This window comes from Ahaetulla prasina, chromosome 3, assembly GCF_028640845.1.
Source record: "Ahaetulla prasina isolate Xishuangbanna chromosome 3, ASM2864084v1, whole genome shotgun sequence".
Taxonomy (NCBI): domain Eukaryota; kingdom Metazoa; phylum Chordata; class Lepidosauria; order Squamata; family Colubridae; genus Ahaetulla; species Ahaetulla prasina.
The window spans coordinates 91,554,226-91,698,404 of NC_080541.1; positions in this window are offsets into that span (position 1 = coordinate 91,554,226).

The window sequence follows — 144,179 nt, forward strand, 5'->3', positions numbered from 1 at the left end:
ATTGAAAGGTCATTAAAAAAGAGGACCCTGAAGTATTTACGTGCTCCTGGACATGATTATCCAGAAAAGCCAGTTTGAACTTCTATTAATAAAGGGGGATTTTATCAATATAAGCAATTCAAATTTACAGTGTCTTCCGTTCCTTCTGTCACCACCATTAAAGACTCATGGTGTAATATTTTTAAATAATAAAATAAATTCTTTGATCTATTAATATATGAGACTGACTTTTCATATGCTTTGGATTATTTACATTATTTATATCTAAATAATGTAAATCCATGCATCTCGTGATTTCTCTAGATCTTTTTATAAAACTACTCAGATCTTATCCTATTTTCTAATATTTTCAATAATCATGAATGCCTACAATACATCATAGGATATAGCAATAGCGCTTAGACTTATATACTGCTTCACGGTGCTTTTATAGCCTTCTCTAAGCAGTTTACCTAGTCAGCATATTGCCCCCAACAATCTGGGTCCTCATTTTACCGACCTCAGAAGGATGGAAGGCTGAGTCAACTTTGAGCCTGGTGAGATTTGAACTGCCAAATTGCAGTCAGCCAGAAGTCAGCAGAAGTAGCCTGCAGTACTGCATTCTAATCACTGTGCTACCACGGCTCTTAATATCAAGCCCTTCCCTATATCTTGTTATGATTTTTTGTCAATATAGCCCTCACATAAGTGAGGAAGAGTTGGGGGACCCAGATTGTTGGGGGGCAATAAAAGTTGACTTTGTATATAATATACAAATGGATGAGACTATTGCTTAACACAATGTAAGCCGCCCTGAGTCTTCGGAGAAGGGCGGGATATAAATTTTAAAATAAATAAAAAAAATAAAAAAAATAAAAAAATTAAAAAAAAGAGTTGTCTGTTGTTTCAAAATTCCAAATTACCATTCCATTATGAAGTTAAGGTTGAACCATCAAAATGTTCTAATTGCTCTGCATAGCATTCATAATCTACATACTACCAAACTCTCCTGTTTGTTTGTTTGTTTGCAACCTTCAGTTGGGTGAAATTGGAAAGTACAGGGTGAGAATTATTGAACTAAAGTAACTCAAATGGGCTAACTTGCCAGGACCCATGAGTCTTGTGTCAATGACATTTGAGTAAATTGCAGATGCTTAAGTATCACTGCACCTTTCAAGTAGTCTTGGAAGGATGAAGGACCTTGGGGAATATGTCAGGATGGGGAGCGGGAGTGCAGTCTTCGTTGCAGTCCACAGCTTCTTTGTTTCCCCTTCCCTCACCAAATGGAAGGCAGCTCTGCTGGTTAGGTAAAGAAGAATGACTTCTAAAGCTCTCTGCCAGTTTCCCACAAGCAATCAATCAATGGGGAAGCTTTTTTTTTTTTTGCCCATCTATAGTCATTCTGTTTTTCTCTTTTGATAAGAAAACAACTCTGAAAGGATGTCCCAAGAGGTCATAGGTTATCTAGTAATCTTTAAAATTTACCAGAATTAATTTTAAACAAATAAACCGGGGAAGCTGGCAGGAAGTTGGAAGTCATTCCCACTATGCCACCCAATGAGTTAATGACAAGGCCTGATGGGAAATGGAGGTTGGCTGCCTTGGAACAGAGGCTAAAACCTAAAATCTCTTAAAAACAGTGGACAGCAAGGAAAGGATGAATGAGAAATTCAGATGCTTACTTATGAGGTAGGGTTGTCTGGGGTTGCCAGCAGTTGAGGGGTGAGTCCTTTTCCTCCAAGGAGAGAAGAGCTCCTGGGGACACATCAGGTGGTAAGTGGGGGTGGAATTTTTATCAAGATCCATAGTTTCCCTACCTCTCAGCAAAGTGTCGAAGCTCAGCCAGAGTTGAAGAGGAATGACTTCTAACACTCTCTGCCAATTTCCCACAAGCTATCAATTAATGGGTAAGGGTTTGGGGTTTTTTTGCCCATCCATAATCATTCTGTTTTTCTCTTTAGATAAGAAAACTACTCTGAAAGGATGTCCCAAGAGGTCATGGGTTGTCTAGTGAATCCTTAAAATTTACCAGAGTAAATTTTAAAACAAATAAATCTTCCACATTTCTTAATTTGTTTGTTTAGAAGAATTATATATTGCCTTCTCTATTTGCAACTCTGAGTTCCTTACAAAGCATAGTAAAATATTAATAAAAACACTATTAATATAAAATGAGCATAAAACATAAAAGCCAATGGTAGAATTAAAATGCCTTGGGAAAATGAATATGTTTTGTATCCCTCCTAAACTATAGCAAGAATAGTTTTCCCCCAAATAATATAACTTCAAAATAGGAGGGTTGTTTTAGAGTTATATGAAATATAGGAATGGGAAAAAATTATTATCTTTTCCTGTATAATCTGTTATGGGAATAGGGACCATTTTAAATTAAGGGTCATCTTCTTTGGGGAAATCACGCTATATAAGTTTAACAAATTGTTCCCTTGAGAAAAAGAACAGCAGTATTATAAATAGATCTGAAAGAACTTTTTCAGTATAATGTACAGAACAGACTTAGTGATGCATCATGCAGACAAATACTGTAGAATACTACTTTTTCAAGGCTGACAAAATATAATTAAAGGTTAATCATGCAGAACAAATATTTCCCAGTATTTTAAAAATATTTTCCCATTATCATCTTATTTATTTTTATTATATCATTCTCTAATAAGACTGAAAAACTGAAGCTTTATTTTTTCCATCAACAATTAGAATCTTACAACATAAGGAAGGGAAGAAAAATGGAACAGTGAAGTCTTTTGGAAGAAATAACCTAGGAATATCTTGGATCTTTAAAAAGAAGGGTTCCATCCATTTGACTGTGAATTAATAATAAATGTTTTCCTTTTTTATTTTTAAATGGCACCCTGCCAACTAAGGTAATCTAATGCTATGATTCAATATCTTAATGTGTACCTGTAATATCTCTCTGGCTTGTACACATCCCTTCCAAATATGTGCTTTTTGCAAATACTAAATAACAAATGTTATCATGCTCTATTCTTTTCATGCTAAGATGGAATCTGCTTCATAAATTCAAGGGTCTTCACTACAGAGGGTTGAATACTAACAGCAATTGTGTAGAGAAGTCCCCAATCCCTGGACTTTTTTGTGTCCAAAGTATCATGAAGGCCTAATTAAGATTTGACGATTTTGCTGAAATATTACCATCTACTACAGAAGAAAGAGAATGCCCTCTTGGAAAGTATTCACTACATTTCAGGACTAGATCCATTTCATTTGAAAAAGTCAACTTTTACTCCTAAAAGTTTGTTTTGAGAAATAGATTAAGTAGGCAAAATGGTTTCAGACCATCATTTGGCGACAAAGAGCTAAGAATTTAGCAAATCATTATTTAAACAATTAAAAAAGACCCAGTTAATTTAAATGGACAGAAATAATTTTCAACAGAATCCTCCCAGAAATTTAGAGCAAACTTGGGAACAATATCCAAACATAACTATAAAAGTCTACTTAGCAAAAAAATCAGTTTAAAAAATCATTGTCCTTGACATAACCCAGTTGCTAGGAAACAAACAGTTCAGCTATTTTTTTTTCTTACTCTCTGGATGACCTGCTACAACTGGTTTTTTTTTTTTTAGTCACTAAAAATCTATTTGGTGTCATTATTTCCATATTTTTGCATATTTTTAAATTCAGAATTACACATTCCTATGGGAAGCTGATAATAGAGAATGGAGAATAGAGAATGGAGAATAGAGAATAGAGAACTAACTTACTATTTGAATAGCCTTACTAAAGCATTCTAACTGCCTCACTGCCTAAGACAAAGTAGTGTAAATGGCAACCCGGGAGTTTTCCGTTGCACACTAAATCACAAGTTTTGGAGATTAGGAGGTCCCATAATTTAATAGAAGTTCTATAGAAGTGATTTACTCATTGTCAACTTTAAATAACACATAATTGATTAAATGGCACTCCTGGTCTGCTTACTAAAGGAAGACTTGGCTACTGAATCACTCACTCTCTAATGTCCTAAAAGAGCTATCTTGTTAGATTCATTGGCATTCAGTATTGCTTTGCCTGGAAGCCTTGTGTTCTACAAAGCTGCAGTAGCTTTAGACGATCTGTTTTTTGTTGGTTTCTTCAATAATTGATTATATATTGTTCAATGATAAATGTGGTGAACTGAAGTGTAGCATGTGCCACCAATGTGCAAAAACCAAAACCTAGATTTTGCTGAGTACCTTTTCCATTCCACAAATGCAATTTATCATGCCAATGTTAAAGAATGGATTAAAATGTAAGTTTCACAGTAAAGACACACTAAAAAGAGCATGACTTACATTGATCTGGCCAATCATCCATCAGATTACTTACTCCCTGTCTATGCTTCACAGCAACAGATTCATCTCAGGAAACAATTTGAAACAATTCTTCTGTATAACTTACAAGAATTTAATTCCTTTCCTATATTTTGTTCGTGTTCTGAATTGGTATTGTAAGAGTCATCCTGCAATTACAAATCTAATCTCTTTTTTTGCTTTTCCTTGTGGACCACAATATAGACAAAGGAGAGACTCATTTTCTAGTTAAATCTGGAAGAAGAAAAGCAAACAGAATAAAGCAAAGTTAGATTAAAATTACTATTTGTTCTTGGAAGTTCACTGGGTCTCAAAACCGATGCAGGCACAATAGGATTTTTTTTTTTCAGGTCATGGGCTATATTTGGTTGATATGCCAAGATCCTTCATCCAAAAAAAAAATGAGTGAGACAAGGACAAAAGGAAAGGATGATTTAATTTCAATGTGGTAATTCCATGGCAGTTTTTCATGGGCTTCAGATTTTGCAGTCCTGCTTAAGAATTCTAGATTTAGATTGAAATGCCATGCAAGGCCAAATGGCATAAACATGCAGGTGCAGTCCAGGAAGCTGTTTGTTTAGAAGCTGCCAAGAAGACTGTTAAATACATAATAAGTCTCTAGCAGCAATACAAGTTTTACATTCAGGTTAATTTTTTTACTAGGATTTTCAAAGCCCCAAACCATGTGGATAAAACCTGCTAGATTATAAGATACCCAGTGGTTGTCATTGCATAATATATCCATGGGTTTTACTTGACCATTAAAAATTGTGTTAATTTACATGTAGGGCATTCTCTTAAAAACAGCTATCAGGAGATTCACTCCTTATGTGGAACTAGATTTTTGATTTAGTGGATGCCTTGTCAAGAAATAAAAGTGTCCATAAAGAGATTTTTTTTAATATAGCAAAGATAAAACAGGAAAAGGAAAGAAGCGCTGTTCTGACTAAATAAATGAAGTTTGTCACCAGAGTAAATAGTAAATAATACTAGGTGAGACTCAGAAGGCATTAAATCATCTCAGTGATGACCTTGAGGAAATTAATGCATCAGGCCCTATGTAGCTTGCAAACTTAAGGAGACAGAACCACACCAATATCAGAAAGATATTCTTAGTCTGAGTAAAAATGTGACCTTACAAGCTGTAGAAATAAACTCCAAAACAGGCTTATGGTAAGCCAATTAAGGTAGAGCCTTTGGAACTGCTCCTTTCAACCTTGTGCTATGATGCTGTCACCTCACCCAGGCTTTGCTGATTATGTTTAGACCGAATGAATACTTTTCTCCCTGGGTTGTTCCTCCAATTTCTCACACAATGTGCCAAAAGTTTTATGTAAGGCATTAAGGCTGGGCAACTAGTAATAGAGTATTAAAGTCATGGGTGGTCACTAAATGGTTGAAAAGATTTAGAGTTTTAGGTATCTTTTATTGCCACCAATAAAAAAGGTGAAGCGGTGGCACATTGGCTAAGATGCTGAGCTTATCGATCGAAAGGTCGGCAGTTCAGCAGTTCAGATCACTAGTGCTGCATAATGGGGTGAGCTCAGGGGTAAAATGCTCCCGGATCGGACCGGTTCGTGCAATCCGGTAGTGATGGCGGCTGCTGGTTCAGAGGACCGGTAGCAAAAATCCCTGGCCCCACCCCTCTGCCTCTGCTGAGCCGCACCATCAGCAGAGGGGTTTTTTTTTACTTTTAAAAGAAGGTTTTGCTTCAGCATGCCTTTAAAAGTAAAAAAAAAGCCTTTGAGGATCCTGCCCCTCAGCTGAGATCGGCAGAGCCTTTAAACTTAAAAAAAATAAAAATTAAAGGCTACTCTGGGGATCTCACCTGAGTTCCTCATCAGCAGAACCTTAAAAAACATGTTTTCTGTAGAAAAACTCCTTTTAAGAGATTCTAAGGCACTTACCTGATTAATGATTGACCTCATAGCTTTTTTCCCAGCCGGAAAGCCCGAGTTTTGCTTTTAGCACCAAACAGAACTAATCTAAACTTAGCTAATCTATTTCATCACTGAGTGATTAATGCTGTCTGGCTTTGCTTGCTGCGGAACTCTGGGAATTGAAGTCCACAATAAAATAAAATAAAATAAAATAATAAAATAAAATATTTGTGCAGCTTTCTGAGATTTGGTGTGTTTCTGTAGTGTTTCACTCTAACTACACAAACACACAAAATCTCAGAAAGCTGTATGTGGTATTTTGTGTGTGTGTGTGTGTGTGTGAGTTGTGTGTGTGTAAAGTGTGAAAGTTGGTTTTTGAGCTTTTTGTGGCTGTGTGAAGTGTGAAGTGCAGCTGCTTTTACATTGTGTGTGAGTCAGTTGTGTTGTGTTGTATGTGAGTAAAGTGTGAAAGTTGGTTTTTGAGCTTTTTGTGACTGTGTGAAGTGTGAAATGCAGCTGCTTTTACATTGTGGGTGAGTCAGTTGTGTTGTGTTGTGTTGTGTGTGTGTAAAGTGTGAAAGTTGGTTTTTGGTACCTCTTATTGTTTTTTATACTTTGTTTATTATTTTTATTATTTATTCTTATTGGCCACGTCCACCCAGCCATCTGACCACCAAGCCACGCCCACCAATTAAGCCACGCCTACAGAACTGGTAGGGAAAATTTTTAGATTTCACTCCTGGGTGAGCTCCTGTTACTTGTTCCAGCTTCTGCCAACCTAGCGGTTTGAAATCACATAAAAAATGCAAGTAGAAAAATAGGGACCACCTTTAGTGGGAAGGTAACAGTGTTCTGTGCGCCTTTGGTCTTTAGTCATAGAATAGAATAGAATTTTTTTATTGGCCAAGAGTGTTTGGACACACAAGGAATTTGTCTTGGTGCATATGCTTTCAGTGCACGTAAAAGAAAAGATATGTTCATCAAGAATCATAATGATAGTCATAGGGTACAAATAAGCAATCAGGAAACAGTATCAATATAAATCATAAGGATACAAGCAACAAAGTTACAGTCATATAGTCATAAGTGGAAGGAGATGAGAGAGGAGAATGATCAGAAGATTAATACTAGTGCAGATTTAGTAAATAGTTTGACAGTGTTGAGGGAATTATTTGTTTAGCAGAATAATGGTGTTTGGGAAAAAACAGTTCTTGTGTCTAGTTGTTTTGGTGTGCAGTGCTCTATAGCATCATTTTGAGGGTAGGAATTGAAACAGTTTAAGTCCAGGATGCGATGGCTCTGTAAATATTTTCACAGCCCTCTTTTTGACTCATGCAGTATACAGGTCCTCAATGGATGGCAGGTTGATAGCAATTGTTTTTTCTGCAGTTCTAATTATCCTCTGAAGTCTGTGTCTGTCTTGCTGGGTTGCAGAACCAAACCAGACAGTTATAGAGGTGCAGATGACAGACTCAATAATTCCTCTGTAGAACTGTATCAGCAGCTCCTTGGGCACTTTCTGAGTTGGCGCAGAAAGAACATTTTTGGCTGTTCTTTTTTGATGATGTTTTTGATATTAGCTGTCCATTTTAGATCTTACAATATGGTAGAACCTAGAAATTTTAAGGTCTCTACTGTTGCCTAGTATTGCGAGAGGTGGAAGTATGGAGGGGTTTCTCCTAAAGTCTACCACTGTTTCTACAGTTTTGAGTGTGTTCAGTTCCAGATTGTTCTGGTTGCACCACAAGGCTAGTTGTTCAACCTCCCGTCTGTATGAGGATTCATTATTGTCTCGAATGAGACTGATCACTTTTGGGTCATCTGCGAACTTCAGTAGTTTAACAGATGGATCATTAGAGATGCAGTCATTGATATGCCGGCCACATGACCATGGAGATGTCTTCGGACAGCGCTGGCTCTTCGGCTTAGAAACAAAGATGAATACCACCCCCTAGAGTCAGGAAAGACTAGCACATATATGCGAGGGGAAACTTTACCTTTACCTATTGCCACCAAATAGTTGTCCAGATTTTTTTTTTTTTTTGCAGCCCAGATCTAATACCCTAAGATACTAAGGCCTGATCAAGACAGGAGTACTAATATTCATCCTTAAAAATAGTTACAGATTTTTAGGACTTCTGCTGTGGATTCTAAGAAGATTTTCCTCCCTTTGTAATAAACTGCAAAATGATTATTAGAATCTTGATTTTGGAAAGTTAAAGACTAAGGGTCCAGATGGATTTAAAATAAAAATTTGAAATTAATTATAAGAATAATTTTCATGAGAGAATACTGTTGTTTTGAATTTTTTTAACAAATAGTAGAATGGGATTTTGAAGATTGGACATTGGAAAGAATGAAATAGGAATTAAAGAATACAATTAAAGAACATTTAGATTAGGCTTACTAATATGAAATGAATAAAATACTTTAAAGTATATCTGTGAAAAATGGGCTCAGAAGTTAATTTAGAATTGTCTGCCATTATGAATAGACTGTATTTAAAAGATATTAAGATTATGTAGACATTTTCAGTCATCCAGGTCATGGTTGTCCCTAAGGTGCTTTTTCAGGAGGCAACTGGATTTTCTTGTTTTTTCTTTCGAAGAGGTTTCACTTCTCATCCAAGAAGCTTCTTCAGCTCTGACAGTATAGTGGGGATTTATATTCCATGCAGACAAGCTGGTCATTTGGATCTTTCTAGAGCTGAAGAAGCTTCTTGGATGAGAAGTAAAAATGTCTTCAAAAGAAAAAAACAAGAATGTCCAGTTGGATGACTGAGAATCTCTAACAGACTTTTAGCTATACTATTTGGGATGGATCCCCTTTGAATGGTGTGGGAGTAGGAATGTATTTCCAGAGGAAAAATTGCAGACTACAGGAACCAGGAGCACTACTCAGGTGACCCTGAAGACACAGATAAACCTCCAAGTGGTTCAATGGCCCTCTAAAAGGATGCAAATTACAAGCTCTCTGCAAGGAATATAAATCCTTCCATTTCCCACTATCCTGTCAAAGCTGAAGAAGCTTCTTGGATGAGAAGTGAAATGTCTTCAAAAGAAAAAAATAAGGAAGTCCAGTTGCTTCCTGAAAAAGCACCTTTGGGACAAGATATTAAGATGTTTACTGGACAAGATTTGAATGTCATATGTCTGATGTAATAATGATTAAAACACACACACACACACACACACACACACACACACACACACACACACACAAGACCACCAAAGAATGACCTGGATAACTTTCCTATATTGGATTTTCAAAAGAGTTTGTTTAAGTGTTGAAGGATTTTGTGAGGACAAAAAATGAAAAGAAATCAAGTTCTAGGACAATATTTGAAGAGTTTAAAGATCAAGGTTGTTAAAAGTAAAAAAGAAGGCATATAAAGTTGGTTTACTTGATCAAGGTTAAAATAGATATGTTGTTTTCTCTTAATAGACTTTTTCTGATCAAAACAGAATGATAAGGCATTAAAAATTTGCTTATAGATAAAAGATGAGTTATGGGAAGATTTTTGTTTATATTTTAAGAGGACAATGTAAGTTATTAAAATTGTTTATGCTTGCTGTTATGAAGGGGGAAGCCATTTCTTTATATATTGTTTTTTCTCATTTTTTCTATATGTAAAATACTATGTGTAAAAATATATACTATATTTACTATAGTTTTCTGTTGTTATTTTCTCTTCTCTGCACTTTCTATTTTTTATCCTTGATTTTTTTTTTCTTGGTAAAATCTTTTTGAATTATATTGTTTCATAAAATTATTATAAAAATAGTTACAGATTTTTGAATAAGGATATAATGCATTTAACATCACTGGACTATGTTGGAATAAAAATAGTGGGTTCATCCTGACTTGTGAACAGAAACTCTAAGCTTGATTACAAGCCTGATTGCTCACTTATTTTTTTTTTTTAATGAAAGACAATCTACTTAAGACAAACAGTATAATGGTGAGAAGCCTTGCAAACCTGACACCACCATGAACCACCCAACTTGTTAAAAAGGTGCTGAGGTTTCACAGCTAGACTGTTTTCTTCATCTCATTTATAGATTGGTCCATTGAAAGTTTTCAAGTCCTAATCAGTGGTAGGCTGCTGGCTCTTAATTAGATGTACAATACAACATTCAATTATCTTGGATGGGGGGGCTTGAAAATTCAATCAGGGAAATAAAACATGCATATTGGTAGAGAGACTGTAGCAATAACACAACATTGTTCTTGTTTGTTCCATCAGGTTTCTCATCTGGGGTATCTAATATCAAGAAAATGTGAACATAACAGAAACTTTGTGTCAAAATTTGGAGGTAGCATCAAAATAAAATATCATGTTAATAGATACATGACAGATAGATAGATAGATAGATAGATAGATAGATAGATAGATAGATAGATAGATAGATAGATAGATAGATAGATAGATAATAGCATATCTGATCTCCTCCATAAAATAAACCTGTTATTTATCCATTGTATTCCTAATGAGTCTTGGTAAATAATACTAATAGCCAATCCTATACATTTTATCAAGAAATCCTGTTCAACTGAGATTATTCTCAGATGAAAGACAGACAGGCAGTCACTATCTATGTCTATATGTTCATGATATATGATTCATATACCCATGATTCAATTACCATATTTTTCGGAGTATAAGATGCACCTTTCCCCCCCAAAAAAGAGGATGAAAATCTGGGTGCATCTTATACTCCGAATGTAGCCCCACCCAGCTTCTCAAACGGAGGTTTCAGAGGCTGAAAAAAGCATCAGAAATGTAGCTTCAGGGAAAAAAGCCTCAAACAGAGCTTCAGAGGCTTTTTTTCCTGAAGCTCTGTTTCGGAGGCTTTCAGAGGCAGAAAAAAGTTTTTTCTGAAACAGAGTTTCAGAGGCAGAAAAAAAAAGCAAGGCACAGAGCTCACAACCAAGGAACCTGTTGCTAAAATTCACCTCTGGAAACAGCTGATTGGGGTTATTCCGGGAGGCCAATCCTCCTGCCAATCACCTTTTTTCTTATTTTCTCCCCAAAAACTAAGGTGCGTCTTATACTCCGGTGCGTCTTATACTCCGAGATATACAGTAGGTTATTTGTCTGTGTTTGTGTGTGTTTGTGCATGTGTGCGTGTGTGCATGCATTCAATATGTATCATTATTCAATTTGGATATAGGTATATAGATCTTAATTGAATATGATACACAGTGCAGCTTACTTCAATAAATCTGGGTAGTTTTGGAAATGTTTCCTATGAATGAATCAAGAAGAATGAATGGACTTATGACTGAAAACAAGGCAATGTCATGTGATGGAGTCAAAGTGGGAGCTAAAAGGAGAAAATAAATGTTATTCTAGCATTCAGCCTGAAAGGCTGAAAGCTTAATGCTCCATATAAACCAGATAAGAATATGAATGTTGGCTTTCTGCTGAACTCTTCATATGCGCTTAAATTCAACTTTCAGTTGAGATGAACAACAAGACTTGAATGGAGTCTCCCTTTGTGTTCACTTGAACATGAATAAAACTCTACACACCAATCCTTTTATCTGCAGTTTTTTTTTTTTCAACATGAAGTGAAAAAGGGTAGAAATCTTCATAGCTTCTTTTCAATATAAAAAGAACTGGGATTGAGAAACACAAATTCAATTTTCCTTGTGTGAACAGGATAAGACGGTGTAGGGCAGACACCAAAAAAGAAAATCAGTTCATTTTCATTTCACTGTGTTCATCTAGGTTATCACTGAGAATTATTGTTGGTTATCAAATTATTAGATATTCTGGAAATTATGCTCTAGAGTCTTGATAAGGCGAAGGGGCTTATGTTGGTAAATGGAATTGTGGGCTATGTCATCAGACACGTATATGTCCATAAGGGTCTCCCAAGGCAAACAGGCCATGATAGCCCCAGAGTAACACCAATCACATATGCCCACATTGGATCAGCATGGCAGATTATGGTCTATTCTTTCCCGATGCCAATATAAACTAGACAGAAAACCTTGTAAAAACATCCTCAAAATATCACAATGGAGCCATGTTCTGCACTCCAGAATTTCTTATATATATATATAATCATGAATCAATCATCTAGGATCTGAAGAGTTCATCTGATGTCAGCAATTCTAACCCTAACCTCTGAAAAGCTTTTACTGACAACTGGGATAGAGTTGGCTTTAATTAATATGAAAATATTCTTATTTTTAAAAATCTCATATTATTTAATTTTTGATTCCAGAAACTATTTCCTTCAAAAAACTATAGTTGAGTTGCATACATGTTTATCATGTTATCGAAGATGGCATTTGTATGCCTGCTTTCTTGCCCTGCCCCAATAGCTTTTAGATATTGGCTATCCTATTGGGCGTGGTAAGCAAGCAGAAAGTTTTGTTTTTAGTGCCTTTTAATATTGAATCAATTCACTTTCACAGAAAGATTGGAGAAAAAGAAATTGAAAGACAGAATAGAGAGAGAGAAAAAAAATCTCTAGTTATCACATATTGGGTGACACTGGGCCAGTGGTGGGTTTCAAAAAATTTTACAACCGGTTCTGTGGCTGTGGCTTGGTGGGTGTGGTGTGGCTTGGTGGGTGTGGCTTGGTGGGAATAGCATGGGAAGGATATTGCAAAATCTCCATTCCCACCACACTCTAGGGGAAGGATACTGTAAAATCTCCATTCCCTCCTCAATCCAGGGGAAGGTTGCTGCAAAATCCCCATTTCCTCCCAATCAGCTGGGACTCAGGAAGCAGAGAATAGATGGGCGGAGCCAGTCAGAATTTTTACTACCAGTTCTCCGAACTACTCAAAATTTCCGCTACCATTTCTCCAGAACTGGTCAGAACCTGCTGAAACCCACCTCTGCACTGGACACTATCCAGTGAAAGTGAGGATTCTTAAATTATTGAATTGGTCAACAGAGATTCAATACCAGAGACGGTAATCAGTCTAAAGAGATGTTGAGGATAGCACTAGTACTGGCTTCTAAATCATGATCACTATACTACAAGATTAAAGACAGTTTTATTCTGAAAACCAGTTGCTGTGGAACAACAGAGATGATACTTTGTTTAAGGATTTCCAATTTGATTGATATTTTAATTTTTTAATAAGCCTTTAATCTGTGATAGCAAAGCAATTCTTATTCTGTTCCTTAGACAAGGCTGTAGCTTCATCTAATCTTCAAATGTCTGTTACAAACTACTTCTTAAAAATATTTTTTTCTCTGGTACCCAGTGCTTTTTTGTATAAAAGTTACACATGTTCTGCATCATTAGTTCACTTCTATGAGAATAGAGAAGAATATTTGTAGCTCAGAGCTGAACTGTGGAGTTCTTAATGTTCCTGGCCATAATTATCATCATCAACAATGGTTAAGAATTCCCTTTTAAAAAAGGTGCACAGCTTCAGGTTGAATCTTGTGATAAAGATCTAACTATGGTCTAACTGTAATTAATAAGCCAGCCGTAGATCTTTTCCTGATGCAATATAAAGCAGGGGTCTCCAACCTTGGCAACTTTAAGCTTTGCTGGCTGGGGAATTCTGGGAGTTGAAGTCCTCCAGACTTAAAGTTACCAAGGTTACCAAGGTTGGAGACCCCTGATATAAAGCATTGTGTAGGGCTATCTTTGCTCTTATCCCAGAAGCTGCAGCTAATAAAAAGTAAGCAGTTGGATTGCTGAGTGGAATTTCAGGTTATTCTAAAGCAATTTTAGCAAGTTGCCTATTAGCTGCTGAGGCAGATTAAAGGCTTTGTTGTGGCTGCATAAAGCTCTAAACAACTTGGGACTAGGTGACCTGGCAGACTGCCCACCCAATTATAAATTGGATAATTGCAATAATCATAAGAGGAAGCCCTGCTATTTGTGTCATGGCCTTTTGTTTGCTCTCTGCTTGGGGCATCTAATCACTGAAACATTTCCCACCTTGCCATTTGTGGACACTCCAACCTTGATAATGTGTTAGATGTTTCCTAAAGATCTTTCTCTTCATCCAGATTTTAAACAGTTATTTGTATAACTGTGGCATGTGAATGCATTTTCCCCCTTAAAACTTTAAAATATACAGTATCTGTGCTTTAATTGATGAGATTTCTTAGATTTAACCCTACTGGTTAAAGAAATATGTAAATAGGCAGTGGTGGGCTGCAACAGGTTTAACAACCGGTCCTGTGAGTGCATGCATGTGTCAGGCCTGGAAACCATGCTAGACTTTAGGGTTCCAGACGCTGCCACATTTTTCCCCTGAGGGGAAGAAGGGGGGTTGAGGGATATGGTAACATTCTTCAAGCGGTCAAGGTCGGATGGTGTTCACATCTGCAGCAGGAGTGGCGAGAAGATATTCGAATGAACTGGGAGAACGTGGGACCATGTGACCAGCAAAGGGGTCAGGGGGGGGTGGGACTCTTGGGGTTTGTATAACTGGGAAAAGAACCTGGAAGTTCAGTTTTGGAATTTCACTCATCGTGTGCCAGTTTCCTCATGCTAGTAAAGAACTCTGAAAGACAATGGCTTCTGAGTTTTTTTTTATGCAGAAGAGGTTTTTCTGGAACCTTGACAGCATGCAGCATTCAAAATACAGCAATCTGAAGCTCAGCTGCTTACCTCAGCAGCCCTGGTAAGTAGAACAGCGGAGGCGCAGAAATCAGCTGTATCACGTGAATAAGCTGAGCCAAAAAGAAGGAAATTCCTTCAAAAAGAAGGTTGCTTCTCTCCTTGATTAGTTTCCACCCAACAAGAAGCAATGGGTGGAAACTAATCAAGGGGAGAAGCAACCTAGAACTAAGGAGAAATTTCCCGACAGTAAGAACAATTAATCATTGGAACAACTTGCCTGCAGAAGTTGTAAATGCTCCATCGCTGGAAATTTTTTTTTTTAAAGAAACATAGGACAGGATAGGGCTAGAGCATGTGGGTGAGCCCAGCCACTGGCCATAACTACCGGTTTGCCTGAACCAGTCTGAATTGGCTGAATCCTGGCCCTGTAAATAGGTTGATTGTAGCACAAAAACAGGCAAAGTATGGTCTGAAACAGGAATAATTCAGAAGCAGAAGAAATAGTATTCTCCACAAATGTTAAGTAAATAGAAGTCCGGATATGAAAAGTGAATAAAGAGTCCCCTTGGAGAAGTTGGAAACAGTAAAAAGAAATCAGGATCAGGGGCTCTTAGAAAGAAGTACATCTAGGGGTCTTGTTCCTTCTTTGCCAACTATCAGTGATATAATCTCATATCTAAAATCATTGTGGCCAACGCCAGATAAATTCATACGTGCAGATTCTGGGAACTTTGAATAATCAACATGTCAATTGCATGAATAATGTTTTGATGTATTATGCAGAATGCATTTGATGATATGCTTGTTTAGTTAAGTTTACTAATATGTGGTCCTAGACCAAACATATCCTTGATGACTGTGACTGCCAAAAGAAGTGGGAGGTGGGTGGGAAAGTGTGAGACAACCAAAAGAAGCAGCTGGTGGGCAAAATTCTTGTGGCAAGTAAAAAAGGAACAGGAGCCAAGTGGATCTGCCCCAAAGAATAGACAAAAGAAAAGAAACTCAGAGTACCACATGTTGTGACTCCAGCCCCTGAACCTGGCCCCATGCCTGACAGTGATTCTGAGAGTGAGGGGGAAAGGCTGGTAAGGCTTACCTCAGGAGCACCGATTCCTTTGGCTCGACTCCAGGAGCCAGAACCAAACCAGTCGGAGGATGTAATGAGGCTGTCATCCCCTGATTCCTCCCTTCCCCAGGCTATGCCTTCAGACCCATCTGATAATAATAATCAAGCTTGGATTAACCCGCGCTTCAGAAGATTAGAGAGACAGCGTCATCAAAAGGAAGGGTGGGGCAGGGGCCCCACCCCACAGGATATATAAGGAGCTTCGGGACTGCTCTCACTCCACGGGAAGCAAAAGTTTAGCTGAACCGTTTCAAAAAAAGCTGAAAGTCTTGCTACGTGAGTCATTTGTTTGAACTTTGGCAGGCAGCTGCAATTTCTCTGCCAGGACTGATAAGAGCCATGAATCCACTGGCTGAAGGCCAGCTAGTGGATCTGAAGTGGGGAAGGAGATAGAACACCACAATAGACAAAGTTAGCACTCACATGGGAAAGAAACAAAGAAATGTCATCTTCACTGCCCAATAAAGGATTTAGTCTAGAAAAAAAAGGCAGCCTGAGGTGATAAAGCAAATAAGAGACAAAGCTGTACATTAAGGAATGGAGCAAAACTACTCATGAGTAAGCAAATCCTGGGAAAAGCATAAGGCTTTCTTCTCCCACTCCCCCCGCTGTGCTTTGGCTAGCTGAGATTTCTGTTCCTGCAACTAATAAATGGAGAGAGGCAGTTTTGGGGACTGCAAATGATTCAAAATTATTGGTTGGCATTTTAGCCATGGTGGATAAAGAAAGAGTGACAGTTTTATTAGTGATGAAATTGCCCAGAGAATCCGCTGAGGGAGGATCAAGGCTTGAAAGGCCAAGAGGAAGAAAATCAGACCAGGTTTAGATGGGCCATCCTGCAGAAGAATCAATCCTCAAGGGATTAAGCAGTAATAAAGTAGAGAATGAGGAAACCGACTTTATGAGACTTTTGCAGAGACAACTATTGTGGTACCATTTTGTTAAGGAATGGGGCAAAGCTGGATTATTTAAATATGTACTGTGCATTAGAAATACACATACCTTTCAGAAAACAATTGGGTACAAACTGCTATCTCTTAGTATCCTCTTTGCAAGAAAGAAAGAGACTCATCCCATTGAGACTAAGAGTTTACAATTGTCTGGAATCACTGATTCTGTGAACTGGCAGAATGAATTTGTTTAATTTATTTATTAAATTTATATGTCACCCATTACTTACAATTTCACAGAGAGAGAAAAACATGCTGTGTGTATGGGAAGGTATATGTTTATGTGTGTAAAAGGGAAATGAAAAGGGAAAAGGAGTCCCTGGGGATTTTAAATAAATAAATACTTTATTGTCATTGTACTTACATATACAGTATACACATGCAAAAAAATTCACATGACACCCAAAGACCAGGCCCAACACACATAACAATCCACAAACACCCCCACCCACCCACCACAAATTCCTTCCCTGAACCACTCAAACATCCACACAACAGACCAAGGAATGCTGTCCAACAGCTCAGTGACCCTTTAGTTCAGGGGTCTCCAACCTTGGTCCCTTTAAGACTTGTGGACTTCAACTCCCAGAGTTCCTCAGCCAGCTTTCCTCAGTTGAAGTCCACAAGTCTTAAAGGAACTAAGGTTGGAGACCCCTGCTTTAGTTCATTGTTGAGTACAATTATAGCTCTGGGATAAAAACGATTTACTCCTCTAGCTGTAGCTGACTGTAGGGTGCACAGCTCATCTTTGCTTCTTTAAGCCACGAGTGTCAAACTTACAGTATGACATTGCACACGATGTATCACAATGTTTTTCCCCTTCGCAGAGCTGGGATAGGCATAGCCTGTGTGGGATGCACCCGACCCATGGGGCGCCATTTTGATGCCCCTGCTTTAAGTCATTGAACCAGTGCTGCCTCAAAGATGTTTTTGCAGTCATGTAGCCAGCATGACATCAAGCTGCAATGTAAAGCAGACAGTGATAATGTAATCCTGTTACTTTCCTGCCAAAGTAACTTTATCTACTTACATTTACGTGCTTTCAAATTGTGCATATATTGGCGTTCATTGGTAGTTTATGAAGTTGTTCTTGTCTGCTTGAAAAAGAAGATTGGATATTTTTTCTCATAGAAAACTCAAGGAAGGAGAGGGAGAGTTTCCTTTTCCAGTTGGAAATTTGGCAGCCGTTTTTTTGTTCAAAGGAAAGTGCATACAGTACAAGCTGGAGGGATCCTATTTGAGAGATCTCTAGGGAGATTTGCTCCAGAAAATATTTTGTATTTAAATGACCTACCAGACTGTCTTTATTTAGAGGCTGCATTTAAAAGCAACATACGCACATTACTGTTAAACAAAATAGTTAATCATACGGTATTGACTCAGCTTCAGAACTTCTGATGAAAACGGTTTCTGGCTTCATTTCCAACAGATTTCAGCCCTGGTGGTGGGACCAAGATGACATCAGTTATCCTATATCTATATCTATATCTATATCTATATCTATATCTATATCTACATCTACATCTACATCTACATCTACATCTACATCTACATCTATATCTATATCTATCTATATCTATCTATATCTATCTATATCTATCTATCTATCTATCTATCTATCTATCTATCTATCTATCTATCTATCTATATCTCTTTGGTTATTGGGGTTTTCTCCCGCGTAAAATTGGAAGTGTCTTGGTGATGTTTCGACGAAGTCCCATTCGTCATCTTCAGGCTGGGTGTTTACAGCTTTGTGCTTCTATGAGAAATGTGTGATCGCAGCTGTTTCTTCTTTTTAACTTTTAGCTGTTTCCTTTCCTTTTAAAAGAACTGTAGACTAGACTGGAAGTTTGTTTGTTTGACAAGTTTGTATTTGTCAACAAATACAAGGAAACAAATAACAGTATAGTCATAGACATGGACACATGAAAAAAAAATGGCACAAATAAAAGGAAATAAATAAGCAAAATATAGCCATAAACACATAAAATGAGTACAGTTGTAACATTTTGAAAGAAAGCAATGCCATTTGGTGGCCAGGAAAATTTCCTCTGAGTTTCTTGAAGTTATTAGGATTCAAGAATGAACATGTCAAGGGAGATGTTCCTAAGATTAGCAAAGGGCAGTAAGAAGTCAAAATAGATGCGATGAGTGGTAGGATTCATGAAAGGTATTGATTAGAAATAGTCCTCATTTCTTAACTGATTTGTTTAGCAACTGTTTACAGTTACGACAGTGATGAAAATGTAACCTTATGATCAATCCTTGCATTTGTGACTTTGTAGGGCTGTAAAACAAAAGAAAGTGAAAGCATAAGCATGAATTAACTACCACTTCACTTAATAACTCGGATGTCAGTCCCAGTTGTGACTGCTAAAGATGGATTACCTGTGTAAGAACCTGCAATATCTCTTATTTAAAACTATGGGCAAAGCAGAGTATTATAGTTACATTTGTGATGGGCCCTCCATGCACATCATTTTCAGGTTGCAACCCAGTGGTGAAATTCATTTTTTTTTACTACCGGTTTTGTGGGCATGCTTTGGTGGGCATGGCAGGGGAAGGATACTGCAAAATCCCCATTCCTTCCCCACTCCTGGGGGAAGGATATTGCAAAATCTCCATTCCCATCCCACTCTGGGACCAGCCAGAGGTGGTATTTGCCAGGTCTCCGAACTACTCAAAATTTCTGCTACCGATTCTCCAGAACCTGTCAGAACCTGCTGGATTTCACTCCTGTTGTAGCCCATTGTATTCATTTGTGTACAAATCATAGAAAATGGAGGCCACATTCCCATACAAAAGTATAATGAGGAAGAAATTACTTATATGAGGGCAAGGTGGTGCGAATCACTTGAGACAACCCCAATTTTATTCAGCACGTTACAGCTATCACCTCCCCCACCTGCTTCTTGCATTTGATGAAGTAGGCCATTGCATACAACTGTGGAGGAAAAAAAATAAGCTAGTTCAGTCCCAAAGGTGCCACAGTACTTCTGCATAAAGATGTTATATCAACCTTTTAATGACATAAACACTGTAACTACCAGAACAAATCATTTGCAAAATTAATATTGACGACTCACTTGCAACAAGCCTTTGCTGCATTCAAATGTAATAGGCGCCTTCTGCATAATAATTTCATAATGTGTAAAAGCTAAAAAATATTTGCCAAGATCTATTGCTTCCCTCTATGAATAGTAATGAAGACTATCATAAGAGATTTTTGCTGGCTCCTATCCAGCCAACAGTTACAGACATTCAAATTTCAGCGAGACCAAGGCCTGGGTAAATTATCAGTTGCTTTAGAGAAATCACAGAGGGGGGGGGGAAGGGAAAACATTGTGATGTTATTGATATGTTTATATGTGGATTAGTTATTGGTTGGTTGAAATCCTGTTCCTGCCTTTTTGCACCTCAAATGCCTTGCGTGCAGTTGCTTCCCTATATTTATTCCTATGACTGTATTAAAGTCATCCAATGACCTCTATGGTTGTATGGGTTCAAGCCCAACACCTTAGCTGCTACCCTAGATTAATACTGTATACAAGATTTTTGAACCTTTTGCCATCGCACCCTCATCATATTTCATATCTTGGAAGTACATACCAAGTCGTTCGATCGGATCGTGAACACCGCAGAGGTGGTGGTGTAGATATTTTTTTAAAAAAAACACTGAACTTAAAAAATATTCAAGTTCCACATAAACTCTCTCTACCTGAAACTATTGTAAGTGACCTGTCCACCAACACCACACTTAGATTCATACTATGCTACAGAGCCCCTGACTACAACATCACTCATGCAAATATGTTAACTTCACTACTAACATGGGCTACCTCTTGCCCATATCCTCTCATCTTTCTGGGAGACCTAACTCTACCTTCTATAAACTGGATAACAAATGAATGTACAACTGAACCAATCCATACTACACTATACAATGCAGTTACAAACCTAGGTCTTGAACAGCTAGTAACTAACAATACTAGACTCATGAACTGCCTTGACCTCATCTTTTGTAATAATGCAAACTCAATTTATGGACTACAAGTAAAAGAACCCTTTTCCAACAGTGACCACTGCATGATAGACTTTTATCTAAACATATGCCCTTGCATAAATCATCACAACAATAGTACTCCAAGCTACAATTTTAAAAAAGCCAACTATGACCTTATAAACAATGATCTCTCATTTCTTGACTGGCAAAATCTATTCTCAACCTGTATCACTATAGAAGACTACTATAAAGTATTCCTACTTGAAATCAATAAAATCATCAAACTATACGTACCACAAATCACCACCAAAATCAAAAAGAAAAGCAAATTACCCATATCAATAAAAAAACTGCAATCCAAAAAAAAATCCCTTTGGAAAAAAACAAAAAGGGTTATGTAGCTAACTTCAAAAACCGCTACAAGAATATTTGCAACCAAATAAAAACAGAATGTAACACTTACCACACCAAACAAGAAGAAGACCTTCTACGCACTAATTCCAATCGTGCTTTCTATAATTTTGTGAACAATAAACTTAAAGAAACAAGATTGTTCAAAAACTGTCACTCTTTCTTTATCCACCATGGCTAAAATGCCAACCAATAATTTTGAATCATTTGCAGTCCCCAAAACTGCCTCTCTCCATTTATTAGTTGCAGGAACAGAAATCCCAGCTAGCCAAAGCGCAGCGGGGGGAGTGGGAGAAGAAAGCTTTATGCTTTTCCCAGGTTTTGCTTACTCATGAGTAGTTTTGCTCCATTCCTTAATGTACAGCTTTGTCTCTTATTTGCTTTATCACCTCAGGCTGCCTTTTTTTTCTAGACTAAATCCTTTATTGGGCAGTGAAGATGTTCAAGAACTCAGTCAAAAAAGAGGAACCAACTTCTTTCCTGGTCTAGCACCTTAAAGCCACAGGACACGATATTGACTTTAAAAAGACCAGAACTATCGCCAAAACTGAACACTTTAACAACAGAATAATCAGAGAAGCCATCGAGATAGAAAAACGCCCACACAGCATGAACAAACAAGATGATACCTCCCACCTACCAGCCATTTGGAAACCCGCCCTTATTGACAAACGCATCCCTAACACGAGGAATGACACCAGACCCACACTCACGAGGTCCACACAGGATGTCACCACCACACATCCACCCAGAAAGCAGACCCAAACCCACACTGATCAGGAAGCACGACCAAGGACCAGAAGCCAGACTGCAGCTGCAACATTAGCCATTTCAAACCCCTCCAATCCATACGTACAGCAGACAGACACCCACTATGAAGATGTAGCACGACCACAAACACGAAGCCAAACAACAGCAATGCAACTCACCAGCTCAAATCCCCCTGCAAGTCAGACTAATCTGAGCACAACCAAGCCCCCACCCAAACAGGACACACCCCCAGCCAATCAGAGCACAAAAAAACCCATCCAATCAGAGCACAGCCAAGCTCCCACCCAATCAGTTCAAACCCCCACTAGCAGTTAAAAAGGAAGAAACAGCTGCAATCACACATTGCTCCCAGAAGCACGAAGCTGAAGCCTGAAGATGACGAATGAGACTTTGTCAAAACGTCGCCAAGACACTTCCAATTTTACGTGGGAGAAAACCCGAATAACCAAAGACCTACATATATATATATATCATGATATGTTGGTTTTTTTTACTATGACAATGTTTATGTATACTGTTGTGACAAAATTAAATAAATAAATAAAAAAGTACAACAGGCATCTTGAGAACTAACTTGCGCTGAACCTAATGCTGCACGTAGAATGCTTCTTACAGTTTGTCTCCAGGATACCTATCAAATTCTTAATCTCAGAGCTATCTGAGAGCTAAACCAGTATTTCTCCAACCTCTTCTTATCATTTTTCCTTCCAAAGAAAATGAAGGGGTTTTTTTCCCTTCAAAATTTATCACATTATTTTGAATATCCGGATAATAGGTAAGTGGGTGACACTCTTATTTTAAAAAAGGTATCTCAAGCCATGTGGAGGCTTTGATGTAATATAGGGCAAGATGGTTTGGTCATGGAGTACAGTACACTCTGTTAGTGCTTACTTTGGAAGCAACAAAGCAAATGCTGATTAACTGCTAGAAGCTATACACATTGTCATAGAAAAATAACATAGTACTGTGATGGTGAACGTATGGCACACATACCAGAGGTGGCACACAAAGCCCTCTCTGTGGGCACGCGTACCATCTTCTAGTTTCTGGCAGATGCATGTGCACTGGCCAGCTGCTCTTTGGGTTTCCGGAGCTCCACCACACACAAAGATCAGCTAGCCAGTGTGCATGCACGTGCCAGTGCCCCGGAAACCTGAAGACAAGCTGGCTGGTGCACATGTGCATGCCAGAAATCAGAAGACCAGGTGCCCAGTGCATGCATGTGCACCGGCCAACTGATCTTTGAGTTTTCAGGGCTCCAGCACATATGAAGACCAGCTGGCCAGTGCACATGTGCGTGCCATAAACCAGAAGATCAGGTGGTTGGTGCATGCATGTCTTCGAGTTTCTGGGGCTCCAGCACGCATGTGCATGTTCCAGTTTGGGCACTTGGTTCCAAAAAGGTTCGCCATCACTGAGATAGTATATGAAAATGAAAGTGCTATGGAAGTCAATGAAGAAAGGATATAACTGCAAAGTATTTTGATTGAATTTAAGTTAGTAAAGGCTTAGGAAATGGGTCAGCTGTTGGTCATCTGGAAAAAGTCACTCTAGAATATAGAAACAATCACACTGTTAAGACATTAAGTCCTCTACAGGTATTGAAGCCCAAGTGGATATTTAGCATTGCCACGTTCAGGGATCATCCTGATTATCATATTGCAACAATAACACAACTTGTTCTAGGGTCGTTGATGATCTTGTTCAGTTTTATTCCATGTATGTCTGTTTAACTTTGTACCATCAACTAACAGGGCTGATGTTTTTACTGTGATTCTATGAAAGTGTTAGCATTACACTTTTTAATAATGAATTGCTTTATGCGATACTTATCAATTTTTATTCCAAAGCAATACTGAGAATGCAGAGGATAATAATAATTTCGCAATTTGAAATTCAAAAAATAAAGCTGATCTACCACGCAGACCTCCTAACATCAGCTCGCAGTGTTGACAAAACTTTTAATTATATTAATCTTTCACCATGAAAGATTTCTAGCTTTTCCTCTTGTTGCTCATTACATGAAAAACAAGACTGACCAATGATGTCTCATAAATCAGCCAACTTTGTAGAGATCCTCCCCGCTGCTTCTGTATTAGAGGCAGCCAGCTCAAATTCCATTGCAAAAGCCAAATGACTGACTGTATTTTTAGCTAAGAAACACAAAAGCTAATTCATACTGCAGTGAGACGTGTTCTTGAGAAATTACATGACTCCATTCCTGTGGATAGACATAACTTGTCACTTGAGCTGCCACACAGTTCTAAACTAGAATGACACATCATTTTGACATATACATTGTATTGTGTTAGACTATATGTACTAATACATCCTTTACCTAATGAAAAATGGCAAACAGCCACTGCAAAGGTTGTTACAGATTCAGTGAATGTTTAGTAACTGGAAGCTATAAAATGAGCTGTGAAAGTTAATTCTGCACTTAACTTTTGGAGCAATCCCAAAGTAGATGTATAGCCATATCTATTACATACTATTACACCACTCAGGCAGTGAAATGGACCTAAGTATATTGCAATGAATCAGGACTTTAAATTATACAAGCTTGTTCTAGGTTTTCATATGCTGTTCCATGAGTGCTGGATAAGCAATACAAGTATCAAAGGATGCTGACCTCCCACAACCTGGATAGATTAACACTGATGCAAAGTAATAATTTGGCCAATTTCACATTGTTTAAAGTGGACTCTTTGCATTCCAAATACGATCGGTTCTGTTTTAGGCATTTACGTTGGAGAGATTCTTAGTGGCATTTTTTCTCTTATTCATAGGATTGTAGATAACTGCTCTTTATTGGTCCAGGTAGGACTCCCCTCCCCTCTCCTTGTCAAGATTTTAAAAATTATGATATTTGTTTACTATGTGATCATGTGATGCTGTAAATGTAGCAGCTCAGGAATGAAGGTTAGTGAGAATATAATTCCATATTATATTCCATATAATCCTTGCCATATGCCTTTTAACCAGGGGTGAAATGCTCCTGGATCGGACCGGATCGTGCGATCTGGTAGCGATGGCGGCTGCTGGTTCGGAGGACCGGTAGCAAAAATCCCTGGCCCCCCCCTGCCTCTGCTGAGCTGCACCATCTGCAGAGGTTTTTTTTTTTTTTTTACTTTTAAAAGCCGGTTTTGCTTCAGCTGAAACAGGCCTTTAAAAGTAAAAAAAAAAGCTTCAGCAGAACCTTACTTGTACTCTTACTTGTAGAAAACATGTTTTCTACAAGTAAGAGTAGAGATTCTAAGGCACTTACCTGATTACTGATGAACGCATGGCCACAGCCCAAAAACAGTTTCAGTTTCAGCCAGACAGAATCAATCGCTCAGCTAATCTATTTCCTCGGTGATCACTGGCTGGCTTTACTGGCTGAGGAACTCTGGGATTAAAAGTCCACAATAAAATAAAATAAAATAATAAAATAAAATATTTGTGCAGCTTTCTGAGATTTGGTGTGTTTCTGTAGTGTTTCACTCTAACTACACAAACACAAAAAATCTCAGAAAGCTTTTGTGGCATATTGTGTATGTGTGTGTGTGTGTGTTAGTTGTGTGTGTGTAAAGTGTGAAAGTTGGTTTTTGAGCTTTTTGTGGCTGTGTGAAGTGTGAAGTGCAGCTGCTTTTACATTGTGTGTGAGTAAGTTGTGTTGTGTTGTGTGTGTAAAGTGTGAAAGTTGGTCTTTGAGCTTTTTGTGGCTATGTGAAGTATGAAGTGCAGCTGCTTTTACATTGTGTGTGATTCAGTTGTGTTGTGTTCTGTGTGTGTAAAGTGTGAAAGTTGGTTTTTGGTACCTCTTATTGTTTTTTAATACTTTGTTTATTATTACTTTATTTAAATTTAATACTTTTATTTAATACTTTGTTTAATGCTTTATTTTTATTATTTATTGTTATTGGCCATGCCCACCAAGCCATCTGACCACCAAGCCACGCCCACCAATTAAGCCATGCCCACAGAACCGGTAGGGAAAATTTTTAGATTTCACCCCTGCTTCTAACCCTTGCCACCCACATCAACCTTGGCCGCCCCTTAATTATAGGTCATGAAATAAAGAATTCCTTAAACCTTTCAGCCAAGTTTGACCCTTTGGCTGGAAATCAGCAAATATCAGCAACTCAATCAAAAACCACTAGAAATTCTCTTAAGATATGAACTCCGTTGTGTACATAATAACATTCCTCAGACCCAGACCCTTCAACCAAGGTCAACATCAGGGCACACAAAAAGAAGTAAATTGGCCAAAGTTCGTATTCCATTCAGATAAACATTCTTTTCAGGATACAAGAGAACACACCCATTAATAAACAAAAAATCACTTCCTCTTTGTGACTGCCACTTCTAGCTGCAACGTTAGTTAAGCAGGAAGCCAGTTGATACAATACAGTAAATGAGAAAAAAAACCCCAAACAAACCTTATAATGTCAGCAGGATGCCTAACCCCCTTTTTGGCACCCAGCTATTTGGGCATCCAGCTAGACCTGGCCTAGACTGAACCCTGAATTTTGTTCTAACAGGTTGTTTTCCTGATGTTGCCAAATTATAACTTGCAGCAGCCCCAAATTGAAATGTGAGGGATGCTGAGGACAGTTGTTCATTCTCCTTTGAAAGGTAAAGTGTTAAAAGTAAATAAAGTGTTAGGTTTGGAAGAGCCAGGGTGATATATCTACACCTCACCTTAGTAATTGGGAAGGTGCAATAAAGAAATATCCACGTAATTGGCTTTGCACTTTTTGGCAAGGAAAAAGTGAAAATGCAACAAAGAATGCAAGATGTAAATAAAAGGGCTGAAAAGTCATTGTGCTTTGCTTATTGCAGCTGGAAAGTGTGACGTAACATGCTGAGGTGTGCAAATTCCTTGTTCAGTAATGACATCTTGAGGGTGAAGACATATTAGAAGAGAAAATGAAGCGTAGTGGTTAATCTGTAGATATAATTTATGATTTACTTGCTTCTCACCCTTCTCTGCTGGAGTCTTCCGCACTAGCCTCTTCCCCTTCCTTGCATGTGTGTTCAACTCTCTCCATTCATTCCTCACCATCTTTTCAAGATTAGGAGTAAAATCGGCCCTAACTTCCCTACGGAAATCAATAGCAGAATTCATTTTTCCTTTTCTGTCTTTCTTAGCTTGTTTGAGTTCTTTTCCTCCTAATGTTTGCATTTGCTTTGGTTTCTATTCCTCCCCCCCACCTTAAATTTAAAAATTTCTTAGTTGTATATGGCTTTTTTTAATGCATTTAGTGTATTCTTAGTGTATCTAAATATTAAAAAAAAATTAAAAATGAGACAATATGGTATACTGATTAAAGTTTTGGACAGAGAGACTATCCCCACAACCATTCTGTGTACAAATACCTTGATTCCTGAAGGGAAATCAGGATGTTGACCAAGAAAAAATAAATAAATACCTTCCACATGTGAGTGGTGTGGTGGTCTAGAGGTGAAGCCCTCACCTCATAATCAGGAGGCTGTGAGTTTTATCTAGGCAGTGGCAGATATTTCTCTCTCTAGGTGCAAAGAAAAAAAATATTGACTGTGAGTTTCTCCTGATACTTCTTTTAGGTGTCAGGAAGGGCATCTGGCCAGTAAATGCTCAGCTCCATTCAGTGGCCCCCATTCCACGCTGATGCATGTAGCCTGCTGAAAGGCATTCTGCCTTTATACATAGCTAGAAGTAATAGATATAGAAATAGTTAGCCCTTGTTATCTTCATTTTTTTTGGCTGAAAGATTTTGCACATCCCTATGTTGTATGTATCCCATTAGTTAAGCTGATATTCTCTGAGTTTTCATCACTTTCTTCTTCTCCCACTTCAGTTCTCTTTCTCTTTTTACACTGACCTGCAAAATTCAGGTACTTACCTGACTTGCTCTCTCTTCATAATGGAAGAGAGCACACTCCAGCTCTTAGCTATAGAGAGACTTAAGTTACTTAAGCCTTTTATCACAATGTTACTTCCTAAATAAAGGTTATTTTTGTTTGCTTTTATCCAAGGATCAGTCTCAAGAATACTTCCTCTATAAAGTTAGACTTCTAACTTTCTGTCTTCCCTCATTTCTTTCACTCTAGCAAAATATCTGCCATTCAACATGGTACGCATTTCATTTAATCCTACTCATGTCATCATTCTCCAGAAACATATTTTTTCTCTCAAGCAAAAATGTGGCTTTGAATGGTTGTGTGAATTTTGCTGAGAACAATATGGAGGCTTTTTCTCAGCTTTCTCCTTGCTGGGAAGACTTACCTGACCTATAACCTATAAACCAGATGTCTCTGCACATGTGCAGAAGCGTTGCGTGTGCAAGCACATGCGAGCGAATTGATAGCGATGGGATTTGAATCCCACTAATGCTCCAATGCCCTCAGAAAAGGAAAGATGATATAACAAGAAATTATGAGAAAAAACAACAATGGGATTTGAAAACACAGGCGCTCAATAAAAACCATTATGATGCAGAAATAATGAAATATGAAACAACATAAAGATTATTTTTTTATACACTGGACTCTAGTATGTAAATCATAGGGCTGTGTTGCTATGCATGTTTTCTCATTTGCTGTCCTTTGCCAACCCAGAATGAACATCTGTCTAGAAAGCAACAGTATTTCTCTGTTGCAGGGTGAGCTTTAGCAGGTGTCCAACAATTTGACTCCAAATAATATATATTCAAATCCTGGTTTCAAATACTGTGGAAATACTGGCAGAGCTGCACTCCTAATGACGGAAATCCCAACATGACTTTTTAACGTATCATGAGAAGAATTTTGTAATATGATAGCTATCTGTTAACTGCTACACAATAAAATTTAATTGAACATTCACCAAAAGGTTAGGAAGTTAGTTAACATCATCAATGCGACAATTACCAGTCAACCCTACAGTCAAGTGCTGAAGGGAATACATTTTTCGTGTGCAAGATAAACACTAGAAACTATGGTAGTTTCCAGATAGCTTCCTGGGTTTTAGATTCGAATATTTAGGAAAACGTTTCAATGAATTCATTTGGAGGACTTAATGTGCTGGAGATATAGATTCAATAAGTCTGAATAAAAATATGTGAAGCTGCATTTAATTAGCAGCTCTAACAAAGCTGATGAATTAGAGAAGAGAGATAGTAAAACGGACAATGTACAATGGGACAAATCCTAATGATCCTTGTAGACTATTTCAGTCTGAAGAAGCTGTGGTACTTCATGAGGACAAAAAATAAATAATGCAATATTATTTGGACTTGAAAACACTAACGAACCAGATATCAATAAGATTCACAACATCATTGGAAATTATAACTCATCAACCATCTTCCCAAATGAAATAATTGCTGTCTCCAGAGATGGACCAGAATATAAAAACAGCGATGGGTCAACAGCACCAAGATTTTGTAGAGTCACATGCATAAATGAGGACAGTAAACGCAAATTCATATATACTATAAACTCAATTGCTAAATCCAACCCTACCTACAGTGAATTTAGATCACGTCCTGATCTATCCTTTCTACAACGGATATGTTCTCGTGAACTTCGCACAGAACTTAAAAGAAGACAAGACAATGGTGAATCCAACCTATACATCGACTACCGTGCTGATTGCATAAAAAATAAAACCTGCATTCAAAAAATCACCTCCAAACCCCCCATCACCCATAACAATCAACCAGCCATCCCAGTATTCAATCAAGTACCCATCCCCCTACCACCCATTCAACCAACCATCTTACCAGCCATTCAACCAACAGCTATCCAACCAACAATCCAAGCAGCCATCCAAACAGCCATCCAAACAGCCATCCAAACAGCCATCCAAGCAGCCATCCAATCAGCCATCCAACCAGCCATCCAACCAGCCATCCAACCAGCCATCCAACCAGCCACCCAACAATCCACCCAAACAGCCATTCAAACAACCATCCATCCAAACAACCAAACTACCATCCAACCATCTATACAACCATCTGTTGTACACAACCCCCAACCTATTAACATCCAAAACTAGGTATGCACGCCCCTTATCTCTTCAACACCAATCACTTCAGATCTCAAATGCAAATTGATAAATGCAAGAAGCATAGTCAACAAATTACCTGAATTGATCCTCTTATTAAACAGTGGCACATTTGATATCATTTTTGTTTGTGAAACATGGCTGAACTCATCCCTTCCTGACTCCATTATCTCAAACAAAGAATATCAAGTCTATCGATCAGATCGTGAAAACCGAAGAGGTGGTGGAGTGGCTATCTTTTACAAAAAGTCACTGAATCTAAAAAATATCCAAGTAGCACATAAACTCTCTCTTCCTGAAACTATAGTATGCGACCTATCCCTTGACACTACTCTTCAATTCTTACTATGCTACAGAGCCCCTGACTATGACATTACCCATGCAAATATGCTAACCTCAATGCTAACATGGGCTACCTCTTGCCCATATCCTCTCATCTTCCTGGGTGACCTAAATCTACCTCTCATTAACTGGACAACTAATGAATGTTCAACTGACCCAATCCATACTACACTATACAACGCTGTTACAAACCTAGGTCTTGAACAACTTGTAACTAGCAGTACAAGACTCAACAACTGCCTTGACCTCATCTTCTGCAACAATTCAAACTCAATTTATGGACTACAAATTAAAGAATCTTTTTCCAACAGTGACCACTGCATGATTGATTTTCGTCTCAATATACGTCCATACTTAAATCGTCATAACAACAGTACTCCCAACTACAACTTCAAAAAAGCCAATTATGACCTTATAAACAACGATCTTTCATTTCTGGACTGGCAAAATCTGTTTGCAAACTGCATAACCGCTGATGACCACTATAGAGTCTTCCTACTTGAAATCAATACAGTCATTAAACTATATGTACCACAAATGACTACCATGACCAAGAAAAACAAACTACCCATATCAATAAAAAAGCTTCAATCAAAAAAAAAATCCCTCTGGAAAAGAAACAAAAAAGGCTATGTTACAAATTTCAAAAACCGCTACAGAAATATATGCAACCAAATAAAAACTGAATGCACAAATTACCACACCAAGCAAGAAGAGAACCTTCTACGCACAAATTCCAATCGTGCCTTTTATAATTTTGTCAACAATAAACTTAAAGACTCAAGATCCACCCCACCACTAAAAGATTCTAATAACAAAGAATGCAATGATGAAACAGTCAAAGCAAACCTCTTCAACATTTTCTTTGGCTCAGTTTTTGTTAACTCTGATAACACATATCCGACATTCCACAAACGAACCAGCAATGACTATGATGATTTAACTCATATAGATTTCACAGAAGACAACGTTGGAAAAGCTCTTCACAACTTAAAACCATCGCTTTCTATTGGACCCGATGGACTATGTGCATATTTCTTTAAAAAACTTTCCATTAATATAGCAGAACCCCTAAGTATTATCTTTGATAAAGCTTTCACTACCAGTTATCTTCCCAAACTTTGGTCACTAGCCACAGTCATCCCTATCTTCAAAAAAGGAGACCCCAGCTTAGTCGAAAACTACAGACCGATCTCCCTTTGCTGCGTCACCTGCAAAGTCATGGAATCTATCATCAACCAATCCATTACCTCACACTTAGAAACTAACAACCTACTCTCCAACAAACAATTTGGTTTCAGGAAAAAGTTATCATGTAACTTACAACTTCTCCACTGCAAAAACATATGGACTTCAAATCTCGATCAAGGCAAATCAATAGATGCAATCTACATAGACTTCTGCAAAGCTTTTGACTCAGTAGTACACGATAAACTTCTCCTAAAACTAACATCCTATGGCATCTCAGGACCCCTCCACAAATGGATATCTGCTTTTCTGTCTAACAGACAACAAGTGGTCAAAATTGGCAATGCTTTATCAAATCCTGTTCCTGTCAAGAGTGGCGTTCCTCAAGGCAGCGTCCTTGGACCAACACTCTTTATACTATACATTAATGATCTTTGTGACCACATCTCAAGTAATTGTGTTCTCTTTGCTGATGATGTCAAACTATTTAACACCACAGACAATACTTTTATCATTCAAAATGACCTTGATCATCTATCCGCTTGGTCTAAAAATTGGCAGCTCCAAATTTCAACCAGCAAATGCTCAGTCTTACATATAGGAAAAAAGAACCCAAAAACTAAGTACATACTAGATGGACATTACAGACGACCCCCATCCCGTTAAAGACCTTGGAGTTTTCATGTCAAATGATCTAAGTACCAAAGCCCACTGCAACTACATAGCAAAAAAAGCTCTAAGAGTTGTAAACCTAATCTTGCGTAGCTTCTTTTCCAAAAACACCACACTACTAACCAGAGCATACAAAACATTTGCTAGACCAATTCTAGAATACAGCTCGCCTGTTTGGAACCCTCACCACATCTCTGAAATCAATACAATTGAACGTGTCCAGAAATATTTTACAAGAAGAGTTCTCCATTCCTCTGAAAACAACAAAATACCTTATCCCACCAGACTTGAAATCCTAGGCTTAGAACACTTGGAACTCCATCGCCTTCAACAAGACCTAAGTTTAACTCACAGAATCATCTATTGTAATGTCCTTCCTGTCAAAGACTACTTCAGCTTTAATTGCAATAATACAAGGGCAACCAATAGATTTAAACTTAATGTTAACCGCTTTAATCTAGATTGCAGAAAATATGAGTTCTGTAACAGAATCATCAGTGCTTGGAATACTTTACCTGACTCTGTGGTCTCTTCTCATAATCCTAAAAGCTTTAACCAAAAACTTTCTACTATTGACCTCACCCCATTCCTAAGAGGACCATAAGGGGCATGCATAAGCGCACAAACGTGCCTACCGTTCCTGTCCTATTGTTTTTCTTTTCTTCTTCCTATATATATATGCAGACCTGGATGAACTCACAGATACTGTAACATCATATGTCAGCTTCTGTGAAGACCTATGTGTACCTACAAGGAACTTGCGAATACACAGTAACAGCAAACCTTGGTTTACACCTAAACTTAAGCAGCTACGACATTCCAAAGAGGAAGCCTACAGAAAAGGTGATAAAATGCTGTACAATCAGGCCAGAAATGCACTAACAAGGGAGATAAGAGCAGCAAAAGAAGCTACTCTGAAAAGCTAAAGAATCAGTTTTCAGCAAATGAACCAGCAAACATGTGGAAAACTCTTAAAAATATCACCGGCTATGGCAAACCTCCTTCCCAGGCTGAAGGTAATCAACAACTGGCAGATGACCTGAATGAGTTTTACTGCAGGTTTGAAAGGAAACTACAGCCACCTATCTCCACAGCACCCATCTCAGACACACCAACAACAGCCAAGCCTCCTACAACTGACCCCATTTCATTGGGTTCACAACCCTAGTGATCACAGAAAAGGAAGTGCAGGACCTATTTCACAGACAAAAGCCAGGAAAAGCTCCAGGCCCAGACAAGATAACTCCTTCTTGCTTAAAAGTCTGTGCTGACCAATTGGCCCCCATCTTCACCCATATTTTCAATAAATCACTAGAGATGTGCTATGTTCCTTCTTGCTTCAAACGCTCTACCATCATCCCAGTGCCGAAGAAGCCCACCATCAAGGAACTGAATGACTACAGACCAGTTGCTCTAACATCTGTAGTCATGAAAACCTTTGAAAGTCTAGTGCTTTCCTACCTGAAAACCATCACGAATCCGCTCTTAGACCCCTTGCAATTTGCATACCGAGCAAATAGATCAACAGATGATGCTGTTAATATGGCTCTGCACTAGATCCTACAACATCTTGAGTCTCCAAAGACCTATGCAAGGGCCCTTTGTGTAGACTTTAGTTCAGCATTCAATACCATCATTCCAGACATTCTTCTAACTAAGCTAAACCAGCTACAGGTACCGGAACAGACTTGTAAGTGGATCACAAGCTTCCTAACAAACAGGAAGCAGCAGGTGAAGCTAAGCAAGATCACATCAAATACCTGTACAATTAGCACAGGGACCCCCCAAGGCTGTGTGCTCTCCCCACTTCTCTTCTCTCTGTATACCAATGACTGCATCTCCAATGATCCATTTGTTAAGCTACTGAAGTTCGCAGATGACACAACAGTGATTGGTCTCATTCGAGACAATGACGAATCCGCATATAGACGAGAGGTCGAACGACTAGCCTTGTGGTGCAACCAAAACAATCTGGAACTGAACACACTCAAAACCGTAGAAATGGTGGTAGACTTTAGGAAAAACCCTTCCATACTTCCACCTCTCACAATACTTGACAACACAGTATCAACAGTAGAAACCTTCAAATTTCTGGGTTCTATCATATCGCAAGATCTCAAATGGACAGCTAACATCAAAACATCATTAAAAAGGACAACAAAGAATGTTCTTTCTGCGCCAACTCAGTAAGCTCAAACTGCCCAAGGAGCTGCTGATCCAATTCTACAGAGGAATTATTGAGTCTGTCATTTGCACCTCTATAACTGTCTGGTTCGGTTCTGCAACCCAACAAGAAAAACACAGACTTCAGAGGATAATTAGAACTGCAGAAAAATAATTGCTACCAACTTGCCTTCCATTGAGGACCTGTATACTGCACGAATCAAGAAGAGGGCCGTGAAAATATTTGCAGATCCCTCGCATCCTGGACATAAACTGTTTCAACTCCTACCCTCAAAACTACGCTATAGAGCACTGCACACCAGAACAACTAGACACAAGAACAGTTTTCCCGAAGGCCATCACTCTGCTAAACAAATAATTCCCTCAACACTGTCAGACTATTTACTGAATCTGCACTACTATTAATCGTTTCATAGTTCCCATCACCAATCTCTTTCCACTTATGACTGTATGACTATAACTTGTTGCTGGCAATCCTTATGATTTATATTGATATATTGATCATCAATAGTGTTGTAAATGTTGTATCTTGATGAACGTATCTTTCTTTTATGTACACTGAGAGCATATGCACCAAGACAAATTCCTTGTGTGTCCAATCACACTTGGCCAATAAAAATTCTATTCTATTCTATTCTATTCTATTCTATTCTATATGCTTATACCTCCTAACATTTACTCATATATATGTTTATATACTATATAATCTTTTTCTATGATGTTGTGACAAATAAATAAAATAAATAAATAAAATAAAATGATGAAGGAAGGACAATTTTGAGATTATAATTGCCAATTGACCTGGGAAAAGGGTAGTGTAGTCCAGATTACTTATGTAAAAACACCTTTATAGCTGGCTATGTTCTGCTTGAAGAGGCAATAACTCAGTGGTGAAATTCAAATTTTTTTACTACCAGTTCTGTGGGTTTGCTTGGAAGGCATGGCTTTTTGGGCATGGCAGGGGAAGGATACCTGAAAATCTCCATTCCCACCCCACTCCAAGGAAAGGATACTGTAAAATCCCCATTCCCTCCACACTCCGGGGAAAGGATACATAAAATACCCATTCCCTGTCCACTCCTGAGGGAAGGATATTGCAAAATCTCCATTCCCACCGCACTCTGGGACCTAGTCTCTGCCTCAGAGAGTAGGTTCCATACTTAATTCAGCCAGTGTTCTTCCTTAAAGTATTTCTACTTGTAGAATTAAATACTGCACTAATATCAACACATTGTTTACTTTCAGCTTCAAAATGCACTATGAGATCATGTAGAATAAAATATTTATTGTAGGATGCCCAATTCTGAACCCAGATTGTTCTTCACTATTTTTATCAATCATCTAGTCAGTAGTTTGCTTCTGCATAAAGCCCTGGTTGAAATTAGCAAATAAATTGGCATATAAATCTTACCACTCTAAAGCTGAGATGGGAATTGAAATGGAAATAGAAATAAAAACAAAAACCTTTGTTCCTTCAGTATACCAAATACAGTATTCCAATGTGATCTAGTCCTTTCTCTGACATTTCTAGTTCTGATCAGATTGAATCCATATACTGGGACTTCACAGTAACTGTTGTTTGTTTGTTTGTTTGTTTGTTTGTTTTGAGCCATATCTGAGTTTTAACATTTAGACACATGTTCTTTGAGCAGGGTGGGTCTGAGCCAGATGCATAATTGGGCTTAGTGTCCTTTTAAATGGGAACAATCAAGACTGAACCAATCAGGTTTGATAAACTGTTGATTCCTAACTGGAAATTTAGTAAGAAGTTTTTTGCATTTAACGCAAGTTGGTATATTCATTAAATATTTCATTGAAAGCTTGGGTAGGTGCGGAGACCATTTTCACCCATAGCTATATATGTTGTAAATTGAAAAACCTAGATATTGTCCTGGGGTCTATATTGTAACACTTGAGTCTCTTATCTTGACTTATTTCAAGATTAACAAATAGCTTCTTATCACACAGGAAAACTTTGATCAAAATCATCAAAAAGTTGTGATCATCTGATAGTCATTGTCCCCTTCACATGGACTTCAATTGACTTTATGTATGAAAATAACTCTGTTTTTGTCACCTGGCACATATATAATTCAAAATACTGTTGAAGCAGGGGTGCCATTCAGCAGGTTCTGACATGTTCCGGAGAACTGGTAGCGTAAATTTTTAGTAGTTCAGAGTACCGGCAAATACCACCTCTGGCTGGCCCCAGAGTGGGGTGGGAATGGAGATTTTGCAATATCCTTCCCCAGGAGTGGGTGGGAATGGAGATTTTGCAGTATCCTTCCACTGCCATGCCCACTTAGCCACACCATGCCCACCAAGCCACGACCACAGAACCGGTAGTAAAAAATAAATGAACCTGTGTGTTGAAGTCCTCTGAATGGAATATATAATGGTATTTGAAACAGTTTTGTTTACCTTCTAAGATGTGAACATTATTTTTATACATGTGATCAATTGAGATCTTACTGTGCTCCTTTTAGGAGTGGCAGGACAGGGGTCATATAAAGGACAATTCTCAAGTGGGTCACCTGGGTACATATATTTGGGCAGAAAATAAAATGACAATCATTTTAGGATGTTTAGAATTTATCTCTAGTAGTATCATTTCAAATTTTATCCCTGTATCGGAGGAAAATCAGGAAGAATTGTATCAACAATTCCCTCAATTCATCTAATCTTTTCATAATCCCATCTTATTCTGAGTCTGGCAAGGTGTAAAAAAAAAACAGTTAATCAAGTTTTCCAATATGGACTTGTTGGTGAGCTAGCTTGCTACAGATGGTGGAAACTGCTTGGACTTTCCCTTATCAAAGATGATGTTGGCAAAACACTTTTGAAATGATTAGGATTCAGATTGTCAAATTTGTGCACTTAGGTAGCAGTACTCTCTTAGTCAGATTGAATTAGTAGTGGATTGATTCCCTTTGAGCAAAACACATATGTTGTAAAGGTTGAGAGGGTACCCAGAAAGGTTATATTTTAGCAACATATAGACTGAAGTCTGGAGTGTTAACAGGATTTTCCTGAAGTCTTTTCTGGATGGAAGCCATTTAGTCTTATGTAAGTCAACCGGCTTCTGTTCACAACATAATAATTGGTTTAGGGATGGGACAGCTGTTGTTTTGGATCCCCATTACTCTCTATTTGTTCCACTATTACCTAGTCTGCAGGTAGCATTTGTGATTTATTTTTCTCTCATCCTTTACTGCTCAGGGTTTCTGCACTTGCCACTCATCATTCCCTGTGTGTTCAACGCCCCCATTCATTCCTCTCTTTCCTTTTGAGTGCAAAAGTGAGAATGGTCCTAACTTCTCCACTAGGAAACATAACAGAAACCATGGCTTGCATTCTGTTTACTTCTCAGTGTAGCTCTTCCATAAACTGTTTATTGACTGAGTCAGATCCTAGTTCTTCTCTGGTTTCTGCTGTAAATTCAAATCATACCAAACTTGGCTGAAGCTTCTCAGAGCATAGCTAGAAACTAAATCTTTACTGCAGCTCAGAGCAATGGTCATTACAAATAGATGCAATTATTAAAGGTGTGAATCTGATTCAGAACTTTTATCTCCTAATTCAAATGCAGTGTTCATTTCCCCCACATCTCTCCCTATGGGATAGAATTCTTACCATTCATTGCTCATACTTAGCGTTTAACGGCTGTAGTTTGTTTTAATTCTGTGCATTCATGCTGTGAGACTCTTTTGCCATTAACAGAATCTGGAAACTGTGTTTGTTAGTCTATGATAAAAACTGGATGGAGCAGGGCTGCAATTATTGAGTTGGAATCTGCAAATCCCAAAGGTGCTTTTTTCAAGAGGCAACTGGACTTTCTTGTTTTTCTTTGTAGACATTTAACAACAAAAACAAAAGAAAAAAGAAAAAAGTCCAGTTGCCTCTTGAAAAAAGTACCTTTGGGACAACCATGACCTGGAGGACAGAGAGTCTGCATAGACATTTGGAACATGCATAGTGATACTGAAATAGCTCCCTAACAAACTTCGCAATATTTTGGCTTGCAAATACTACAAGGGTTTAATTATAATTCAGAGCTGCTACTCTGAGCTATATGTAAACAAAGTGTTTAAAAAAGTCATTTTGCTTTATTTTAGGTTCCATGGAGGTAGATTTTTTGAGACTTCAAGAAAAAAAATGCTACAATTTAATATTTCTCTGCTTATATTAATCATGTTGTGTTTATATTAATTATGTTTCAATGGTTTTTTCTTTCTCCCGCTAAATATGTCAAACTGGCCTGATAAGAAATATCCTACAACATATGTTATGGATAGTACAAAGTATTTTTATAAGATATAAATATGGAATCATGTATTATTATTTTAAATGTATGTGAAGAGGGAAAACACCAGCTAAAGAATGCTATTTTGATATAACTTCCAGAAATTAAACATAAAATAGCAATAATACTCATTTTATTTTCATTCTTCCTTGAAAAAGACTTACATAAGTTCTGATCTATCAAATGGCTCATTTCTAATTATGCTAATTCTTAGTTTTGCAGATCATGATAATTTATAGGGAAATTTTACTTCAATCCCAAGATGTACATTTGGTTGACCGTGTGAACTCCTGACCTGCTTTCATTCTTCCATCTTCTTCATCAGAAGTAGAATTGTTAGTAAACCAAGAGTCCTTACCTGGCTTTCTACTGTTTTCTTACAGCTGTAGAAACTGGATGCCGACACAGAATGTCCTTCATTTGCTCAAGGAAATTGACGAGAATATACAGCAATTCAAAAATCTGCCTAAGGTTTTCAGATACTTTAAAAAGGTTACTGAATCTAATTTCAAAGGTGAAGTCAGAAATAATATATGAAAGCATGTCATGAACCAATACAGGGTGTAACCTATGCAGGACTTTATATGTCTAAATGTCTATGTTTATTAACACATTGGTGACAATGATATAGAATAGAATAGAATAGAATAGAATAGAATAGAATAGAATAGAATTTTATTGGCCAAGTGTGATTGGACACACAAGGAATTTGTCTTGGTGCATATGCTCTCAGTGTACATAAAAGAAAAGATACGTTCATCAAGGTACAACATTTACAACACAAATGATGGTCAATATATCAATATTGGGGCCTCTGGTGGCGCAACAGGCTAATGCAGCCTATTATTAAAAGCAACTGCTTGCAATATTGCAAGGTTGACTCAGCCTTCCATCCTTTATAAGGTAGGTAAAATGAGGACCCAGATTGTTGGGGGGCAATAAGTTGACTTTGTATATAGTATACAAATGGATGAAGACTATTGCTTAACACAATGTAAGCCGCCCTGAGTCTTCGGAGAAGGGCGGGATATAAATGCGAAAAAAATAGAAAAAAAATATAAATCATAAGGATTACCAGCAACAAAATTACAGTCATAAGTAAGTGGAAAGAGATTGGTGATGGGAACAATGAGAAGATTAATAGTAGTGCAGATTTAGTAAATAGTAAAAAAAAAAAATTAGTAAAAAAAAAGATACCTTCATCATCAAGGTACAACACTTACAACACTTAATGATAGTCATAGGCTACAAATAAGCAATCAGGAAACAATCAATATCAGTATAAATCGTAAGGATACAAGCAACAAATTTGCAGTCATAAGTGGAAGGAAATGGATGAAGGGAATGATGAGAAGATTAATAGTAGTGCAGATTTAGTAAACAGTTTGATAGTATTGAGGTAATTATTTAGCAGAGTGATGGCGTTTGGGAAAAAAATGTTCTTGTTCTAGTTGTTCTGGTGTACAGTGCTCTATAGCATCATTTTGAGGGTAGACATTGAAACAGTTTATGTCCTGGATGTGAGGGATATGTAAATATTTTCACGGCCCTCTTCTTGATTCGTGCAGTATACAGGTCCTCAATGGAAGGCAGGTTGGTAGCAATTGTTTTTTCTGCAGTTCTAATTATCCTCTGAAGTCTGTGTCTGTCTTGTTGGGTTGCAGAACCAAATATTATCTTAACAGCACTGGATACTCAAATTACCTTATAACTTGGTCTATGGCTCTGGGCCAAAGCATGAATCGATGAATTTAGGGATCCAAAGCAAGTAACCTTAGTATTTATAGTGATAAATGCTTTGGAATTTTTCTACCATCTCCATTGTAAATAAGTCTCTGCTGGGTCTGTTTTGCTGAAATGTTGTCCCCCACTAAGAATATTCTCAATTATGACAAGAGATATTGCTCAGCAATGATGGTAGATTACCAGGAGCTGTAAAATCACCATAGAGGAAAGCAGTTCATTGGGGGTGGGTGGGTTGTTTTTTTGTTTTTTATTTTTAAGCAAATAGTGTCATAAGTGAGCTCCATTCACTTTTTGAAAAAAAAAATTCTGAGAAACTTAAGTTTAGGTTAATATCATTTGACTCTATCATTTTCAACACCTAGAGAGACCACATTTTTCTCCATGATGGTCTATCCCTAATCTGTTCTTTTTGGTCTCCTGGTCGTGCACTTATTTTCACTCTAAGTCCATCTACCTTGCTGCTGATTGTCCTTTTGTTCTTTTCTTTCCTTCCATTTTTCCCAGCATTAAAGTTTTTGAGAGGGGAAAATATTATAATGTTTTCAAAATAGGATAATTTGAACCTGGTCATTTGAACTCTGGATTGATTTATTCCATGATCCAACAGTTTCTTCCTGATAGACTTCCTGATAAGAAGTTTTGATAGAAGCCCAATGTATAATCACCTGGAGAGGAGACACACACACCCTTTTCACAACATATATCCCTTTGGAATATTCTCCCCCCAGAAGTAAGGTAAGCTCCCACTTTTCCTTGACTTTTGGAAGTACATGAAGACATAGCTCTGCTGCCTAACTTGGGACTCGCAAAGGACCATGTAATCTTGGTTCCAACCCAGGGGTGAAATCTAAAATTTTTCCCTACCAGTTCTGTGGGTGTGGCTTAATTGGTGGGCATGGCTTGGTGGTCAGATGATTGGGTGGGCATGGCCAATAACAATAAATAATAAAAATAATTAACAAAGTATAAAAAACAATAAGAGGTACCAAAAACCAACTTTCACACTTTACACACACACAACACAACACAACACAACAGACTCACACACAATGTAAAAGCAGCTGCACTTCACACTTCACACAGCCACAAAAAGCTCAAAAACCAACTTTCACACTTTACACACACACAACTCACACACACACACACACACACACACACACACACAGAGCTTTCTGAGATTTTGTGTGTTTGTGTAGTTAGAGTGAAACACTACAGAAACACACCAAATCTCAGAAAGCTGCACAAATATTTTATTTTATTTTATTTTATTTTATTTTATTTTATTTTATTTTATTTTATTTTATTTTATTTTATTTTATTTTATTTTATTTTATTTTATTTTATTTTATTTTATTTTATTTTATTGTGGACTTCAAATCCCAGAGTTCCTCAGCCAGCAAAGCCAGCCAGTTGATCACTGAGGAAATAGATTAGCTAAGCAATTGATTCTGTCTGGGCTGAAACTGAAACTGCTTTCGGGCTGTGGCCATACGTTCATCAGTAATCAGGTAAGTGCCTTAGAATCTCTACTTTTACTTGTAGAAAACATGTTTTCTAGAAGTAAGAGTACAAGTAAGGTTCTGCTGATGAGAAACTCAGGTGAGATCTCCAGAGGAGACTTTAATTTTTTTAAAAAAAGTTTAAAGGCTCTGCCGATCTCAGCTGAGGGGCGGGATCCTCAAAGGCTTTTTTTTTTTTTACTTTTAAAGGCCTGTTTCGGCTGAAGCAAAACCGGCTTTTAAAAGTTAAAAAAAAAAAAAAACCTCTGCAGATGGTGCGACTCAGCAGAGGCAGGGGGCGGGGCCAGGGATTTTTGCTACTGGTCGTCCGAACCAGCAGCCGCCATCGCTACCGGATTGCGTGAGCCGGTCCGATCCGGGAGCATTTCACCCCTGTTCCAACCTCAAGACTGCCTCTTCTCCCACCTTTTAAACTTTCATTATTCTATTCTTGTTTTAGCTACCTCCTAGAGCCATGATGACAAACCTATGGCATGCAGCGCCCTCTCTGTGGGCATGTGAGCCATTGCCCAGTTCAGCTCCACTGCACATGTGTGCATGCTTCTCACCAGCTAGCTGGTCATCAAGTCTCTGCTGCACAGATGCGGGGCACATGCGCGGGGATGCACACATACATGGGGCAGGTTATGTGCAGGGGGCCCGCATGCACATGCGTGGGGGTGAGGCTATGTGCACATGCGCAGGGGGGGGTGTATGTGGGTGGCCACACCTACATGATGGGTGGTGCATGCACTGGACCCTGCATGTATTGCATTTTGGGGGTTCGGGCACACACATGTGCATGTGCAGAGGGCGGGGATGTGCACTTTGGGCACTCTGTCTAGAAAAGGTTAACCATCACTATCCTAGAGGAATGTAATATTTATATAGTTTTTATGTTTTTGATTGTATACTACATAGAATCATTCTGTGAATGAGACAGACAGTTTCTAAATTTGATATATAAATAAATATGTCCAACCTATATTGTTGGTTGTTGTATTTTACTGGTATCACTCTAATGGGATTTTTCTTCATTACAAGATTCTAATTATATTTCTGATGTCCTTAGCATTATTTAAATGCTGCCCAAATTTACAATGTAATATATCTGATATAGAAGATCCAATTTTAATTGCATTGATATAGTATTTTTCTTTTGTTCCATTTTTCTTTTTCTTACTACTTATTGTATTGTATTATTTGTCTCTCTTCTCAGACAGAGGGAAGATGTCTGTCATCTATCCACCCATCCACCCACCCATCCATCCATCCATCCATCCACCTACCTACCTACCTACCTACCTACCTACCTACCTACCTACCTACCTACCTACCTACCTACTATATCTATCAACTATTTACCATAGCTTTACCATTCATTTTTGGTAGAGCCATACTACAGGTATCATTTCACCTTTTATACTATAGATTTCCAGGTTAACTTTTTCATTCCACTTTAATGCTCAAATTTTTATCTGTAATAGTAACATTCTCTTGCTTTCAAGTTTTATGGAAGTATTTGGCTGCTTATTAGCAAATAATTTTCGTTTCTCTGAGTGGTCCACTGTTTAAATTCATTCCACTGTCATGTTTTTTCTCAGATTGAAAAAAATTTATTAGGTTATAACTTTAGTCTGGTAAGATCGTGTCTACTAGCTGTAAGCAAACAAAGAACTGAACTCAATTGGATTTCACTGGGTCATCCTTGGGCTTAGGCCTGACATGGTAAGTCAATATCAAAACAGCTCTGCTTCGGTTGTCATGATCCACATACAAAAATAGCAGAGCTTACATTATAAGGGCACAACACTGCTTTTGTTACCTCCACCAGCAGCTTCTGTTGTTTTTGACAGTAAAACCTCAGAGCTTGTTTCCTTTGGTGACCTATTGAGGGGGAAAAATAGGGATTACAATTTAGTTGCTCTTTCTGGAATTCTTGGTGCCTATATATCCTGGTAACCAGCTGAATCAATTTAAAGCTGAAGCAAGAGATTCTTTTTATAGTGATGTTGTGCCTACAACCAAGGTCAGTTTTAAAGTTTAAAGTTTAGAGAACTATGCTGTATCCATGCATAGATTGTGAAATTGGCCAGGGGTTCCATTCTAATACTCATTTTGAATAATATTTATATGAAATGCTGAGTAAAATAAATAGGGAAAATATATTTGGGTTGGGTATATTACCGCTAACACACAATACCTACAACATCCAACTCCATTTCTTTTTCAACTGGTTGCCATTAGATAGATGAGGACCAGTAAATCAAAGCTAAATCCTATAATGATAAAAGAACAGCAAATTGACAGTTCTCAAGTTCAAGTAGGTAATTCTCCAGGTTTGGGAGGAATTGTACTCACATGAAGAAGTAGGAACACGGTCTTTATAGAGTCTTATTTAATTTCTGTTACCTACTCTGGAGGCTCAAGTGTATACAGCTAGCTGCCCTGTTCTGATCACTGTAATGATACCACACCAAACCATACCACACCAGGAATGTTCTTGTTACATCCTGTTTGAATTACTGCAGCATGCACTGTATAGACTAATTCTTGAAGGCACTCATGTTTAACTTGCTTTTTTAACTGACCCAACCACAAAATCATGTAGGAAATAACAATCTATACCTATTTAATGTTTTAAAATGTATACATAAGTATATATCCATATAAAAAAAAATAGAATGGCATTTGGTCTGCTATGTATGCCAGGAGAATTAGGAGAATATACCATGTTCTTAACTAAGAAGAAATATTAAAGTGGGGTCTGTCTTTCTTTGGAGCATCTGCCATTGCTGTTGGCCAGAACATAAGAAGAAAGCAAATTTTTCTTATGGCAGTAAGAATCTATCAGTGCAACTTGCCGAAAACTATATTAGGGACACATTTGATCCCATCCTTGGCAGTAGCTCACAGAAGCCTTCCTAAATTGGATTTATCTTTGTCTGCAAAGATTGCCTTTGATATTTGGTATCATTCTATTAACACACTGTCTGTTGACTCCTGCACTGTGATTGTAGAAAACTCAGTCCCTTCATATTAGTTGGATTAAGGCTTTGGAAATTTAACCACCTAAAAGTATTATGGGATGACATCCACTGGACAAGGTCAAATGTCTGCAAAGTACTTAGATATCGGTGAAGGATTGATTTAGGGATCAGAAATCTGATGCTTCAATAAGACAAAGTTATACTGGAGACAAGATGAACTGGATTACTCGACTGTTTTAAATTAGGACAGTATATATAACCTTTGCCACTTTGAGGGCAGAAAGCAAAGTGTTTGGACTATTGCTGAACCAAATTGTTCATATCATTTTTAAGATGAAAAATAACAATGAGAAATAAAGAGTTGGAAACATGATGCGAAAATGTTGGTGAAAAGTACACACTACATTAAATATACAGTATATTTGGCTAAAAATGTAGTATCTTTCTGTCTTTCATAGATAGATAGATAGATAGATAGATAGATAGATAGATAGATAGATAGATAGATAGATAGATAGATAGATAGATAGATAGATAGATAGAATATAATTTTTATTGGCCAAGTGTGATTGGACACACAAGGAATTTGTCTTGGTGCATATGCTCTCAGTGTACATAAAAGAAAAGATACGTTCATCAAGGTACAATATTTACAACACAATTGATGGTCAATATATCAATATAAATCATAAGGATTGCCAGCAACAAGTTATAGTCATACAGTCATAAGTGGAAAGAGACTGGTGGTGGGAACTATGAAACGATTAATAGTAGTGCAGATTCAGTAAATAGTCTGACAGTGTTGATGGAATTATTTGTTTAGCAGAGTGATGGCCTTCGGGAAAAAACTGTTCTTGTGTCTAGTTGTTCTGGTGTGCAGTGCTCTATAGCGTCGTTTTGAGGGTAGGAGTTGAAACAGTTTATGTCCAGGATGTGAGTGATCTGCAAATATTTTCACGGCCCTCTTCTTGATTCGTGCAGTATACAGGTCCTCAATGGAAGGCAGGTTGGTAGCAATTATTTTTTCTGCAGTTCTAATTATCCTCTGAAGTCTGTGTTTTTCTTGTTGGGTTGCAGAACCGAACCAGACAGTTATAGAGGTGCAAATGACAGACTCAATAATTCCTCTGTAGAATTGGATCAGCAGCTCCTTGGGCAGTTTAAGCTTACTGAGTTGGCGCAGAAAGAACATTCATTGTTGTCCGTTTTTAATGATGTTTTTGATGTTAGCTGTCCATTTGAGATCTTGCGATATGATAGAACCTAGAAATTTGAAGGTTTCTACTGTTGATACTGTGTTGTCAAGTATTGTGAGACGTGGAAGTATGGAAGGGTTTCTCCTAAAGTCTACCACCATTTCTATGGTTTTGAGTGTGTTCAGTTCCAGATTGTTTTGGTTGCACCACAAGGCTAGTCGTTCGACCTCTTGTCTATATGCGGATTCGTCATTGTCTCAAATGAGACCAATCACTGTTGTGTCATCTGCGAACTTCAGTAGCTTAACAGATGGATCATTGGAGATGCAGTCATTGGTATACAGAGAGAAGAGAAGTGGGGAGAGCACACAGCCTTGGGGGGGTCCCTGTGCTAATTGTACAGGTATTTGATGTGATCTTGCTTAGCTTCACCTGCTGCTTCCTGTTTGTTAGGAAGCTTGTGATCCACTTACAAGTCTGTTCCGGTACCTGTAGCTGGTTTAGCTTAGTTAGAAGAATGTCTGGAATGATGGTATTGAATGCTGAACTAAAGGCTACAAAAAGGACCCTTGCATAGGTCTTTGGAGACTCAAGATGTTGTAGTGCAGAGCCATATTAACAGCATCATCTGTTGATCTATTTGCTTGGTATGCAAATTGCAAGGGGTCTAACAGCGGATCCGTGATGGTTTTCAGGTAGGAAAGCACTAGCCTTTCAAAGGTTTTCATGACTACAGATGTTAAAGCAACTGGTCTGTAGTCATTCAGTTCCTTGATGGTGGGCTTCTTTGGCACTGGGATGATGGTAGAGTGTTTGAAGCAAGAAGGAACATAACACATCTCTAGTGATTTATTGAAAATATGGGTGAAGATGGGGGCCAATTGGTCAGCACAGACTTTTAAGCAAGAAGGAGTTATCTTGTCTGGGCCTGGAGCTTTTCCTGGCTTTTGTCTGTGAAATAGGTCCTGCACTTCCTTTTCTGTGATCACTAGGGGTTGTGAACCCAATGAAATGGGGTCAGTTGTAGGAGGCTTGGCTGTTGTTGGTGTGTCTGAGATGGGGGTTGTGGAGATAGGTGGCTGTAGTTATCTTTCAAACCTGCAGTAAAACTCATTCAGGTCATCTGCCAGTTGTTGATTACCTTCAGCCTGGGAAGGAGGTTTGCCATAGCCGGTGATATTTTTAAGAGTTTTCCACATGTTTGCTGGTTCATTTGCTGAAAACTGATTCTTTAGCTTTTCAGAGTAGCTTCTTTTTGCTGCTCTGATCTCCCTTGTTAGTGCATTTCTGGCTATAGATAGATAGATAGAAGAGAGAGAGAGAGAGAGAGAGAGATGGATGGTTGGATGGATGGATGGAGAGAGAGAGGGAGAGATGAGAGAAAGAGAGAGAGAGAGAGAGAGAGAGAGAGAGAGAGAGAGAGAGAGAGAGAAATGGACAATCTCTGAGGATACACAGGATAGTAAGCAATGCATGCATACATTCACACAATATTCATATATATACAATATACATATGCAATATATATATACATACATCATATACATATATGAGCCGTGATGACAAAGTGATTAGAATGCAATACTGCAGAATACTTCTACTGAGCCCCAGCTGCCAGCAGTTTGGCAGTTTGAATCTCACCAAGATTGACTCAGCCTTCCATCCTTCAAAGGTCAGTAAAATGAGGACCCACATTGTTGGGGGCAATATGCTCACACACACACACACACACACACACACACACACACACTTGTGTGTGTGTGTGTGTGTGTGTGTATATTCACAGTAGCTCTATTCCTACAACTTTAGAATCAGCAGCACTTCTTGAAATGAATATATATCATGCAATAATGCCAGCAACATGGAAGGATGCATGTGAACATTTTATTTTCACACAGGGATTTTCTTCTCTGCAGGGAATTTTCAAAAACAATCTTCCTTCTTTGAGAGTTCTGTAGAACTGATTGGAATAATTCTGGAATATTTCTATCAGTGGAACTATTGGTGATTTTAAAGTTGTAATAATAGAACTCTGTGAACAAAGGTTAGACATTTTAAACAAATATGAAATTGTGTGTTTATAGATTTCATAATTAAAAGATGAACAGGTTTGACAATGGGTAACAAAAGAAACTAAACCAAAACTCTTTTAGGCTCAGATCAAATTTTTGGAATACCAGAATCAGGTTTTCAGTATAGTTGGTGAGCTGAAATGGAATCAGATTTGAAATGTAGGTTGTCAGGAAAAAATGTTATTTCTTACAATAAATACTGCAGCAATATAAATACAAATATTACAATGAACAGAGTATACAAGTATACTGATGTTAAAATACAAATGGGATTCGCTTGTGGAATTTCTGCATTTAATACGTCTATGAAAATGTCATGTGTGCATCCTAAAACTTATTATTGCTTTCTCTGTACAGTGAGAAAAAAAGCAAGAGTGAAGGCAAAATGCAGTGGGGGATTCATTTGTTATATACATTTAAGTTTTATATATAAATTGGTGGGATTTTGAGAATATTGGGAAGTGTATTGTGGCTTTATGCCTGACAGAAGATGTATAGACAAGTTTTTATTCTTTGGTATGAAGTTAGGAAATATAGGCCTGTGAGAAAGTTTACTGGGCTTGTGTTGATTTAAAGCACATGTCAAAGTGTATGATAAAGTAAATAGCCTGAATTATGGAATGTTTTGTGTAAATATGAAGATGAAATTTGGTTACTGGAGGTATGTGTAAAACTAAATGGAACATTTAGCAAATGGTTCAATATTGACCAGGAAATATGATAAGGATGTGTCTAAAAAATATGTAAGGATAATGGAACAAATACTTCCAAGTTAAACATAATTGAAAAAAAAGAGTTGAGCAAGTAGATGAATTTGTGTACTAAACTTGAATGATTACTGAACTTGGAGAAATCAATAGAGAAAATAAGATAATGTGTGTGTTCATATTTCTCAAAAGAAGCAATGACAAATTTATTCTATGAAAATGAAAGTTGGATTAGTTTGGATAATCGTAAAGACACATTGAATGCAACATGGATGTGGTATTCAAGAATTGTGTGAGGTAAATCAAGAAAGAACCCAATCACAAAGTATATGCTTGATGGACATTGCCTCGCAGATGACCCCCACCCTGTCAAAGACCTTTTTACATCTAACAATTTAAGTTCTAAAGCCCACTGCAACTACATAGCTAAGAAGGCTCTAAGAGTTGTCAACTTAATTTTACGTAGCTTCTTTTCAAAAAACACCATGCTACTGACCAGAGCATATAAAACATTTGTTAGGCCAATTCTTGATTACTGCTCTCCTGTCTGGAACCCTTACCATATATCTGACATCAACACAGTTGAGCGTGTCCAAAGGTATTTTACGAGAAGAATTCTCCATTCCTCTGAAACTAATAAAATACCTTATTCCACCAGACTTGATATCTTGGGTCTAGAAAACTTGGAACTTCGTCGCCTTCGACTGGATCTGGGTTTAGCATATAAAATCATCCGTTGTAATGTCCTTCCTGTCAATGACTTTTTTAGTTTCAATAACAATATCACAAGAGCTACAAACAGATTCAAACTCAATGTCAACCGTTCCAGTTTAGATTGCAGAAAACACGATTTCTGTAACAGAATTGTATATACTTGGAATGCATTACCTGACTCTGTGGTTTCTTCTCATAACCCCAAAGGTTTCACTCAAAACTGTCCACGGTTGACCTCACCACTTTCCTAAGAGGACTCTAAAGGGGCGTGCATAAGAGCACAAACGTGCCTACCGTTCCTGTCCTACTGTTTCTTTCCCTATGTATATACACGTTTTTAGTACCTCATTTCTCCTCATATATACGTTCATATATTTATAACCTTTTATGTAACGCTTGTATATATTGTTATGACAAATAAATAAAATAAATAAAATAAATAAAATAAATAAGTAAAGCAAAGCTAAATCCTATAATGATAAAAGAACAGCAAATTGACAGTTCTCAAGTTCAAGTAGGTAATTCTCCAGGTTTGGGAGGAATTGTACTCACATGAAGAAGTAGGAACACGGTCTTTATAGAGTCTTATTTAATGTATACAGCTAGCTGCCCTGTTCTGATCACTGTAATGATACCACACCAAACCATACCAAATGTTCTTGTTACATCCTGTTTTGAATTACTGCAGCATGCACTGTTAGAATGGCATTTGGTCTGCTATGTATGCCAGGAGAATTAGGAGAATATACCATGTTCTTAACTAAGAAGAAATATTAAAGTGGGGTCTGTCTTTCTTTGGAGCATCTGCCATTGCTGTTGGCCAGAACATAAGAAGAAAGCAAATTTTTCTTACGGCAGTAAGAATCTATCAGTGCAACTTGCCAAAAACTATATTAGGGACACATTTGATCCCATCCTTGGCAGTAGCTCACAGAAGCCTTCCTAAATTGGATTTATCTTTGTCTGCAAAGATTGCCTTTGATATTTGGTATCATTCTATTAACACACTGTCTGTTGACTCCTGCACTGTGGTTATAGAAAACTCAGTCCCTTCATATTAGTTGGATTAAGGCTTTGGAAATTTAACCACCTAAAAGTATTATGGGATGACATCCACTAGACAAGGTCAAATGTCTGCAAAATACTTAGATATCGGTGAAGGATTGATTTAGGGATCAGAAATCTGATGCTTCAATAAGACAAAGTTATACTGGAGACAAGATGAACTGGATTACTCGACTGTTTTAAATTAGGACAGTATATATAACCTTTGCCACTTTGAGGGCAGAAAGCAAAGTGTTTGGACTATTGCTGAACCAAACTGTTCATATCATTTTTAAGATGAAAAATAACAATGAGAAATAAAGAGTTGGGAACATGATGAGAAAATGTTGGTGAAAAGTACACACTACATTAAATATACAGTATATTTGGCTAAAAATGTAGTATCTTTCTGTCTTTCATAGATAGATAGATAGATAGATAGATAGATAGATAGATAGATAGATAGATAGATAGATAGATAGATAGAATAGAATATTTATTGGCCAAGTGTGATTGGACACACAAGGAATTTGTCTTGGTGCATATGCTCTCAGTGTATATAAAAGAAAAGATACGTTCATCAAGGTACAACATTTACAACACAATTGATGGTCAATATATCAATATAAATCATAAGGATTACCAGCAACAAGTTATAGTCATACAGTCATAAGTGGAAAGAGACTGGTGGTGGGAACTATGAAACGATTAATAGTAGTGCAGATTCAGTAAATAGTCTGACAGTGTTGATGGAATTATTTGTTTAGCAGAGTGATGGCCTTCGGGAAAAAACTGTTCTTGTGTCTAGTTGTTCTGGTGTGCAGTGCTCTATAGCATCATTTTGAGGGTAGGAGTTGAAACAGTTTATGTCCAGGATGCGAGGGATCTGCAAATATTTTCACAGCCCTCTTCTTGATTCGTGCAGTATACAGGTCCTCAATGGAAGGCAGGTTGGTAGCAATTATTTTTTCTGCAGTTCTAATTATCCTCTGAAGTCTGTGTTTTTCTTGTTGGGTTGCAGAACCGAACCAGACAGTTATAGAGGTGCAAATGACAGACTCAATAATTCCTCTGTAGAATTGGATCAGCAGCTCCTTGGGCAGTTTGAGCTTACTGAGTTGGCACAGAAAGAACATTCTTTGTTGTCCTTTTTTAATGATGTTTTTGATGTTAGCTGTCCATTTGAGATCTTGCGATATGATAGAACCTAGAAATTTGAAGGTTTCTACTGTTGATACTGTGTTGTCAAGTATTGTGAGAGGTGGAAGTATGGAAGGGTTTCTCCTAAAGTCTACCACCATTTCTACGGTTTTGAGTGTGTTCAGTTCCAGATTGTTTTGGTTGCACCACAAGGCTAGTCGTTCGACCTCTTGTCTATATGCGGATTCGTCATTGTCTCGAATGAGACCAATCACTGTTGTGTCATCTGAACTTCAGTAGCTTAACAGATGGATCATTGGAGATGCAGTCATTGGTATACAGAGAGAAGAGAAGTGGGAGAGCACACAGCCTTGGGGGTCCTATGCTAATTGTACAGGTATTTGATGTGATCTTGCTTAGCTTCACCTGCTGCTTCCTGTTTGTTAGGAAGCTTGTGATCCACTTACAAGTCTGTTCCGTACCTGTAGCTGGTTTAGCTTAGTTAGAAGAATGTCTGGAATGATGGTATTGAATGCTGAACTAAAGTCTACAAAAAGGACCCTTGCATAGGTCTTTGGAGACTCAAGATGTTGTAGTGCAGAGCCATATTAACAGCATCATCTGTTGATCTATTTGCTCGGTATGCAAATCGCAAGGGGTCTAACAGCGGATCCGTGATGGTTTTCAGGTAGGGCTGCACTAGCCTTTCAAAGGTTTTCATGACTACAGGTGTTAAAGCAACTGGTCTGTAGTCATTCAGTTCCTTGATGGTGGGCTTCTTCGCACTGGGATGATGGTAGAGCATTTGAAGCAAGAAGGAACATAACACATCTCTAGTGATTTATTGAAAATATGGGTGAAGATGGGGGCCAATTGGTCAGCACAGACTTTTAAGCAAGAAGGAGTTATCTTGTCTGGGCCTGGAGCTTTTCCTGGCTTTTGTCTGTGAAATAGGTCCTGCACTTCCTTTTCTGTGATCACTAGTGTGATCCCAATGAAATGGGGTCAGTTGTAGGAGGCTTGGCTGTTGTTGGTGTCTGAGATGGGGTTGTGGAGATAGGTGGCTGTAGTTTCCTTTCAAACCTGCAGTAAACTCATTCAGGTCATCTGCCAGATGCTTTTAAAAGTTAAAAAGAAAACAAACCTCTGATGATCGGCGAACCGGTTTGGGGGCGTGGCCAGCCAGCCATTACTACCGGTTCTCCAAACACCAGAAGATTTTTACCACTGGCTCTACAGAACCGGAGCGAACCGGGAGCAACCCACCACTGTTTCCAGTGTGTATTCAAAATGGACAGTATTATTCATTTCATTTTTAATATGAGTCAGTGTGCTCCCAGTAAAAAAAAAAAGAAACACCAAATCTCAGAAAGCTGCACAAATATTTTATTTTATTTTATTATTTTATTTTATTTTATTTTATTTTATTATTTTATTTTATTTTATTTTATTTTATTATTTTATTTTATTATTTTATTTTATTTATATTTTTTAGATCAGGGGTCTCCAACCTTAGTAATTTTAAGGTTTGTGGACTTCAATTCCCAGAGTTCCTCAACAAGCAAAGCAGTTGCTGACTGAGGAGATGAATTCCAGGCAGGCAGATTCAGTTGCTAGCTGATGCAATTGATGTAAAGCATGGCTTTGCCAGCCCGAAAGAAGCTGTAATAAGGTAAGTGAGGAGGAGGGGATTGGGTGGGCCAGAGGAAAAAAAAGATTTTAAAAGGCTCCTCTTACAAACCCAGCTGAAGTTGCTTAATCACAGCCCAGAACCTCTTAACTCAGCTGAGATTGCCAGAGGAGCCTTTTAAAAACTTTTGTTTTAACAACCTCGTCAGCTGAAGAGATTGTTTAAAAAAAAAGCCAATAATTTTTTTCTTATCTATATAAACTGGGAACACAGTAATAAATCACACTCACACTGATAATGTTACCTATTTGGATAAAACATCTGCAAGCAAACTTTCCAATAAAGAAAGCACAAGGACTCCATAGTTTGAACAACCCTGATTGGAGCTAAGACCGTGAACTGAGTAAATAATCAAAAGGATTGATTTCTAATGAAACCTAGGAGTAGAGGTAGGTTAGAACTCTTCCTCCTCAACTTGTGAAAGTTGACTGGAGAACAATAAGTACATTAAAAGACTTAAGTGCCATTGCTCTTCCCAGTATGTGAAGTACACTATTCAATTCCTTACAGTGCTTTTGAGCACTGTTATCACTACCAATAGAAGCACATGTGTATAATTATGGCCACTCTACATAGACATATTAGAGAATGTGGCACATTTGTTATAATCGGTATCATAACTCTCAGTGCTTTTTCACTGCTGTTCTTCATTTAAAGAACAACAACACAGCGTTCACAGATTAGGGGAAAATGTCCAAAGAAAAACGTATAAATCATGAAAAACATAGAAAAAATCTGTTGAGAAAAATAGCACACAAACATTTAAAATATCTGAAATATTTCTTTCCTCTCCTCAATGTTTACTTTTAGTAAACTGCATAGATAGATAGATAGATAGATAGATAGATAGATAGATAGATAGATAGATAGATAGATAGATAGATAGATAGATAGATAGATATGACAGACAGGCAAGCAGGCAGACAGAGAGACAGAGATGGTAGATAGTTTTCTCTCAAAATCATAAGATGGTGTGAAAATGAAAACGGATGAATTGCAATTTTTTTTAAAGAAACAGAAAATCAGAATTGAAAGATATATTGGTTCCTATGTACAAGAGGAAAGACTTTACAAAGTGAAGTTGAAATGTAAAGACCTTTACTATAATCCATCAATGTCACTATTTGTCAAGCTTAACACTGAAGATGACTTCAGCTGAAGCTTCCATTACAGCGCTAGACCTTGCAAGAAATGGCAAAGACAAAGTTTATGTTTATTTTCTCAACTCCTGCCCCCATTTTCAGAAGATGAAAGTATCCAGAACATGTTCTGTATCATGCCAGTTTAAAACCTCAATAAAGAGATGTTTCATGTTTCATGAAGACATGAAATTGGAAGTGAAGGCTGATTTTTTTTGTTGCTGGTTTACAGGTTTACTATATACAGTGTACAGTACTAAACACACTTACCTTGGAATAAATCACTTTGGGATTAATAGATGTGTATAGGATTGTATTGTATTAAGAATCCATCCTAACTTTGAGTGTGATAGCTGACTAAATATATATTCTGAACTACCACACCTGCTCATCTAGAAATTGTCAATTATTTTATATAACCATTGCACAGATCACAGTAAAAGTACAGCTTCTTTGCTTTGTCTCAGTGGGAGTCCAGCTTATAACAAGACAACAGGTGGAGAACATCAGCTGTGCTTTCAATTACAAGAATTGCCAGTCTTCCTTTCTGCTTGATGTGACTATATTTCTTGATAAACTTGTCACTCAAATGCAGTGACACTTGCCAAAAGACAATCATCCATGCCTTAGAATATTTTACTGGTCTGGTTTAGTAATACGTAGTAGGAAAGAGAGTAAAAATAGTTGAGATTTAAATTATTGAGTCCTCTTTAAGGAAGGGCTTTCATCATTGTCTGAATTATAGTAGGTCTCTGTACGTGTGTGTCTGTGTGTAACTTCTACAGACATTTATGAGAATATTTGCCTGATAGAATAATATGTACAAATTCAGTATATTTCTGTATAGTTATTTCTAAATGAATATATCTAAATATGTGGAAATTAGTATATTGGCACTTTTAGAAAGGATTGAACAGGATGTTAAAAGATGGGTTAAAATTCCTTTAACCTCGTCTGGTAAAATTCATACCATTAAAATGAATATTATCCCCTCATTTGATTTACATACTTGAAAGTATTCCTATGTTAATAGCAAATAAATATTTCCTTTCAACTGATGGGACATTTAAAGACATATTTGAAGACATTTCTTTGAGGCAAAACATTTTTCTGACTAAATTGAGACTATTATTTGAGAAAGTTGGCTTTAATTTAACTGATTTGCAAAAATATGATTAGGCTAATATTTTATCAGCCACCAGCATATGGAGTGAAAATTTAGGAGAGTATTACCCTTTATGGGCTAGATGGGAAATAGTTAACTATTTTGTTTGTGAACATATAAAATGCTTGAAAAACCTTCTAGTAGAAAATGTTAGGCTAGAGTTAGTTTATTTCCAGAAGGGCATGCAGTGAAAACAACCAGGGGTCATATTGGGACATAGGTTGGGTTCAGTGGTGGGTTTCAAAATTTTACTGTAAAATCTCCATTCCCTCCCCAATCCAGGGGAACTTTACTTCAAAATCTCCATTTCCTCCCAATCAGCTGGGACCTGGGAGGCCGAAAATAGATGAGGGTGGGGCCAGTTAGAATTTTTACTACAGGTTCTCCAGAACTGGTCAGAACGTGCTGAAACTCACCTCTGGTTGGGTGAATGAGATTCATGAATACAGTTTATTTAAACCTTAAAAAAAATCTACTTTGAAAATTGGTGACAAAATATTGTATTGGAAAGTTTGGGTGAAACCCTGAATCCAGATTTTAAACCACGTTATGTAATGACTGTTTTAAGGCTTTTTCTTGACTTCCAATTGAATTTAATCTTCCCAATTCTCAACAGTGGGAGTATCTTTGAGTTAAGCATGTCAATACTTACCTGATCAATACAGGCCAGATGGTTTTGCTTCCTCACAGGCTATTGAGATGCTGTCTTATTTTGATGGAATCCATGGCAAAAGTAAAACCTGTAACATATCTCTATCAAAAGCTCAAGGGTATTTTTAAGTAGACATTTCTGGGATATTCCAAATATGAAAGTAAAGTAGAATTTTGATCATGTTTTATCAATGGATATATGTCCTAAAACTTTGAAATGGTATCTACAATCTCACAGTAAAGTTCATTAATAAGAAAGGTATATCGAACTTCCCAAAGAATGTATTTGAAAGAACGGACATCAGTTTCTTTTTTATTTATTTATTGGAGGTATAACAATTTTGTGAGTAATATTGAAATGTAATCATTTTTGGAATAGTGTGTTAATATATGTAGGTAGATTCATGAGGGAAAAATATTAAATATATTAATGTGATATTGAATTTTATACCAAAGCTTTGGAATCTGACTTGTGTAAAAGGAATTGTGATTTTATCAAGCATAGAGAGTATGACTAAAAAATTCACATGAGAAATTGGAAAAGTGATATTGTACAACATGGTGAACAATGGCTTTTGGAAATGAGTGATCTATCTGTTTTTGGGAAGGGCAACAGTTTTTATTAGTCAAAGGATATAGCAATATATATTATTATGTCAGAGATTTTGTTTTATTTTACAATAATATTTTATATTACTCATATTATAGTAATATATTTATTAGTAAATCAGTGACTATCGAAAAGTGTATTATATAAAGTTGATTTCTTCCTCTTTTTCTTCTCTTTACCTAATGCCCAGCTTCTATCATTCTGTCCAGAAATGAACTATTCGTCAGTTCTGACTATCTTTTTCTTTAAGTATTTATATGTTCCTTCCTCTCTCCTCTCCCCATTCCCTGTAAATTCTACACAACGTTCCATACAGTTTTCAATATCTGAAAGATGCTATACTCTTTCATTTTCTTAGGGAAACATTTTCTTAGGGAAAATGTTCACATTCTTCTCAATTTTTGTTTTGGTGGCAACTCTAGAGACGGTCAAGTGTCCTGAAAATTAGGTTAATTATCATTACATTATAGTTTAGGGTTGTTGTTTTTCTTCTCTCTCTCTCCCTCCCTCCCTCCCTCCCTCCCTCCTTTTCTCTCCCTCCCTCCCCCACTCTCTCCCTCCCTCTTTCCCTCCCTCCCTCCCTCTCTCTCTGTCTCCCCTCTCTCTCTCCCTCCTTCCCTCCCTCCCCTCCTCTCTCTCTTTCCTATTTCAGAAACTAGGAGCTGATCTGGTACAAGAATACTAAGTTATGAGTGAAATTCATAATGTGCTTTTACACCAGACAGCTGCTGTGTAGGAACATCCATCCAGTTCTTTGATATTTTTTACTTTAAGTTTTCTGTTTTCCTTTTAAAGTAAAGTTAATCATCTGGACAGAGGGAACATCACTTTTTGGAGTTTTAGGAGAGCAACTGCTGGGGATGTAAATAAATAATGAAAAATGAGCCTCAGAGGACCCTTTTCTTTCTGTTAAGAAAACGTTATGGATACATCATTGTCATTTGGAACAGATGACAGTACTGTATATTCCAGGAGAAGATAGAATGCCAAAGTCCTCCAATAAGAGTAATTTAGAGATAAGTAGTGTGGGCTAAGCATTGGGGGTATTGATCTTTACTACATGTCACATATATTACATTGACATTAAAATAGTGTTTTAAGAATCTTGGTGTCCTATCTTGTGTATGTGTATGTGTGTTATTCATTGGGTCTCTTTATCACAAATATTCTCCAAATGGCTCACAGAATCAAAGTAATAAATAATAATTTTTTAAAAAAACTTAAAATATTGAAATAACTTAACATAGAAGAATCATCTAAAAATAAGTCAATATTTTGGAGGTGTTCTATCAAGAAGCATTTTCAGGCTTTTTAGTGGAGGGAAGGAGCTGGTGTGAAACTAAAGAAAGAAGCATGGACAATTGCTGGTGGGCTCAAGGTGGGCAAGTGATCATGATATCGTGAAGCAAACACAACTTATGTACATGTATCCCACATGAAGGCAGAAAGTGTAAAAGTGGGACTTGCATCATGACATGCATCAATGTTTTTGGATCTTTTGGCCTGCTACAGATACTGTTGCTTGGAGGTGTTTTCTTTTCTGTTCTGTTTCAAAGAACATCATGTTATTATAGTGTTCCTTTGCTTCAACCAAGTTGTGCTGAAAGTATTTCTTCAAAGAGCTTCAGTGATGAACTGTGGTTAGATATGCTGCTTCTAAAATCAAGGCAGCAAAAGATGGTCCCATCTTAACATTTCAAATCCAGGTTATTATTATTATTATTATTATTATTATTATTATTATTATTATTATTATTATTATTATTATTATTATTATTATTATTATTATTATTATATTTCTATACCGCCTTTCTCCCGAAGGACTCAGGGCGGTGTACAGCCAAAATAAAAACAAACAATACAATATACAATTAAAACAAGAATTAAAAAAACTTATTACACAATTGGCCTAAGACTTTAAAAACATTTAAAATTCTAAAAACCCATTAAAATTCATAATATAAATTTAAAAAACCAACAAAATTTAAGCCAGCCAAATTTAAGTGGCAAGATATGACATGCCACTTCTTAGAGGCTATCAAACAAGTTTTTATTTGCTGATAATTAGCATGTTTATGTCTTCTGTTTTATATATAATCCATAAAATAAGTGATTGAATAACATTTGCAAACCTTGCTCATGTTTTGCTAATATAATGTAAACTTTGAATAATGTAATGTAATTTTGCATAATGCAAATTTGGTTTGTGTACCTTGGTAAATCGATGTAGTTTTCTTGGCAACATTTTCAGAAATGATTGCCATTGTTTTATTTCTAGGAATAAGAAAGAGTAATTGGCCTAAAGTCACCTGATATAGGAGATGGGCTGGCAAAACCAGGTGGAAGGGTTAAAAGATATCAGTTTAAAATTATTAGGTACCTGCAGGTTCAAACACCCCCTCCAATGCCATGGACATTATCTAGTTTAATCAGGATTTAACCATTAGTTTGAGAGGATTCCTGTGCTTTTAGCAATAAATTAGTTGAATCTTCACATATTGAACTGTTTTTTCACATGTGACACCCAGCTAGTTTCATGCTTGATCTTTAAAATATTTTTTAAAATATTTGAAACTATTTACACACACACACACATGCACACACACACTAAATTAGCAAATACTGGAACTTCATCTGGCAACATTACTGTGGGGTGACTCAAATGCTTCACATATCCAGGAATGAATACAAAAATGCTACAACTATTGATTTTTGTGATTGCAAATAAATGTTAGCAAGTAAGCAAATTTGCAAATACAGAATCTGCAATTAATGAGAATTGACTTTAAATAGCATAGGTGATAATACACATCTATATTGCACTCCACAAAATATTTGAAATTAGATTGTGGAATAATCCATATATTACACATTATATTTTCTAAGGAAGACTTAAAACTAGGCAATATGAATATTGACAACATGTGTTGTTAACTATAGCATCATATTAGAAATCAATTTTGGTATAAAATTTAAGACTTTTATTGATCATTATTTCTACTCTGTTACAATGCATTTTTTTTATTATTTCTAGAGCAATATTATTTTCCATTTCTAATATTAAATTGTCCAGATACAATACAATGCATTTAACTTATTTGGGGATCATTAATTTGTAACCGTTCCATCTCTTTGACAAAGTTCACAGGCTTTCTCACTTTGCATAAAGTAAAATTCCAGGTTCTGATCTTCAGGATAGGGTTTCTTCACACCATATAAGGCTGTGTGTGTGGGTTCCCCCCCCCAAAAAAAAATTTTTTTTGGCAACTTTAAAACTGTGGACCTCAACTCCCAGAATTTCCCAACTACCATTCTGAAAGTTGAAACCCACACATTTAAAGTTGCCAAATTTGAAAAACACCAATCTTGAGTCTTAATGAGACTATCAGGGTTAAGGAGTATTTATTTATACCGAGTGGCAATGAGACCATCACACACTTTTCTGATTAAAGAAAGATCTTTCTACACATGTGTCTCGTCAAGAATAGGGAAAAACAACATGCAAACAAAGAAGCATGTTGAGCTTCTGGAACCAAGCAAGCTGAGAGATTCTGAACCGGTTTGCTACTGGTTTGCTGGCCGCGCATGTGCGCTGTGCGCCAAGTACATGCACGCATGCACACCAAATGTGTTCTGTGTGCACAATGCGCAGTGTGCACCAAACACACGTTGCATGTTTAAAAAGCTACCAGTTCGGCCAAACCAGTAGTTAGCTACCGGTTTGGTTGAACCAGTAGTTAAAATAAGTATTTTCTGAAAGAAATTTGCAGTATGTCCCAAAAGGAGGCTTGGGAAGGTAAGTAGAACAGTGAGAGGGGATCAGCTCTGCTACACGGTTTAGCTTTTGCTAGAAAGCAGGAAATTTTTCTTTCTAGCGAAGCTAAACCATGCGGCACACCTGATCGTCAGATTGTAGCTTTTTTTAACTACTAGTTTGACTGAACTGGTTGCTGACTACCGGTTTGACCAAACAGTAGCTTTTTTTTTTTACTACCGATTCAACTAAACCAGTAGTTTTTATCACTACCGGTTCACATGAACCGGAGCGAACCGGTAGCACTTCACCCCTGGCTAGAATGCCCAGAGATTACAGGAAAGACCAAAGAAAACATGATTCTTGTTCACACCAACCATTCTGATTCAGAAAGATCATCCTATTCTGTCCAAAAAGGTGCAACTCCACAACAGGAAAATTAGCACCAAGTACAAAATGCAGCTAATACGTCTTCTACTGGCCCATGATTCTAGTCACTCCTCTAGTATGGCCAGCTCATAGTACAAGCCTCCTAAAGCCTGGATCTGTCACTTATCACCATATGGTCCTGGTGTTGGCTGAAAGAGAGGTCCAGAGTTACCTTGTGGCATTGTTGCATTTCCATCTTTGCACTGCATTCACTTTTTGATGCTATTTCTTTTCAGTTCCAGTCAGTGGTGATTGGGCTTCATGAGACCACTAAATGTGCAAAAGACCATGGGGTAAGGTGTCATCAGTTTGCTAATGATACTCAATTGTTTATCTGCACCCCTGACTAATTGATGCTGTAAACATCCTATTCTGGTGTCTTGGGACTATGAAATTCTGAATGAGGAACAAGAGGTTGCAACTGAACCCTGAGAAGACAGAGTGATTTTGGTTCGGGAGGCTTTATCTTATTGATACTAGATGAAGTTGCAATGCCCCAGACTGTGCAATCTGGTGGTCCCCCTAGAGCAGCGGTGTCAAACTTGCATTGATATAGTGTTGTCATGTGATGTATTGCAACTTTTTCTGCTTTTGCTAAAAGAGGGATGGGTGTGGCCAATGTGTGACACATCCAGCCTGTGGGCTGTGAGTTTGACACCCCTGCCCTAAAATTACAACTCCTACTCAAGGAGTAGGTGGTAGTCATGGTTAGGAGGTTGTATCCTGGGTCAAGGATTTCTACTCTAAATCAATCATGCCCTGGACACCTCCAGGTTGGACTACTACAATGCATTTTGCCTGGGATTTCCCTTGAAGAGTATCCAAGCAATTAGGTATGCCTTTGGTAGAATCTGTAGACCATACATTATGCCTCCTCTTATACCACAGAGCTGCACTAAATATCTGTTTGTTTCTGGGTTTAATTAAAGGTACTGGTATCGACCTTTAAAGCACTAGGTAGTATGGAACCAGGTAATCTTCAATTTCATTCACTCATTCTACCAGATCTAACAGGATGGGCATGTTATGGGTCCCATTGTATAGGGAACTACATTTGGTAGGCATTAAATTGCAGGCCTTTTCTGCTGTGGCCCCAAGCTGTAAAATCTTCTCCTTTCCCCCTCCCATGTCAGCTTGGCCTCATTATTTCTGGACTTGCCAAGATCCTTTAAGACCTAGTTATACTGGGGGCAGGTGAACTAGTGATATATTTCATTATTGTTATTGTTATTTGTTGTTGTTGTTGTTGTTGTTATCTCTTCATCTGTTAATTTTGTTTTAACCATTTTCATAGCTTTAATGCTTTATTATTTGTTAATGATTTTAGATATTTATTGTTTTAGTTTTGCAGTATGCTGGCCATGAGTCACTTACTTGTGAGATGGGCAGGTATATAAATATATATATAAATAAATTAGATGAATAAATAAGTAAAAAGTATAACCCAACTATAACGTTAAAGGAGTAAAATAAATGCTTGCTTAATTCTGTATTGCATGCTCAACCATTACATCCACCTAAGAAAAACAGGTACACATCATTATCCAATTCTTATTTGCCAGTCTTCCAGAAAAACCCCAGTGCTACAATTATTAGCCACTAATTATCTGCAGCTGCTTATGCCATGGAGAATGTTCCTCACTCAAGTATTTGATCTAATGCTATTCCACCAGAGGAAACCTAAAACCTGGTCCCAAGTTCTAAATTGTATTACTTAGAAAAAAAGAAGATATTCTCCTTATTAGTAATGTTCAAGACTGATGCAGGTTTTGTTGACTAATTTAGATAATTAGGTTGAAAGAAGATTTTCTGTCCGACCAATCAGAGTTTACATATGTTGATTCTATTGTGATGTCCTGTCTCAAGTGTCCATTTTTGTTCTCAAAAATAGGAGCTGAGCTTCAAGGTTGGCTGGAATGAAATAGCTCACAATCCTTAAAGAAGGAGCAAAGTGTAAATATCTATGAACTTCCTTCATTTATAAAGTTACAGAGAGTTGCAGATACACACAACTGTCTATTTTATAGCTACATTACTGCTCATCTATCTAACTTATGAGAGTGAGGAGGATAGTAGCAAATGTAAATAGTCAATAACATAACAATAACCCTTAGCAGATGACAATAACAGAATCCTGAAATATACTCATCCTCTTAAGGGTACTCCTCATTAGTTTATAGCTTGGAAAATCCTTGGGATTCTTTTTGTTTATGCATTCAAGTAGCATAGGTTTTACACGATTCAACATTTATAACACTTCAGTCAAGCATTTTCTATGATCCCTGAGAATCAAACAATTAACAAATGTCTATTTTGCTAAAGAATAGCTTCAGAGGCACTGGTTTTGTTTACTCTTTATGTTGAAGCCTTTAAATTCATTTGCTTTTAACTATATGTTGGCTAGGATTATCTAAGCACTTAACTTTTGTTAAAATTATAAAAATTTATAAATTATAAAATTATACATAAATGATCTCTGTGACCATATCTCAAGTTATTGTGTTCTCTTTATGATGATGTCAAACTATTTAACACCACCAACAATACTACTACCCTTCAAAGACCTTGACTTTGTATCCGATTGGTCTAAAACTTGGCAACTCCAAATCTCAACCAGCAAATGCTCAGTCTTACATATTGGAAAAAAGAACCTAAACACTAAGTACAAGCTTGATGGACATTATCTTACAGATGACCCCCACTCTCTTAAAGACCTTGAGTTTTCATATCAAATGATCTAAGTGCCAAAGCCCACTGCAACTACATAGCAAAAAAGGTTCTAAGAGTTATAAACCTAATTTTGCGTAGCTTCTTTTCCAAAAACTCTACACTACTAACCAGAGCATACAAAACATTTGCTAGACCTATTCTTGAATACAGCTCACTTGTCTGGAACCCATACCACATTTCGGACATCAACACAATTCAACATGTCCAGAAATATTTTACAAGAAGAATTCTCTGCTCCTCTGAAAACAATAAAATACCTTATACCACCAGACTTGAAATCCTGGGTTTAGAAAACTTAGAACTCCACCGACGCTGACAAGACCTGTGTTTAATTCATAGAATTATCTATTGCAATGTCCTTCCTGTTGAAGACTACTTCAGCTTCAATCACAATAATACAAGAGCAAACAATAGATTTAAACTTAATGTTAACCGCTTCAATCTTGATTGCAGAAAATATGACTTCTGCAACAGAGTTATTAACACTTGGAACACCCTACCTGACTCTGTGGTTTCTTCTCAAAATCCCAAAAGCTTTAACCAAAAACTCTCTACTATTGACCTCACCCCATTCCTAAGAAGACTATAAGGGGCATGCATAAGAGCACAAAAGTGCCTACTGTTCCTGTCCTATTGTTTCCTTTCATTATATCAAATTAATATAGTTATTGCATACTTTTGCTCATATATATGCTTATATGATATGTAGTTATTTTATGTTGATGCTTGTGTATATTGTTGTGACAAAAAAAATTGTCAAAGAATTTTGGCTGAACTGTCAGGTTAATTCAGTTTCATTTGATCTCCATTTTTCATACTCATTTCCAGAATTACTTTTGCTTCATTGTAGTGCACAGGGCATATTTTCAGCATAAATTTCCTTGTTCATTGTTGTTTCATTCACATGGGGAGATTCCCACCAATAAATTTTCCACTTGGTGAAGCACACAATCTAAAGTTTTATTCCATATCTTATGTGAAGTAATCTTGAGCAGCAGAGTTCAGTTTTCTTTTTTTTTAGTAAAGTTTTTTTAAAAAAAACATACATCAGTATAATCAATATCCTTGCATGGACAGTGTGGCATCTGAATGTCATTCATTTTGATACAAAACCAATATCAATACAAGTAAAAATGACTACATTGGTAAACTTACATGGTCTAACGTTATTATACATATTTATATCAGCACATATTCCTTCATTTTTCAATTATTCAATATTAGCTATATCCTTCTAATAATCATAACATTATTCTTGACCATATCTGATAACATCCTTTTTCAAAATCTAATCTTACTCTCTAATATTCACTTTAAATGTATTATGCAAAAATAGGTATAACAATGTCCCCCGTTTCTAATTTCTTAATCTATTCTCAGTACAGCCAATCTTGGTTGTTGTTTTTTCCTTCCTATCGATCATATCTCACCCTCTTGGAAGTTTCACTTCTTCTCTTTTTAACTTGCCCCCCAAACTCCTCCCTTGGGTCTTCATCTACATCCTTCGTTTACAACGCAACCGTTATTTCCATCTCCAGCTTGCTGCCAATCCACTCACATTCAGTTTTCAATGTCTTATAGATGCCTGCCACCCAAAATTATTGGTTTTGATATTACCAAGGTTATTGATTTCGATATTACCAAGGTGTTTCAAATTTAAACCCTAGAGACCAGAGAGTAGTATATGGACATGAGGTTTTCCAAGAATCTACAATCAAGCAGGAAAAATCTGTTCCCTTTTTCTTCAGACTATGTTGGCAAACATTAATTTCCCCAGTTATCCAGGTAAGCGTTCTACAAGTCTTATTGTAAACAAGACATTTAAATGTTGCTTTTAAACATTTTTGTTCATATTAGAATATAAACTTCTCTAAAAGAAAAAAAAGTGTGAGTTTCTTTCACTGTAATGTTTGATTTCAAACAATGCTTGATGACAGCTAACCTCACTTGTTTCTACAATGGAAACAGCAAGATTCTACCCTAACTTGGCATAGTTTAAGACATAACATTATCAATCACACCTATGGATCAGCTGTGGATTGACCAGGGATTGTTGCCATTGCTTTGACAAATTTAATGCCCCCAATTTCTTTAAATTCAGCAAATTTAAAGAAAGCATACATATTATTCCAACATTCACTGGCAGAATTAAAAGCACACTTGTAACTCAGCATCAGTAGCAGAAGACCCTTGAGTTATCAATAGATAGGAGGAAAGGAAACCCAATTTGGATGGACACCATATTACAGGTACAGAAGTAGTTCCCCTTCCCCTTCTCTCATAACATAATCCACTCCTTTTCCTTCATCACAGGCACAGCTATTGCTAAATATAGTGTCATCCTTATCTTAGTCCTAATGCTCTGCATATATTCTGTATATTCTCCTGGAGTTACTGAATAAATGAGTCAAATTCGGCAAGAAAAATGAACTTAAGGCAAGGCAATCAAGGAAGACCAGGATGATTCCAACTCTATGCAAAGGGCTGAAATTTGTATTTCAAAGTTTAAAATAAAGCTGCATGTTTCCTTGCATTGTTTTAAATTATATTTTATGGGGCCGCAACTGTTTTTGAATTTTAGTATTTGCATTATAAATAGTTACCCTTCATTTATATTGTTTTATCCTGTGACTTGCTGGAGTGCAAGGAAAGATATTCAAGTATGCAGCGAACACAAAATTATTATCTGCAGCTAGTGCTTTAGAAGAGATAAATTAAACTCAAAATGACTCTGACAGGTTAGGAAAAAAAATAGGCTTCAGCTATCAAAAATTAGCAAAGAAAAATGTAAACTTACTCACTTAGAAACCAAAATGTAATGTACAGGGTAAGAAATATCCAGCTTGGCAATAGTACATGTGGAAAAGATCTTAGAATAGTAGCTGATTGTCATCTGAGCATTAATTAACAGCAGGATAGAATTTCAAAGACAAAATGTTCTTTTAGGCTGCATCATCAGAAGTGTAGTTCTAAATCATAAAAAGTAACAGTTCCATGCATGCTGCTTTGGTCTATTCCACCTTCAGTATTCTCTCCAATTCTGGGCACCAAATTTTTGAAGGAGAAAGTGGAACATACTCTGAAAAAAAGTGATAAGAATAATCAGGGGACAATACACTAAGACCTAGGAAGAGAGATGGAAAGAATTAAAACGTTTGGCTTTCACAAAATAAGCCTGAGGGAGTTACGATTTTATTTTCAAATAACCAAAAGGATAATACATGGAATATGGCCAGAGTGTGTTCATTACTAGAATATGTTGAATGCAAGAATGTGAAAATGCAATTTAATTACAGGGAAGCAATATTAAGAAAAATTGCTGAATACAAAGAGCATTTCAATATTTAACCACTTATCCAGAACGGTAATGGGGCCTTCTCTTCCATAGGTACCCAAGTAAAGACATGAACCCTCATTTCTGGGGATGTTTTAATTTGGATACCAGAGGATTGGACAATCACCCTTAGGGCAGCTTCCGTGTAAAAATATTTCCACAATTTAATAAGACACATGTAGCCTCCCATGTAAGGCAAAGCATTACTGAAATTTTGGGATTTCTTTTTCCTCAAAATCACATCCTGTGTCATATAGATCCAACATCTCTCTTGGATCTTCCAAAAAGTTATTCACGATCAGAAAACAGTCCATTTTATGATATATTACTGGAAGAATTACAGGGATATTTTTTTACCCAAACTGAATAAAAAACTGAGAAACACTGATTTGTACAAATCACTTTCTAGACAATATCATTCTGCCAACATCATCAGTAAATTAAAAATCTCTCTTCCTTCATATAAACCATGCCTAGTTCACAGACATAGTTGGACATTATTGATAATACCGTGAACTAGATATGTAATAGAATACTTTGTCCTTTATATTTCCATTAAAAAAAAAACATCATCATCCAGTGACTGGATTCAGGAATACCTGAGTGGTAATACCTGAGAAATAAGATGTTGAATGAGATGTTATTATGCAAATACACAGGAGAGCAAAATTAATGTTACTCAATCAACCTTCATTTACATTTCATAACTTTAAATTCACAAACTTAATATTCATGTAAATTTTAATTACTTTCAAGTCAGATAAAAGTGAAAAAAGACAATCCCTGCACACTTCTAATGAACCAGCAAGTTGTTCAAATAACTGAGCAAGATTAGCTAAGTCTGCCAGAATTTAGAATAATTCATGCATTGCTGGTAGACTTTCCACAATGTTCAGATCATTTCCACAAATACTAGTGCCCTAATTATCTAATTAAATAGGATCGTCATTCCAATTATAAATCTGATATTTGCCCTAGGAGCATAATTTCTCTTCCCCTCAGTTTTAAAAAGAAAAAAAAAGCCTTTGAAAAATACTTTTGACTTTTGCATGGCTGGGTCCCAAACCGAATAACTTTACTCAGTAATTAAGTCTTACAGAGTGAACTTGGCCTTCATTAATGGCTTTAAATCTAATATTTAGTATAGCCATAGTTGGGCAGAAAGGCCAAATGAGAGCATGTCTAGGCTCACTAATGTATACATCACTCAATACTAGCTGTTTTACCTTGAACAAATTAATATAGCAAAATAGTCCAATATAATTAAGGTTATTATGAGCAGAAAAGAAATTGTAATATAAATCCAATTAGATACAAAATTTGTGTCTTCCAATTTTCTAGAGAAGATTAAGGAGCCACGGGTGGGAAGAAGTACGGTACTTTATCTTTCAGCATGCTCTTAAATCAGAAGAAGAAAAGTATTGGATGAAATCCTACAGGTGTGCAGCAATTCACATAGAATCCAAAATAATCTATTGCTTATCTTGGAAGATTGGATATCGAAAAATCAGATGATTGCCATCTTATCCAATAATTTAATCATGGTCCCAATTTTATACCGTATGAATAACATAAGAAGTGGCTGGAAAAAGAAATTTGGTATGGACTGTATTCGCCATGGAGCAAGCAGAATATGTAGCTTCCTTATAGCAGTTTGAAAACATTTATATTACTAAAACAGTATTTCTATAACTCAGTGTTATTTTAATAGCTGTCAATGCATTTAGAGAAGCTTACTTGGCATTTTAAGTTCCAATGCAATTCTTAAGTCTGGATTAGACTTCTCCATCACTGCACATCAGGGAATATATGTGTATGTCATTCGGGAACAATTGCATAGGTGTTCCATTTATATTTCTCCAAATGTTAATATACTGGCTAGGAGGCATTGAAACAGCAAAGCACAGAACAGAAAGTCATATCAACCAATCAGCACACAGGAAGCACAACATGCAGTTGGGATTTGGAAGGTTTTCACAATGACTAGTCTGCAACCAACTGCAAGCTACAACTGCTTACCCATCAAACTCTTCACAGTGTATACAGCAATGCTTGGGAATTTATCTGATTGAACTTAGTCTGATTGTCCAAAGATGAATAAATCACTGAGCACATTTACAGTACTTCCAATCCCTCAGCCCCCTCTATGGTATTTTTTCCAATAAAGAAGTAAATAAGATATTATGTCTATTCCTTAAAACTCCATCAAGCTTTTGTCAAAGCATATACATATACAATGGGGCAACACAGTGTCTCGGTGGTTAAAACATTGGCTTGATGGCTGGAAAAGTGGCAGCCTGGGTTCAAGACCTGAGGGCCATGTGAGTGGGTGAGCTTGAACAATCTGGACCACCTCCCTTTAAAAAAAAACACATGAAAAAATACTCATTGCTGATGTGCCTGAATATTCTGTAGCAACTGAGCAAGGACTTTTTCATTTCTCCATCTTTTCTTTCCAAACTTTAATATCCAACATGATGCTGTTTGCTGTTGTTCATCATCTTTTAGTACGTTTGCTTATCCACATTGAAATATGCACATGGTGTATGTACTAGAAAAAATAATAAAATTGAAGTAAAAATATATGATATATTGCTTTAAATGTGGATGTGTTTTACGCACATACGTAAAATTGTGTAGGAATCATCAGCCCTGGTTCGAGGGCCAAATCTTGACCTCTAGGAAATTATCCAGGAATTATATTTAATGGAGTGCAAGTTACTCCTGAGGTAGCTCAGTGTGATTTGATGTTTTTTTGGGGATTGAAATTTAGGAGGAACAAAGCTCAAAACTCTGAATTTCTAACACAGAGAGACAGAAATGATAATGAACCTTCTGGTTCTTTGACATGATGGGGTGTTATACCTTTCTGGTTTTTTAGCATGATGGGATGAAATTTCCAATCCCTTTTAATAAATAAATACCCACTCACTGAAGTCTTTTAAACTGTTGGTTTGAAATGGAATCAAATGCACTGTGCAACATTAATATGGAATTCTGCTTTAGATAGATAAAATTAGGACATCTGATGGAAATGAAATGTGCATTCATAAGAAGCTGGGTCTTATTTGAATGGAATAGAACTACTTGTCAGGGGCTACAACAGATGCACAAGCCGAACATGCTCCTCTTTTTCTTAAAAGCAAATCAGATGTTAAACCAAGCCACCTGCTTAACCTACTTTGGAAAACAGCTTCTTGCAAACCCTGAAATTGGAGAGGCTGGGTAACAGTAAGTCAGAGATACGTACAGTGGTAGGATTTAGCCAGTTCGCACCACTTCGGGAGAACCGGTTGTTAACTTTCTGAGCAGTTTGGTGAACTGGTTGTTGGAAGAAATCATTAGGGCAGAGAACCGGTTGTTAAATTATTTGAATCCCACCACTGGATACGTACTAGATAATGGTAAAAGAAACAATGTTTCTCAACCATTCCCCTCAGGATACTATGTTTGAGCTAATAGGTGGTAATGAGATTACCAAGATCTTTCTGATGAGAAAGTGGATTTATGACACACAAAATGCTTTAACCCCACCTCCCCCATTCCACTCTTCTTCTGCTCATTATTATATTATTTTTGTTCTTTCACATCCTTTACAGGTATGCTGGCTACTTCTGCTGACTGCTGAATTCTCACCAACTCAGGGTTGGTGAGGTCAGTAAAATGAGTCAACCCATATGCCTCTGTTCTATACAGTTATCAACAAATATGTGACCCTGTAAATTGTTTAGAGAAGGTTGTAAAGCACTGTGAAGCATATAAATCTTAATAATATAAATTTAAACATTTGGGGGAAGGGAATACCATGCCCCCCAGATTGTTGTCATTTAAGAAATGCAATCCACCCAGTCTTCCCCATCTTGATGGTCTTGAATTGTTTTGAGACCACAACTACCGGAAAGCCTAGCCTTGGCTACCAAGTTGTGGAAGGAGGCTGTTCAGTAGCCATTATCTATCTACAGCTAAAGCCTCTGGTGTCACCAATCTCCCATCTGAAGTACTTGGCTAGGGGTCCCTAGAAACACATCCACTACCTGGGTTTAAAAGACATTCCATCTCCCCATGGAACCTTTTGAACTGTAGTTCATGTGGGATGCCAGCCCTCCTGGACAAACTACAGGGTCCAAGACTGCAGGGGAAATCCTGAAAGCTAACTTAAAGCCAATACAAGGTTGTGGTGCCAATACAATAAGCCCTCACCCCAAACATGCAGAACATTTGGTGGGAACCCCTCAAATCCCACAACCAATGGACAATTTGAAGGTATTTGGATGAAAGTGGTGGTCGAGCGTCCACCACAAGGAAGGATCGAGCCTGCCCTTGCCTCCTGTGCTAATGATAGGATTGAAACAATCCATATGCAGGCTTTTGTGCATAACACAAACTACCTGAGGGGTTGTGGTTGTAAAACATCCCCCAAGCAAGTGATCCCCAGCCCCTTTCAGTTTCCCTTTCCCCTAGTCTCTCCTGGGACGCTTACCCTGAATCACATCATCTTTGAGGCATCCCACATTAAGCATGCTATGATGAATATTGGGTGGGTAAAGAACCTGCAGGGAGGACATTGAGGTTCCTTTGACCCTGGGGTGATCAAGGAGCAAATCTCTGGTGAACAAGAAGCAAAGGAATGCAACTTCCCTCCCCCTTCCCAGAGCAGAGACCGGAATTCCAGCAAAGCCTCCAGGATTGGAAAAGTGATCTCGGCCCTGCCCTCTTCCGTGCAGTGAAGCCACACCCAGCTGTAGCTCCCGGTCAGGTTCTTCCCATCTGGGACAACCCCCCCCCCCTTTCTTGGTATGCTCTTCTGGTCTCGGGTTGTCCCTTAGCTTTGCAAGAAAGAGAAACAGCCCAACACTCCCCACTTCTTCTGCCTTTTTGGTGACCAGCAAGATATTTGCTGGTCAGACAGGAGGGGGTCAAACTATTTTCCAAAGCACCTGAAGGCCAGACAAGGAATAATGGAAGGAAGCTGATCAAGGAGAGATTCAACCTAGAAAATAAGGAGAATTTTTTTTTGACAATGAGAACAATCAACCAGTGAAACAGCTTGCCTTCAGAAGTTGTGGGAGCTTCATCACTGGAAGCTTTCAAGAAGACACTGGGTTGCCATCCATCAGAAATGGTATAGAATCTCTTGCTTGGGTAGGGAGTTAGACAAGATGACCTACAAGGTCCCTTCCAACTCGGTTAATCTGTTAAAAATTAAATTGCTATTATTATTTATATAAAATATTTAAAAGGACTACCACTCCATTGACAGAATTTTCTGGGAGCTGGAGCCATAGAGTAACAAAGTCAGAGTTTTGTGAAAAATGCAAATATGAAGAATGCAAAATGCAAAATGAAATGATTTGCCCCATCCAAACTTTTAGGATGCTCTTAGGACATGTTCCATCCAACCTAATTGAAGCATGAAAATTAACCAAATTTGCCTCAGGACCAAATCTGATGGTCACCTTTAATGCATTAGTAATAATGGAGCACTAACTGCATTGCACAATGAAGGAGGATGTGCATATGTGGAGGGGGGGCATCTGTAGAAGAGACAAACTGGAAAGGCATATTGGATTAATTTGTGTATCAAATTAGATGATGGTTGATTGTCAACTTTAAAAATTTACTCAAGTTACTTGCAGATTGCTGGAGCAATACTTATACTTGCTTATATGTTCTTGGTATATGAAATATATACTGTATGGTAGATTTCACATATCCAGTATATTCTAATTATTCTAGTTTCAGACTAATAGTTTTAGTTAATATGAAAGCAAGGTAAAGTCAGTGATTCAATAATTTGTTACTTGCTTCAAAATATTTAGGCATGTCCACATGGTATACATAGAATACTAGCTATTATAATGTAGATGTAGATGTGAAGATAAAGATAGAGATAGATGGAGGTGAAGATGGATTGATAGATATATATAGATGAGATGAAAGCAGTTTAGTGTAATGGCTAAGGCTCCTGGCCAGAAACCAGGAGACTGAATTCTAGTCCCACCTAAGACACAAAGCCAGATGTATAACTTTGGACCAGGCACACTCTTTATCAGCCCTAGAAAAAAAGCAATGGCAAAGCACTTGTGGGGAAAAAAAACCTCTGAGCAACGGACATGATTGAACACAAGATAGATGGGGGGAGAGAGAGAGAGAGAGAGGGAGGGAGGGAGGGCGGGAGGGAGAGAAACGGAAGCATTAATCCCTGATTATTTCTCTTCCAACAATTATGGTTGAGCAAATTATCATAAATTGAAATGTATTTGATTTGCTTATCCCAAAGAGGATAGACTTTCAAAACATATTGTAAGGGAAAAACAATTTTCTTTACCTGATTTTACCCACTTTAATTCCCAATGGCGCTAACACTCTCATTTATATTTATAATGTAACAAAATGTACCATCTGTCATGATAGCTGTGGGAGGCCAGATTACAATACAGAATAATATGATTCATTTTTAATAGAAATCACTACTGGTTAATTATAATATGAAGTGTCTTTTGGAATTGGAGCAATTATTTCACTGGCATTTTTGAAGCTGTAAGTCCTGCAGGCTTGTATTCTCTTTTGTCACCTCTAGCTTTATTGAAAATAGCACAGGGTGATACAAAATTAGCTTCCCCCTCCTAGTTTTGAAGCATAGTTTTTGATTTCTCAGAGTGAGTGGTAATTTCCATGTAAACCATTCACACTTGGGTGACTTCATTGACTTTCACTGTATTTTCTGCTCTCACAGAGGATGGTATCTCAAGTGTAAGTATTCAGCCATGGTGGCTTCCTTTTTCACCCACTCTGTATTTCTTCTATTGTTTCCCTGTTATCTTTGAGAAGTGAACCCTGAGTCCTTTTTCTTGCAAAACATGACAACAGAACAACTGTCTCTTTCTCTTCACATACCAGGGGCAGCAGGGGAGTGGGGAAATCTCATTTATTCTGCTCTGTTGTAATTCCAAGAGCTAATATCTGAGTAGCATAGGTTGAAATAAATCAAGCAGAAATCTAAGGACATTCCTTCCTGGCACAGAAATGAAACTTTCTACTTCATTGTCCCTGCTGTTGTTGTGGCAATGAGTTCTTCATAACAAAGAGATATCATAAGGTTATAGTGAAAATGGCTTCTGTTTGCAAGATCACTATAAAATATCATTACGCAACAGAATATCCTCCACTCCTCTGCTCGCAACAAAATACCTTATGCCATCAGACTTGAAATTTTGGGCTTAGACAACTTAGAACTTTGCTGTCTTTAGTCTGACCTAAGCATAATACATAAAATCATCTGCTACAATGTCCTTCCAGCCAATGAATACTTCAGCTTCAGCCAAAACAATACAAGAGCACACAATAGATACAAACTCATGGTAAACTGATCCAAACTAGACTGCAGAAAATACGACTTCAGTAACAGAGTTGTCAACACCTGGAATACACTATCTGACTCTGTGGTTTCTTTCCCCAACCCCCAAAACTTTAACCTTAGACTGTCTACTGTAGACCTCACCCCATTCCTAAGAGGTCTTTAAGGGCTGTGCAGAAGCCCACCAGCATTCCTACCGTCCTGTTTTGTTTTGTTTTTAATTTACATTTATATCCCGCCCTTCTCCGAAGACTCAGGGCGGCTTACATTGTGTAAGGCAATAGTCTCATCCTATTTGTATATTTATATACAAAGTCAGCTTATTGCCCCCAACAATCTGGGTCCTCATTTTACCTACCTTATAAAGGATGGAAGGCCGAGTCAACCTTGGGCCTGGTGGGACTCGAGCCTGCAGTAATTGCAAGCAGCTGTGTTTAATAACAGGCTTCTTACAGCCTGAGCCACACTGCGGCCCTGTTCTAATGTTTTCTTTTATTTGTATCCATTTCATGTATTTATAATTATGTTTACACTTGTATTTGTCATAAAATACATGCTTGATGAAAAATATAAACAAAATAAAAATAAATAAAATAAAATAAATATTTGAGGGCTCTTTCTTTCACAATAAACTATATCCCTAGAATGTTTTCATCTAACATTTTAATAGTTACAGAAAAAAAAATCTACTTTTCTTTGTAAAGCTGGGCTAGGATGGAAATATCACAAGAAATTACTTTTGAGTCTAGGAAGATTTTTTCCCCTCTCATTTTTTAAAAAATCTCTTTTTATTCATTCATTCTTCATTAATTCATTCACTCACTCACTCACTCATTTAAACTTGCTATAAGTGCCTGACCCCAATGGATTCTGAGTGGCATACAAAACAAAAAACAACAACATATAAAACAAGATAAAACCTCAAACCACACAGATAGACCCGACTAAAATGATCTCATAAACAATATAAATCAAACCAGACAAGAGCCCCAGACATACAACAATACACTGATATATCAACTCCAAGCCTAAGACAAAAGCTAAGTTTTTGGAGGTTTGCAGGACACTGTCTCAAAGGGTGTAGAGGGCAATGAAGAAGGCAGACTTCCTCCATACCAGAAGTTAACGATGTTTAATAGAAGACACCTGGAGCAAACACATCAGAGGTGGGTTTCAGCAGGTTCTGACCAGTTCTGGAGAACTGGTAGCAGAAATTTTGAGTAATTCAGAAAAGCGGTAAATACCATCTCTGACTGGCCCTGCCTCCATCTATTCTCTGCCTCCCAAGTCCCAGCTGACTGGGAGGAAATGGGGTTTTTGCAGTAACCTTCCCCTGGAGTGGGGAGGGAATGCAGATTTTACAGTATCCTTCCCCTGCCACACCCACCAAGCCATGCCCACAGAACCAGTAGTAAAAAAATTTGAATCCTACCACTGAAACACTTCCACTTGACCAGAACGTACCAAATGAGTAGAAAGAACTGGAGATAAGCAGTCCATCAGATATCCAAACTCTATTCCATTTAAGGCATAGGTAACAATCAGCACCGTGAATCACATTCAGAAGCCAAATGATAATCAGTTCAGCTCAGGTAACAATGATGACAAAAGGGTACATCAAAACACACCTATTATAGCTCAGTCCACTGCATTTTGAACCAGGTGTGCTTTCCATGTGGTCTTCAAGGGCACCTCATTTAGAGTGCATTGCAATAATCCAGTCATGAGGTGGTTATGAGTACCTGTCTGAAGATCCTCCTGATGGAGAAAAAGGTGTCACTGGTTCATTGAAAGAAAAAAAAAAACTATGCAAAACCTGGTCACAGTTGCCATTCATTCTTTAAGCAGTAATTGCAAATACAGAAGGACCACCAAGTTGCATACCAGCTTTCAAAGGGAATGTGCATCCAAAACCAATTATGGCAGTGGTGAAATTAAGCCGGAACTATCTGACTCGCATGATCTGGTAGGGCTCCATCCACTTGCCCGGACATCATCACGTCCCATTTTTGTCTCTCTGCACATGCACAGAAGGTTATGCACATGCATGGAGGAGACACACGTGAGCGTAGCGAGCATGCATTCATACGGGCTCACATTTGCAATCTGGTAACAAAGGTAAGTGCATTCCAACCCTGAACTTCAATCCTGGGAAGCCAAACAGCCACAGCTACTCAGCCTTATCAGGACTGAACCTTATCTGTATCTGTCTTATCCAGACTTGAAAAGCTTTCAGGTACTATTCAATGCATCAACAGCTTCATTTCTGCAGCTTGGGAGAACGTTGTGCAGTATACTGATGCCAGCAAACCCTGAACTTGGTAGATCACCTCACCTAGTGGTTTCATGTAGATATTGAAGAGGTGAGAAAGAACAAAGAACTTTGAGTTGCCTGATACCTGAGCAGCCATAGATGTAATCTGTCCCAACCTGTCAGCTCTGGCTGAAACCTGCTGCTATGTGAATTAGTGGAACATGATGCCTCCCACGTCTAACTCTGCAGTTAGTTTAGAATGATTCTATGCTCAAGAGTATCAAAAGCCTCTGATAGATCAAAGAGGACTATGATGGATGCACCACCCTCATCCTGGATTAACCAAAGATAAATGTGACCAATGTTTTCTCTATACTGTGCCCTAGTCTGAAACCAGACTGAAAGAGATCTAGATAATCTGTTCACTCCAAGATCCTTCATAGCTGCATCCAACCACTTTTTCTATAACCTTCTCTCAAAGAGATTGAAACCACTTGAACCCACAATGTGGTCACCTTTCAGGCTGCCTTAATAACTAAGAAGGTCCAGGATCTAGCTCCAGCTCCCTCATCCCAGCCCAAGTAGGGGCTGGATCACCTTAAACAGGATTCTCAGTAGCTATCTGCTAATAGAATAGAATAGAATAGAATTTTATTGGCCAAGTGTGATTGGACACACAAGGAATTTGTCTTGGTGCATATGCTCTCAGTGTACATAAAAGAAAAGATACGTTCATCAAGGTACAACATTTACAACACAATTGATGATCAATATATCAATATAAATCATAAGGATTGCCAGCAACAAGTTATAGTCATACAGTCATAAATGGAAAGAGATTGGTGATGGGAACTATGAAACGATTAATAGTAGTGCAGATTCAGTAAATAGTCTGACAGTGTTGAGGGAATTATTTGTTTAGCAGAGTGATGGCCTTCGGGAAAAAACTGTTCTTGTGTCTAGTTGTTCTGGTGTGCAGTGCTCTATAGCGTCGTTTTGAGGGTAGGAGTTGAAACAGTTTATGTCCAGGATGCGAGGGATCTGCAAATATTTTCACGGCCCTCTTCTTGATTCGTGCAGTATACAGGTCCTCAATGGAAGGCAAGTTGGTAGCAATTATTTTTCTGCAGTTCTAATTATCCTCTGAAGTCTGTGTTTTCTTGTTGGGTTGCAGAACCGAACCAGACAGTTATAGAGGTGCAAATGACAGACTCAATAATTCCTCTGTAGAACTGGATCAGCAGCTCCTTGGGCAGTTTGAGCTTACTGAGTTGGCGCAGAAAGAACATTCTTTGTTGTCCTTTTTAATGATGTTTTGATGTTAGCTGTCCATTTGAGATCTTGCGATATGATAGAACCCAGAAATTTGAAGGTTTCTACTGTTGATACTGTGTTGTCAAGTATTGTGAGAGGTGGAAGTATGGAAGGGTTTTTCCTAAAGTCTACCACCATTTCTACGGTTTTGAGTGTGTTCAGTTCCAGATTGTTTTGGTTGCACCACAAGGCTAGTCGTTCGACCTCTCGCCTATATGCGGATTCGTCATTGTCTCGAATGAGACCAATCACTGTTGTGTCATCTGCGAACTTCAGTAGCTTAACAAATGGATCATTGGAGATGCAGTCATTGGTATACAGAGAGAAGAGAAGTGGGAGAGCACACAGCCTTGGGGGCCCCTGTGCTAATTGTACAGGTATTTGATGTGATCTTGCTTAGCTTCACCTGCTGCTTCCTGTTTGTTAGGAAGCTTGTGATCCACTTACAAGTCTGTTCCGTACCTGTAGCTGGTTTAGCTTAGTTAGAAGAATGTCTGGAATGATGGTATTGAATGCTGAACTAAAGTCTACAAAAGGACCCTTGCATAGGTCTTTGGAGACTCAAGATGTTGTAGGATGTAGTGCAGAGCCATATTAACAGCATCATCTGTTGATCTATTTGCTCGGTATGCAAATTGCAAGGGGTCTAAAAGCGGATTCGTGATGGTTTTCAGGTAGGAAAGCACTAGCCTTTCAAAGGTTTTCATGACTACAGATGTTAGAGCAACTGGTCTGTAGTCATTCAGTTCCTTGATGGTGGGCTTCTTCGGCACTGGGATGATGGTAGAGCGTTTGAAGCAAGAAGGAACATAGCCCATCTCTAGTGATTTATTGAAAATATGGGTGAAGATGGGGGCCAATTGGTCAGCACAGACTTTTAAGCAAGAAGGAGTTATCTTGTCTGGGCCTGGAGCTTTTCCTGGCTTTTGTCTGTGAAATAGGTCCTGCACTTCCTTTTCTGTGATCACTAGGGGTTGTGAACCCAATGAAATGGGGTCAGTTGTAGGAGGCTTGGCTGTTGTTGGTGTGTCTGAGATGGGGTTGTGGAGATAGGTGGCTGTAGTTTCCTTTCAAACCTGCAGTAAAACTCATTCAGGTCATCTGCCAGTTGTTGATTACCTTCAGCCTGGGAAGGAGGTTTGCCATAGCCGGTGATATTTTTAAGAGTTTTCCACATGTTTGCTGGTTCATTTGCTGAAAATTGATTCTTTAGCTTTTCAGAGTAGCTTCTTTTGCTGCTCTTATCTCCTTGTTAGTGCATTTCTGGCCTGATTGTACAGCATTTTATCACCTTTTCTGTAGGCTTCCTCTTTGGAATGTCGTAGCTGCTTAAGTTTAGGTGTAAACCAAGGTTTGTTATTACTGTGTATTCGCAAGTTCCTTGTAGGTACACATAGGTCTTCACAGAAGCTGACATATGATGTTACAGTATCTGTGAGTTCATCCAGGTCTGCAGAGGTATCTTTAAAAATATTCCAATCAGTGCAGTCAAAACATGCCTGTAGCTTTAATTCTGATTCCTCCGTCCAGGTTTTCACTGATTTAATTATTGGTTTTATGGCTTTAAGTCTTTGCCTGTAAGCAGGTACAAGGTGAATCATGCAATGATCAGAGTGTCCTACAGCTGCACGTGGTAAAGACCGATAGGCATCTTTTAGTGTTGTGTAGCAGTGGTCTAGAGTATTCTTGCCTCTGGTGGGACAATTGACATGCTGAAAGTATTTTGGTAGTTCTTTCCTTAAGTTTGCCTTGTTTAGATCTCCCAAAACAATGGCCAGTGAATCAGGGTGTTTGGCTTCAGCCTCCATGATTTGGTCAGCTAGAGTTCGTAATGCCTCGTTTACACAGGCTTGTGGTGGGACATAAACAGCAATTAGAAGAAATGAGGAAAATTCACGAGGCGAATAGTAAGGTTTGCAGTTGATAATTAGAGTCTCTAAATTGTTGTCACAGAATTTGTAAATTATGTTAAAATCTTGACACCAGGTTGAATTAATATATAGGCATAAGCCTCCTCCTTTCTTTTTACCAGATGTTTCTGGAACCCTGTCTGATCGTTCAATTTGAAATCCTGGAATGTTCAGGCTGCTATTTTCAATTGATTCATTTAACCAGGTTTCAGAGAAGCATAGGACTGCTGAATTGCGAAAATCAGAATAGTATTTGTTTAAGAGGAGTATTTCATCCATCTTATTTGCAAGTGAGCGATATTTGTTAGGAAAATTGAAGGCAGAGGAGTTTTAGTGCGAGTTCTTAGCTTGATTAAGATCCCAGATCGTTTACCTCGCTTCCTTCGCTTTCCGCTGCTTGGTTTTTTAGTAATCCATGGCTCCGTGGGAATTGCCTCCTCTTGTGTTAGAATCTCCTCCGTGTTTGTAAAGACAGGCGGGGGTGAGATTAAAGAAAGCTGCTCCTTAAAGAAATGTTCCTTAATTTTTAGCAGATGGTCTCGTGAGTAGGAAATCCGTAGTGAGTCACAGAGAACAATTAGAAATAAAGAAACAATTAGAGAGCATTTCACCGAGGCAGCCTTCGTCGGCGCCATCTTAGGTTAAGTTATGCACTATGGACAGAGAAATAGCAATACTTTGCCACCCTAATAATGATGTGGACTCTCACTCATATTCTGTAGTTATTTACAACTATCAGAGCCAGTTTGATCTAGTGATAGAGACTTAAATCAGAAAAAAACAAAAGTGATAATTAAAAATATGTCTATACAACAGAAACAAAAACTAGAGGAAATGACAGGATTTGAGGTAGTAAAAAAGGTTAAATATTTAGGGGTCTATATTAGCTCATCGAACAAGAAACTTTATAAGAATAATTATGACTTGCTATGGCAAAAAGTTCAGAATGATATGAATGGCTGGAAGAAATTGCAGTTATCCCTATTGGGAAGGATTGCGGCTATTAAAATGAATGTGTTACCTAGATTTTTGTTTCTGTTCCAGATGATACCTATAATTAAAAAGGATAAAAATTTGGAAGATTGGCAGAGGATTAATAAATTTATATGGCAGGGTAAAAAGGCGAGGTTAAAATGAAAATAATACAGGATTCACGGGAAAGAGGTGGTTTAAGAATGCCTAATTTTAAACTATATTATGAAGCAGTAACCTCTCAGTAATAATTGACTGGTTTAACACAACAGAGGAAAGAATTTTGAATATAGAAGGTTATGACTTGTTATATGGATGGCATGCGATTTATTTTATGGAAAAAGTGGATAGGGCTTTTAAGAATCATGTGTTGAGAAGTGCTCTTTATGGTCTGGAATAAATATTCCTATTAATTAGATTATAAGATTCGTAGATGGCCGAGCCCTAGACATGCAATAGAGAATATAAATATAGAACAGAAACAGGAAATGATTACATATAAAGAACTTTTGTATGCTGAAGGAGGTAGATTGCAATTAAAATCATTACAGGTATTAAATGAAGAAGGCAGACTTCCTCCATACCAGAAGTTAACGATGTTTAATAGAAGACACCTGGAGCAAACACATCAGAGGTGGGTTTCAGCAAGTTCTGACCAGTTCTGGAGAACTGGTAGCAGAAATTTTGAGTAATTCAGAAAAGCGGTAAATACCATCTCTGACTGGCCCTGCCTCCATCTATTCTCTGCCTCCCAAGTCCCAGCTGACTGGGAGGAAATGGGGGTTTTGCAGTAACCTTCCCCTGGAGTGGGGAGGGAATGCAGATTTTACAATATCCTTCCCCTGCCACACCCACCAAGCCATGCCCACAGAACCAGTAGTAAAAAATTTTGAATCCTACCACTGAAACACTTCCACTTGACCAGAATGTACCAGATGAGTAGAAAGAACTGGAGATAAGCAGTCCATCAGATATCCAAACTCTATTCCATTTAAGGCATAGGTAACAATCAGCACCGTGAATCACATTCAGAAGCCAAATGATAATCAGTTCAGCTCAGGTAACAATGATGGCAAAAGGGTACATCAAAACACACCTATTATAGCTCAGTCCACTGCATTTTGAACCAGGTGTGCTTTCCATGTGGTCTTCAAGGGCACCTCATTTAGAGTGCATTGCAATAATCCAGTCATGAGGTGGTTATGAGTACCTGTCTGAAGATCCTCCTGATGGAGAAAAAGGTGTCACTGGTTCATTGAAAGAAAGAAAAAACTATGCAAAACCTGGTCACAGTTGCCATTCATTCTTTAAGCAGTAATTGCAAATACAGAAGGACCACCAAGTTGCATACCAGCTTTCAAAGGGAAAGTGCATCCAAAACCAATTATGGCAGTGGTGAAATTAAGCCGGAACTATCTGACTCGCATGATCTGGTAGGGCTCCATCCACTTGCCCGGACATCATCACGTCCCATTTTTGACTCTCTGCACATGCACAGAAGGTTATGCACATGCATGGAGGAGACACACGTGAGCGTAGCGAGCATGCATTCATACGGGCTCACATTTGCAATCTGGTAACAAAGGTAAGTGCATTCCAACCCTGAACTTCAATCCTGGGAAGCCAAACAGCCACAGATACTCAGCCTTATCAGGACTGAACCTTATCTGTATCTGTCTTATCCAGACTTGAAAAGCTTTCAGGTACTATTCAATGCATCAACAGCTTCATTTTTGCAGCTTGGGAGAACGTTGTGCAGTATACTGATGTCAGCAAACCCTGAACTTGGTAGATCACCTCACCTAGTGGTTTCATGTAGATATTGAAGAGGTGAGAAAGAACAAAGAACTTTGAGTTGCCTGATACCTGAGCAGCCATAGATGTAATCTGTCCCAACCTGTCAGCTCTGGCTGAAACCTGCTGCTATGTGAATTAGTGGAACATGATGCCTCCCACGTCTAACTCTGCAGTTAGTTTAGAATGATTCTATGCTCAAGAGTATCAAAAGCCTCTGATAGATCAAAGAGGACTATGATGGATGCACCACCCTCATCCTGGATTAACCAAAGATAAATATGACCAATGTTTTCTCTATACTGTGCCCTAGTCTGAAACCAGACTGAAAGAGGTCTAGATAATCTGTTCACTCCAAGATCCTTCATAGCTGCATCCAACCACTTTTTCTATAACCTTCTCTCAAAGAGATTGAAACCACTTGAACCCACAATGTGGTCACCTTTCAGGCTGCCTTAATAACTAAGAAGGTCCAGGATCTAGCTCCAGCTCCCTCATCCCAGCCCAAGTAGGGGCTGGATCACCTTAAACAGGATTCTCAGTAGCTATCTGCTAATGCACTATGGACAGAGAAATAGCAATACTTTGCCACCCTAATAATGATGTGGACTCTCACTCATATTCTGTAGTTATTTACAACTATCAGAGCCAGTTTGATCTAGTGATAGAGACTCAAGGCTAGAAACTGGGAGGATCTGAATCTAGTCCTGCCTTAGGCATGAAAGCTTGCTGGATGGTTTTGCGCCAGTCATTCTCTCAGTCCAGTTCACAGGGTGGTGGTTGTGGGGAAAACAGAAGGAAGAAGGAACATTAAGTATGTTTGTCTGTTTGAGTTATTTGTAAAATTAATAAAGGTGGGAAGTAATTAAATAGAGCTGTAGCAGTGCAGTGGTTAGAATGTAGTACTGCATGCTAACAAACTGCTCACTCCAGGAGTTTGATTTTGAGCGGCTCAAAGTTGACTCAGCTTCCATCCTTCTGAGGTGGGTAAAATGAGGGCCCAGATTGTTGGAGGCAATATGGCGATTTTGTGAACTGCTTAGAGAGGGCTATAAACACTCTGAAGCGGTATATAAGTCAAAGTAAAAAGTAAATAAAAGATGTTATAGCATTGTGTTCGACAAGTGAACAAACAATTCATTAGATGAACTTGAAATTCCCGGTCCTTTCATTATCCAACATTCAGTTGTGATTTTTCTTTGCCTGGAACAGGAATTGATGACTTCTGGCAGATGCCAAATAAAGCCCTTGCCAGCAGATGGGGCTTTAGTAAAAACTAGTCCTTTTCATTATCTGTCAATCTTTTCTCACATTTGGTTACCATAGTTTTCCCATATCATTAATAAACATAGTAATTAACTATGTAGCTAGTATGTTAATTGAAGAATTTGTAGTTCAGAGATTAAATTTGATGTTCTTGGGCTGACAATGACAGTATTATAAAATATCCAAATCAGGTTCAAAACCTTGCTTTATTTTCAGCATGCAGTGAAGACATTGGTATTTGCTTAATTTGATATTAATGACTATATGACCATACGTTGTTCTTTTTAATGTGAGTTTATTTTTTTTCAGTTATTCTAATACGTTAATTAGTTGAATCTAAGATGGGGTCATCCATATAGGGTAATCTGTGTATATTATAATAAGGAAGAAAAAGAATTTCCAAACTCACAATTATATGTGGTAAGATTATAAGGAGTATTAATATTAAATGGTCCTTGGTGCTCTCTGAGCTTGATTGATTTCTATCACATATTTCATTATCCAAACTGGGTAACATCATCAGTGCTAATAAGGAGTTAGCTCTCTGTATATATTCTAGTGGCTTGTCCTGTCAGTATTAGTGGGTCTTGAAGATTGTCTGGTTGGGCACAGCCAAGAAACCTTCATGACCACTCCTACCAACACTGACAGGCAAAGCCCTAGAATATAAATGGAAAGCAAACTCCACACCTTACTACAACTGATGATATTACCTAGTTTGGCTAGTGAAATGTCTGCAAGAAAACAATCTAGCTCAGAGAGCACCAAGGACCCCACATTTCAACCCTGAGCTACAAATATTTTCCTGTATTAGTATTAAGGTTGTAAAGCTACATACATTTATTTGAGTAAATCCCCAGAAAAACACATCAGACTTTAAAAAAAAATCCATGGATATGTTATGTTTGACTCCAAGAAAAATTTTCATTAGATAACTCCTGTATAGCAGCAGGTTTTGAAACTGGTGAAAAGCGAGAAAACTAAAGCTCATCCTGTTTTAGCAAAGCACTGTCTGAAAAACATACTTAGGACTGGCATTGTCCTTCCCTGCCTTTTACATTTCCAACAATTTGCTTGGCATAATCTCTTTCTCTGATGTTGGCACCAAAGTCATTATCATCAACGCTGCAACTGGGCTATTTATAATGCCATTAACAGGAAAGCTTTGTGAGGACATGCCAATTTATTCTCCTCTCTTTTATCTCCTCTTCCACTTTTCTATGCACTTGCTTAAGAATATTTTTCACCCCAAAGGACCTTTTCTTGTATTTAGAAAGACTCAAAGGAGCAACATGGTTTCCTGAATTAGTCATGAATGACAAGGTTTAGCGGCTAAAAGAATATTTCTCACCCAGGGAGATCAAAGTGCTAGCCTTAAAGCCATGCATTGTTCACATGGTAAACATTGTCTTCAAGGATATATGATTTATACTGAAGTGTTGTATATTATATATTATATTGTGTTATTATATTCTACAAGCTGACACTTGTACAGGGGTGAACATTTTAAGCAGAGACTGAAGGTTGGATTCAAATCCCAATTCAGACAGAAAACCCATTAGTTTATTTCAAGTAATTATTTTCTATCAGCTTAGTCCATCTCACAGATTTGTTAATATGATAAAATGGGAGTGAAGAGAAGTAGGTACCATATTTTTCGGAGTATAAGATGCACCTTTACCCCCCAAAAAAGAGGGTGGAATATGGGTGCATCTTATACTCCAAATGTAGCCCCACCCAGCTTCTCAAACAGAGATGTCAGAGGCTGAAGAAAGCATTAGAAATGAAGCTTCAGAAAAGAAGCCCCCAAACAGAGTTTCAGGGGCTTTATTTCTGAAGCTCTGTTTTGGAGGCTTTCAGAGGCAGAATTTTTTTTTTCTGAAACAGAGTTTCAGAATTTTCAGAGGCAGAAAAAAAAAGCAAAAAAAAAGGGGGGGGGCAAGGCACAGAGCTCACAACCAAGGAACCTGTTGCTAAAATTCACCTCTGGGAACAATTGATTGGGGGTATTTGGGAGGCCAATCCATCTGCCAATCAGCTTTTTTTTTATTTTCCTCCCCAAAATCTAAGAGGCGTCTTATACTCTGGTGCATCTTATATGCCAAAAAATACGGTATATTGTGACAATTTCTTGGACATGCATACTTCTCAGATCCCCAATCCTTCCATTCTTTCTTCTTATTTATGCATCCCCACTTCCAAAGATCTTCCTGTTTTAAAATTGTAATATCAGGCAGGAAGTACTGTCAGTATATAAGGGTTCATGAATTGGAATAAACATGGTAACAGGTCAGCCAATGGGGACTGTTTGGTGACCCATGGTATTGCATACATGCATCATGCTTTATATGACTGTATATAAAGAAATTTATTTTATAAATGAATCCTGCTGAATTCTTTACTTGTGTACTGGTTGGATTGCTGCAAACTCTAAAAAGTACCTTCTGGCCTTATTGAACTTGAAAACAACTAAGCACCTAGACTAAACTGAGAAGGGTTAATCCCAATTTATTGCCTAGCCCCACCCCAAGTTATCTACTTAGCTATCAATTGGAAGAAAGTAATATCTTCCACATCGTTACTATAAAAGTCACACAGATGTATCCTGGAATCAAATTCCACTCAAAACAACTTCTTTTTAATTTATTTTAAAACATTATGCTAGAATAGTATTAATCTTGTGTCCAAGGACAGCTGGATTATCATCTGATTGGCAAATTCCATTTGGAATGGAAATATTTTCATCCTTTAGCACCTTAAGGCATTAAAATTTCCCTCCACTGTTGTTCTGTTTATTCTTAATTGGCCCATAGAATGAATCCCTTTTAAATTTAGTCACTCTACTGTGGATTCTTGTGGAGTTACTGTTTTAGGTTTTCTCTTGAAAGTTTCCCCTATCAGGTGATTAGGGAATTGTATGAATAAGTTACTTAACTGAATTCTCCAATTTTCTACACAGTAGTATGCCAGATATTTAATATACAGGTGCATATAATCTCCTTTCTTAATCCTTTAGCTTGTAAAAATTAAGTTCCAAGAATTGACATCACAGGGAAGAGTGTAAGCAAAGTGCTGTGATTTTCTTAAATCAATGGTGGCTTATAAAAGTAGTATGAATGACTTGTTTATTCAAAAATTGGTTTTCAGATGATTGACAACGATGATCTTCTTTGTAATTTAGAAAAGAAAATTAAAGCCTGACAGACTGATGGCAGCCTTATCACAAACAAGTATGAAAGCACTCTTTGTTAAAATCTCATTTGCAAATGTTACTTATTGATAAAGACCATAAAGTAGATGGCAAATTTCAGGTAGCACTAATAAGTAAGTAAATAGTAGGCAGGTAGACAGTTGATAGATACACTTCGTCTTTATGTTACAGAGCAGCTTGTGTGTCAATTAAAAATCTCTTACATTTATGTTAACCTAATTTTCAAGCATGAGCAAGCCTGCAAAATCTCTAACCTATGAGCCAATACAAAGCTGTCATGATTCCACATGATAGATCTTCCTCCAGATCCTCTCTAGTTCCTGACCAGGAATCTATCATTTTATGATGTATAACTTCTCTAAAACTTTACTTCCCCCTTGCATGTAGGTATATATGCAAGAATGCATCTTTATGAACCAGAAATATGTGGCTCTTGGTGAGAAGGTCCCAATAGCAAGCCACACCAATTTTGGGATGCAATTCTATTCAAATTGTCCAGAATAGATTTACAAGCAACAGACAGGGCACTGTAAGTCAGGTGGGGTGGAAGTGGAAGACCAAAAACTAAGGGGCATGCATAAGAGCACCAGCGTGCCTACCATCCCTATCCTAATGTTACCTTTAATTGTATTCATTTTATGTATTCAATTCATGCTTATATTTATATATATTATCTAATATGTACTTGACAAATAAATAAAATAAAATAAAATAAAATAAAACAAAATTCTGATTCATATCCCCAAATTTCTGATTAAAATATCCACCAAGATTTTATTTTTAAATGGAGTCATTTAAAATATTTATAAATTCATCCTTATAAAAAGGGTGTGGAGTGGGGAATCCTTCAGTATGGCCCTGCTGTTTAGGGTGATTTTGTTTTGCCTTTGTTTGGAGAAAATCTGAGTTACATTTAGCCAAAACTGTCTACTCGTTTGCTACCAGATCAAGGGCTGTCCCCTCCCCCTTGTTTCTTCTCACTTTCAGATCCACGATAAAGCAAATGGAAGACACCACTGGCAGTAACTGAAATTATGGGGTGCGGGACTGCTTTTTTCTTTTATTAAGAAGAGTGGATTTGAAATATTTATTTAATTGCTGCAAATGAATAGCAAGACTAAACACAAATGGAAAGAATGAGAGAAAAGCTTACTTCCAGGACACTTATAAAGTGTGGGTATCATAAGTAGTCAAAATACTTTTTTAAATATGCAACGAAGGGCCAGCTCATTGTTAGATCACTGATTCAAGGCCAATTATCCCAAATGAAGATGTGAAGTTACATGGAACCCATTTGATATTCCTGTATTCATAGCCTTTAAAAGGTTGTTGCAGTTTGAGGATGCTTGTTTGACTTTTGCTCCCATTTAAAATGTATTAGATTCAATTGTGATGAGTAAAGGTAAAAGTCATTAATTTTAAGTGGAAGTCCAGACCCTATAATCAGGAGGTTAATTGTCCTGGTTTTATTTGTCTTCTATCCTTCAAATATTCTCTGGTATTGACATTTTTAAATATAAGTTAGAAGTTTAATTAATTATAAAAGTCACAGGCAGTATTGCCTTCAACTCTTAAAACTAGCCATTACCTCTAATATCCTCAACAATTAATGGGTGTTTTAAAAGTGAAGTGCATGATTGAGCAATGAACATTTAGGAGTTCCTTAAAGCAGGAATGTTTAAAATGTATAGTAAAACATTTCCCACATATTAAATATTTTCACATTAATCTCTAACTATTGGTGATCTACTTACATAATTATTAGATGAATCTTATTTCCATTATGGGACTTTATTTAATGTATTTATTGTGTTAATATTCTACTTTTGTTTTGACTAAGAGTCTTAGTCAAAGATTAAGGATTTATTACTAAAGAGTAACAAATCCAGAAACAAAAGTATTATTCTCTTTTCCATTCGAAAGCAAATTATTCAAGATTACTAACAAATGTCATTCAAAACATTCCAAACCAGCTTCTACATCTTCAGGTCCATCATATTAGATTCCTCAAATGTGGATCACTTTCTCACTCTACCATTGTCCAGAAACCATAGTACATATTCCATCATAATTATTCTCACCTAATATCAAAGACATCACCTATGCCTTTGGCATTAGTCTATACAGGCTCCCCTGGTCTGGTGCTTAGAGATAAAACTGTCTTTATTATTTTACTAGGAAGTTCCCCAAGATAATCTCTTAAATTGTCCCCTATCGATTTTAAAATTTCTGTCTCTTCATAAATAGCAAAATTTCTGTAGACAATGGCAAACTTGTATCAGAACTTTTTTAATCCCAGATTTTTTATTTTAAAAAAATTGTAAACAAGATCTTGATAGTTTAGAATGATATCCCTGCACTCAATCACTTAAGGCTGGTCATCTCATGCTTGGACTATTGCCACACATCTACATGTGGCTACCTTGAAGAGTATTCAAAAGTTACAGCGGGCACAGAATGCAACTACATGGACAGTTTATGAGCCCCCTACTGTGAACCCATGTTACACTGCTGTTCCATGAGCTTCATTGGTTTCCAATTTGCTTTTGGGTCCGGCGCAGATCCCAACCGGCTCCTTGGTTCTCCGAGGAGCTGAGGGGGATGAAACGCCGGAGAAGACGCCTAGAGAGCTCCTGGAGGTCTAGCCGTTCAGAGGCTGATCGGACACTAGTTAGGTCCTATACTAGGACCTACCTAGTGGCACTGAGGGAAGCGAGGCGTTGCTACGCCTCCTCCCTCATTGCGTCGGCAGATAACCGCCCAGCCGCCCTGTTTCGGGTGACCCGTTCCCTCCTTCACCAGGGGGAGCGGGATGACCCGTTGCAGGGACGTGCTGAGGAGTTTAACGGTTATCTATACGATAAAATCGTTCAGCTTCGGGACGGTCTGGACCAAAATTGCGGCGATTCAGATGGGGCGTCTGAGGGTGGTCTTGGTGATATTGTCTGGGATGAGTTTGACCCTGTGGCTCCCGAGGACATGGACAGGTTGTTGGGTAGGTTGAATGCCACCACGTGTTTACTGGACCCGTGCCCCTCCTGGTTGGTGCTGGCCACTCAGGAGGTGACACGAGGCTGGCTCCAGGCGATTACGAGTGCTTCCTTGTTGGAGGGAGTCTTTCCGGCCGCCTTGAAAGAGGCGGTGGTGAGGCCCCTCCTCAAGAAGCCCTCCCTGGACCCGGCTGTTTTAGGTAATTATCGTCCGGTCTCCAACCTTCGCTTCGCGGCGAAGGTTGTAGAGAGTATGGTGGCATATCAGTTTCCCCTGCACCTGGATGAAACTGTCTATCTAGACCCATTCCAGTCCAGTTTCCGGCCCGGTTACAGCACTGAGACGGCTTTGGTCGCGTTGGTGGATGATCTCTGGAGGGCCAGAGATAGGGGTTGTTCCTCTGCCCTTGTCCTATTAGACCTCTCAGCGGCTTTTGATACCATCGACCATGGTATCCTGCTGCGCCGGTTGGAGGGATTGGGAGTGGGAGGCACCGTTTATCGGTGGTTCTCCTCCTATCTCTCCGACCAGTCGCAGACGGTGTTGACAGGGGGGCAGAGGTCGGCCCCGAGGCGCCTCACTTGTGGGTGCCGCAGGGTCGATTCTCTCGCCTTCTGTTCAACATCTATATGAAGCCGCTGGGTGAGATCATCAGTGGCTTCGTGTGAGGTACCAGCTGTACGCTGATGACACCCAGCTGTACTTTTCACACCGGCCACCCCAATGAAGCTATCAAGTGCTGTCCCGGTGTTTGGAAGCGTGCGGGTCTGGATGGGGAGAAACAGGCTCAAGCTCAATCCTCCAAGACAGAGTGGCTGTGGATGCCGGCATCCCGGTACAGTCAGCTGAGTCCACGGCTGACTGTTGGGGCGAGTCATTGGCCCCGATGGAGAGGGTGCGCAACTTGGGCGTCCTCCTGGATGAACGGCTGTCTTTTGAAGATCACTTGATGGCCGTCTCCAGGAGAGCTTTCCACCAGGTTCGCCTGGTGCGCCAGTTGCGCCCCTTTCTAGACCGGGATGCCTTATGCACGGTCACTCACGCCCTCGTGACGTCTCATCTGGATTACTGCAATGCTCTCTACATGGGGCTCCCCTTGAGGGGCATCCGGAGGCTTCAGTTAGTCCAGAATGCGGCTGCGCGGGTGATAGAGGGAGCCCCTCGTGGCTCCCGCGTGACACCTATCCTGCGCAGACTGCACTGGCTACCTGTGGCCTTCCGGGTGCACTTCAAGGTTTTGGTGACAATCTTTAAAGCGCTCCATGGCATAGGGCCGGGCTATTTACGGGACCGCCTACTGCTACCGAATACCTCTCACCGACCCGTGCGCTCTCACAGAGAGGGACTCCTCAGGGTGCCGTCAGCTAGGCAGTGCTGTCTGGCGACACCCAGGGGAAGGGTCTTCTCTGTGGGGGCTCCCACCCTCTGGAACGAACTCCCTCCAGGACTTCGTCAACTTCCGGACCTCCGAACCTTCCGTCGCGAGCTTAAAACACACTTATTCATCTGCGCGGGACTGGATTAGATTTTAAATTTACTGGTTTTAAATGGGTTTTTATTATTTATATTGTTTTTAACAATTCGGCTATGGAATAAGTTTTTTACGTGTCATTTTAGTTTGTATTTATATGTATTTTTAATTGCCTGTGAACCGCCCTGAGTCCCTAGGGAGATAGGGCGGTATATAAATGTGAAAAATAAATAAATAAATAAATAAATAAATAAATAAATAAATAAATAAATAAATAAATAAATAAATAAATAAATAAATAATTCAATGTGTTAAAGCCCTTTATGGCAAGGAACCAAACTACCTGAGGAACCATTTTACCGCAATTAAATTGGCCCTCCCCATCTACACTAGCAGAAGGGGCATGCTGTAGACTCTGTTGGTCAAGGAATTCTGGCCAGCAGGGTCCAGAAGAAGAGCCTTTTCTGCCATGGATTCTGCCTTTTGGAACATTGGGCCTACTGAGGTGAGATCTGCACCAATCCTTTTAGCCTTCTGAAAGGGCCAGAAGACTTATCTCTGCCAAGTGGCCTAGCGCCCCAATAGGGGCACATCATTTAGTAGGTGGTTAATGGATTAGGTAAGACCCCATCTCATCTCCCCCGTGGGCATCTTGCTCCCTCCCCACATTTCTCAATTTTAAACTAATATAATGTTATTATTTATTGTTTTAATGTTTTGCTGATTTGTGTTGGGTTTTAATGATTGCAAGCTGGCTAAAATCCCCTCTGGTGAGATGGGCAGCATATAAATTGAACAAATGAACAAATGAAAGAGTGAATGAGTGAGTGAGTGAATGAATGAATGAATGATGTCCTTAATCATCAAGATGGCATTCTGGGCATACCTACTTAAGAGTAAGTTCCATGAGCTGCATGGAAATTAATTAAAAAGAAATGTCAGGATTGCATTGTTTGGTTGCAGGGCACATTTGCCATCCTCTGGAGTATACTTATCTTGAAATCATACTTGCAAAGGCAGTAGGCAAGCAAATGATGGATGCTTACATGGTTTTGACCAGCCTTTCACAATAGGAAAAAATCCATATCATTGGTATTCTTAAGTACAGGTAACCCCTGTGTTACAAGTGTTCCCTTAGTGAACATTCTAAGTTATGCAATAAGCATCCTCTTGCATTTACGAACAAGTCCAAAAACTACGAATCTTGCAACACTACGGCAGTTATTCATCCTTACAAACAACTGCAGAGACTCTGCAACGTTCGTCCTGCTGCAGGTTGAATAGGAACTTTTGAGGGACAGATCTGACCATCCAAAACTCTGTTTGGGCCTCCGCGGGCCTCCCCTGGCATGTTGCAGGCTGGAATGGAGCTTCGATTAGCGAATGTGTGAGTGAAAGGAGGGAGTGATCCTATTCAATGTACAAAATTCACCTCCACCGAATCCTCAAGTTACGAATGGAATGGGCAGGCTCCATTATATTCGTAACTCGAGGATTACCTGTAGGGGATTCTAACTATCACAAATTGATTTTCAATTTCATAGTATTAAACTGTCACACTCATCCAAGATTCATATCCATCAGTATATCTATATCATTATTTTATTAGTCTTAATAAATAATTTCTATTATTACTGCTTTGTTTCTTGGTGAAGAGTTCTGAATTTTTTTTAAAGTAGAAGATTCTATGGCCTGAAAAAAATTAAAAATCCTTCCCCTACATAGATTTGATTTAAAGCAGATAAAGTAAAGTAAGTTAATAAATGTGTTTCATAAATGTTCTCGCATCATTTTAACTGATCTTTTCTCTACTTAGTTCTAGTTCAATATTTTGATCCAGGAAGACTTTCACTATGTTCCATGTTTCCAGCATAAGGAAAAAAATATCCACACCCACAAATCTGTTAGTTGATTGTTGGCTTAATTCCTGTTTCAACACGATTACTGCAACCAGATAACAAAACAAATTAGATCCTCCTTATTTATTATCTACTTGGCTGTAAGTAGAGTCTGTCGGCTTTCATTAAACTTAATCTGTTCACTTTCTCTGACATTATACTTGAAGAGAGTACAGTTAAAATAAAAATGTTAAAATATGACAAAACCATATTTTAAAGATGCCAATAAATGCTGTGTAACATTCCAAGTTGCTCTCAGTCAGAATTCTCCCATTACGTTATTATTATTCTGATTTGATTCCTACTCAGTTCCTTTTTATTTGCAAAGTATTCACTCTTTTGCCAATTTGCCTTCCATTTACTCAGTCAAATAGTCCTAATTTCTTAAAGAGCTGGGGCTTCATACTGAGAAAAGTATTTGCTGAGAATCAAACTTTTTGTTTACTATTATGGTGTATTTGAGTGACCATCCTATGATACTTAGCGATGTATCATCTTTTCATGATTCCGTCTAAAGCGATTTAACAAAATGATCAATTTAATCTTATTTTAATACTGGGATGAGATTATCTTATTTTTAGGGCAACAGGCTATTCTGAAAGGCTACCTGAGGCATGTAAAATTTCTCTCTGATGAACAAGATTTATAAAAGCCTACTACTGCAGCACTTCACCACCACTATATCAGTCACCTGAAGTATGTATTTCAAAACACTAGAGTTGTTCTTTATGGCAAAATACAGGTAGCTCAACCTATTGAATTGTCCTCATGACATTTGTTTTAATTGGTCACTCTGTATGTCTCTCTTAGGTGATTGTTACTTGAAGACACACATTGCCAAAATATGTCTTCTATGGCTTGTTCTTGAGATACAATATGATAAACTTTAGCTAAAGCAGTCTGGAAACAAATAGCTCCCAGATTGCTGATTTTATGCCCTGGCCTTGAGAATATTTGAGCTCAGTTCATAACAAAGGAGATTTTTATTTCTCCTATCAAATGTTAGATATCAGTCAAGCTAATGTATTATATTGAAGCTATAGTATTGTTCACAAAGAATATTATCAGTAGCACTAAATCCCCCCTCCAAAAAAAAAAAAAAAAAGGAGGGAAAAGACAAAAGAAGAGAAATTAATAGAATGAGCTGATAAGGAGATTATAGGGCAAATGTTTTTTGTTTTTTTCCCTATAGGTAGGCTAAGAATTATACAGTATATGGAAAAAAAGATATTGGAGGAGGAGGAGAACTGTTTCTAGCAAAATAAATAAATAACCAGGAGGAATTTGGTGGCATTTTTTCTGACTAACAAACTTTATTAAAAGGCCTAGGTTTTCGTGAGCTGCAACTCATTTTATCAGATGCCTTTGGGAATGATGTCATGTTGTTTCCATCTGATTAGAAAAATGATGTCATTTTGTACCTGTGCCAATTTCTTGGTAAGCTTTATAGATTTCCACTCCATTTGCCTGAACTTGCTGCTCCTCAGTCTAGACATGATAGAAGAGCCTTGTAGGTCTGTGGTAGTGAAAAACTCAGGAGAAATCTGTTAGCACCTTTTCTGATCAACACATTTTATTAGAAGGCATATGGTTTTGTGAACTGCAGCTCACTTCATGTGCCTCACAAGAACCTGTGTGTTTTAATAATACTTGTAATTTGGAAAGTCTTTAATAGCACATAAACTAAAGTAGAATCTGTTTGCTGAGGGAAGCATTCCCTCAAGATATTATGTTGAGACCTTATGCTAGTAAAGATGAAACAAATAGAGGCTAGAGTCAAAAATGAATAGGAGAATTATAAAGTTGTGTGAGTCACATCACACGTATGGCTGTGCTGAATTTTCAATGGGAAGTTATTATTTTTAACTTGAAATGTTTAATATAATAATAATAATAATAATAATAATAATAATAATAATAATAATAATAATAATAATAATAATAATAATAATAATAATAATAATAATAATATTTTAATTTTTATACCGCCCTTCTCCCGAAGGACTCAGGGCAGTGAACAGCCAAATAAAAACAATACAATATATTACAATAAAAACTATTTAAAAAACTTATTCAATGTGGCCTAAATTTAAATATAAAATACATAATATAAAATAACCCCATTTAAAAACGAATTAAAAACCCCTATCAAGCCAGTCCTGCTCGGAAGAATAGGTACGTCTTCAGCTTGCGGCGAAAAGTCCGGAGGTCAGGAAGTTGTCGAAGTCCTGGGGGAAGCTCGTTCCAGAGGATACAACTTAGAGCGTACATGTTAAGTCTTCAGCTTCTGTCTACTTCAAAGTGGCAGGAATCAACAATCAGTGTCAGAAGAAGATCTAAAGGCTATAAAAATCAGGACTGAAGCACTCTTGGGTATTTGGGTTGCCTAGGTTTGATCTTAGAATAACCTTAGAATAAAATAAAGCTGGAAGGGACCTTGGAAGACTTCTAGTCCAGCCCCCTAATCAAGCAGGAGACCCTATATACCATTTCAGACAAGTGACTGTCCAGTCTCTTCTTTAAAATCTCCAGTAATGAAGCGCCCATGATTTCTGAAGGCAAGCTGTTCCACTGGTTAATTGTCTTCGCTGTTAGGAAGTTTCTCCTTAATTCCAGGTTGCTTCTCTTCTTGATTAATTTCCAGCCATTGTTTCTTGTCCTGCCCTCTGGTGCTTTGGAGAATAATGTGACCCCCTCTTTTTTGTGGCAGCCCCATAAATATTGAATACTGCTATCATGTCACCCCTAGTTCTTCTTTTCTCTAGACTAGTCAAATCCAAATCCTGCAACTGTTCTTCATATGTTTTAGTCTTCAGGCCTTTGATCATTTTAGTTGCTCTTCTCCGAACTTTTTCCAAAGTCTCAACATCTTTTTTATAGTGTGGTGACCAAAATTTGTTGCAGCATTCCAGGTGTGGTCTTACTAAGGTTTTATAAAGTGGTACTAATACTTCATGTAATTTTGATTCTATGTCTCTGATTATACAATCCAGAATTGTATTAGCTTTTTTGGCTGCAACTGCACACTGCTGGCTCATATTCAAGTGATCATCCACTAAGACTCTCCACTAAGGTCTCTCTCACAGTTACTGTTTTCTTCACATTAAAATTCATTTTGTTGGATTGTTCAAGTCTGTCAAGATCTTTTTGGATTGTTCAAATCTGTCAAAATCTTTTTGGATCCTGAGTTTGTCTTCTGGGGCGTTGGCTATTTTTACCACCTTAGTGTCATCCGCAAATTTGATGAGTTCTCCTTCTATTCCCTCATCTAAGTCATTTATGAAGATATTGAAGAGTATTAGGGCTAAGACAGAACTTTGTGGTACCCCACTGCTTACTTCCCTCCTTGTGGATGTAGTACCATTAAGGACTACTCACTGAATACAGTTTTTCAGCCAGCTACAAATAGAATAGAATTGATTTTTTTTATTAGTGTGATTGGACACACAAGGAATTTGTCTTGGTGCATATGCTCTCAGTGTACATAAAAGAAAAGACACGTTCATCAAGAATTCTAAGGTACAACACTTAATGACAGTTATAGGGTACTAATAAGCAATCAGGAAACAACCAATAACAATATAAATTGTAAGGATACAAGCAACAAAGTTACAGTCATATGGTCATAAGTGGATGGGTGATGGGAACGTTGAGAAGATTAATAGTAGTGCAGATTTAGTAATAGTTTCATGGTGTTGAGGGAATTGTTTGTTTAGCAGAGTGATGGCCTTCGGGGGAAAACTGTTCTTGTGTCTAGTTGTTCTGGTGTGCAGTGTTCTATAGTGTCGTTTTGAGGGTAGGAGTTGAAACAGTTTATGTCCAGGATGTGAGGGGTCTGTAAATATTTTCACAGCCCTCTTTTTAACTTGTGCTGTATACAGGTCCTCAATGGAAGGCAGGTTGGTAGCAATTGTTTTTTCTGCAGTTCTAATTATCCTCTGAAGTCTGTGTCTGTCTTGTTGAGTTGCAGAACCAAACCAGACAGTTATAGAGGTGCAGATGACAGACTCAATTATTCTTCTGTAGAACTGTAGCAGCTCCTTGGGCAGTTTGAGCTTTCTGAGTTGGCGCAGAAAGAATATTATTTGTTATGCTTTTTTGATGACGTTTTTGATGTTAGTTGTCCATTTTAGATCTTGCGATATGGTAGAACCTAGAAATTTGAAGTCCATCTGGTGGTGATGTTATCTATTCCACATTTTTTTCTAGTTTACCAAGAAGCATGTTGTGGTCTACTTTGTCAAATGCCTTATTGAAATCTAAGTGTATTATGTCCGCAACATTTCTACTAATTTAGGCACTTTATCAAAGAAAGAAATATGATTGGTTTGTCATGGTCTGTTTTTAACAAACCTGTGCTGGCTATTAGTTATAACTTTATTTTTTTCTGTTTGCAGATCTGTTTTTTAAATTATCTTTTCCAGGATCTTCCCAGTATTTATGTTAGTATGATTGGTATGTAGTTTTCTGGGTCTTTTGTTTTTGTGTTTGTTTTTTCTTGAAGATGGGAACCACATCAGCATTTTTCCAATCCTCAGGTTCTTTCCCGGTGCTCCAGAATTTTTAAAAGATATGGTACAATGGTTCTGAGATAACATCTGCCAGCTCCTTCAGAACTCTGGGATGTAATCTGTCAGATCCCAGTGATTTATATTCATCAAGATCAGATAGGTGTTCTCTTATCATTGTCTTGATTATTATAATTTTTATTTCTAGTCTGTCTTTTATGGTAGTAAAAATCCAGAATTAAAATTTAGAACTAAAACCCATTAAAACCCATTAAAACCCTAACCCAGTCCAGCGCAGATGAATAAGTAGGTTTTAAGCTCATGCGAAAGGTTCGGAGGTCCGGAAGTTGACGAAGTCCTGGGGAGTTCGCTCCAGAGGGCGGAGCCCCACAGAGAAGGCCCTTCCTGGGTGTCGCCAGACGACACTGTCGCTACCGATGGCACCCTGAGGAGCCCTCTCTGTGAGAGCGCACGGGTCGGTGAGAGGTATTCGGTAGCAGCAGGCGGTCCCGTAAGTATCCCGGCCCTATGCCATGGAGCGCTTTAAAGACATTCACCAACACCTTGAAGCGCACCCGAAGGCCACAGGTAGCCAGTGCAGCTGCGAGGATAGGTGTCACCGGGAGCCACGAGGCTCCTCTATCCCCCGCCCAGCTGCATTCTGGACAAACTGTAGCCTCCGGATGCCCCTCAAGGGGAGCCCCATGTAGAGAGCAGTGCAGTAGTCCAGACGAGACGTCACAAGGGCGTGAGTGACTGTGCACAAGGCATCCCGGTCAGAAAGGCGCAACTGGCGCACCAGGCGGACCTGGTGGAAAGCTCTCCTGGAGACGGCCGTCAAATGGTCTTCAAAAGACAGCCGCTCATCCAGGAGAACGCCCAAGTTGCTCACCCTCCATCGGGCCAATGACTCGCTCCGACAGTCAGCCGCGGACTCAGCTGACTGTACCGGGATGCCGGCATCCACAGCCACTCCGCCTTGGAGGGATTGAGCTTGAGCCTGTTCCTCCCCATCCAGACCCGACGGCTTCCAAACACCGGGACAGCACTGATGGCTTCATTGGGGTGGCCCGTGTGGAAAAGTACAGCTGGGTGTCATCAGCGTACAGCTGGTACCTCACACAAGCCACTGATGATCTCACCCAGCGGCTTCATATAGATGTTGAACAGAAGGGCGAGAGAATCGACCCCGCGGCACCCCACAAGTGAGGCGCCGGGTCGACCTCTGCCCCCGTCAACACCGTCTGCGACCGGTCGGAGATATAGGAGGAGAACCACCGATAAACGGTGCCTCCCACTCCCAATCCCCCAACCGCGCAGCAGGATACCATGGTCGATGGTATCGAAAGCCGCTGAGAGGTCTAATAGGACCAGGGCAGAGGAATAACCTCATCCCTGGCCCTCCAGAGATCATCCACCAACGCGACCAAAGCCGTCTCAGTGCTGTAACCGGGCCGGAAGCCGGACTGGAACGGGTCCAGATAGACAGTTTCCTCCAGGTGGAGGGGGAACTGCTATGCGACCATACTCTCTACAACCTTCGCCGGCGGGTTGGAGACTGACGATAATTACCTAAAACAGCCGGGTCCAGGAAGGCTTTGAGGAGGGCCTCACCACCGCCTCTTTCAAGGCGGCCGGAAAGACTCCTCCAACAAGGAAGCACTGTAATCCCCTGGAGCCAGCCTCGTGTCACCTCCTGAGTGGCCAGCACCAGCCAGGAGGGGCACGGGTCCAGTAAACATGTGGTGGCATTCAATCTACCCAGCAACCTGTCCATGTCCTCGGGAGTCACAGGGTCAAACTCATCCCACACAACATCACCAAGACCGCCCTCAGACGCCCCGTCCGAACCGCCACAATCTTGGTCCAGACCGTCCTTCAGCTGAACGATTTTATCGTATAGATAACCGTTAAACTCCTCAGCACGTCCCTGCAACGGGTCATCCCGCTCCCCCTGGTGAAGGAGGGAGCGGGTCACCCGAAACAGGGCAGCTGGGCGGTTATCTGCCGACGCAATGAGGGAGGAGGCGTAGCAAGTTCCGTTGAGGACTACATTGAGTGCAGTTGGTCAGCCAGTTACGAATCCATCTGGTGGTGGTGCTGTCTAACCCACATTTTTCTACTTTATCTAGTAGTAGGTTATGGTCTACTTTATCAAATGCTTTACTGAAGTCCAAATAAATTATATCGACAGCATTCCTCTGGTCCACTAATTTTGTCACTTTGTCAAAGAATGCAATAAGATTAGTCTGGCATGATCTGTTTTTGACAAACCCGTGTTGGCTTTTGATTATTACTTTGTTTGCTTCTAGTGTTCGGTGATTTGTTGCTTGATTATCTTTTCCAGAATCTTCCCTGGTATTGAGGTTAGGTTGATAGGTCTGTAGTTTCCTGGATCTGGTTTTTTTTTCCTTTTTTGAAGATGGGAACTACATCAGCTCTTTTCCAGTCCTCTGGCAGTTCCCCTGTGCTCCAGGATCTTTGAAAGATATAGTTCAGTGGTTCTGAGATCTCGTCTGCCAGTTCCTTCAGAACCCTGGGGGGTAAGCCATCTGGTCCTGGTGATTTGAACTCGTTTAGGATAGACAGATATTCACTTACCATTTTTTTCCCTATTTTAACTTGTGTTCCTAATCTGTTTTTTGTGGTGCTGTTTTTGATAGGTTGGATTGTTTCTTCCTTTTGTGTAAAGACAGATGCAAAAAATGAGTTAAGTAGATCTGCTTTGTCTCTGTTGCTTGTCACCTTCTTGCCACTTTCTCCCAGCAATGGGCCAATTGTTTCCTTGACTTTTTTCTTGTTTTTAACATGTTGGAAGAAGCTTTTTTTGTTATTTTTTACTTTTGTCGCTAGTCTTTGTTCATTGTGAGCCTTAGCTTTCCTCACTTCATCTTTACAGGCTCGGGCTATTTGCTGATATTCTGCCTTAGTTATTTGCCCCTCTTTCCACTTTTTATACTATTATTTTTCTTCCTCATTGGTATTGTGCTAGACTGGGCTTTTATAATCTCACTTTTCAAAATTTACCAAGCTTCTTGAGTTGTTTTCCCCTTGAGGATTCTCATCCATGGAATCCTTCTCAAGCTCTCTCTGAGTTTATTGAAATTAGCTCTCTTGAAGTCCAAGACTCTAGTTTGACTTTGTTCTACTACTTGTGTTTGCATAATGTTGAATTCCAGTATTGTGTGATCACTTGCCCCCAAGATTCCTATAGCTTCAACACCTTCTATCATTTCCTCTCTGTTAGTGAGAATTAAGTCCAATATGGCTGAGCCCCTTGTTCCGTTCTCTACTTTTTGGAAAACAAGGTTGTCTGCTAGGTTTGTTAGGAACCTGTTTGTCTCCCAGTTGATGTCAGGGTAGTTAAAATCTCCCATTACTACTGTGATGTGCTTCCTACATACCTTAGTTAGCTGACTAGCAAAAAGTTCATCTGCTTCCTTTGTTTGGTTGAGTGGCCTATAGTATATACCTATGGCAATATCATTTTCCCTCCCTTTAATATTGACCCAAATGCATTCAAGATAATTTTCATCATTGTTGTGCTCTATTTCTGTAGAGATGTAGTTATTTCTTATATATAGTGCAACTCCACCTCCTCTTTTATTTGGTTTATTTCTTTTAAATAATTTATATCCCTCTAGCCCAGTGGTTCTCAACCTTTATAGTGCTGTGACCCCTTTAATACAATTCCCCACGATGTGGCGACCCCTTTAATACAATTCCCCATGATGTGGCGACCCCAACCATAAAATTATTTTTGTTTTGAATTTATTGCACCTGAAGCCATATTGGCTAGCGATCTGAACTGCTTGCAATTGCCTTGAGGACGGAGGCATTAAAGCGGAGACTCTTCCCCTATTAAGTTTATCGCGCCTGAAGCCAGATTTGGCTAGCGATTGGGAGTGATTGCAGCTGGCTTGAGAGGGAGACATCAGAGCAAAGATTTCTCTCTTTTTTAATTGATCACACCTGAAGCCGAATTCGGCTAGCGATTTGAAGAGCCTGCAGCTGGCTTGTGGAGTCAACTATTTGAGTGTGATTCTTCAACTCACAAGTATACTTCCCATATTTCTGATGATCTTAGGCGACCCCTGGCAAATCGTCATTCGACCCCCAACGGGGTCCCGACCCCCAGGTTAAGAACCACTGCTCTAGCCGTATGTTTAACTTTGTATTATATGTTGACCAGATTGATATTAAAATCAATCAATAAAAACTTATAAAAGCTTCCCACAATCTATTGGTCTAGAATAGATTAAAAAAAAACAGGTTGAGAAAAACAATAATTCAGTGTTTTCTTCAAATTCAAAAACTCATGAAGGTATAATTTTTAACAGTTTTTTTTTTAAAAAAATCCTTTTATATGGTTGTGGGAGGGGTCTGTCTTCAGAGGACCCTTACATCAATTATGTTGATGGACTCTGTCATACATCAGTGAAATAACTCTGCCTAGTAAGTTTAATTAGCATGAATACATGAAAAATTGTAATTTTCCTTGACAGCACCATTGTATAACCTAATGATTCAATGGTATAAATTGACGAAAACTTTGACTAGAATTCATGGTGACCCTCCACAAGTTGCTGCTTTCATGTGGTTTTTAATGTAATAAAAAAGGAGAAAATTATAAAATGCATGAAGAGCAATCATATTAAGTGTATTTAATTAATGTAATGATAATTAAATTTAAATTTAAATGCACAAGAAGTAATCATATTATCAGTATTTAATTAATGTAATGATAATTGCATTTAAATTTATATTTCAAAATTAAATTTGAGTGTATATGTTCTAACCTCACTAATTCCTTTATCCTGCTGCTGCCCACTTTTTAGATTGTGACCCTCAGTATGTTACTGGAAGGATATTATGAAAATTTTGCATAGGAAGGGCTTGATCAAAAGCAGTGTTATGTAGATGGATCTCTATGCATGTGAAATAGGTATCACTGCTGCAGCCTAGAAGTAAAAATATCTCTTCAACTTTCCTCCATGATTTAGGGTGAAAAAGGGGAAAAAATCCCAATAAGTCATTTCTTGCACCTCTATAAAATTCTGATAATGTCAAGGGAGGTAGAAGAAAGTGAATGTCCCTAGCTATTCTTGAATTTTACAAGGCTTCCAAGTAGCAATCCCATAAATCTCATTGTTTAGGTTGACATAGTTGTTCTACATTATATGAAGTCAAACTTCAAGCAGCCCCATTTGATATTACCCTAATTATAATATAGCCAGATTAGAGCAGGATTGTCAAACTCCCGGTCCACAGGCTGGATGAGTCATGCACTGACCATGTCTGGTTTAGCAAAGGTGAAAAAAGTCCTGATACGTCATGTGATGTCACCATGAAGACATGAGTTTGATATCCCTGTATTAGAAATTTCTAGATAATATTTCACTAAACCTTATTAATTAATTAACTTTATTGATTAGCCTATAGGCTGATGATGGTAAACTTATGGCATTGTTCTGTCTCCGTCCCCACTTTGGAGTAACGAGCTGGCCTACAGCCAGTGGATTCACGGCTCCTAACTGTCCTGGCCGAGAAAACGCAGCTGCCTGCCAAAAAATTCAAACAGATTAAGACTTCAGATCACTTAGACACGGTTCAGCTAATTTGCTTCCCGTGGAACTGAGAGCAGTCCCAAAGCTCCTTATATATTTATTTATTTATTTATTTATTTATTTATTTATTATATTTGTATACCGCCCTTCTCCCGAAGGACTCAGGGCGGTTCACAGACAAAAAACAACAGAAAACATATAATAGATTAAAAACAGCTAAAGAATAGATAGTTGAATTCAATTGATGCTCTAACTTTTGAATACAAATTTAAAACCTCATTTAAACCCCTTTTTAAAAATCCCAATTTAAAACTACATTCAGGCTAGTCCTGCTCAAACAGCAACGTCTTCAGCTCACGGAAGGACTTGAGATCGGGAGTTGACGGCCCCAGAGGGAGCTCGTTCCAGAGGTAGGGGCCCCACAGAGAAGGCCCTCCCCTAGAGGTCGCCAGCCGACATTGTTTAGCTGACGGTATCCGGAGGAGTCCCTCTGTGAGAGCGCACTGGTCGGTGAGAGGCTAATGGTGGCAGTAGGCGGTCCCAGAAATATCCCGCCCTAGGCCATGGAGCGCTTTAAAGGTGATGACAAGTACCTTAAAGTGAACCCGAAGTCCACTGGGGGCCAGTGCAGGTTACGCAGGAGGGGTGTTACATGGGCGCCAAAAGGTGCTCCCTCTATCACCCGCGCAGCCGCACTCTGGACCAGTTGGGGTCTCCGGGCACACTTCAAGGGGAGCCCCATGGAGAGAGCAGTACAGTAGTCCAGGCGGATGTAACAAGGGCATGAGCGACCGTGCATAAGGAAGCCCGACCCAGAAAGGGGCGAAACTGGCGTATCAGGCGAACCTGATGAAAGGCTCCCCTGGTGACGGCTAGCATATGACCTTCTAAAGACAGCCGTGCATCCAGGAGGACGCCCAGATTACGAGCCCTTTCCGTGGGGGCCAATAGTTCGCCTCAATGGTCAGTGATGGAATTAGCTGACTGTACCGGGCCGCCGCATCCACAGCCACTCGGTCTTGGTGGGATTGAGTCTGAGTCTGTTCCTCCCCATCCAGACCCGCACGGCCTCCAGGCACTGGGACATCACTTCAACAGCCTCGTTGGGGTGGTTAGGGGTGGAAATATAGAGCTGAGTATCATCAGCGATAGATGACAACTCACCCCAAGACCACGGATGATCTCACCCAGCGGCTTCATATAGATGTTGAACAGAAGAGGCGAGAGAACCGACCCTGCGGCACCCCACATAAGAGGCGCCTTGGGGTCGATCTCTGTCCCCTGTCAACACCGTCTACGACCGGTCGGAGAGGTAGGAGGAGAACCACCGATGAACAGTGCCACTCACTCCAAGTCCTCGAGTCGGCGCAGCAGGATACCATGATCGATGGTATCAAAAGCCGCTGAGAGATCTAATAGGACCAAGACAGAGGAACAACCTCTGTCCCGAGCCCTCAAGAGATCATCAACCAGCGACCAAGGCTGTTTCGTGCTGTGACCAGGCCGGAAACCGGACTGGAATGGATCAAGATAGACAGTTTCATCCAGGTACTGGGGCAACTGTCGTGCAACCACACTCTCGACAACCTTTGACAAAAGCGAAGGTTGAGACCGGACGATAATTTGCTAAACTAGCTGGGTCAAGGGAAGGCTTCTTGAGGAGGGCCTCACCACCGCCTCTTTCAAGGCGGCAGGAAAACACCTCCATCAAAGAAGCGTCACTTTTTCTGAGCCAGCCTCGTGTCACCTCCCGGTGGCCAATACCAACCAGGAGGGACACGGGTCCAATAAACATGTGGTCGCATTCAATCTCCCCATTAACTTGTCCATGTCCTCAGGGATCACAGGATCAAACTCATCCCAGATAATAACATCAAGACCTGCCTCCCCACCCCGTCCGGATCCACCCAGTCTGTGTCCAACCCTTCCCGAATCTGAGTGATTTTATCAAACAGATATTGTCCAAATTCCTCAGCTCGACCCTTTAAGGGATCTCTACCGCTCCCTGATGGAGGAGCGAGCGGGTCACCCTAAACAGGGCGGCTGGGCGATTATCTGCTGATGCAATGAGGTTGGAAAAATACTCCCGTTTTGCCAGCCTCATCGCCACAAGATAGGTCTGAATTTGAGACCTAACTAGTGTCCGGTCAGATTCGGATCGGCTGGCCCTCCAGATACTCTCTAGGCGTCTTTCCCGGCGCTTCATCTCCCTCAGCCCCTCGGAGTACCAAGGGGCTAAACGAGATCGGCACCGGGTCAGAGGCCGCAAAGGCACAACTCGATCTAGAGCGCCAGCCGCCGCCCGATCCCAGGCGGCAACCAGAGCTCCAGCCGAGTTGTGGGCCAAATCCTCAGGGAATAGCCCAAGCTCCGTCTGGAACCTTTCAGGGTCCATCAGGCGCCTGGGACGGAACCAGCGAGTCGGTTCCGCCTCCCTGCGGCGGGGATCGGCGGTTCGAAAGTCTAGCTGAAGGAGCGAATGATCTGACCATGACAAGGGTCTAATAACTAACTCCCCTAATTCCAGATCATTCAACCACTGTCCAGAGACAAAAATCAAATCCAGAGTGTTTCCCCCGATGTGAGTGGGGTCGTTCACTAATTGGGTCAGGTTCAAGGCCGTCATGGAAGCCATGAACTCCCGAGCTGATGTGGATGCTATCCCCACCGACGGCAAATTGAAATCCCCCATGACCATAAGCCTGGGGATCTCCATTGCCGTCCCAGCGACCACATCCAACAGCTCAGGCAGGGAATCTGTCACGTAGCAAGGAGCTAGGTACGTGATCAGTACACCCACCTGCACCCCACGGCCCCACTTAACGAGGAGGGACTCACATCCGGTTATCTGTGGTACAGTGATCTCCCTCGGCTCAAGACTCCCGTTGATAATAACCGCCACTCCCCCACCCCTACCCTGGGCCCTGGCCTGATGAAACACACGGAAACCCGGTGGGCACATCTCTATCAGGGGAACCCCCCCTTCCGTGCCCAACCAGGTATATATATATCCTGTGGGGTGGGGCTCCTGCCCCACCCTTCCCTTTGATGATGCCGTCTCTCTAATCTTCTGAAGTGCGGGTCGATCCAGGCTTGATTAGTATTATTATCAGCTGCGTCTGAAGGCGTAGCCTGAGGAAGGAAGGAATCAGGGGGTGTTGGCCTCATTACGTCCTCCGACTGGCCTGGTTCTGGCTCCTGGAGCCGGGCCAAAGGAATTGGTGCTTCTGAGGTAAGCCTTACTGGCCCTTCCCCCTCACTCTCAGAGTCACTTTTGGGCATGGGGCCAGGTTCTGGGGCTGGAGCCACAACAGGCATGCATGTCAGAGGTGGCACACAGAGCCCTCTCTGTGGGCACATACGCCATCGCCAGCTGCTCTTCCGGATTCTGACACATGCATGTCCAATGCATGCTTGCTGGTCCGGTGCTCATGCGCACTGGCCAGCTCCTCTCTTCCAGGTTCCATCATGCACATGTGCCCCGGCCAGAACTTCGGCGTACACCAGAACCCGGAAGAGAGCAGCTGGCTGGTGCTCATGCATGCTGGACCAGCTCTCCAGCACACATGCATATGATGGAAACCAGAAGAGCAGCTGACTGCTATTCACATGTGGGTTCCAGTGCTCCGGTGTGCACACACGCATGTGCGTACTCCAGTTTCAGCACTCACTGCTATCGGCCATATCAAATACAAGGTTCAAACATATATTACCAATAAAAAAAGGACTAGAGATAAGTACCTTGATTCATACATTAAATGTATGGCCCAGTTGGAGGCCCATATTAAAACAACATACCTCATTTTGAGGCAGAATTTGAAAACAACATTTAATACAGCACAGTTTCTGGCTAAAATGGTCCGACTGAGATTAGCATATGTGGGCCTGATTGGGATAGATTGTAGGGATGATACAGAAAATATAATTTAATATAATTTATTCTATTTTAATATTTATGTATTAAATTATTATATTTTATCCCATAATTATTGTATTTTGCCCTATTCTTATGTTAAATTGTTTTTATAGGATTTTATTGGTAATACGTGTTTGAACCTTGAATTTTGATATGGCCTATAGACAAATCAATAAATTTAATTAATTAATTAACTCAACCTTATTAGAAATCCAACATCTTGGGCTATTTTGACACTCCAATCTCCCAATGCCATATTCTTGCCACTTTTTCTTGCTGAAATAGATAAAGAAAAATGTGGCTGATTCTATTATCCAAACAACTCAATACAAATAAAGCTTGGGACAGTGTTTGCATACTAGTAGATGTTTAGCAGTTATGTTTTATTCATCTACTTCTAAGCCTCCAAGACAATGAGTGATCAGCTGTATTCTATATTCCTCTTTTCTTGAGGTTTTATAACCTGTAATTTGTTTCTTTTACAATATCTCAAATTGGGAATGAGGGAGCTCTGTCTCCTTCTCAGTGCAGTGCAGTGCCAGTTATTTATTTATTTAGACATGCAGGACTTTCAAATCACACTTCCACTGATGTTTACAATAACTACTTTGTTCCCATGTGACTGAATATATCAGCCAACAAATATGACCTTTCCTAGGCTGGTAAAGGTGTGATGAAAAACAAAATATTCAGGCTGCAAATGTTCCTACAAATATCCTACAAACCACAGGATAAATTGCTGTAATTCTTTTCTTATTTGTCGTACAGATTGATTTGTTGGGAGTTATTTATGTGCAAATAGGAAAATTGCCTTTCAACATTTTCCATGTCCGCCTCCAAATAATTTTATTCAAAGACAACCTTCCAAAGAAATCAGGCAGACGATTGATTTCATGGGTTTGTCAGAGAAAAAATGGCATAAGATACACACATACACACAAAAAAGGAAACAGAAGTAACCTCAAGATGTTAATAATTGGTTGTAAACAATGTTCTTTAAAAGGGGGGAGACTGCACTATTAAGAATAAGAATTGACATTTCCAGTTCAATAAGAGGAAGCTGTGACTGATCCACTCCTTATTACAGTTTAGAAAGGGCTTAGAACATAAGACTTTTCCACTCAGCTGATTTGCTGGAGCCAGAAGAGCCTTGTGCCATTTTACATGTCCCAGCCTCCTGCCACCAAAGAGCCCTTATCAGAACAAGATTGTGCTAGGCTGCTAAATGAGTAATTACATGAGTAAAAAGGAACTATCAGCAGCTGTGGGAAGCCAACCATTTTCCAAATAATGAATATGTGTGCCAATGTTGAGCTGTTCTGATATAATGTGAGAATGACCTTGGGAGACAGGAAGAAGAACCATAGACTAAGCAATGGTCAGCTAAGCCTGCAGTAGGAATGGGAGAATGGCAAACATTTCAGTGACCCTCCCTAGTTTCTTGGATTGCAAAGGGGAGGAGGGTAAAATATACTTTCAGAGATGCAAGTTTCTTGCAACCTTACAATAAAAAGATGGGCCTCTGGTGGCTCAGACTGCTAAGACAATCTGTTATTAACACAGCTGCTTGCAATTACTACAAATTCAAGTCCCACCAGGCCCAAGGTTGACTCAGCCTTCCATCCTTTATAAGGTAGGTAAAATGAGGACCCAGATTGTTGGGGGCAATAAGTTGACTTTGTATATAATATACAAATGAATGAAGACTATTGCTTAACATAGTGTAAGCCGCCCTGAGTCTTCGGAGAAGGGCGGGATATAAATGCAAATTAAAAAAAAGAGCTAAGACATCTACTATCTATTTAGGCGGCCCAAAGCCGAACCGGACCTCACCGTGGTTTTGGTGGAGGATGAACGGTATAAGCCTATTATAGTGGCCAACACAGTTCTGTCTTGGAGAAAGACTTGACTTGATTTGGGAAGTTCATTTAGTTCCCATTTTGTTAATTGATAAAAATAAACTATTAACACTTCTGAAAACATTCTTAATTTACAACATTTTTGCACAGCTGCCTAACACTTTTGTACAGTATTGTATGTAATGTATCTTTAAACTTTAGGAGGGAATTTTGGGTGGGAACAAACACGTTGCTGATTGGTTGAAGCCTCAGCCAAAATAGTATATAAAGAGGGGTTTTTGCTGGTTGTCTTTCGCTGGGTTCACTATAAACTAAAGAGCTGTTGTCACTCACTGGTCTCCTGCCTCTTTATTGCCCGAACTTAACATTGGCGACGAAGGTGGGATCCTGAGGCAGTGAGATCGGGAAAAGAGCTGAAGGAGCAAAAGAAGGCGCGAACCCAGCCAGTTTCGAGGGCAGATAGTTAGCGATGTCCAGCTACACGCCGCCAGCGCCATTTGACCCAGCCAAGGAGAAATGGGGGTCGTACATGGCTCGTTTCGAGTGTTTCCTCGAAGCAAACGAACTACAAGGAGTTTCGGATAATAGGAAGCGAGCGTACTTCCTGAGCCACTGCGGTCCAGAGGTTTTCGATACCGCGGAGTCACTTTCAGAGCCAACGCCGGTACAATCGGTACTGTGGCAAACACTACAAACAGCACTTCGAGCGCACTACGCACCGGTACCCTCAAAGTTCGTCCAACGGTTCGAGTTGAGGCAGCGGGTACAGTGTGAGGGCGAATCGATAAGCGTGTACATGGCCGCGTTGAGAAAAGCCGCGAACCACTGTGAGTACAGAGATTTGGAGGACTCCTTACTCGAACAACTCATTTGTGGGGTCAGGGACATCCGACTGAAAAGGCGGCTGCTGTCTAAAAGCAACCTGACTTTGGCAATAGCCTTGGACGAGGCCAGGGCTCACGAGATGTCTACCAAAGCGGCAGAAACCTTGCAAAAGCTGAACGCACAGGGTGCCGGAGCGAAAACAACACCGGTCCACAATGAGGAAGTCCAGGCCAAGTCGGAAGGTGAGGAAGAGGAAGAGGTTTTCCACACCGGGAGGCCGGAGAGAGGGGACCGGGGTGAATGCGTGAGTTGCGGGGGCCAACACCAACGACAACACTGCAAGTTTAAGGACACGATTTGTCGGCGGTGCGAAAAGAAAGGTCACATAGCGCAGGCCTGTCGAGCCCCCCAACCTTCCCGCCAAAAATTCAAACCGACCAATCAGAGCGCGGGAGCAGCGAAGCGGCCCGGGATTGGTCCATTCAAAAAGGGCGCGAAGTTAAATCAGACCACTGTGAGAGTGGGCCACGCATCGACACGACTAGAAAAAAAGATTTTTACCAAAACATACATTGAAGGAGTGCCGTGCCAAATGGAAGTGGACACCGGCTCGTCAATCACAATTATGTCCTGGGACACCCTCGTGAGAGACTTGCCAGCCATCGCAAAACGCCAGCTACAAACCCAGAAGCTGAGAGTGCAAGACTACCAAGGAAATCGAATCCCTGTTCGAGGGGTAACGTCCGTCAAAGTATGGACAATTCAAGAAAACCCTGCCAATCACTGTAGTAGATGGGACTTTACCGAGTTTGCTAGGACTGGACTGGTTCCGAGCTTTGGGCATGGGAGTGACCGGGGTCTTCAGAAATGGAATCAACCTCAAGGATGAACTGCTGAAGGAGTTCGAGGACGTATTCAAAGACTGCCTGGGCAAGTACGAGGGGACCCCTATTTCTTTCAATCTAGACCCACAAGTTGCCCCTATCAGGTTAAAGGCTAGGAGAGTCCCATTCGCCCTAAAGCCCAAGATTGACAGGGAATTGGACAAGCTAGTAAGCCAGGGAATACTAGTCCCCGTCGACCACGCAAAATGGGAGACACCTATAGTGACCCCAGTCAAACCGGACGGATCGGTCCGGATTTGCGCTGACTACAAGGCAACGCTCAACAAAGCATTGCAGAAGAGTGCATACCCCGTCCCAGTAGTGCAACACTTGCTGCACTCGTTAGGACAAGGGCAGGTTTTCGCCAAATTCGATTTGGCTCAAGCCTATCAGCAGTTACCCATAGATAGCAGCACAGCCGAGGCGCAGACAATTGTCACGCACCGGGGTGCTTTCAAATGCACTCGGCTCCAGTTCGGAGTTAGTGTGGCTCCAGGGCTATTTCAAAACCTAATGGAGCGACTATTACAGGGTCTACCCGGGGTGGTACCATATTTCGACGATGTATTGGTATCAGCTGAGAACTTAGAGGAACTGGGGGTAAGACTAAGGAAGGTTTTGGGCATTTTCAGGTCTGCCGGGCTTAAAGTTAAGCTTAACAAATGCCAAATTGGGGTGGAATCCGTAGAATTCCTGGGGTACAGAATAGACAGGGAAGGGATTCACCCTACTGAGAGCAAGGTACGGGCCATCAGGAAGGCCCCAGCTCCCAAAAATAAAACGGAGTTACAAGCATTCTTAGGGCTTGTCAACTTCTATGCGGTATTCTTAAAAAACAAGGCAACAATAGCCGAACCGTTACACAAATTACTAGCAAAGAAAGCTGTTTGGTCCTGGGGAAAGGTGGAAGCTAAGGCATTTGAAGGGGTAAAAAACCTTTTGTCCAGCGATAGCCTCCTCATTCAATACAATGGCACGTTGCCATTAGTACTAGTCTGTGATGCATCTCCCTACGGGGTGAGGGCTGTGCTCAGCCATAGGTTACCGAATGGAACAGAAGCCCCTATAGCGTATTATTCCCGAACAATGTCCTTGGCCGAAAAGAACTACAGCCAGCTGGATAGGGAGGCATTGGCTATAGTCTCCGGGGTTAAGAAATTTCACGAATATGTATTCGGATGAGATTTCGAGATAGTCACGGACCATAGACCCCTACTGGGACTCTTAGCGGGCGACCGCCCAACACCCGTTGCACTTTCACCCAGGCTGACCCGATGGACTATCTTCCTAGCGGCATACTCTTACAAATTGCTCCACCGCCCCGGAAAAGACTTGGGGCATGCGGACACTCTGAGTAGATGCCCTTTACCAGAGACTATCGAAGACCCGACCCCGGGGACACCCGTCCTGCTAATTGACTCTTTGGACTCTGGCCCAGTCACATCCAAGGAAGTGGCTAGGGCATCTTACAAGGACATTACCATAAGGATTGTAATCGGTTGGTTGCAAAGGGGATGGCCCGCTGCGCCGGGCGAGCGTTTCAAAGACTTTGCGAAAAAATGAGCAGAACTATCGGTTCAAGGGGGGTGTCTGTTATGGGGGGATAGAGTGGTCATCCCGGAGAAATTACAAAAAAAATTATTGGAACTATTGCATGTGGGCCACCCGGGGATCGTGAGGATGAAGAGTTTAGCGAGGAGTTATGTATGGTGGCCCCTAATGGATAAGGAAATTAGCGACAGGGTAGGGAAATGCCAATCCTGCCAAGAGTCAAGGCCACTACCCCCTACAGCCCCAATTAGAGAATGGGAGAAACCCCAGGGGCCATGGTCTAGGATTCACATAGATTTTGCCCGGCCATTCCATGGGCAAACCTTTTTAATTGTAGTAGATGCCTACTCAAAATGGTTAGAAATCATCCTCATGAGAACCACGACGGCCAAGGCAGTTATCTCAGTCCTAAGGCACCTATTTGTAACCCATGGCCTGCCTGACACCCTAGTTTCCGACAACGACCCGCAATTCATGGCAACCCAGTTTGAGGGGTACTTGGCGGAGGAGGGCATCAGACATGTCCTCTCGGCGCCTTTCCACCCGGCGACGAAGGGACTTGCAGAACGTTTCGTTCGGAGCGCCAAGGAAGCGCTATCTAGGATAAGGCCAGGTGATTGGCAAACAAAAATTGATACCTTTTTAGCAGTCCAACATAGAACCCCCTGTGTGACAACTGGCCGCAGCCCGGCGGAACTATTGATGGGCAGGAAGCTCAGGTGCCCGTTAGACCGACTAAACCCAACCTACACCCCAGATGGGTACAAGGGGATACAAGGAAAAACTAGGGAAATGACAGTGGGTGACCCAGTGTGGGCACACAACTATAGCGAGGGTCCAACATGGTTAAAAGGAACAATTCTTGGAATAACCGGGCCGAAAGCATATGTAGTAGATATGGAGGATGGCCGGGTTTGGAGACGCCACATAGACCAAATAAGAAAACGAATATCAAGTAAAACAGAAACCAATCTGCCAGGCCCTGACTACCAAATGTTTGAATTCACAACTGACTCAAACCCGGGGCGAACGGGGGACTTATCTGAGTCCGATGAAGTCCAGCGACACCAACCGGTTCCTCCTGAAGACAGCAGGGACGACTCTGCCAATAATCCAGGGCCGGACGGCCCAGAGGAGGAGCTGGGAGGAACTAACAGTCCCTCCGACCAGCTCGACTCACTCCCAGAGAATGAATTGTGCAGGTCAGAAAGAGTTAGGAGACGCCCTGTCTACCTGCGTGACTACGTGGAGAAATAATATGCTAATTTTATGTAAATATGGGTACAATGCGTTCTGGGAGGGAAGGAGTGTAATGTATCTTTAAACTTTAGGAGGGAATTTTGGGCGGGAACAAACATGTTGCTGATTGGTTGAAGCCTCAGCCAAAATAGTATATAAAGAGGGGTTTTTGCCGGTTGTCTTTCACTGGGTTCACTATAAACTAAAGAGCTGTTGTCACTCACTGGTCTCCTGCCTCTTTATTGCCCGAACTTAACACTGTACGTATTAAAACTTATACTATATAAAAGTCTAAGAATCTAAAAGAAGGGGTAAGAGCATTAGATAAGTATAGGGGAGCATAAAATATGTGGAAGACTATCAAATTATAGAGCACTCTCATAAAAATACCCTGACTCTTTAAAACTGTTTGATTTAGTCATAATTCCCCTCTTATCTACATTTGTATGCAAAATAGCCATAATAGCAGAGTGGCAGTAAAAAATGTAGATGCAGAATAGTAAGCAATTGTATGGGGTTTTTTTTTCATCTTTTTGTCTCTATTTTGCAGTCTTCTATTATGCAATCCTAGGCTATATCAACAAAGGGATATCAGAATCATGTGATGTGTAAATACCACTTTATACTGCAATGGTAAGACTGCAATTGGAATATTGTGTCCAGTTTTGGTCACCATGATACAAAAAATATATCAAGGCTCTAGATCAGGGGTGTCATACTCACGTTGTCACAGCAGCATCACATGATATATCAGGACTTTTTCCCCCTTTGCTAAACCGGACGTGGGTATGGCCAGCATGTGACGCATCTGGCCCGCGGGCCAGGAGTTTGACAGCCTTTGCTCTAGACAAATAGAGAAAAGCAACAAAGACAATTAGAGGACTGGAGGCCAAACCATATGAAGAATGGTTAGAGGAACTAGGTATGTCTAGTCCAATGAAGGGCAGGAGAGGACAGGACAGGACAGGACAGGACAGGACAGGACAGGACAGGACAGGAAAGGAAAGGAAAGGAAAGGAAATATTTGATAGCAGTATAGATTGTCAAGTAGACTTGATAGAACAAACCCATCAGGACAAGATTCAGCAGTCCATCTGCATTTGAAAGGCAAAGGTCACTCTTTTGAAGATAGCTAAGTCCACATTCTTGACAGAGAGGACTGCTGGTTTGAAATAGGGGTCAAAGAATCTATGTACATTAAGACTGAACAGCGCTCTCTCAACAGAAGGGGAAGGATATGACACCACCTACCTCCTATTTACCACACAACCTTTCAGCAATTCCAAGAAGGTTCCACACCCATTTGTACTATTCAGGAGCTTATTAAGTCTAGTTTATGGCATAGGTCATCATCCAAAATTGTAACCCTAGTCTTTCATTGACGATCAAGGTATATTGGGTTGTAGGCTTAGATTAGGAAATTAACAAACAAACTAAAAATATATATGACAAACTATTGCTCTATTGTTGCCATGGATGTGTCCACACAGTCCCCGGACAGCCATCAGAAATTAATCTGAAGGAGCCTGTATTTCATTTAGAGTAGTTTTAATGCTTAATATACTGCTTTATATGATCCACCTTGGGAAGGCTCAGTCTTAATTGCACATAAAAACAAAGAAACAAAAGAATTTGCAGTCTGGCAATATAGTTGCTGAGTTTGCAGTGTGGATGCATTATCTTTTTCTATGGAAGTTTTGAATGCTTTCAAGCTCTTTTCCAAGGCTGGTAGAGGGAGAAGGGAGGGAATAAAAACAAGCAAACAAATGCAAATGTACTCTTCGCCTATTTGGTATGTTTTAAATATGAAACAATTCAGCAGCAACCCATATCTACCTTCTGATATGTTTTATTGAATTAGCAAATATTGTCGGACATTTTAATCACCAATGAGGCAATAGTCAAATGATTTTTTTTTAAAAAAAAGTCATACACTTTGGAAACTGTTTTTAACATATATGCCTGTACATGCCTATTCAAAATGCATACAAATAAGGGGTCTTACCAAAGTTTTGATCCAGTCATGACTAGACAAGAAAAAGACTTTGTAGACCAAGTCAAGAAAGTAATGGTGTTGATTCCAATCGGCACAATACCGTGTATGTATAGCATTTAAATTGTTGGACTTGGATTCAAGAGCACCAAGTTCAAATCTACACTCATCCATGGATGTTCATTCAGTGCTTTGTGTTAATTCCTATCACACAGCCCAACCAATACATATCCTGTGTTTGTTTCTTGAAGTAAGATACAAAGACTAGCAAAAGGAGAGAGGTCAGGGGTGGGGTCAAATAGACAAAAGGGCATATGGTGACTGAATAAATTTTTGATTAAATAAAGTTTGTCTTGTACTTTCCATTATATTCTCTTCATTTGACATTTTTCAATGCATTTTATTTTGGTGGTTTTTTTTTCTCCTCTATTCCCTCTTTGTTGATTCAACTGCCTTAGATGACAAAAAAGATATAACATACATTGGTCATCTTATAAGAGGAAGAAATTCATAAACAGAGGCTTCCTAACTTTGAGGCTACTTCTTATGTTGCTGGGAATTTTTAATCAAGCTGCTTAAGTTTTGCAACATAAAATAGAAGGTGGTCATTTTTGTTTCAAAGGGACCCACTGAAAAACACATTTTAATTATCAGTATGTTTATCATTTGCTTGCATTGTACCAGTAGTGGGTTCCACTTACCTTCGCTATCGGTTCAGAACTGTGAGCGCACACGTGCACTCGCTCACTTCGCTCATGCACGCCATTTCTGCACATGCGCAAGCATCCATGATGATGTTTGTGTGGGTGAGCGGAGCCTCCTAGTGCCTCCACTACCAGTTTGCCCAAACCGGGGCAAACCGGTAGAAACCCACCACTGTATTATATTATATAATGCCCCCAATATTTTTGAAAAGCTTAATAAATCTATAATTTTTCTATCAATGAAAAATTCCATTAGAAAGACAATACATTTGAAAGTAAGTTTTTTTTATATTAAAAAAGTGGGCTACTATAGAAAGGAATTGCAGAGAAAAGAAACTAATTAACAGTGCAAGAGAAGGCAGTATATATCAATTAGAACAAGAAAGAATGCAAAGTATATTGCTTAATTATTCTTTTCTTTTTATAATATTAAAATAAATTAAAATAAAACAAAATAAAATAAACCAAAGTTAAAAAAAAAAGTCAATGTAGAAACTGATACAGCAATAGCTAGTTTAGTGCAAGGAGTATTTCTATGTCATTAGTTCAAGAATCCAACAAATTCACATTTAAATAAAAAATAAACCCTTGGAAACTAAGCAGAATTGGGCCTGGAAAATAATCAGATGGGATCATTTAGGTATTCCAAGGTTTTTAGTTAGATTGGTAAGTAGAAAAAAAAAATCTCTGAAAAAAAGCAACTACTATCTGTAATTTTGCGGAGAAATTTGCTTGGATAAAGTTACCTTGAATCAAATTTGATTTCAGATTAACTTAAGTCAGTTTAATTCAAGTCACAGGCTTATAGAACTGTTTCAATTAAAGATGAATATTTTTCATATATGAACTTTACCAGCTGCATTCCTATATCTTTTCAATGACAGTTTTAAAAACATTATTTATATATATTTTTAAATCTCTTCAGACTTGCAAGAAGTGCATTTCTTCCTGCAAAGAATGCCTCAGTTGCTGGAAGAGTGCTCTTACCACAAGCATCTCTTTACTGTTGTAAATGTAAGTGGATCTTCAAAGGAATTACATTCATCCCCTAACTGGAATTTATTCTCACCATGAATAATATTTCAAATGTGTGATTGGTGCATTGACTCAGCAGGATTAATGGACAAAAGAGAATGGATGTCTTAGAATCTCCTAAGAAATAATATGTATTTTATTTTTTGTTAAAAAGAAAAAAAGAGAAAGAAAAGAGCTTTACATTTGAGAAAAGACAAACTATCATATTGTGAGATCCATGACTGAAAAAAAAATACAGTTTAGTCCATAGTATTCTAGCACAGCAGTCCCTAATGTTTATGGCTTGGCAGCCCAGTGCAGGAGCGGGAGGGATAGTTCTGTGTGAATGGCAGGTATGAGCATGTAACACTCCATTCATGAAACTGCAAGTTTTAGCCACTCTTGTGAATGGAGCTGTGAGCGCAAGTGCCTGCTGTTTATGAGACTGGACTGTGCACGCAAGCACATGCATCTGTCTGTGTGTGAGTGGAGCTGCACACATGAGTACAAGCACCTGCCGCTTGCATAGGCCAGTTCCAAACTGGCCATGGTCCAGTAGTGGGCCATGGCCAAGGGTTGGAGTCCCCTGTCCTGGCAGAATCATAAAATCATAAAATGATATTGTTTTTAGTGCCATATACAATAATGCTAATCAACAGTGAATGGAGGAGAAATGTAGTCTAAATGCTTATATACCTATTGGTTTATAATACCTAAACCTATTGGCAAACTTGAATGTACTTTATTTATTTACCTATTAATATTTATTTGCAATCATTTATTTAAACAAGTAAATTGAAGTTGAAACTTTAAAAAATATATAATGTAACTGTGACAATAAAAGGTCCCTTTATACAAGGGAAGGTCAGCAGTTCAGCGGTTCAAATCCCTAGTGCCACGTAATGGGGTGAGCTCCCGTTACTTTTTCCAACTTCTGCCAACCTAGCAGTTTGAAAGCACGTAAAAAATGCAAGTAGAAAAAAAAGGGACCACCTTTGGTGGGAAGGTAACAGTGTTCCGTGCACTTTTGGCATTTAGTCATGCCAGCCACATGACCATGGAGATGTCTTTGGATAGCGTTGGCTCTTCGGCTTTGAAATGGAGATGAGCACTGCCCCCTAAAGTCATGAATGACTTTATTTATTTTTATTTATTTATTTATTTGATTTTTATACCGCCCTTCTCCCGAAGGACTCAGGGCGGTGTACAGGCAAAAATAAAACAAATAATACAATGTACAATTTAAAATGCAATTAAAAAACTTATTTTAAAATTAGCCTGAGAAGTAAAAATGTACAATAAACTAAAAACCCCATTTAAAATTAATTAATAAAAATTTAAAATTAATAAAATTCAATTCAAGCCAGCCCCGCGCGAATGAAAAGATGTGTCTTCAGTTCGCGACGGAATGTCCGAAGGTCAAGTATTTGGCGTAAACCCGGGGGAAGCTCGTTCCAGAGTGTGGGAGCCCCCACAGAGAAGGACCTTCCCCTGGGGGCCGCCAGCCGACATTGCTTGGCAGACGGCACCCTGAGAAGTCCCTCTCGGGTCGGTGGGAGGCATGTGGTAACAGCAGGCGGTCCCGTAAGTACCCAGGCCCTAAGCCATGGAGCGCTTTAAAGGTAGTAACCAAAACCTTAAAGTGCACTCGAAAGGCCACAGGTAGCCAGTGCAGTCTGTGCAGGAGCGGTGTTATATGGGAGCTACGCGGAGCTCCCTCTATCACCCGCGCAGCTGCATTCTGGACTAACTGAAGCCTCCGAGTGCACCTCAAGGGGAGCCTCATGTAGAGAGCATTACAATAATCCAAGCGAGAGGTAACGAGCGCATGAGTGACTGTGCACAAGGCATCCCGATCAAGGACTAGCACATATGTGTGAGGGGAACCTTTACCTTTACCTAGTCCCTAGTCTGGTTAGAACTGGGATGACTGGATGAAGAGCTAAAATTAAACAGCAGAACATCAGTCAGTATTAAAATCAACCCTAAACATTGGTCATCATCGTCAAATACTCTCTTTAAAAGATGAGTCTTTGCTGGTCTACAAAAGACAGGAAAGTCAGGATCTTTTGGATTTCAATGGAAACATTTTCTAAATGGAACCAGTTGCTTCCAAAAAGAAGCTATCTTCTAAAGGAATACTTCCAGGTCTGCTGAGATATCTTTGAAAAAGGAATTAAAGAACTGCTAATTTAATGACAATTCAGTCCTGGGAAAGAAGAAAGAAACCCAGATTCCAACTAGGAGAAAATATCTCATGATTTGGCCATTTTCTAGGTAACAATTAGAAGAAATTTGAAATGGAAATGGATGGTCCCATAGCAAGAAGAACTGATGGCAGGTGGACCAAGGCAATCATAGAATAGATCCCACTTGATAAAAAGCATCCATGAAAAAGACCTAAAGCAAGACAACATCAGCAAATATTGTGGGCCCAATTGGCAAAAGAAAGTTCAGGACTGTATAAGTTGGAAACAAGAGAAGAGGCTTTCAGCCTGCAGTGGATAAATAATGGCTAAAATTATGAATTTGAAGAAAGGGTTCTATAGTTTCAGACCCAATAAAAGGCAATTATTTGACTTTGTTGATTGAGTGGTGTGGTGGCCTAGAGATGGAACTCTCACCTCACAATCAGAAGGCTGTGAATTTGATCCTAGATAATGGTAAACATTTCTCTCTTTTGGGCACAAGGAGAAAATATCTGCTGTGAACTCCATGTAGGCATCAGGAAGGGCATCCAGCCAATAAATGCTCAGCTCCATTCAGTTGCCCTGATTCCACCTTGATGCAAGGGATTACAGAGTCATTAAAAGAAAAAAAAGTTTGTTGATTATTGATTCCTGAAAATGGGGACATTAAGAATCACTACTTACTTTCTCTTATTTCAGATTTGTTGGATTGCTTTCAGAAGGTACACTGTTTTATTTCACCCACTTACACTTTGATAGAATGAAAGTGGGCCATGAAATTTAACTGATTCTGATACCAGGTACAGCAGATTTGAATTTAAAGTAAGTCCCGTGTCTTCTCCAGATTCATGAATGAAATATTTTCAGCAAAATATGTAGTGGTGTACTTAGATGATATATTGATTGTATCACACACACACACACACACACACACACACACACACACGGAAAAAAAGATTCATGTTTTACATAAGACTCAGGTTAATATGTCTTAAGGTGACTACACAAACATTTTGCTATGTTGGAAAAACGTGTATTTGATCATTTTCTGTTGGACTATTTGAGTCACTGGATCTCTAAAGAACATATAATAATAAAAGATTCTGTAAAGTACAATCCATATTTTCACTGCAGACATCTAAAACCTGAGGGATGCTCAATGATTTATGGGATTTACAAACTTTTAGACAAAGTTCATTCCTAATTTTGCAGAGTTCACCAGACCAACTTTTCAATTTCTAAAGAAAGAAAGTCAGGTAAAATGGTTTATTCAAAAGCAAGCAACATTTCAGTACTTTCTTTCATCCCAGCCAATTCTCAGTCAGCTTGACCCATCCTATCCCTTTGTTATCAAATAACACATGAATTAGAGGACCAAGAGCCTTTAAAATATCTAAAGGGGGAGAGGAGTGATCTTCTGCTGTCTGCATTTTATACCAGATTGCTTTTCCCAGCGGAATGGAATTGTGACCTTTTTAATAAAAGTTATTTATTTATTTATTTGTATTAATTTATTAAATTTCTATGCCATCTATCTTCTCTCTGGGCAGCTTACAGGTTATAGAAAGAAGTGAAAAATAGTAAAAATATCAAAAGAGTAAAACAAATTGACATTAAAATAGTACTTAAAAACTATGCTAAAATTGCTTGTGGTAAGAGCAGTTTTCTAGCAACTGAGGCAATTTTTGTAGGAAACAATGCACAATCAGTTCAAACCCCACTAGCAGTTAAAAAGGAAGAAACAGCTGCAATCACACTTGCTCACCTGAAGATGAGAATGAACAGACTTACGTCGCAAGACACTTCCAATTTTACGCGGGAGAAAACCCGAATAACCAAAGACCTACATATATATATATATATATATATATATATATATTCATTCCTATTTCCATTTTTACATCACTTATATTTTTGGCTCACAGTAACATTACCAAATGCACTGTCATATAAACTTGAATATAATCTTCCATGCCCATCCTTCCTATAATTCTAAACCCAAGCAATTTTCCTCTTTCCTGGATGGAAACCTTCCAGAAACATTGGGAGCAGAGAGGCAGGCAGTAAATATGTTTTGTATCAAATTAGATTACAACAACAAGATGGAGGCGCCAGGGCTCAGACAAATTATCTCCAGGAAGAACCATCCTTTCTCAATAAAAGATGAAGAGTTTCTTTTCTCTGATATCCATATATCTCCCATCCTGATGGCATTATAGAAAGCCTTAAGGTCCTGGCTGTTATCCCAGGCCTTGGTTTAGATGATTGATTTGAGTGTGGTTAGCTGGATTTGCCACCAGTCAATTTTTCTTACTTTTTAATTTATTAATTATTGTTTTTTAAATTCTGTTTTATTTCACCCACTTACACTTTGATAGAATGAAAGTGGGCCATGAAATTTAACTGATTCTGATACCAGGTACAGCAGATTTGAATTTAAAGTAAGTCCCGTGTCTTCTCCAGATTCATGAATGAAATATTTTCAGCAAAATATGTAGTGGTGTACTTAGATGATATATTGATTGTATCACACACACACACACACACACACACACACACATGGAAAAAAAGATTCATGTTTTACATAAGACTCAGGTTAATATGTCTTAAGGTGACTACACAAACATTTTGCTATGTTGGAAAAACGTGTATTTGATCATTTTCTGTTGGACTATTTGAGTCACTGGATCTCTAAAGAACATATAATAATAAAAGATTCTGTAAAGTACAATCCATATTTTCACTGCAGACATCTAAAACCTGAGGGATGCTCAATGATTTATGGGATTTACAAACTTTTAGACAAAGTTCATTCCTAATTTTGCAGAGTTCACCAGACCAACTTTTCAATTTCTAAAGAAAGAAAGTCAGGTAAAATGGTTTATTCAAAAGCAAGCAACATTTCAGTACTTTCTTTCATCCCAGCCAATTCTCAGTCAGCTTGACCCATCCTATCCCTTTGTTATCAAATAACACATGAATTAGAGGACCAAGAGCCTTTAAAATATCTAAAGGGGGAGAGGAGTGATCTTCTGCTGTCTGCATTTTATACCAGATTGCTTTTCCCAGCGGAATGGAATTGTGACCTTTTTAATAAAAGTTATTTATTTATTTATTTGTATTAATTTATTAAAATTTCTATGCCATCTATCTTCTCTCTGGGCAGCTTACAGGTTATAGAAAGAAGTGAAAAATAGTAAAAATATCAAAAGAGTAAAACAAATTGACATTAAAATAGTACTTAAAAACTATGCTAAAATTGCTTGTGGTAAGAGCAGTTTTCTAGCAACTGAGGCAATTTTTGTAGGAAACAATGCACCCACTAGCAGTTAAAAAGGAAGAAACAGCTGCAATCACATTGCACAAGCACACATGTTGGGTTTTCCTGAAGATGAGTAATGAGATGCCAAGACACTTCAATTTTACGGAAAACCGAATAACCAAAGACCTACATATATATATATATATATATATATATATATTCATTCCTATTTCCATTTTTACATCACTTATATTTTTGGCTCACAGTAACATTACCAAATGCACTGTCATATAAACTTGAATATAATCTTCCATGCCCATCCTTCCTATAATTCTAAACCCAAGCAATTTTCCTCTTTCCTGGATGGAAACCTTCCAGAAACATTGGGAGCAGAGAGGCAGGCAGTAAATATGTTTTGTATCAAATTAGATTACAACAACAAGATGGAGGCGCCAGGGCTCAGAAAAATTATCTCCAGGGAGAACCATCCTTTCTCAATAAAAGATGAACAGTTTCTTTTCTCTGATATCCATATATCTCCCATCCTGATGGCATTATAGAAAGCCTTAAGGTCCTGGCTGTTATCCCAGGCCTTGGTTTAGATGATTGATTTGAGTGTGGTTAGCTGGATTTGCCACCAGTCAATTTTTCTTACTTTTTAATTTATTAATTATTGTTTTTTTAAAAAAATTCTGTTTTATTACATATTGCCCTGAATGGGTTCAGAGTTGAGTGATATCTGAATTGAAGACATTAAATTAATCATTCAAATACTTTCATTTCATTTATATACAGTCCAAGACATTTTTTTTAATTGGATAGCCATAATAAATCAAATAAATAAAACAAATATAATAATATACAGAAAAACCTCCAAACCTGAAATAATTAATAACAATAACATTTTGCTGAATATCTGCAATTCATAGCTATTGCTATAAACTTGACAATCTTTATAGTTGATGGCTAAGTTAAGTTTTAGAAGAAAGATTTTAATTTTTGATCAGAAAGATAATTAAAATTTCTAATAATCAAGTTTATGAATGCCAGATGCCATGGGTGGTACAGTGAGTTGTGTAAGGAATATCAAATTATAGGCTGAGATTGTGCCTATTGACAGTCATATGTTTATAGAAAAAAATATTGCGAGATACAAATGCATTAAAAAAATCAGATAGCATTATATTATCCTGTTCATATGGAAGAATTTGTGATGATGTGATGAACATTAATTAGATTGAACTTTGACAGAATGAGCTTTCTGCTATCTGCTTTGCATAGTAAATGATGAAACACATTTTATCAGATGAAGGGACAATAAATGAAAGAAAATTATCTGCAAAAACAGGAAGGCTTCAAGAACATAGAATGCTAATCAGAATATGTGCTGTTTCATTCGAGAAAGATGCTAAGTTAATGGATAGGGAATACTAGCTGAGTTCCTAAAGCTGGGATCAGCTAAATAATATTGTGCAAGAGTTTACACTACATAGTGCTGACTGCTCATTTAAATAAGCTTTATGATATGCCTCTGCGATTTTAGGGTTTTTGTCTTTTTTGTTTTTTGATAACGATCTGAGAAAATAATCAGAAAACCTGCTGATTACATAGAATCCTTATTTGGAACATTTTTGTGTAATTAAATTGCATAACAATAATCAAGTCATGAGCAATCTGCTACATTAACTTAAATTTAACAACCTTTTTGTGTATTACAGGTTTCAGACATGCTGTCACATTCAGCACATTACTTTTTTATATATAAAATGTTTGACTTTAGTAAAAATGTATTAAAATTAATGAAAGTTTAAAATATATTTGTCAAGGAATTAGGTGGATTTATATGTGCTTGATAAAATTCTAAGGGTAATAATCATAATGATAGTAATTGTGCATAGGCATATCATAACAGTTATGAAAAGGTGCTAAAGCATAGACAGAAAAAATACATGTAGTTAAATAAACAACTTTAAATCTGCCATGCATGACTAATATTAAAATGACAATAGCATTTTTACTGAATGGAAGTTAAAGAGAAATATAAGGAAGTTGCTTAAGTGGCAACTTTACATAAAATATCCTTGAGAGACAACATTCTACTCCATAGCTTTGCATGCTACCTGGAATTTTAATGAACTTATTAAGTTTGTAAAGGCAATTATTATGCCACATAATGAAACAATCTGTACTTGTAAAATGTTATTACCACAAAATAGTTATAAATGGAGCGTCTGTTGCCATCACTGTGTTAATTATGTGGATGCATTAATGCTTATTTTACTCATGTTACCAGCAGCTCTTCACGAATGCAGATCAGCTATACTGTTAATTAGATGAATCACAATATATTGTAATAAACGTGAAATTATGGTAAATTCATTATGGATTTCCATCCCTCCTTATAACTATAATTAGATTCTTCTTACAGTGGCATAGGAAAATTATTTTTCAGGCAAGATTGGCCAATCATGTGATGAAATTATGGATGTGTGTCCTAGTAATACCTGACCACAAACATGCGCACGTATACATACGCAATATGTTTATGATGATCCAACTACATAATCGAAATCTATATAAGATCTATGAAAGGCTGGGCTGTTGTCCTAATCCATAGCCTGTATTTTTGCATGTTTCATTTCTACATTCAATTTTAATATTATAAATCTAACCAAAATAAATTTGCATGAAATTGAGATTATTTTATTTAAGCAGTTTATAGAAACCCCTAATTCGCAACTGTGACTTTAGGCATTTCATACAAAGCTGAAACAGAGGAAGGGAGGGAGGGAGAGAGGGAGAGAGGGAGAGAGACAGGTTCAGCTGAGTTGAAGCCATGATTATTATGACGTTATCCAGTTACTTGGCTCAATGTCGGGTGGGGGGGATGATAGATGTTTGAGTTCTTGTGGAAAGTCAACAGAATTGGGGCTATTGACTTGAGGAATATGCTCTTCTTTGCTGCAACCAGAGTTACATACCTAGGGACCTCAATTGCCACTGGTTCATATCAGGAACCCAAAGCATCCTTGTTAATCTTCCTGGGTAAATTAGATAGGAAGCACAACTAGATGAGTTAATTCTTCTTTACTGTAGGGCTACATTAACAGAATCTTCCAGGTTTGAAGGTACAAAGTTCCTGCTGTCGATTTTAATTGTCTGATCAATTAGGCCACTAGGGGCTCCTTTTCTCTTGTTTGATTGAGACAACATCTTTTTCCTTTATCCCACAAGATCATCCACAGTTTTCATTGCAATGCTCATCCTATGAGATTTCAAGAGACACACAGAAACATTCAAAGATAGATTGTCCTGCAAATAATGGGGCTCCATTTAAAGGTTTCAACTAGAAGCTTTAATTCTACTGTATTTTGTACCAGTTTTCTTCCTGATGATCTTCAAAGGAAGCCCCATATAATAGTTCAAGAAGTGACCAGGGCATAGGAATCCATGGAAGCAATTGACACGATCTAATCCAATGGGAACCAATCCATGGGAACCATTCCAATCCATGGGAACAATTGACACATAACCATAGTGCCATTTGCTCTTCAAAAAGAAGTTAAGACTCCAAGAAGACCTCCCACATTTTTGCACTAATTCTATCCATGTGTCATCCTTAACTGGAAGACCAGACAGGAAATATGGTCAGATAAACTAATTCTACTTTATTGCAAAACTACATTGCAAGTCTGAATATGCAGTTCTCTCACTGTCACTTTTATAAACCTATAACTTGGAAAGAGTCTTTCCTGAGCCTCTTGCTCTTCCCACTATGCAACTATCCAGATCCCCCAAGCTCCCAGGATTCCCTTCATGCACCCATTATAGCCCCATATATTGCCATCCACTACAAAGCAGAGGTGTGATTTAAAGATACAACATCAGAGGCAAGAGCTTTGCAAGCCAGATAGCCTGGCTGATGGTCAGGCTGTCAGGAGAGTAGCATCTAATGAGTAAAATATTCTAGTTGTGTACTGTATCTCAGTGGTAGCTCAGCATAGTTTATTTATTTCCTAAGGAACAAATAATTTTACTCTCAGGCCTCATTCCATGAAAGAAAGCACTGAGAACAACTTTTTAACTCCATGGTGTTTACCTTGTTGTGCTGTGCTTATAAACTCTAGGTTCTAACCCCACTGTGTCTCTGGACTTCTTTCTTGGATTTGTTGCTTGTTTATTGAATTCTTGGTCACACCATTAGAAATGCTGCTTTTAGGATTCTACTTCTGCTTTGGTTTGCACATCACTGGACTGTGACAGGCATCCACCTTGCTATATTGTTGGCTGGCAGCCAGCTATTGCTAACATTTCTTTTTCTGCTTGCTCTTCCTGAGTTGCTCTAGAAACCAGGAAACTCTCTAGGACAGTGATGGCCAACCTATGGCACGTGTGCCAGAAGTGACATGCAGAACCATCTTTCCGGGCATGCCAGCAGTCACCCGTTGCACTTTCGGGTTCCGGTGCACACATGCGCACTGGCCAGCTGGTCTTCGCATGCATGGGAGCACTGGAAACCAGAAAAGCAGCTCCCTGGTGCACATGTGCATGCCGGGAAGCTGAGCATCCAGTTTTTGGCACATACATGTGCACCGACCAGCTGCTCTTCACACGTGCAGGAGCGCCGGAAACTGGAAGAGCAGCTCCATGGCGCACATGCACATGCCGTGAAGCTGAGCATCTGGTTTCCAGTGCACACATATGCACCAGCCAGCTGTTCTTCGAGCGTGCATGCACACCAGAAACCAGAAGACCAGGTGACCAGCGTGTATGCTCAGCTTCCTGGCACACACATATGTGCTGGGGAACTGCTCTTCTGGTTTCTGGCACCTCACACCCCTGCACACACTCCCGTTTCGGTACTTGGTGCCAAAAAGGTTTGCCAACACTGCTGTAGGGTCTATAAGTTAAAATTCTTCATACAGGTGTGATGCAGTACAAGGTCAAACAGGTTGAAGTGGAGTTTCTCTGAGTCTCTCATATTTTCTCCCTTGTCTGGACTAAAAATCTTTTTTGTAAGAGGTAGTTCTAACACTGGGGTTCTGAATGAGAACTCTGTGTGCCACTCATTAATCTGAAAATTATGTGTGAATTTCTTCTGATATTCATATTAAAAAAAATTCTTACAACAGTCCTGTGTTTGAGGATCTCATTCAGATCTTTGACTCACCACAAACAGAGGTGCGTCTAGTATGTCCCTATGAACCCAAAATGGACAAAAGTAGAGAATCCTATCTAGGCTTTAAGCTCTAGCAGTTTTTATGAACAAGAGGATGTATGTTATTTCAAAAGAATGACTAAATGTAATAAATAATAAAGAAAAAGATGAAAAGAAAGAGTTGAAAGGTGTCAGTAGGATCATCTAGTCTACCCCTCTGTATTTTGCAAAGAAGCCAATTAAGTCAAAGAGGTGGGAATACTGTGACTCATTTAGCTAATTTGCCTTAAGGGAAGCTTATGTGCTTTGCATGCACAGAACTCACTACTGCTGAATGAGTGGTAGCAATTCTGTCATTTCTATTGAATTAAAATGCATTGTCTTTTCATTTAAGAGAAGCCCTTCAAAGGAGCATGTCTCTAGGACAGTGTCGGTGAACCTATGGCACGTGTGCCAGAAGTGACATGCAGAACCATCTTTCCGGGCATGCCAGCAGTCACCCGTTGCACTTTCGGGTTCCGGTGCACACATGCGCACTGGCCAGCTGCTCTTCACACGTGCAGGAGCACGGAAACTGGAAGAGCAGCTCCATGGCGCATGCACATGCCGTGAAGCTGAGCATCCAGTTTTGGCACATACATGCGCACTGGCCAGCTGGTCTTCGCATGCATGGGAGCACTGGAAACCAGAAAAGCAGCTCCCTGGTGCACATGTGCATGCCGGGAAACTGAGCATCCAGTTTTTGGCACATACATGTGCACTGGCCAGCTGCTCTTCACACGTGCAGGAGCACCGGAAACTGGAAGAGCAGCTCCATGGCGCACATGCACATGCCGTGAAGCTGAGCATCTGGTTTCCAGTGCACACATATGCACCAGCCAGCTGTTCTTCGAGCGTGCATGCACACCAGAAACCAGAAGACCAGGTGACCAGCATGTATGCTCAGCTTCCTCGCACCACACATATGTGCTGGGGAACTGCTCTTCTGGTTTCTGGCACTTCACACCCCCGCACACACTCCCGTTTCGGTACTTGGTGCCAAAAAGGTTTGCCAACACTGCTGTAGGGTCTATAAGTTAAAATTCTTCATACAGGTGTGATGCAGTACAAGGTCAAACAGGTTAAAGTGGAGTTTCTCTGAGTCTCTCACATTTTCTCCCTTGTCTGGACTAAAAATCTTTTTTGTAAGAGGTAGTTCTAACACTGGGGTTCTGAATGAGAACTCTGTGTGCCACTCATTAATCTGAAAATTATGTGTGAATTTCTTCTGATATTCATATTTAAAAAAATTCTTACAACAGTCCTGTGTTTGAGGATCTCATTCAGATCTTTGACTCACCACAAACCGGTGAATGGCGCAGGCTGGTAAGGCCTGTTATTAAGAACAGCCTGTTATTAAGAACACAAAGCCTGCAATTACTGCAGGTTCGAGCCCGGCCCAAGGTTGACTCAGCCTTCCATCCTTTATAAGGTAGGTAAAATGAGGACCCAGATTGTTGGGGGGGCAATAAGTTGACTGTATGTTATTTCAAAAGAATGACTAAATGTAATAAATAATAAAGAAAAGATGAAAAGAAAGAGTTGAAAGGTGTCAGTAGGATCATCTAGTCTACCCCTCTGTATTTTGCAAAGAAGCCAATTAAGTCAAAGAGGTGGGAATACTGTGACTCATTTAGCTAATTTGCCTTAAGGGAAGCTTATGTGCTTTGCATGCACAGAACTCACTACTGCTGAATGAGTGGTAGCAATTCTGTCATTTCTATTGAATTAAAATGCATTGTCTTTTCATTTAAGAGAAGCCCTTCAAAGGAGCATGTCTCTAGGACAGTGTCGGTGAACCTATGGCACGTGTGCCAGAAGCGGCATGTGAAACCATCTTGCGATGAATGCGTGGCCTCGCTGGCTCCTCTTCATGTTCCTGTGCTCAAACACACACCGGTCAGCTGGCCATCATGCGCATGGAGGCAGTAAATCCCGGAAGAGCGGCGGTCCATCGCGCATGTGTGAGCTGGCACCTGACCTTCCGGGTTGACGTCGCATGCATGCATGATGGCCAGCTGTTTGTCAGGTGTTTGGTGTTAGCTCGCACATGCGTGATGGACCGCCGCTCTTCCGGGGTCTGCCGGCCCTGTACGTGCGACAGCCAGCTAACTGGCGCACATTGGAGCACAGGAATGTGAAGAGAAACCGGCGAGACTATGCATTCATCGCGGGACAGTTTCTGGTGCCATTTCCGGCATGCAAGACAGCACATGAGAATGCCAAAAATTCACCAACACTGCTCTAGGATATCTGACAAAGCAAACCACCCTTTTGAAGTTCTACACAGCTCAAATATAAATACACTAAATATGTGGACAGTTTGTATTTTCAATCATAGGAATGTTCTAAGTGCAGAATGAAGGATTAAAATATATACAAGTGTTGTTGTTTTTTTCCATAATAGGTTCTTGCACCGAAAAGCAGCTAAAATTAAAAATAAATAAAAAAAAAAACAAAAAAAAAAAACAGAGGTGCTCTAGTATGTCCCTATGAACCCAAAATGGACAAAAGTAGAGAATCCTATCTAGGCTTTAAGCTCTAGCAGTTTTTATGAACAAGAGGATGTATGTTATTTCAAAAGAATGACTAAATGTAATAAATAATAAAGAAAAAGATGAAAAGAAAGAGTTGAAAGGTGTCAGTAGGATCATCTAGTCTACCCCTCTGTATTTTGCAAAGAAGCCAATTAAGTCAAAGAGGTGGGAATACTGTGACTCATTTAGCTAATTTGCCTTAAGGGAAGCTTATGTGCTTTGCATGCACAGAACTCACTACTGCTGAATGAGTGGTAGCAATTCTGTCATTTCTATTGAATTAAAATGCATTGTCTTTTCATTTAAGAGAAGCCCTTCAAAGGAGCATGTCTCTAGGACAGTGTCGGTGAACCTATGGCACGTGTGCCAGAAGCGGCATGTGAAACCATCTTGCGATGAATGCGTGGCCTCGCTGGCTCCTCTTCATGTTCCTGTGCTCAAACACAGACCGGTCAGCTGGCCATCATGCGCATGGAGGCAGTAAATCCCGGAAGAGCGGCGGTCCATCGCGCATGTGCGAGCTGGCACCTGACCTTCCGGGTTGATGTCGCATGCATGCATGATGGCCAGCTGTTTGTCAGGTGTTTGGTGTTAGCTCGCACATGTGTGATGGACCGCCGCTCTTCCGGGGTCTGCCGGCCCTGTACGTGCGACAGCCAGCTAACTGGCGCACATTGGAGCACAGGAATGTGAAGAGAAACCGGCGAGACTATGCATTCATCGCGGGACAGTTTCTGGTGCCATTTCCGGCATGCAAGACAGCACATGAGAATGCCAAAAATTCACCAACACTGCTGTAGGGTCTATAAGTTAAAATTCTTCATACAGGTGTGATGCAGTACAAGGTCAAACAGGTTGAAGTGGAGTTTCTCTGAGTCTCTCATATTTTCTCCCTTGTCTGGACTAAAAATCTTTTTTGTAAGAGGTAGTTCTAACACTGGGGTTCTGAATGAGAACTCTGTGTGCCACTCATTAATCTGAAAATTATGTGTGAATTTCTTCTGATATTCATATTAAAAAAAATTCTTACAACAGTCCTGTGTTTGAGGATCTCATTCAGATCTTTGACTCACCACAAACAGAGGTGCGTCTAGTATGTCCCTATGAACCCAAAATGGACAAAAGTAGAGAATCCTATCTAGGCTTTAAGCTCTAGCAGTTTTTATGAACAAGAGGATGTATGTTATTTCAAAAGAATGACTAAATGTAATAAATAATAAAGAAAAAGATGAAAAGAAAGAGTTGAAAGGTGTCAGTAGGATCATCTAGTCTACCCCTCTGTATTTTGCAAAGAAGCCAATTAAGTCAAAGAGGTGGGAATACTGTGACTCATTTAGCTAATTTGCCTTAAGGGAAGCTTATGTGCTTTGCATGCACAGAACTCACTACTGCTGAATGAGTGGTAGCAATTCTGTCATTTCTATTGAATTAAAATGCATTGTCTTTTCATTTAAGAGAAGCCCTTCAAAGGAGCATGTCTCTAGGACAGTGTCGGTGAACCTATGGCACGTGTGCCAGAAGCGGCATGTGAAACCATCTTGCGATGAATGCGTGGCCTCGCTGGCTCCTCTTCATGTTCCTGTGCTCAAACACACACGGTCAGCGGGCCATCATGCGCAGGGAGGCAGTAAACCCCGGAAGAGCGGCGGTCCACCGCGCATGTGTGAGCTGGCACCTGCCCTTCCGGGTTGACGTCGCATGCATGCATGATGGCCAGCTGTTTGTCAGGTGTTTGGTGTTAGCTCGCACATGCGTGATGGACCGCCGCTCTTCCGGGGTCTGCCGGCCCTGTCGTCGACAGCCAGCTAACTGGCGCACATTGGAGCACAGGAATGTGAAGAGAAACCGCGAGACTATGCATTCATCGGGACAGTTTCTGGTGCCATTTCCGCATGCAAGACAGCACATGAGAATGCCAAAATTCACCAACACTGCTGTAGGGTCTATAAGTTAAAATTCTTCATACAGGTGTGATGCAGTACAAGGTCAAACAGGTTAAAGTGGAGTTTCTCTGAGTCTCTCACATTTTCTCCCTTGTCTGGACTAAAAATCTTTTTTGTAAGAGGTAGTTCTAACACTGGGGTTCTGAATGAGAACTCTGTGTGCCACTCATTAATCTGAAAATTATGTGTGAATTTCTTCTGATATTCATATTAAAAAAAATTCTTACAACAGTCCTGTGTTTGAGGATCTCATTCAGATCTTTGACTCACCACAAACAGAGGTGCGTCTAGTATGTCCCTATGAACCCAAAATGGACAAAAGTAGAGAATCCTATCTAGGCTTTAAGCTCTAGCAGTTTTTATGAACAAGAGGATGTATGTTATTTCAAAAGAATGACTAAATGTAATAAATAATAAAGAAAAAGATGAAAAGAAAGAGTTGAAAGGTGTCAGTAGGATCATCTAGTCTACCCCTCTGTATTTTGCAAAGAAGCCAATTAAGTCAAAGAGGTGGGAATACTGTGACTCATTTAGCTAATTTGCCTTAAGGGAAGCTTATGTGCTTTGCATGCACAGAACTCACTACTGCTGAATGAGTGGTAGCAATTCTGTCATTTCTATTGAATTAAAATGCATTGTCTTTTCATTTAAGAGAAGCCCTTCAAAGGAGCATGTCTCTAGGACAGTGTCGGTGAACCTATGGCACGTGTGCCAGAAGCGGCATGTGAAACCATCTTGCGATGAATGCGTGGCCTCGCTGGCTCCTCTTCATGTTCCTGTGCTCAAACACACACGGTCAGCTGGCCATCATGCGCATGGAGGCAGTAAATCCCGGAAGAGCGGCGGTCCATCGCGCATGTGTGAGCTGGCACCTGACCTTCCGGGTTGATGTCGCATGCATGCATGATGGCCAGCTGTTTGTCAGGTGTTTGGTGATTCATTGCTTGATTATCTTTTCTAGAATCTTCCCCGGTATTGAGGTCAGGCTGATAGGTCTGTAGTTTCCTGGGTCTGTTTTTTTTCCCTTTTTTGAAGATGGGAACTATATCAGCTCTTTTCCAGTCCTCTGGCAGCTCCCCTGTGCTCCAGGATCTTTGAAAGATATAGTTCAGTGGTTCTGAGATCACGTCTGCCAGTTCCTTCAGAACCTTGGGGTGTAATCCATCCGGTCCTGGTGATTTGAACTCGTCTAGGGTAGACAGGTGTTCACTTACCATTTTCTTCCCTATTTTAACTTGTGTTTCTAATCTGTTTTTTGTAGTGCTGTTTTTGATAGGTTGGATTGTTTTTTCCTTTTGTGTAAAGACAGATGCAAATACTGCAGTGTTACAGTATTTGATCGGCTGTCACAAAGATGGGGTGGGTGGGTATCAAACTATTTTCCAAAACACCAAAAGGAAAGACAAGAAACAATGGTTGGAAACTAACCTAGGAGAGAAGCAAATTTGGAACTAAGGAGAAAATTTCTAATGGTAAGAGCAATCGACCAATGGAATAGCTTGCCTTCAGAAGTTCTGAGTGCTCCGTCACTGGAGGCTTTCAAGGGGTTGAACTAGAAAAGTGGTAGTCAACCTGGTCCCTACCGCCCACTAGTGGGAGTTCCAGCTTTCATGGTGGGCAGTAGGGGTTTTGTCCGATACTGAAGCACTTTTCTTTTCTTTTTATTTAATTGAATTTTTTTAAAAAATTCATAGCATTATTTAAAAACATTTTCATTAGGTTTTCATAAAATTCCCTGTGACAATTTAAATTTCTGAAAATATACTATTTAGATCACCCGAGTGTAAGCTTAGTTCACGTTATGTAAGTAAAACTAAATGGCGCTATAGTGCAACCACAAACAAAAGAGCCTCATCCCAGAATAGCTCGCGCATCTCCCCCCACACCATCCAGCTGTAACAGACAAGCAGAGCTGGTAGCCAGCGCGCCCCCCCAAACCCAATCCATGATGCGCAAGCGGCATGTGCAGATGATGATACACAGCGCATTACTGTGGAACCAGTGAGCAGTTCGAAAATTTTACTACTAACAGAGATACAAAAATGGGTGGTAGGTATAAAAAGGTTGACTACCCCTGGACTAGAAGACCTCCAAGTTCCCTTCCAATTTTGCTATTCTATGTTCTCTGTTTTATGACTTGTGATTTCACTTCTGCTTTCTCCATTAATGCTGCTTGTTGCAAAAAGTTGCACATAGCAGTCATGTAACCACAGGATGCTGCAATGGCCATAAATGCAAGAATGGGCTGCAAATATTTTTCCCCAATCATTATAAATTTTAATGATGATTTTACTGTTAAACAAGGCAGTTGGTAAAGGAGGACTACTGTATAAAGTCTCTCCCAGTTTGATTTGCAAACCCATATAATGTTTTAATTGATCTTAAAAGAGATGTATCAAAATGCCAAGGAGAGTTTGATAGATTCTCTCTCTCTCTCTCTCTCTCTCTCTCTCTCTCTCTCTCCCTCCCTCCCTCCCTCCCTCCCTCTCTCCCTCCATCCCTCCCTCTCTACCTCCCCACTCTCTCTGTCTTTCTCTGTGTGTATAAGTTTATTCATGATCATATATACATACTGTATAATATTTGCTTTCTGATAATCTTACATATTACTGTATAATATGTATATACTTTTCCTGTTTTTTGTTATTTTCTCATAAGAACTCTTATAAGTTCTCATAAGAATCTGGAATACCATACATAGCTAGTAAGCATTTTCTGGTCCATCTCCTTAACTATTTTGTGCATCCCTACTTCTCTCCTGTGTGGGAGAGATTCATCTCTAATACAGACATAGAAATAATTCCATTGGTGCCAACTGAAATAAGGATAGGATATTTATAAAGTAGCTAGAAATGATTAAGATACCCCATATAAATGTATGCCCAATTAATATAAATGGCAAGGTGTAAATCATTATAATAAATATGTTGGTAAATTTCTTGAGTCATAAAATTCTTTTCACAAAGTCTTTTGTGAATTTTCTCTGCACTTTGCATAAACAGAATAGAGCAGGCATATTTTTGCAGACTTGGTCAAGGAAATAAGAAGTTGAGCATTCATATTATTCTTCAAAGAATAAACAACATTTGGATGAATGCTAAATTTGGCTTTCTGTTTATGATTTATAAATCCAGCATTTCCTGTCAACCCTGCATATATTTACTCAATTCAGAAATCATTCTGGTTCTGTAATTGTCAACGCTAAAAATCAAAGCACATTTACAATTAATATTCTGAATTATGGACTGAGCTATATGTTAAATTCTTAATGATATAGAGGAAACATTTAATTTTAATTCCAAAAAACAAAAAAGTTCTAGAATTTGATTGTTGTTGTTAGTCGCAACGTCATGTCTTACCCATCACGACCCCATGGACAATGTTCCTCCAAGCCTTCCTGTCCTCTATCATCCCCTGGAGTCCATTTGAGCTCATGCTGACTGCTTCAGTGACTCCATCCAGCCACCTCATTCTCTGCAGTCCTGTTCTTTTGCCCTCAATCGTTCCCAGCATTAAGCTCTTCTCTAGTGAGTCCTTCCTTCTCATTAGGTTGCCAAAGTATTTGAGTTTCAACTTCAGGATCTGGCCCTCTAGAGACCAGTCAGGGTGGATCTCCCCTAGGACTGACCATTTTGCTCACCTTGCAATCCAAGTGACTCGCAGGAGTCTTCTTCAGCACCATAGTTCAAAGGCCTCAATTCTTTGGTGCTCAGCCTTCCTTACGGTCCAACTTTCACATCCATACATTGCAACTGGGAAAACCATAGCCTTGACTATACACACTTTTGTTGGCAGAATGATGTCTCTGCTTTTAAGTATGCTGTCTAGATTTGCCATAGCTTTCCTCCAAATACAATACAATATACAATAAGATACAATACCGCCTATTCTTTTTTCAGCCTGCCTTGAAGAAGTATTTTGCAAACTGGACTGGGCAAAAGATGGAATAAAAATCAATGGCACCTATTTAAATTACTTAAGATTTACAGATGATATTGTTCTCTTCTCACAAGGCCCAGAAGAGCTACAAAGTCACATACAAGAACTACACAACAGTGTAGGAGATTTGGCTTAAAACTAAACCTGAAAAAGAGCCAGCTTATTTTTAATAAATTAACCAAAGAAAGATTATCTATCTATCTATCTATCTATCTATCTATCTATCTATCTATCTATCTATCTATCTATATCGGGAGAAGAACTAGATCACTATATATACTTTGGACAACAGATTTCAATGGAAGGTGATACAATAAAGGAAATTGAATGGCATGTTAAATGTGGTTGGCAGGCATTTGGCAAGCTAAGCATAATTTTCAAGAACAACTTCCCCCTATGCCTGAAGAGAAAAGTTTTTGATCAGTGTGTGCTACCTACTCTAACATATGCTGGTGAAACATGGACACTAACCTCACAATAGAGACAATAGCTACAAGTGGCATAAAAAGCCATGGAAAGATACATGCCTGGCATTACAAGACAAGATAGAAAGACTCACACATGGACTAGAGAACAAATGAAAGTATACAGTATCATCAAGAGAGTAGAATAATTGAAATGGAAATGGGCTGATCATATCGCAAGAAGAACTGGCAAGTAGACCAAGGCAATCATAGAATGGATCCCACTTGATAAAAAGTGTGCATGAAAAAGACCTAAAATAAAATGGATCAATGACATCAGCAACTATTGCAAGCCCAATTGGCAAAAGAAAGCTCAAGACTTCGTTGGAAACATACAGAAGAGGCCTTTATCCTGCAGTGGATAGAAAATGACTAAAATGATGATTAGATAGATAGATAGATAGATAGATAGATAGATAGATAGATAGATAGATAGATAGATAGATGATTGATAGATAGATAGATAGATAGATAGATAGATAGATAGATAGATAGATAGATAGATAGATAGATATTGATCTCGATGTAGATATAATAGATCTAAAGATATAGATGGTATAGGTATACAGTAGATAAGTAATATGTCACATTAAATATTCTTTCTAGAAGTAGTGTGAATTTTCTAAACTTGCTATTTTGAAACATACCATGCTTTGTCTTCATGCATTGTTTGCTATCTATTACTTCAGTTTATTTCAAGGTGACCGACAATTTCATTTTGCACTTCAAATGCACACCTAACACTCAAAGGTCACACTAAGAAGGAAGTCCTCTTGCAAAGTCTGCCTGAAGGAAATCTAGTAATATTCAAGACACTTGACTTTGCTCTGCGCATTTTACAAGTCACCCCTGACATGATGCTCAGTTCCAAGGATTGTTCTATCTTTATCTGGCACCTCTGCTACAGGCCAAGGCACCAGCAATGTGCTTTGTAATAAAATCTTTGTGTACATACACATACAGAGCCTATTCACTTACGTAGCTTAGGCGTTGAGCTCTCAAGCAGGCAATATACGCAATAAGAACTTTCTATTGCTCTTCACACTGAGCACGATCATATTAGCTTTGCAAGGTAGTCCAGATGAAAAGATTTTTAAAAAAATCTTGCAAGAAAGTACACTTCTCCCACAAAATCCTTATAGCTGAAGAAAGTATGGATGATCTCTTCTGAGACATTTGTGGCATCCACATTCCTTCTGACTTTTATCTGAATATTCTTGTTACTGTGGCTCTTTCCCTTCCCCCATCTCTCAAGGTCACTGCTCCCAAATACCATTGCAGGGTTGATGAATTTTGACCACATCTCAGATTTATCCATTTTAGATTACTGTTTGCTTTCAGGTGAACCAAATTTTTGAGAACTGGCTGAGCCTCACCTTAAAGGAACAGTTGCCAATATAACCCAGTTCCAGTTAATAAGAATTTCTGTGTTTTTTGAGGGCAACCAACACTCCTGCACTTTATAGATTGCATACCTGTCCCTCTTTATATCAAATCTTACAATCTATATTTGGCCCTTTCATGCCTACAATTTACTTTTGCTAATATTATAAATTCAGGTCAGGTTTAAGTGTTCCCTTTCTCTCACCTTCCACCTTGTTAGCATTATAATAATTTATTGGATCATCTTTTTTTCAAAATACCTTCATCATTTTCTCTCATTATGTGTAACCCATGACAAAAATATTTCCTTCTCCTTTGACACCCATAATATTCCAATCCCTTGGTTTTTCCCCTTCAGATATCTTGCAAGAGTCTCCGTTTTTATATATTTTAATTACTTTTATTTTAGTCTTTTTATTGACCTACAACATATGTCTCATTACTATAACAGATGTTCTGATTATAACGCCAAATGGTAAAGAATACAAAAAATGGGTGAAATAGCCAGTATGTTTGCTTGCATATTTGTGTTGCTAGCAGTGATATTATTAGGCTACTTTATTTGTTCTGATAGGATACTGCTAGTCTTTATGTTTGTTTGTTTGGTGGTGGGTGGGTTTGGATTACTACAGGAAAAAGTTTTATAAAAAGTAAAATCATTGCTAAAGAAACTGATGGTCAGATCATCTGCACCAACTGAAATCAGTATAAATCTATACTCTAAGCATAACACACATCAGAGTAGTCAGGCAAAAATCAGAAGAAAGGGGGAATTTATCCAATTTTGTCGAATGCAATCCAGAGAAATTGGAATTGTTGAATACAATCAAATAATCACATTTTAAAATGCAACTTACAGAAGTTCAATACACCTAAATTAGATATGCTTGAACGTCCTCTCTGGATCTCTCAACAGCTTTTGACAACATTGACCATTTTTAGGAACTGACTCTGAGAGTTAGAAACAGAAAGTACTTTTTTTTTGTAGTTCTCCTTCCTTTGTGGCTGATTCCAGTCAGTCTTGGTAAGGATGGAAGGAGGGAGGGAGAAAGATCCAGCTGTAGGCCACTCTTATGCGGGATGCCTCAGAATTCAGGTCACTTTTTTCTCTGATTTAATATCTATATGAAGTTTCTGGGTAATATCACTCAATAGCATGGCAGTATGCCAATGATAACTAATTATATATCTCTACCTCTTGCCAGGCAAGTGATGCTTTTCAAATGCTGGCTCAATGCTTGGAGACTACTGGCTCTGGATGGGGAGAAACCACCTACAGGTTACCACTGGCAAGACTGAGTGATTGTGGGATTTTCTTGTGAGACGTCATCTATGACTCTGGATGGGGAAGTACTGCCTCAAACAGAGTTGGTGAAAAAATTGGGTGCACGTGTCTGTCTGTGCTTTGCAAAAAATATTTTTGTGTACTAATTTCATCTTCTCCTCCCATACCAAAATTGAACCTCAAGCCAGTTTTTCGTTTTTCAGGTACCTATCAGTAGTAGTTCCAACTCCCTTTATAAAATATTATTCAAATTCTTAATAGTATCTCCATTCTGAGATTCATGACTTCGAAAAGGGGGCTTACAATAAGGAGTCAGCAACTTTCTAAGCTTCTGTTGAATTGCCTGTCATAGGAGTATGCATGGATCTTTTTTTTTAGTTTCTGAAGTATTTTTTCTCCTATGATGCATGGCTGGATCTGGATCATTTTCAAGCTCTTTTTTTCCCCCTCTTGGCTTCTCCTACACATGACATTTGGTCCAATTCAATTCAGTTTTCCAACTGATAGACAGAATCCTAATGCCTTTTACATAATTTATTTCCAACATTCCATTCAGCTGAAAACAATAAACATAGTATATGGGAGGTGAAATTTAGAATTATGTCAACCTGCCTAGAAAAAAAAAGATAAAATTAGAAAAAAGAAAATTCTGGGTAATTATGGAGGATGGCAAGAAGGAAATCCAGCAGTTTGCCTTCTGAAAAGGTATGCTTTGTTCCTGTCAAAACCCAGTATGGTAGCCCTGCCACAAACCCACAATATCCTCTCCAAATTCCATTTATAGCCACTGATCAAAAAGATGGCATAACTTCTATGTACCTTGGCTTTCTGCTCAAAATAGCCAGTGATAAAAAGTAGTGTGTGACCACAGAATTAATGTTGTTGTTGTTGTTTGAAGAAATATTATTTGAGTACTTTATCACTTACCTTTGTTTTGTCAGGCTACAATGTAGGGCAGATGCCGTGGAAGAATTTTATAAAAATGTAGCAGAATAGCAATAGCATTTAGACTTTACAGTGTTTTATAGTCTTCTCTAAATGGTTCACAGAGTCAACATATTGCCCCCAACAATTTGACTCCTCATTTTACCTACCCAGCAGTCAGCACATGTAGCCTGTAGTACTGCACTCTAACCACTGTGCCACTGAGGCTCTATGAAAGCAATTGCTAGAATGATATCAATTGCTAGATTTCCCTCACTGCTGCCAGCCAGTCTCCATCATAGTACCAGATGTCTCAGAAGAAGCTAGTGTCAGAGTGCTCAGGCTGAGACAGAGGGTTGTGAAGCCACTCTAATCCCCACTTTTCTAATGTCTTTATATAAATTAGTTCGAGGTCCTAAGCACCTTGAATCACATGAAAATGGATCTAGCTACTGTAAAACTTCCTCCTCCTACAAAAACTGAGCTAACATTAAAATATTCAAAACATGTCAACAGTGGCTACTTTGCATGCTGAAGAAATCAATGGAAATTTACAATTTAATGTGAAAAGATCTCTGCTTCACAATATTGGATTGAATAGTACAGGATACTAATGTAGTCTTCAAGGTTACAGTTAAGAAATATGAATCATCTTTACTATGTTCGGTGTAAACTTGGCAATGAAGACTGGCGATGAGTAAAGGATGTACTGAAATTACTCAGAGGAGCTTAATTAGCGTAATAAAAGAAATTCAAGAAGATAGATTTAGAAGGGTTTGTCTGACTATCTATCATTCATTAATCCATCTGTCTATCATCTGTCTGTCTGTCTGTCTGTCTGTCTGTCTGTCTGTCTATCTATCTATCTATCTATCTATCTATCTATCTATCTATCTATCTATCTATCTATCTATCTATCTATCATCAATCTATCTATCATCTGTCTAATCTATCTGTCATCTGTGTCTGTCTTTCTCTGTCTGTCTGTCTGTCTGTTTCTCTCTCTCTCTCTCTCTGTTTCTTTGTATCTCCATCTAGAAGGGAACAAACTTCTAGAATTCTACTAGAGACTATTTGGTCTTCAGAGATGTTCCTGTGTACAATTCACTTGGTCTTCTGTACCAAAAATGTAAACATAACATTTTTTTTCAGGCTTTAGAATCTAATTGTGGTTGGTAGGCATTTCTACTTTGTAATTGTTTTAAACACACACACACACACACACACTCACGGAACTGCAAACCACCAATTAATTTAAGTTAGGTAGTGCAGAAATGTGTAATAAGTACATGAATAATTAAATATTTTAGATAGCTTATTGTCATCTTGTTGACAAGGTGAATTGTTAATATGAAAGGCAGAATATAAATAATTATCATTAATATGTACCTCAATGAGATCTATTTTATAGGAAATAAGATATTAACACTGAGAGAACAGAACAAGTTGCATGTTCAACTTCTGTTAAATGTTTCTTTGGGGTTTTTGGGTCATAGGCCATGACATTTATTCTATGATAGTTTCTATAATATGGCCTCGAACTATAATGTGCAAAAACAGTAGGGATCCTTGCTTTCTTCAGTGCAAGATGATACTTTCAATTTTGGCTTGTCTCGGTTTCTAAAAGATGGGAATTAGCCACAAGTAGGTATATGAGCTATATCATTTATTCATTTATTGATCTATATTATTTCTTTATTAAGCTTTATTTCAACAATAAAGCTTAATAAAGGTATAGCAGCTAAATGTAGTAACAATCAAGGACAATATAAGAATTCAGACATTTAAACAACATAGAAGGATGTTTTCCTTCTATGTTCTTCTGTAACTAATCACCCAACCAACCAAAGAACCCATACTTGGAACCCATCGCCTTACAAAAATGGGGAAAAATTATAGACATTGATATCCCCAGCTGAAAATTCATGCAGTTATTCCCTCACCTCAGAAACAGCTTTTTGAGGAACTTTCTAGATTAAGATCTAAATCTGAATTTCCCATGTTGGGGTCTTCCTCAAGAGAAAGAATATTTGCCTGGTAAAATAAGAGATTTTGGTTGTGTTGATTATAAAAATAAACTTTTTTAAATTACTCTCTGCACAAACTAAAACTCAGTTAAGATGGGTGGCCATGTATACTGTAAATAAATATACAAATGAATCCATGCTAGTTCTCACAAAAACTAGTTTTATTATAATGGTATGTACAGTAAATGTATATTACAATTTATGTATTTTTGGTGCACAGCAAATGAGTTGCTCCTATAATTTCTATTTGCAATCAAGTTCAAATGTCTTTGAATATCACGGTTAGAAGCAGGTCTTTTAGAGATTGTACTGCCTTGTCAGAGATCTCCTTGTATCCAACAAACCTTTTTTTTTAATTGTATACTGCTCAGAACCATGTTAGTGAGATAGGTAGCTATGTAAGTATAACGAGTGGAAAAAGAATAGCAAACTATGCAATGAAAAAAATCTTGCATATACATTAACATCTGTGCACCCTTCATTTATAAAAATAATGTAAATAAGTAAGTACATAAATATACTTCTTATCGAGTACAACTTTGTCTCCTGTTTTATTATGTAAAAGTGTTATCGGTGGATCAATTGCTTTTTATCAACTTTGTCATGAAATACAATTTAGATAGCAGTTTGGGAAGGAGTGTAATTATTCTTAACCTGACTCTTGGAATTTTAACCATCAGTCATGTTTTTATTGTCTCTTGGTCTTTGGAATATCATTGTTTTAGTCTACATTGGTATGATAAGAGCCATGGTGGCACAGTGTTTAGAATGCAGTAGTGCAGGCTACTTCTGCTGCCTACCGGCTGCCTGCAATTTGGCAGTTCAAATCTCAGCAGGCTGACTGCTGAGGTTGACTCAGCCTTCCATCCTTCTGAGTTTGATAAAATGAGGGCCCAGATTTTTGGGGGCAATATGATAATTCTGTAAACTGCTTAGAGAGGGCTGTAAAGCCCTGTGAAGTATAAATCTAAATGTTATCGCTATTGCTATACTTTGATATTGCATCTTCCATGATCCCATGCCTTTTGAATGAACTCTATGTATTTCATTAGATTACGCGGTTATAATATAGTTTCATTAAACTTATTATCTATCCTGATGACTAGAAATTTGTTGGGCAAGATGGAAAAGAGGGTACATTGCATTCAAAAATGGAGTCTGTCTGGTTCAGCTGGCCCTTGATTTCTGCATATTCCAAGTATTTTTTTCCAACGAAGG